Source organism: Pseudorca crassidens, chromosome 19 (assembly GCF_039906515.1).
Source record: "Pseudorca crassidens isolate mPseCra1 chromosome 19, mPseCra1.hap1, whole genome shotgun sequence".
In the NCBI taxonomy this organism is placed as follows: domain Eukaryota; kingdom Metazoa; phylum Chordata; class Mammalia; order Artiodactyla; family Delphinidae; genus Pseudorca; species Pseudorca crassidens.
Window position 1 is genome coordinate 37,473,537 of NC_090314.1, and position 118,115 is coordinate 37,591,651.

Below are 118,115 nucleotides of genomic sequence, written 5' to 3' on the forward strand. Positions count from 1 at the left end.
TTCAGTAAACCCATCGTTCATTTAATTATCCTTAATATTTTGCCAACTTTTCACGATTCCCTGCTTCCTCTCTGTGTGTGTCTCTCTCGCTTTCTCGCTGTCTTTGTCTCTCTGGCAGACACACACATGTGTTCTTATCACTATTGTTTTCGAAGCATTTGTAAATAAGTTGTATATTTCTTACCCATAAGGGGTCTTTGTGAAGGAGCCAGGTCTTTGGGCATTGCTGGGAGCAACAGCCCGGTGGGGAATCAGCCTATGCGAGCTGGAGAGACTTAGGAGGGGGTAGGTAGGGATCTAGGTAGAGTGGTAAGTTCAGTGGAGACACTGAGGGAGCCTGAATCTCATGGTTCTCATCTCTTTAATGAGCCTGTGGGGCAGGTTGTTGCATTCCTCAAAAGGAGGCAGGCAAGGTCCCAGCCTCTGTCAGGGGAAGTGCCCAACCAGGGGAGGAAGCCAATTCTAGTCCCTAAATCGGTGTGCAAGCTCCCATTGCGGGGCTGAAGTTGGGGAGGGGACTGAATTATCCCCCTACCACTTCCTGACCACCATCTACCATATTCAGCTACGTGCCGTCCCTTTAGTGGGAGCAGGATCTTGGTGGGAGAGGACAGGTGGGGCATTGGGAACAGGAAATGGGTCCTGTCGAAACAGAGTGGGACACCCATACAGCCTTACCTGGGGCCCAGTGGGCCCTGTTGAGACAGCTCTGCTCTGTTTTCCTCCTGTCTTGGGCACAGTTTTGTCACTTTCCTTTCACTCTCTCTTCTCCCCTCTCTCCCCCTCTCTCCATAGTGTGCTCTCCTGTTCTGTGTCTCTTGCCCAAAGTCCCCGGGCCCCTGGTTGATCTTGCTGCTGTTTCTCATCTGCTGTGTATCCAGGGAGGCACTGGACAGCTGAAGGTGATCAGAGCTGTCAGGTAAATTCCAAGTCCATGGGAGTGGGCCCCATGAATGCAGGAGGACAGGCAGTGGGACCCACTCGGGCTTCACAGTGCTGGGAGGTCTCATCTACCTTTTACTCCTGCACACGGGGCGGTGAGAGGGCTGGGAGAGGCTGCCCTCCTGGGCACACACTGGGAGGCTTGGGACTCCAAGTTGGAAGGAGCCACCCTGCTGGCCACCAAGCAGTCTTTGCCCCCTGCCCAGGGAGACCCACAGGAATAGAGGTCACAGGCCAGTCCAGGGTAGCCTCAAGTGAGATTACAAGACTCCTCGGGATGGCCAGATCCCTGAACTCCTCAGAAGACTGGGAGCCACCTCTGGCTTTCCCCTTCCCAAAGGGACAGACGGAAATTAGAGGCAGGAACGGCAGGAGAGGCCGGTGGAGTGTTGAGGGGGCAGAGGCATCCTTGAGGCTGGGGACGGGGATGCAGACAGCAGTGCACTGAGGGGCTCTAGTCTCTTGCCCTTGGGATGGCCCCCAAGTCCCAAGGGTGTCAAGCTGCAGCCTCTCTTCCAGAACATTCTCTAACTAGAGCAGTAGCCACGTCTGCCACCCAGATGAAACCACTCCTGCCCCAGTGCACTGTGACACCACCCGGGAGTTCACCAGTGTCTGTGTGGGAAATGTCTGAGTCACCCGGGAAGCAGAGGAGCATGAGGACAGCTGCGGGCTCAGGCACAGCACTCCTGGGGCACGGGGATGGGGACAGGGGCTCGGGGGTGTGGGGCTGTGGCCCCCGGGGGTGCTGCCTTGCTGCCCACTGGGGCCGCGAGAGGTTAAGGACAAACTCAACCAGGGGCTTTGAAAGTAAATAGAAACAAAGAAGAGATGGGGGAAGAGAGACAGAGAGAAGGAAAGAGAGACAGAGACTGAAGAAGGAATTTCAAAAGGCTCAGGGGAAGGGTAAGCTGTGACAAAGTGAGAGAGTGGCATGGACATATATACACTACCAAACGTAAAATAGCTAGCTAGTGGGAAGCAGCCGCACAGCACAGGGAGATCAGCTCAGTGCTTTGTGACCACCTAGAGGGGTGGGATAGGGAGGGTGGTAGGGAGGGAGATGCAAGAGGGAAGAGATATGGGAACATGTGTATATGTATAACTGATTCACTTTGTTATAAAGCAGAAACTAACACACCATTGTAAAGCAATTATACTCCAATAAAGATGTAAAAAAAAAAAAAAAAAAAGGCGCAGGTAAATCGGACTCCCTGACTCCCTTGTGCTCCCTGGGTGAGTGTCCTTAACGGAGGCTGAGAGGGGGCTGGGGCCTCAGACAGTCTCAGCTCCCGCTGCCTCTTAAAAGCTTAGGGATTTCTCCCGGCTGTGGGTTGTTCCAGGGTTGTTCTTACAAGTAATTTCTGACTTTTGTGCTTACTTGAGGACCTAACCTTTATGAAGGAGTCTAATATATTCAAACGTTTACAGCAATGCTGGCATCCCTGCAGGAACAGGTTGCTAATAGCTCTAATGACACTTTTGTTTTTCTCCTTTTTCTGTTTGAGGCTGAAATTATTAGCAACTAGCTCTTGGTCAGCTAAGAAACATGCCCGGAGGCTGCAGGTAACTGCTTCCCTCACCAAGTGCGCGTGGCGGAGTGGGGAGTGTCTGACTGTCCGGCCTGAGGGGACGAGGAGGGCAGAGGAGGGTGACCAGGCACCAGACAGAGCTGGGTTGGAAGGCCGGCTCTGCCGCTGCTGCATGGGTGGCTCGGGCAAGCCATGAAACGCTTTTGGGCCTCGGGTTCCTCGTGTGTGAGGTGTGGGTGACACCACCCACACTGCAGCTTTCCCTCTGGGAGGTATCTCAGGCCCTGGTGCTCCCAGACCAGGGCTAAGGCCGCATCTCTTTCTTCCCAGCCTCTGTCCATTATAGGACATGTCCACATGGTCACCCACACTGTCCCTGCGCTCAAGGCTTAAGGTGTGGCTGGATTTGCTCAAATGAAATCCTGCTTGTAAAACACAGGCCCATTCAACCATGATCCCTCCTAGCCAAAGACTTCTTATGGGGGCATTTAAATTAGAATTTCTGGGACTTCCCCGGTGGCACAGTGGTTAAGAATCCACCTGCCAATGTACGGGACATGGGTTCGAGCCGTGGTCCAGGAGGATCCCACATGCCACGGAGCAACTAAGCCCGTGCTCCACAACTACTAAGGCTGCGCTCTAGAGCCAGCATGCCACAACTACTGAGCCCGCGTGCTGCAACTACTGAAGCCCGGGTGCCTAGAGCCCATGCTCTGCAACAAGAGAAGCCACCACAATGAGAAGCCCGTGCACCGCAACCAAGAGTAGCCCCTGCTCGCTGCAACTAGAGAAAGCCCGTGCGCAGCAACGAAGACCCAGTGCAGCCAAAAATAAAAAAATAAAATAAAGCAAAAATTAAAAAATAAATTAGAATTTCCTTGAATGTTTAGATGAATTAGGGGATAATTAGCGTTTTTAGTGCAGAAGATTAGCATTCCATTACTTAGGTTCTCTTTAAAGTTTTTCTCATTGTTGTATAACGTCCTCCACAACGTTTTATGATAGCGTTTTTATGGATTCCCCATGAGCACTTTGGAAGAGAAGGGTATGGCTGCCCAGGCAAAGTCAGAACGAAATGTGGCTGGAACTTTTGGCCGAAGGAGGAGCAAGTAAGGATTTGTAGTAGATGCATCTCTGTGTTCATTGCAGTTTAAGTCAACCAACCCGTGTGTGTTTTCCACAGGCTGTTTTGAAGAATAGTGCCTAGTTTCTACAATTCTCCCAATCAGACAGTTGCTTGGCCACACCGTTAGTGTTTTCATTTTTTTTTCAATATGCATAGGCTGAGAATCTTTAAGTTCTGCTCTTTTTTTGCTTAGCAATTCCTCCTTCAAGTCATTTCTGTCTTCTCACATTTTATCAGATGCAGTCAAGAGGAGCCAAGCCAGACCTTCAAACGCTTTGCTTAGAAATTTCAGCTAAACATCCAGTGTCGTCACTTGCAAGATGGGCCTTCCACAGAACTCTGAAACAGGAACATCGTTCAGCCAAGTTCTTTGCCACTTTACACTAAGGATCACCTTTCCTCCAATTTCCAATGTTCTTTAGTTCCTTCTGAGACCTCATCAGAACGGCCTTTACCATCTGTATTTCTACCAACATTCTATTCACCACCACTTACGTATTCTCTAAGATATAGCTCTCCTCCTCTTCTGAGCCTTCACTCAAATCACCTCTGAAGGTCCCTTCAAGGCCATGTAGGCTTTTTCTAGCATGCATCTCAAAACTCTTCTGGCCTCTACCCATTATGTGGTTCCAAAGCCACTTTCACATTTTTCGGTTTATTACAGCAGTACCTACTTCTTGGTACCAATTTCTGTCTTAGTCCACTTGGGCTTCTGTAACAAAAAATACTATAAGATGTGTGACTTAAACAACAAACATTTTTTTCTCACAGTTCTGGAGGCTGGGAAGTCCAAGATCACAGTGCCAGCAGATTTGGTGTCTGGTGAGAACCCGCTTCCTGCTTCACAGACTGTCATCTTCACACTGTGTCTTCACATGGTGGAAGGAGGGCACGAGAACTCTCTGGGGTATCTTTTATAAGGGCACTAGTACCATTCACGAGGGTTCCATCCTCATGACCTTATCACCTCCCAAAGGCCCCACCTCCTAATACTATCACATTGGGGTTTAGGATTTCAATGTATGAATTTTGAGGGGACACAAACGTCCAGTTCATAGCAGCCTCCTCACAGGCACTTGGTATTGCCAGTGTTTGTAATTTTAGTTATTCTAGTAGGTGTGTGGTGTTATATTGTGATTTTAATTTCCATCTGGTATCATTTTCCTATTGCCAGAATAACTTTCTTGTGTGTATCTGCTGATGAAGAATTCTCATGGCTTTTATTTGTCTGAAAGTTGTTATTTTGTATTTAGTTTTAAAAGATGGGGAAGGAAACAGGGTCTTACGTCCTTTTCCCTGCTCGCCACTGAGCAGAGTTCCTATGCATTTCTGTGTTGGGACCCAGAGTAGTCCACCACAAAATGTTCCTCAGTGGTGTATTGATTATTTTGAATTAAAGTTGCTTAAGAAATGGCCAATGCAAGAGGGATGCTCTGACCCTCCTTGCTGTCTCCTTGAAAGCAGGGAAAAAAACCTTTCATGTGAAAGATGCACTCCCTACATCTGGAGGTAGAAGGACCCCCTTATTGCCAAAGATAGGGAATTCGGGCCGAGAATCCTACATAAACAATCCTTGTTACTTCAATTTACTATCCCAAGCCCAAACTCTGTTCTAATTCTGCACTAGTTGGGCACCCAAAATCTGTTTCTTTGTCTTGTCAATTCCTCACAAATGTATTGTTTCTTTGTCTAGAAAGTATAAAAGCTGCCTGCTTTGGCCTATTCTTAGGTTTCATTTCTATGGGACCTCCATGCGTATGAGTTAAATTTTGTTTCTTTTTCTCTTGTGTCAATTTTATTATTAGTGCACTAATTACTATTAGTGCACTATTTATTATTAGCGGCAACCACAAGAACTCAGGAAGCATAGAGGGGGAAATTCTCCCTCCCTGACATGCCATGTGGGAGATAGAGGTGAGTTAGGAGGTTTGTGCAAGCCCCACTCCCACTCCATATGGGACCTTTAGAGGTTTCGTGGAGAATCTGTCTGGGAAGTCCTGATTCCTTTGATCTCTGTCCTAGGAAATGTACAGTGGGAGATATATATTGATTTGCAAGTGGGAGAGGGTGGGAGAAAAGTGTGGGGTTGTGGGCAGTAGCGTGTATTCATGAAACAATGGTGACCTTTAAGGTCTGTGCTCTCCCATCCGTTCTGCTGTAGATAATGCTATTATTTTTCTTTTGTTGTTTGGAAGTTCTCCTTGGAGTCTAACTGAAGGTCAGACTGTCATTGTCTAGAGTTGGGGAATGAATGTCATTTTCAAGATAAAATAACACGCAGAGAGTTGGAAATGGATGACTTGGAAACCACTCCAGCGTAACCTCAGGCCTCCTTTATTTGATTCGCACCAGCAACCTCACCCCCTTTAACATCTGAACTACTCTCTTAGATACCAGAGAGTAAGTGGAGGGGAGGAGGTGAGAACCGGGCAGTATAGGTCCTCTAAAGATACCATCCTAGACACTTCTCTTGCTGCCGCCAAGAGGGCAGAGGGATAGAGATGTTAGGGCTGCAGAAAGAAGCTGAGATCTGGCTACACCGAGAGCCCAGCCGTATCAACATCTGGCCTCAGATAAGGGCAACATGCAGCCCGCGTGCCCGCCCCATCATGGCATCAGGGAAGGTGCAGGGCAGTGGTGCACCCTAGTTAGTAACCTGAAAACTCCCGAAGTACTATTAACCTTTCACCAGGCCAATGTGGGGTGGCCACCTTCCAGCTGGATATCCACCCCAGGGGTTGCCGACAAGCGCGGGGCGGTGGGCACCGCGGGAACTGCCCCTGGACAGCCAGGCGCATTTGGAGCCCTCGGCTGGCCTTGCGTGGGCCTTACTTTCATGGAAGAGACACCGCTGCCCATCCGGTCGTCTGCTTCAGCCCCGCACTCTCGACCCTCTCTCCCGCCACTTGGCGATGATCGAGGCGCCGGGCAGGCCTGTATTTACTCTTCCCTGAATGGCGAGACAGTATGGCCTCCCACGCAAGGTCGGTGCGAGCGGTGCTCCAGTCCAGCTCAGGCTACGCCAGGGCCAATCTCGATCTGGAGCGCCCTCTGGCGGTGCTGAGTGCCGGGCCTGGGACTCCACGCGCGTCTCCAGTCTTTGGCGTTGGCGCCCGGCTCGGCCCGCCTGGAATTTGCTGGACAGCGTCTGCCAAGCAGCGGAGCTCTGGAAACCGTTCTGCCTCGATTATTACCTCGCCTCTCTCCAGGTCTGGCCCTGCTCCTCGGCTGACGCTGAGAAGGCGTGAGGCAGCCTTAGACAGCCGCTAGGAGGGCGTGATGGGGGACCAGGGAGAGCCAGACCACATCAGTGTGGACCTCTAGTTGCTGGGGCCCAGAGTCATACCCGTATTTCTTCTCTGAACTAGCCATTGCCCAGAGGAGCTGTACCCGGCGGCCTTCACTTCTTGGTGTTCCCCAAGTCATCACCATCAGAGATGAGCCACCTTCTTTCCTGGATATTGGAGCAGGAGGGGTACGTCTTTCCAGGGAAGCTGGAGGTCACCCAGAGTAGAGGAAGAGGTATTTTTACCGAATGCAATGTGCATGGGATGAATTCCAGGAATTTTCTTTTTGCTAGTGTCACCATCTCTGGACCCACAGGTAGGAGAGTCAGCATGGAATGGGTGTGGGTGGGCTCAGGTTGAGCCCCTGAAGATTGTGGAGACTCTCCATGGCCTCAGCCTCCAAACACAACTCACAGGAAAAGTCTGGGTGGGCAGTGGTGATGTACCTAGTAGGAGAATTTGTGCTGGTGCCAGACAGGGCATGAGGTTCAAATGTGACCTGGACAAGTCACTGACCTCTGGCCTTCCCTGTTAAGCATGGGCTCTCTGGAATACTTCTGGGTCAAACCAGCAGTGGTCACAACTGTTGAGGAATACAAGGAACGCTGCAGATTATTAGGTCAGTGTGGAAACGTTGGATTTTGGCCTGAGTTCTGTTTGGAGGCTGGAGGCAGGGGCAGCTGCATGCTGGGGCAGGTAGGCAACTGGAGGGGCCGGTGCCACTTCAGCACTGAGGACTGGACAGCGCCCTCAGGACAGTCTGGCAAAGCCAAAGGAGTGATGGAGAGTCACTCAAGCCCAACCCCAGCATGGCTCACCGAGGCTGACAGTGAAACCCTTTTAGAGGGGCCTGAGGTCCAGCACCCTGGGCTCCAGGGACTTGGGGCCTGGAGCCCATGCTCATGGGGTAGGGACCAGGGCTCCAGGAGAGTTGCAGACTCTTCCTAGATATCCCATAAATAACCTTTTGTAGCACTTCAGATCACAAACCTTTTTACAGTCTCCTCTCTGATGTAAATAGCTCAGGAAAGTAGGCCTGAACATCCACTCTAATAGTTGTAGGGTAGACAATTGTCCAAGTCACACAGCCAGAGAGGGGTTGGAGCTAAGACTTGAATGACTGCTTTGGTTGTAGCAGATTCATCCCCACAGACTGTGACAGTGGTTCAGGGCTTTTATAATAGTGAGATCCTGAGGGCTGATGGACCAACACAAAGGGGAGGTTCTTGGGGTGAGGGTGACTTATGGCCCTAAGAGGGCACCCCACATGTGTGGGCTGGGAACCCTGGTTAGGCTGGACAATGCTCAGGGCTTTGAGGAGGAGCAGGGCTCCCAATAAAATGTGACTTTGTCTATTCCTAAAGCCTGAGGTGGCATTCAAGGCCCATCACAGTTCACCTTTCTGGACCAGGATCCCCACCTTTGGGCCAGAGGTGACTCATCTGTTCCCTGGCTAATCAATCCCACCCAGGGATTCTCCTTCCTGCCTTCACTCTAAGCCTTAAGGTCCCAGAGACCGTGCCTGCTAATCCCTGGGTGTCCCTAGCCCAGCATCTGGGCAGTGCGGGGCTCACAGTTGGAGCGCAATAAACATCTATCAGCGGCCAAGCCTCATCTTCCTTGCCTGTGCGAAAGATGGCTGGGAAGGGCACGTGTGTGTCATGTGATTTAACGGCCAGTGTGTGGACTTCTCATTTGCTAAAAAAATGAGGGGTTTCCCTGGTGGCGCAGTGGTTGAGAGTACGCCTGCCGATGCAGGGGACACAGGTTCGTGCCCCGGTCCGGGAAGATCCCACATGCCGCGGAGTGGCTGGGCCCGTGAGCCATGGCCGCTGAGCCTGCGCGTCCGGAGCCTGTGCTCCGCAAAGGGGGAAGCAAATGAGATGTGCGGGGAGAACCCAATGCCGGTGCAAGACTGAGAAAGTCCAAGCCAGAAGGTAAAGGACATTTAATCCCACGTATTCTTTTTACATACAGGGCAACAGAGCTGGAGAGTGACAATGACTTGCTGCAAGTCACAGGGCCGCGTAGGGACAGGGACAGGGCTACATAACAAGTTCTTCGAGGCCGTGACCTAATCAGAGAGACCCTCTGGTGCGGGTACTGGTTGCGCATCGAGTGCATCGACTTTCTACTTCTCAGGCCTGAAACAATGAGCTGGATCAATCCATTGCTTTCGACTGCCAATAAGTGCTGCGCGCTGATTGGTCCTGGTTAAGGAAACGGAAGAAAAGGTGTGCACGTGGGACCTGCGGCGAGAGGCCTGGGCGCCGGGACGGAGCGCGTCTTGGGAGAGACCATGGCGTCACTGAATTGCAGCACCGCTGTCTGCGTTATCTGTTTGGAGAAACCCAAATACCGCTGCCCCGCCTGCCGCGTGCCCTAGTGAGTGCCGGGGGTTGTGGGCTGCGGACGGGTGGCGGGGTGGCGAGAGGGTCCGCGCGGCCTTCGGGGCTGACGCGGCCTGTGGCTTTGTTTTTACAGCTGCTCGTTGACCTGCTTCCGGGAGCACAAAGGTAAGGTCCCCTCCTCGTGCACGGCAGCCCCCACGTCCCGTCGTTGTCCCCTGCTCCCTCCCGCCCTTGCAACGCCTGATACTGTAGGAGCTCCTCCTCTTGGGCGGGGTGGGAGGGCGGATACTTGTATCTGCGAGTGTGTCTCCACATTTTGCACCATCAAAACCTTTTTTTCTGGGGCTTCCCTGGTGGCGCAGTGGTTGAGAGTCCGCCTGCCGATGCAGGGGACACGGGTTAGTGCCCTGGTCTGGGAGGATCCAACATGCCGCGGAGCGGCTGGGCCCGTGAGCCATGGCCGCTGAGCCTGCGCGTCCGGAGCCTGTGCTTCGCAGCGGGAGAGGCCACAACAGTGAGAGGCCCGCGTACCGCAAAAAAAAACAAAAACAAAAAAAAACAACCTTTCTTCTGCTCTGCGTTTTCTTCTACGTACCATTCTCTCTCTCTCTGTCTCTCTCTCTCGTTTTTTTTTTTTTTTGCATGTGCTGCGTGGCATGTGGGATCCTAGTTCCCTGACCAGGGATGGAACCCCTACCCACTGCATTGGAAGCGCAAAGTCTTAACCACTGAACCGCCAGGGAAGTCCCCTATCCTCTTTTTCTTCTTTAAAAATAGTCGACCAGTTTTGCCGTAGAAGTCTCCCCTAGCTGTTCCTTCCTCTTAGTGTTCTGACGCAGCTCCGCATCATTTGCTGCGCTGGCTGAGGTTAACGACGTTTTCTTTTTTTTTTTTTTCGTTTTCTTTCTTTTACATAATATCTTGATAGAAACGTGGAGGTAGTTCAGTTTACAATAAGGAGCAAGGTCTTTGTCAAGCCTGCATTTTTTAAGTATCTTCAATCCGCGTCTCTTAGTCCTTAGGGACTCTTTCCCACGACCTCTCTCTCAGTGATTGTTCGGTTAAAGTTGCTCATTGGTGGTTTGCCTGTAGTTTCATCCCCTCCAGTCTCTGATTTACAGCTGTGTGTTTCAAGCATCACCCTCTCCACTCCCCGCCCCGCTTTTTTTCCTTAACCCTGGTGTCTCTGGAGCATTTTCAAAAGAAACCTGTCAGCTCAAGATAGAAAAGAAGTAGAAATGCTTTGCTGAAACAGGGTTGGGGAGCTGGGTGTGGAACGCTTCCCTCTAGTCCTGCAGCCCTGTAAGGCCTCACCAAGACCCCCTAGGGCAATCTGGAGCTCTTAACTGTGAGACCTGGCAGCTGCTTGGGTAGTTTTTCTGAAATGCAGATTTGAGCAATTCACTCCCTTGGTGAACACTCCAGTCTCTCTGGCAGTAGTGTTTTGTTTTTTTTTTAAGTGAAATATAGTTGATTTACAGTATTTCAGGTGTACAGCAAAGTGATTCAGTGATATATATATATATTTCTTTTTCAGTTTTTTTCCATTATGAGTTATTACAAGATAATGAATATAGTTCCCTATGCTATACAGTAGGTCTATATTTTTTTTTATATATGTGTTTCTGTTAATCCCAAATTCCTAATTTATTCCTCCCCCACCCCTTACCCTTTGGTAACCATAAACTTGTTTTCTATGTCAGTCTGTTTCTGTTTTGTAAATAAATTCACTTGGATCATTTTTTTTAGATTCCACATATAAGAGGTATCATGATATTTGTCTTTCTCAGACCTACTTCACTCAGTACGATAATCTCTCGGTCCATCCATGTTGCTGCAGATGGCATTATTTCATTCTTTTTTTTATTGGCTGAGTAGTATTCCATTGTGTATATATACCTCATATTCGTTATCCATTCATTCGTCTGTGGACATTTAGTTTGCTTCCATGTTTTGGCTATTGTAAATAGTGCTGCTATGAACATTGGGGTGTATGTATCTTTTTGAATTAAGAGTTTTCTCTGGATATATGTCCAGGAATGGGATTATTGGATCATATGGCAACTCTATTTTTAGTTTTTTAAGGAACTTCCATACTGTTCACCGTAGTGGCTGTGCCAGTTTACATTCCCACCAACAGTGGTAGGAGGGTTCCCTTTTCTCCACACCATCTCCAGCATTTATTATTTGTAGACTTTTTTTTTTTTGGCTTACTGAATTATTTATTACAAGGCAAACACCACCCAGATGAAGAAAATAGAACTTTGCCATCCACTCTGGAACCCCTCCACATGACCTGTCCCGATCCAGTGCCCTCGCTTCCTATAAATAACCACTCTTCTGGGACTTCCCTGGCGGTCCAGTAGTTAAGACTTCGCCTTCCAATGCAGGGGGTGCACGTTCAATCCCTGGTCAGGGAGCTAAGATTCCACATGCCTCGGGGCCAAAAAACCAAAACATAAAACAGAAGCAATATTGTAACATATTCAATAAAGACTTTAAAAAATGGTTCACATCAAAAAAATAAAATCTTTAAAAAAAAAAAAGTAACCACTGTCCTGACTTTTATAGTAATCACTTCTTTGCTTTTTTAGTTTTATTATGTAAATACGTGTCCTGAAAGCGTATCATTTAGTCTTGCCCATTAAAAAAAGGTGATCTTTCTTTCTTTCTTTCTTTCTTTTGTTGTTTTTGGGCCATGCTGCTCAGCTTGCAGGATCTCAGTTCCCTGACCAGGGATTGGGATTGAACCCTGGCCTAGCAGTGAAAGCGCCAAGTCTGAACCACTGGACCACCAGGGAATTCCCCAAAAATGTGATATTTCTTTTTTTAAAAAATTTATTTTATTTATTTATTTTTGGCTGCATTGGGTCTTCGTTGCTGTGCGTGGGCTCCCTGTAGCTGCGGAGAGTGTGGGCTACTCTTAGTTGCGGTGCGTGGGCTTCTCATTGCAGTGGCTTTTCTTGTTGGGGAGAACGGGCTCTAGGCGCCCGGGCTTCGGTAGTTGCAGCACACAGGCTCAGTAGTTGTGGCACGCTGGCTCTAGAGCGCAGCCTTAGTAGTTGTGGAACACAGGCTTAGTTGCTCCGTGGCATGTGGGATCCTCCTGGACCAGGGCTCAAACCCATGTCCTGTACATTGGCAGGCAGATTCTTAACCACTGTGCCACCAGGGAAGTCCCTGATATTTCTTTTAAGTCTCTTTTAATCTGTAAATTCCTCCTCCATCCTTTTTTTTTGTTTTTTTTTTTCTTTACAATTTCTCTGTTGAAGAATTCAAGCCACTTGTACAGTTACCCACAGTCTGGGTTTTGCTGATTGCAAGCTCATGGTGCACTTAGGCATACTCCTCAATCCTCTGTTTCTTACAAATTGACAGATCAGAGACTGGATCAGAGCTCAGGGTCAGTCTCTCTGGCAAAACTACAGGTGGTCTTAGGCATGACTATAGAAGGTGCATAATGTCTGGTGGTCTTTATGTTTTTTTTATTGAAGTATAGTTGATTTACAACGTGTTAACTTCTGTACAGCAAAGTGATTCAGTTATACACATATATATATATATATGTATATATAAAATTCTTTTTTCTTTACATTCTTTTCCATTATGGTTTATCACAGGATATTGAATATAGTTCCCTGTGCTATACAGTCGGGCCTTGTTGTTTATCCGTTCTGTATATAATAGCTTACATGTGCTAACCCCAATCTCCCACTCCATCCCTCCCCCAACCCCATCCTCCTTGGTAACCACAAGTCTGATCTCTATGTCTGTGAGTCCGCTTCTGTTTTGCAGATAGGTTCATTTGTGCCGTATTTTAGATTCCACATATAAGTGGTATCATGTGGTATTTGTCTTTCTGACTTACTTAGTATGGTAATCTCTGGTTGCATTCATGTTGCTGCAAATGGAATAATTTCATTCTTTTTAGTGGCTGAGTAGTATTCCATTGTATATATATACCATACCTTCTTTATCCGTCTCGATGGACATTTAGGTTGTTTCCATGTCTTGGCTATTGTGAATAGTGCTGCTGTGAACATAGGGGTGTGTGTATCTTTCTGAATTATAGTTTTGTCTGGATATATGCCCAGGAGTGGGATTGCTGGATCATATGGTAATTCATTTTTAGTTTTCTGAGGAACCTCTGTAGTGCTTTCCATAGTGACTGCACCAACTTACACTCCTACCAACAGTGTAGAAGGATTCCCTTTTCTCCACACCCTCTGCAGCATGTTATTTGTAGACGTTTTGATGATAGCCATTCTGACCAGTGAGAGGTGATACTTTGTTGTGGTTTTGGTTTGCATTTCTCTAATAATTATCAATGTTGAGCATCTTCTCATGTGCCTGTTGGCCATCTGTATGTCCTCTTTGGAGGACTGTCTATTTAGGTCTTCTGGCGGTGGTTCTTAACCTGGGTATTGCTCTCCCTAGAGACGTGGTCACAGTGTTTTTGTTCTCACAGTAGCGGAGGCGATGGTGGTACTTCTGGTTATTCGTGTTGACTCACAAAAACCGCCTGGGGTGTGTGAAGTTATCCCACACCATTAAAGATCTTTCCAACCTGAGTACAGTAGCGCCCTCTCTGAGAGACACTGGTCTGGGGAAGACAGACAGACCTGTGTGTGGCATTCTTTTGCTCGGCTTCCTCCTCTTGTGCCCCGGCCACATGCCAGGCCTGCCCCGCCCATCGGCTACCAGTTGCTCACCCCCATCTCCCTGCATCTGCCTACTCTTTCAAGGGTCCGGTCCAGCCATGGACCTTTCCCTCTGCCCCACATGCTCTTTCCACCTGGCAGCACCTTCCCCTCTCATCTCCCCGCCCTCTCAGGTGACTCGGATCAGACTCTCCTTATCTTGTCCATATCTCTGTCATCTGTGCGACTAAACCCCTCCGAGGGCCTGATGGCTTTCATCTGTGTGTCCCCGGTGGCATGTGGTACATGCAAATTTGGTATCAGAAACTGCTGAGAACACAGTTTGATGCTGATTGAAGTCAGTGTGCTACTGAATCGTGGTGAAAGCCCTGTGCGATTCGGCCAGGCAGGGAGGTTGGAGACAGGCCCTAGGGGTGCACGAGGCCTGCTTCCTCAGCCCTTTTGCGGGGCTCAGGCTTTTACTGGCCCTTCACTGGATCTCTCACTTCCTCTCCTTCATCCCCACCCCCACCTATGTCCCTTACCCCATACATATGCTTCCCCCTAGAGGCTGGCTTGGTGGCGTGTGCAGCCTTGTCACTCAAGTGGAGGCGATGTGCACCTGAGATTTGTGTCTTTTTCAGAGCAGTGCAACCCTGAAACTCGTCCTGTCAAGAAAGAAATAAGATCGCATCTTACTGCAAAAACTAAAAAGCCTGTGGAAAACACAGGTGGGTTGGTTGACTCCAAACAAACAAACCTAGAGAAGGGTTTCAAATAGAATATGTTGAAAGGAGAGAGGAGAGGAGACTGGGCTGGGGCCAGGAGTCAAGTTCATTAGGGAGCAGCAGCTTCCTCAGCCCTGAGCATTGGGGCTGGGGGCACACGTCACCACGGGTGATGTTACAGAGCAGCCTGACGGTTCAAGAGAAGAAAGATGGGGGCAGGAGGCAGAGGGGGAGAAAGGCCATCACCATGGTTTGGGGGTGAGTGGTGGACACTGCTGGCGGGAGCCTCCTCCAGTCACGGCTTCGGGTCCCCCTCCCTGGGCCTGGCTGGGGCTGTAGGTTCACCTGAGCTGGGCCTAGGTGGGGTGCTGCCTTTGGTCTCGCTGCTGCTGGGGCCCTCACAGCTCACAGCGGGAGTGGGCTGTCATCCTCTTCATCCATCTAGCCTTTCTTTAATGCCTCCTGCGGGCGATGCACCATGCCAGGCTCTGGAAGCAGCCCCTCCCAGCGCCACCAAAGAGGCATTGAACATTCACAGCCAGGGGATGGCCCATTTCTGCCCTTTGATAAACTGTTGTTGGGTTCAGAAATTTCTGCCCATGCTGAAAACACAGGGAAATCATGTCAGTGGGTTTTTACAGAGCATATAATTTTTTGGCCATGACAGGGCTGGAGCCGCCATGGTGAGGGGAGATGGGGTGGCAAGAACTGGAAAATAAGCCCTAAAGCCCACAGACCACAGGGAAACACACAGAGTAAGCGTGTGAACACTAGGATGCATTTGTTACTCACCAGTTCTTTGCTTTCCTAAAAGGAGTGTTGGTTTAGTCACAAATTCCAGAGAAGAGGTTACTTTTCTCTGTACCCACTTGCATATCTCTGTTCCTGTTGCGTGTGTGCACATATATTTTTTATCTATTGGAGGAGTTATTAAAACCTGGCACCTAGGTTTCCTTTTCAGTCATAAGCAGTTGATTGTGTTATATTCCTCAGATGATGATGACGACTCTATAGCTGATTTTCTCAATAGTGACGAGGAAGAGGACAGAGTTTCCTTGCAGAATTTAAAGAATTTAGGTAAGTCTGTGCTGTGCTTGTTTACTTCTTTGTTAACCATTGAGATACATTGGATTGTACAGAATGTGATTTTTTTAAATAAATTTATTTATTTTTGGTTGCATTGGGTCTTCGTTGCTGCACGCAGGCTTTCTCTGGTTGTGGCGAGCGCGGGCTTCTCTTCGTTGTGGTGCGCGGGCTTCTCATTGTGGTGGCTTCTCGTTGCTGAGCATGGGCTCTAGGCGCACGGGCTTCAGCAGTTGTGGCATGCAGGCTCAGTAGTTGTGGCTCATGGGCTCTAGAGCGCAAGCTCAGTAGTTGTGGCACACGGGCTTAGTTGCTCTGCGGCATGTGGGATCTTCCCAGACCAGGGCTCGAACCCGTGTCCCCTGCATTGGCAGGCGATTCTCAACCACTGCACCACCAGGGAAGCCCAATTCTGCTCCTCTTTCAAGGCTTGGTTCAAATTTCCTCAGCTAAACTTTTCTTGACCTTTGGTCTCTCTCAGAATTAGGTACTTTTTCAGCTTCCCATGGTGTGCTGTAATATACCACCCCCCACGTTTTGTCTCTCACACCAGTCAGGGGCCTCTGTTTATTCCTGATCCCAGTGCTCGCTTTACAGTCCAGTCATTCATGCAGACTGGGTCATCCCAGGATTTGATTTTTCAGAGGGACGCGGTGTTAATAATGCCCAGCATTTTTGTAGGACTGCATTTCTATTATGTATATAATTAACTGGCCAGTGTAATTCCTAAAAGTGGTGTTATTTTCATTTTTCCCATTTCACAGAGGTGGTGCTTTGTAGCCAGTCCCATGGGAGTGATTAGTTAGACTGAGGTAGGAGCTGAGCTGGGTATATGTGTGGATGATTTTGTAAACTGTAAAGCACCGTACACGTTAGTGTCAGTTCACTGCTACTCATCCTGCTTTATGCTGGATCAAGCACACACTTAAACATCATTCAGAGATTTGGTGTAACTGTCCTTGTCGCTGAGAACCTTCATGCTTATGGAGAGAAAACATGCCCACATGCTGCTATTCTTTGTATCTGTGCTGGTAAAATAATGCCATTTCAGCTAAGAAAAAATTAAGTTAAAATATTTACAGAGATAGAAAGAATAAAAATCTGATAGCGTTTAACTTGGAAATTTATCTGATACGCTGATCTCACCTTATGTGAAGTGCTGGGTTAATTTGTGGGTTTAAAGGGTAAGGTACCATTTGAAACATTTGGCTTTCAGCTATCTCTGCTTATTCCCACTTGAACTCAGCTTGGTTCTCTTTCCCTGTTCATTTTTAAGGGGAGTCTGCAGCGCTGAGAAGCTTACTGCTCAGTCCACACCTTAGACAGTTGATGGTCAACCTCGATCAGGCAGACGACAAGGCAAAGCTCATGCGAGCCTGCATGCAGGAGCCTTTGTTTTTGGAGTTTGCTGACTGCTGTTTAAGGATCGTGGAACCGTCCCCGAACGAGGATTCTTAAGGTGGATTATTGTGCTGCCTGCTCCTCCCAGGAGGCCAGCTCGTGTGGGGCCCTAGCAGGGGCGGCGCTTTCCGGACATTGACCGGCTGACCTCAGGTAGGTCCTGCACATCCTTATGTCCATTGCTGCAGGCTGGGGTGCACGCGGATGGAGGTACTCCAAACCCAGGTGGCAAACCCTTTATGGAGAGAGAACTTGACATTCAGATGGTTGTTTTTAAATGTTTTATTTTCGGTCCAATTAAGACATAAATGATATGGTTTTCACACCCATTTGAGTTAAAACTTGATCAGTGTTTCAGAATTAAAGTGGTGGTTCTGTGGTGCATTGCATTGCTTGTCATTCTTGATTCATAATCTAGTTGCTTGAAATTACATTAAACAACAAATATTTAAATAGTAAGCTTTGTTCCTTTTAAAGGAACTAAAAGGCAAAATTTCAGCCAAAATTTTAGAGCTCATTTCAAGCTGACTTTGCCTGTGGGGTTGGAGGAGGGGGTGCCTGCTGTCCAGCACCACCGAGTGGGTTCTGTGAAGGCCCTAAAGTTTCTTAATCCAGGTTTGGTAGCTACCAGCCCTGACACCTGTCAGGGCTGGAGGCGTAGATCGGCGCCCCGGGCCACTGGTGCAGCTGCCGCCCCGGCCTGGCCAGCAGGCTGGAGCCACGGCTCCCGACGTGTGCTCCGAGTCGCTGTGGGAGTTGTTTGGCAGCTGTGTGTTGATTAGATGTCTTTGGCAAGGCAGCTGGCAGGAAAAGGCCGTGGAGAAACAAAGGCACCAGGGAGGGCCCAGCCAGGTGAGGATGGAATGTGAGGAGAGATCACACGTGGCCCAGCCTGTGTCTTTCCAGCAGGATCTGATTAAAGCCAGTAACACTGTTGGGCGAAGGTTCAGGGCAGATGTCAGCATAGCGCAGTGGAGACTTCCTGCAGTGAAACTTTATCGAACCCTGGGGAAAGAGATGCAGCTTAACCCCAGCTCCCAGGAGTGCCAGGGCTAAAGGTACCTGACAGAGTGAACGCTAGAAATGCAGGGAGGCAGGGACATGTAAGTAAGTACCCAAGTGAGAGTCACAGCAGTAGCACGATTGAGTTAGTCAATGTTGTTGTCTTCTCCTTATTCTAAAACAATGGCAAAGTCCAAAACAGTATTAAAATATAAAATTCCACATCCATTCAATGTGAGACAGATGAGGAAACACTAGGAGGGAGCTCCCCCATACTAGGAGTATGGCCTGTTACATTCTTATGCCTGCTTAAAGATGGAAGATCAAAGAACTGCACTTCTGTTTACACTCTGGCTGGCCTGTGTGTTGTCATGGAGATTTTATCTAGATTAGGAAATTCAGTGTTTCCTTCCTTCTGCCTTGTCAGTGTCACCTAATCCTTGTAAAAGGTTGCTATTAGCCCTTTTCTGTGCTGGCTGGCTCTTTCCCTGGCTGCTCTTAATATAAATTCTTGGCCCACTGACTCACGTGCTTGTCATTTCCTCGGCTGGAATAGGATAAACCAAAGACTACAACTTGGGGAGAACAAGGTGCTGTCATCACAACCACAATTTTTTGGAAGTTGGGCTAATTTAAAGGCGATGCAGAGGAGACGCTAGATCATTTAGAGGCAGCTTTTAAAAAGTGAAAGGGCTCTGGAAAACCCCTCCTCGTAACAATGCGAGGGACGTGCAGGCTTCTGGTTTCCCCAGCAGGGTCAGGAGGCTCTTCTCGCAGCCTCGGTCCTGCTCCTGCTGTGACTTCCGGGCTCTGCCCCCTGCCCTCCACAGTGGGGCGTGAGGGATCTGGAGCTGTCCTGGCAGGACGGCCAGCCCGTCACACGGCTTACCTGAGGCAGCGCTCGGATGGACGTGACTCCAGCTTGTTCTTGTGCTGTCTGGACAGTGTAGCTGCTGGGGCTGCCCACGGGGAGCGGGAGGCAGGCGAAGACCACCAGCTTCCTCCGGAAGCCATGAGCACCCACGGCGGCGTTGGCCAGGACCAGTCCCAGGGGCCAGAAGCGGGTTACTGCCCCCAGGAGCCTGGTCTGTGCCTGGGGCAGTGGCGAGGAGCTCGGGGGACAGGTGACTTGAGACGAGCGTTGTTCTTCCACACCATCCAGTTCTTTAGAAGCCAGGAAGGCCATTCTAATCTTAAACAGAGAACACCACTTTATAGCTTTCTCTTAATGCAAAACAGAATCCAAAAGTCTCTTTAATAATTCAGCTTAACAAGGTGAACTGAAGGGCACCTGGTTTGATGTGGCACAACTTTATGGCCAAGGCAGCTGTGCTGAGGCCTTACATATGCTGCTTTAAAAAACTAACAGCCTTCGGGGTGTGCTCAGAGCAGGGAGTCTGAAGAAATGGCTCGTCTGTTTACAACACACCCGACAGGAATCAGGGTTCATTGTGACAAGGGGCACAAAACTTGTGGCCTTCCTATGAACAGATACCCAACACATATCCCCCCTTCACCTGCACGTGGCTGCTGGGCAGGACCAGTGGGACAGGCCTCAGTACTGGAAGGAAAGCTACAGTATTCAGTGGGGGAGTTTGCCACCTGGAGCCTGTCCGGTCCACGTGTGGCTGGGCCGTGAGTGGTGTTACAGGCATAAAGACTTTGAACCCCTCTCTTCAAGGAAAAAAGAAAAATAGATTCCGTGTATATGCCATTCTGGAAAAGGCAAAACAATGGAGACAATAAAAAGATCAGTGGTTGCCAGGAGTTTGCGGGGGAGGGAAGATGAATACATAGAATACAGAAGTTTTTATGAGCAGTGAAAATACTGTGTATGACACTATAATGATTTTATGTCATCATACTATCGTCCAAACCCACCATAGAACGTGCAACACTATTCACTTCATAAAGCGAACCCTAAGATGAACTAGGGACTTTGGTGATTATGATGTCAGTGCAGTTCAGCCTTAGTTTAAAAAAGAAGTCTTAAAAAGAATTAACACTCAGGGTAGACTTTTTGGCAAAACCTTTGTTTCACTTTTATATATGTATACACATTATATATGTGTCTGTTGGACTGTAATGTAAAATGTGCTTTTTAGAATAAAAAAGTTTGCAGGTTACTGTAGTTATACTGGCAAATAAAAGCACAAATTAAAAATAATAGCCTTATTGAGATCTAATTGAAATACCATAAGATTCATGCTTTTAAAGCGTACAGTTCCATGTTTTTTAGCATATTCCCAAAGTTGTTTGTGCCACTCTACCATGTCATAACCGTCCTGCAGTGTAGGCGGTGTGTCCACTTCACTCATGAGGACACAAGGCCGCCCGCTTTGCAGTGGCGGGGCCAGCACTCCAGCCTGGGTCCATCATTGCCCACCCTGACTTCTCGGGTCAGTACTCACTCTCCACTCCTGCCACGCGCGTTTGATGACCGTAGCAGCTGCGTGCAGCCTCTGGATGTGCTTCCGAGTCAACCAGGAACGAACAGCTGAGGGGTTTGTCCAGAAACAGGAAATAAGAGTAAATGTTCGTCAGAGCTCTCGGTAACCAGGCTGCAGCAACACCAGAGCAGCTGTAAACGTTTGAATGAATGGCCACCTGTGCCACCGCATGAGGTGAGGGACTGAGTCAACACGTGAAGCAGACCTGGCTCTGCAAACCACAGCTCAGACTGCCCAGACTTGGAGATAGATACCTACACATCAAACGGGCAGCTGCCACGGGGTCACCTCCCACCTCGGGCTCAGTCTGAGGTAATGCCCAGGGAACAAGAGGGGTCTGAATTGTCTGCATCTTTCACCTGTATTTTTGGAAACCCTTAATTGAATTTGCTTGCGTGCGTTATGAATCCACAAACGATGCCAGCATACACCCATGCACTGGTGAAGGTAATAACTACGGGATGGGGAGCTGATCATGGGGCAATTTTCATTTTCTTCTTTTGAAATTTCAGCATTTTCTGATTCTTTTTGGTACAATCATATTCAGAAAATGGGCTATTCGACTAAATACTAACACATTTGGATTCTGAAAAACTATAAAGTTTAAAGATGCATAAAAGTCACCTATTATCTCACCAACCCAGATAGTTCTACAGTATTTCCTTATTTTTTTTCAGGCCTGTACACACAAACGCACCTTATGAAGGTGGCATCACCTTGATGTGTAGTTCAGCATTCAGATTTGAACATCATGTTGGAAATGTTTTCCCGGTAAATTAAAAATATTCTTCAAAAACACTTCTTAGCTAGATAAGGATCGTCCATAATGTAGCCATGACTCCACCACTGTCAGGTATTTGGATTGTTTCTAGTATTTTCGTTTTTCAGAATGAGGCTGCTGTGTCATGGTTCATACATTGCTTCCTTAATCAGATCTTCTCAGTTTTTACCTTCTCCTTAATTAAACTCAACACGCCCGGGAGCCCAGGTAATGATAAGAGTTGTCATAAAGGGAAAAAAAGGCGGCATAAACAGCTATCTAGGACTAGGAAAGGGGAATTAAAGGCAACTTTTGAGCCTCTACTACCTACAAAGCACCCTTAGTTGTGGTGTGGCCTGGTATGCACTGACTGGAGATGCTCTGGGTGAACTGGACAGGGAATTCGAATCCCAGCGCACCACAGAGACATGCAGTTAACCTCTTGGGGCTGGGACACAGTCAGCTTTGGTCTGTGGGGACTCTAGCAGCAGCATTTCGAAAGAAACAGGTATCACGTGGGCTGTGTGCAGCTGCAGACAGTGGCCGTACCTGGGCCCACCTGCTGGCCAGGAGTGATGACTGCCAGCCCAGGGCCCCACCTCTCCTACCTGCCTGGATGAGCACGGCGGCCCGCCTCTGCCTCTCCTGCTTGCGGCCCGAGTGTCGCCTCCAGCCACCCTGGATGCTGCGGGCACACTGCTCCAGCACCTGGGCACGCCCACGTTCCAGAAGCTCCAGCTGGGAGAAAGGGCATCCACTGAGGTCCTCAGCCTCTCCTCCCCCTGCCCTCAGGAGGGCCCAGACCCTGTCCTGCTAAGGACAGCATGTGGCTGGCCACTCCTCATCCCAAGCCAGCTTACCGTGGAGTCAGTCATGAACACCTTGGTCCTGCCACAGTGCACTGGGGCCGGCATGGCCTCAGCTGGTGCCTGAGCCAGGGCTGGCAGAGTGTGGAGGATGTCCTGGAGGAGGGCTTGCAGCGTGGCCTGCTCGGAGTGTGGAGACCATTCTGGGGGATGGAGACAGAGGTCCCATAAGTGCTTCATTGTCTACACACTTCTGTGGCCTTAAGAAACTGGCCTGGTCTCCCTAACATTCCACAGGATTCTTTCCTGCTGTGAAGCCTCTAACCATTTCTACCTCCTGCCTTTCGGGAGGAGGCCAGAGGTGGCCTCCCACTGTCCCTCAGGTCCCTGGCTGTTCTGAGGAATCTCCAAATCCCACTTGAGGCTGTGCCCTGGACTGGCCTGCAGCCTCCATTCCTGTGGGTCCCTTTGGTCAGGGTGGCAGAGGGCACCGGGTGCCTTGACTCCCACGTGGACTCCCAGGCTGCTTAGCCAGCATTCTGTTTCTACGGCCCCAAACATGCTGAGGGCCAAACAGGGCAGCCGGGCCACTCCCTCTGCCCCTGAGCCCTCCCGCCACTGATGGGAAAAGGGGGAACAAATCCCAGTCCCATGGAGGCCCACCGGCTCCCCCTGCCTGCCCTCCCACACCTGGCAGGGCCGGCTCCTGTAGAGGGAGGATTTACCTGAGGGTCTGACCACCTTTAGCTGCCCAGTGCCTCTCTGGAGGCGGCCAAAGGAAACGCCGCAGACGAGAAACAGCAGCAAAATCAACCAGGGGCTTTGGGCAAGAGACAGAACAGAAGAGCACACCATGGAGAAAGGGGGCGGGAGAGGCGGGGAGAAAGGATGAAAGGAAAGTGACAAGATCGTGCCCAAGAGAGGGAAATACAAAGCAGTACTGTGCCTGGGCTCTGCTGGCCCCGGGTGTGTGTGTGTGTCCTTGGCCTCTTTTCCCTCCACGTGGTGTGTGTGCATGTCCTGTCCTTGGCCTCTTCTCCCTCCTTGTGTGTGCGCGTGTGTCCTGTCCTTGGCCTCTTATCCCTTCGTGTCTGTGTGTGTGCAAGTGTGTGTCTCCTGTCCTTGGCCTCTACTCCCTCTGTGTGTGTGTGTGTGTGTGTGTGTCCTGTCCTTGGCCTCTTCTCTCTCCGTGTGTGCGTGTGCGTGTGTCCTGTCCTTGGCCTCTTATCCCTTCGTGTCTGTGTGTGTGTGTGTGTGTGTGTGTCCTGTCCTTGGCCTCTTCTCCCTGCGTGAGTGTGCGCGCGCGCGCGTGTGTGTCCTGTCCTTGGCCTCTTATCCCTTCGTGTCTGTGTGTGTGTCCTGTCCTTGGCGTCTTCTCCCTCCGTGTGTGTGTGTGCGTGTGTCTCCTGTCCTTGGCCTCTTCTCCCTCCTTGGCCTCTTCTCCCTCCGTGTGTGTGTGTGCAAGTGTGTGTGTCCTGTCCTTGGCGTCTTCTCCCTCCGTGTGTGTGTGTGCGTGTGTCTCCTGTCCTTGGCCTCTTCTCCCTCCTTGGCCTCTTCTCCCTCCGTGTGTGTGTGTGCAAGTGTGTGTCTCCTGTCCTTGGCCTCTTCTCTGTGTGTGTGTGTGTGTGTGTGTGTGCGCGCGTCCTGTCCTTGGCCTCTTCTCCCTCCGTGTGTGTATGCGCGTGTGTGTGTCCTGTCCTTGGCCTCTTCTCCCTCCACCTGTGCCCAGGCCTTCTCACCAACTCACACAGCCTCAGTGACGCCACATGCAACAACCCCAGCAGACCAGGCCTTTCCCCTGAGGTGGGAGCTGGCCGGTACCTTGCAGATGTCTCCACTGGCTGGGAAGGGCTTGACAGCCTCCCCAGACCTCTCTTCCCCACTGGCCGGGCGTGGCTAATTCTCTCCTCTCCTCTCCCTCTACATCGAATCACACGCTTGCCAAGTCTGGCCAATTTCTTCCCAACATTTCCCGGCTGTGCCCAAATCTCTAGCCTATCTCCCCTCTGGCCAACCACGGGGCGCCCCACGGTGGCCTCCAGAAAGCATGAGGCTGACGCCACTCCCTTCATCCCCCGAAGTGCCTCCCATCTGCCTGGAGGAGAAAGTCCAGCTTCTGCGAGTGGGCCTGCCTGTCCCCCAGCCTCACCAACTACTGTTCTTGCCCTTATGAGCCAGCAACACTGAACAGCCTGGAGCTCCTCATACACACAGTGCTGTCCCTGCCTGTGGAATGCCCCTCACCTGGCTAATCCCATCTAGCCTCAGACACCACCTCCTTCAGGAAGCCTTCCCGATTCATACCTCTCTAGCACCACCCACAGCATTCTGTTCCTAACTCTGTGTCTCCACTTTCCCCATTGTTTGTCTTCTTTTAGTTTGTTTCCCCCACTGAGCCAAGAGCCACGAGGGCAGGGCTGTGTTTTATTCATCTCTGAAGCCCCAGCCCCTCACCCTGAGATGGCCCAGGTAAGTGCTCAGGAAACTGGGTGAACAAGTGACTGGCAAATGGGCGCCTCACCTGAGCACCCTTCATCTGGAGGTGGGCCATGGGGGCTGGGGGCTGCGCCAGGACGGAGCCTTCTCAGTAACTCATACCGCTTCAGGAAGTTCCGGTGAGAGACCCTGGAAGCCAAAGCAGGCGGAAGGAGAGAGGAAGTGACTTTGGCCGTGAGCCAGGAGTCACTGTTTCACCTGTTCAGCCACCAGCGAGGTGCTGCCCTGACTGTGCCCACTGAGCGGATGGCATTACTAGGACCCTTGGCGGGAAGCCGGTGGAGACCAGTGCATGCTGGGCCTCCTGCTCCTGCAGCCTTGGTCCTACCCACATGGAGCCTTGCTCTTTTAGGAGGGGATCTGCAGCCTGCCCCCTCCCAAAGGGGCTCGCCAGCCTCTCCCCAGACACCTGGGTCACTCCTGCCGTGCACAGGGGCTCAGCACATCTCCCCTCTGATGCCACGGCCCACTCCACTGCCGCCCGGGGTCTCGGCTCCCCGTCACGGCAGCGCTTCCCTACACATCAGTACTTCCTCCTCCTGAGTCTGGCTTCTGTCCCCAAAACTGCACCAGCGTGGCCACCAACTCCAGGGGTCAGTGCTCTGACCAGCCTCTCAGCAGCAGGTGCCCAGCTGACCCCTCTCCCTTGTAGAGCTTGCTTTCAGCCTCCAGGACACCCACGGTCCTGGCTTCCTCCTTCACCCCAACCCCCTCCAAGTTGTTGCTGGTTTCTCGTCATCCACCCTCTCTAAACGTGAGCGTTCCTCAGGGAATGGCCTCAGACCTCCCTCTCCCCCTGTGATCTCCTTGCTCACGGTGTTAAAAGTCACTGAGGACAGACCCTCACATGCCCCTCCATTTCAAACCGGACTCTCGCCTGCCCTCTCTCCCAGACCATCCTGTGTCCCGATTCATCCACTTGCCTCAGACGGAAGCCTGGAAGTCGCTTCTGCAGCCTGGAAGTCGACTGCTCCCCTGCCCCGTACCCCACGGTCTATCCATTCACAGTCCCATTTCTATGGCAAGCCACACTCCACTTTTACCCACTTCTCTCCATTTTTCACTGGGCCACCATCACACCTGTTCTACCTGTAACAGCCGCCCGCTCATCTACCTCCTCTCCTGACCCTAGGGCAGCCTCCACACAGCAGCCACGGAACACGAACGAGCGCGCAGCGCGCCCTGCTTACAACGCCCAGCGGCTCCCACAGCCCTCAGGAAGACAGCAGTCTTCACGTGGCCTAGAGCCTCACTGCTTCCCCCCGTCTGTTGTGTGTGCTCCGGTCACTTTAGCATCTCTCAGGTCCTAACCTGGGAGCTTTGGGGTTGCTGTTCCCAGGGTCTCGAATACTCTCCCCTCCTCCAAGTCTTCCCAGGCTGGCCCCTTGGCTTTTCTTCCCTAGGCCTGAGCTGCTCAGAGGGCCCCTCCCTGAGCAGTCCAGACCCCTTCCCCATTTGTCTACCTAATGGCACATTTTGTTCCTTTCCACAGCGATGTACATCCCAAGAGGGCAAGACTCACCTTTCTTATTCACTGATACACACCAGACAACGTGCCTCCACAAAACAGGCCACAGAAAGTGAGCGCAGCCCTAGAGCTCCAGGCCGACTTCTGTGGACCTGCCTCTTTCTCTTCATCTCCACATCCTGCTCTGGGCTGGTCAGGCTCTCGTCTGACCTGCGCCCTGAGCTCCACCCTGGCATTGGCCCTGCCCCCTGCACTGGATGGACCGGCCCACTCACCGGATAGGGAAGCCGGCGGCACTGATGTGGATGGTCTCCACGAGGCCACAGGCCTCCAGCTGGCTCAGGACCTGCAGGGTTAGGGAGACAGGGCTGCAGCATGGGGCCAGCAGGCCCCAAATGCCACCCTTCCTGTGGCCCTGCTGGTGTGGATCTGCGGGCTCTCCTGATGGGCAGTCTTTGGGGCAGTGAGAAATCAAGGGACCTTGAGAAAATCTCCCTGTTAGAAAGGGTCCTGGTGACCCCAGGTCCCCTTATCTGAAGCCTGGCTTCTGGTACAACTGAGGCCAATGCTAGTCCTGGCTGTCTTACCGCTGCCGTCTTTGCCTCTCAATGCAGCCCAATCCAGTTTCTCTTTTTTATTTATTTTACATTCTGCAGTCAATAGAGTGAGTCCCAGCTAAGAGGCAGGGGAGGTTATACTGTGAAGATGCTTCCGGGACCCAACCAAGGTCTTTACCACAGAGCAGTAGTCCTGACTATGAACCCTAAGGTCGTATCTGCCAGTCAACTGTGGGACACTCTCCAGCATCGTCCAGCTCTCATATCTCTACCACATCCCTCCAAAGGGCAAAGGGCAGCTGCTGGCCACAGAGTGCTTTTGTGCAAATTTGAGAAACTATCCTTCCATCAGAAAGAGTGCACTGTGTCTGGTCTGTAAGGTGACACAGACTTTCAGCTGATCACAAAAGACACCCATTCCTCTGGGCAGCCTCAGTCTCTTGTCAGGGCACATGGCTTGGTGAGCAGAGAGCAAGATGCACTGTAGCCCCTACTTGCTGCCTGTGGTTGGTTGGGCCACCGTGCAGTACACAGACCACACAACTGTACATGACTGTCCTGCCAGAGCTGGAGAGATAAGCCCTCCCTAATGTCACTCCATTTGGAGCAGACGTCCTGCCCCTTACCCCTCCAGGGTCTTGGCCGAATGGGACCCTCCACAAAGCAGCTCTGGCCCACTGTGAATTACCTCCTCCTGGTGGAACATCTGCGCCTGGCCCTGGCTGTTGGGCTTGATGCAGCGAATGTAGTGGGGTGTGGTGCTATGCAAGACCTGCAGAAGCTGCTCCAGGGAGGCCTGCAGAGGGGAGAGACCGTGGGTCAGGCTGCTGGGGGAGCACCGGCTGGGCCCTGGTTAGTGACACCTCCAAGCAGCCCTCCCAGCCCCGAGAGCTGGATCCTCACACGCCCTGAATGAGTCCTGGCGGCTCTCACTGGGTGTGCCCAGAGCACACTCCTCACCTCCGCCTCCAGGGACCCTTCTTGACCTGTGGCCCTCCCCACCGGGTTGGTCTCCCTGCATCTGGTCTCAGCCGCCCCCGACCAGAGCAACCTTTCCAGGAGAGAAGCATCTCAGAACCCCCTGCCATTTGTTCGGGCGACTACGCGCGTCCTGTGTGCTGGAAGCCTTGCCAGGGCTACGACATGGCCGTCTGCCGTCATCTCACAGCTCGGGGCCTAACGGGCCTTGCAGACGTGGGCTGGGCTCTCTCAGTGGTGTGTCTGAGGCTGGGCAGGAAAGGGCTAACCAAACCTGGGCTCCCCTGGTTGCCTCCCATGGGAGGTGATGAGAAGGCTGCGGTTGGAAGGAGGACGAGGAATAAACTAAGAGAAGGGGCACGGAGGGCGGGAGCGAGGGTGGAGCCGAGGGGTGGTGCAGCCAAACGTGCAAGGGCGGAGTGACGGCAGGAGGGGACCCGTCTGCTCTGGCCGAGGACAGAGTTTGAGCAGGAAGCTAGGGAACTGGGAGTGGGCCAGTCACAGAGGTTCAGGTAACTACTGCTCTTCCACGATCACCCTATCAGCAGTGGGCGAAAGGCCGCACTGCCACCCACGCGCCCCTAGGCTTCCTGTCACGTCAACTACACACACAGTCCCTCTGTCAGTTTCCGGTCTCTGTCTTCCGTGGACCAGGACCACGGCTACCTGACTCCTCAGTGCTCCCAGCACACAGCACTGATCCTGGGAGGTGCTTGGTAAGCACTGGAGATTGATGAGTGAACCAAGCACGTCGCATCAGCACTCGGACCCACCTTGAACTTGGACACCACGGTCAACACAGGGGCCCTGCTCTGGCCAGAGGGCTCCTCCTGGGACTTCTCTTCAGGGTCAGCAGGAAACAGCACTTTGAGCAGGGGGTCCTGGGATTGCTGCAGGAGCCTGGTCAGCTCAGGGGGGACGGGGTCCTAGGGGGAAAGGACAAGGGTGAGAGCAGGCGTGGTGCTGCCCACGGGCTGCCAGCCCTGCTCACCCAGGCCCCAGAAGAAGGGCAGGGCCTGAGCCCAAGAGATTCAGAGCTGGTCTACTGGGTGCCTAGAAGCCAGGAAATGCAGCCATTTCTGGGCAGGTTGTGCCTGATGAGCAGAGACCTCGGAGAGGAGGGCCCAAGAGGCGACCCTGGACTCGGGAGGACGTTCAGGAGGGGAGGACGCACGATGGAAGCTTCCACACACATGCAGCAATGACTCAGCATCTCGTTTCACGCAGGGGCCACAACAACGGCCCAGCCCTCACCTTGTTCTTCTCCACCAGGCCCGCGGTGTGGTAGCGCACAGACCCCGCATAATGCACCACGATGAAGCTGGGCTCCCGGCTGAGCTTGTCGTGGCCCAGGCAGGGGCTGCCTGCCAGCGTGCTCTCAATGCGCGTCTGGAGCTGGGCTGCACTGCTTGGCCGATTAAGGCGGCATTCCTGTGTGGGCCGGGACGGGACAGGTGGGCAGCCACACGGTGAGAGGGGCTCACAACCCTCACAGTCCCCACCCCGTGGACCCATGGGAGCATCGCAGTGACCCTGAAAAGGAGGGGTTATAGGGCTAGCAAACCCATTATGCAGATGGAGAGAAAGAGGCACACAGAGAGCACACAGATGGTCTTCAAGGTCCCAGAGAAGCCCAAAGCCCCACTCGGGTGTCCTGCACACTAGCTGACCCCCCGACCTCGTTTATGAGGGAGCAGATGCTGACGGGGCTCCCCTCGATGAGATCCAAACAGGTCTGGTTGTCCTGGTAGCTGACAGTCGACCACTCCAGGCCCTCAGCTGTGTACTCCTCCTGGGGGCAGAAGGCAACTGTGGTCTGAGGTCCAGCTGGCCATCCCACGGCTGGCCTCAGCACCACAGCCCGTTCCAGAGCGGTGTGAAAGGAGGAACCGAAGACGCCTGGTCAGATCCAGGGATGGCGCTGGGGGCCAGGGAGAAAGAGAGAACGCAGGACCACCCCACCCCTCACCTGCTGGGCCCTGAGGTAGTGAGCCACGAAGTGCTGCTGCAGCTTCTCGTTGGCGTAGTTGATGCACAGCTGTTCCAGACTGTTGGTGGGGAACGACTCAAACCCGTACACGTCCAGCAGGCCTGGCAGGAAGGGGAGACCCCGTGGGGCCAGTGCAGGAGGCGGCGGGGCCCGCGGGACGACAGGAGCCCAGGGTAAAGCCTCATGCTTGGCAGCCCAGAGCTGAGGTGGGGCGAGCACGGTACCCAGCGGTGAGCAGAGCACCTCCCACCCCAGCGTGGTTCCCAGGGCAGCCTCCTGTCCCCTCAGAGCTCAGAGCAGCAAGAGGCCCAATGAGGTGTCAGGGAACCAGGTCCTGGGGAACGCTGTGTGTCCAACCCGGTTTGGACGGCCTGAGTCTCACGCGCTCAGTTGGTGCCTAGAATTCCATTCTGTGAGCAAACTTCACCGACGCTTCTGAGCTTTACTTCCTCCCCTAGCAGGTTCCAATGACGTTACCATGTCCCCCATGTCCCTTCTAATCTAGCTCCTTCACCGTCCCCCACTACTCTCCTGAGACCGGAGCTGGGTCTCCGGGGAGAGGAGGGGCCCTCGTGGCCCGGCCGCCAGCTGAGCCTGCCTGGAGGGCTAGGGACGGTCAGATGCGGGCACCAGAGAGCAGAGACCTCGCCCACACACTGGTGGAGGGTGAGGAGATGGGTGCAGAGGAGGGAAAGGAGCTGCCCGGAGTCCCGCAGTAGACCCAGGGCTCTGCTCTCTGTGCCGGGCCCTCCTGTCCTTTTTCTGAAGGAGGGTGATCCCCTGCTACCTATGAAAGTGGTCCAGGAGCCGGGGTCCGCACAGATGCTGCTGTTGATCACCGATACCAGCCAGTCAAACAGCCTGTTGGGGTGGGGCGGGGGGAGTGGGCTCTGGTGAGAGGCGTCAGGCTGAGCCTGAGGGGTGGCAAGACTGTCCCTCCAGCCTGGGTGCCACACCTTGGAGGGCCTGTCTTCTGAGCCTGACAGGTCAAGGGCTAAACACTCTCGTGTCCTGCCCATCCTGTCTTGACCTACTACACATGCAGGCTGTGGTCACGCACGTTCCTGGGCACACGAAGACCTGGCCTGTCCACGAGCAAGACTGAGCACGGGACCAACTGCAGGCACGTCCCTTTTTATTGTGCTTTGCTTTATTGCGTGTTTTACAAATTGAAGGTCTGTGGCAACCCTGCGTCGAGCAAGTCTAACAGCGCCATTTTCCCAACAGCGTTATTTTAAAATTAAGTCATGCACATTGTTCTTTTGGACATAAAGCTATTGCGCACTTAATAGTCTACAGTATGGTGTAAACATAACATTGCTATGCACCACGAAGCCAAGAAATTCGTGTGACTCACTTTATTGTGGTGGTCTGGAACTGAACCTGTGATACCACTGAGGTCCGGTATAGCCTCTGGGGCTAGACAGGGAGTGGGTCTGCCTCAGTCCCCTGGCCCGACACCCAGCTGCATCTCGATGAGAAGGGGCTAACAGGCAGTTCTGGGTGGGATTGTGAAGAACTGAGTTCACTGGACTCCCCTGCAAACCTCGGCCTGCGGAGGCCAGCGCCCGAGTCACCCGAGGTGGACAATGGCAACCTGCACTCTGGAACCGTCGCCCCTGAGATGACGGGATGGTTGCTGTACAACATGGTGACACATATGATACTATATAAGGGTTTCTTCCTTACCATTCATTTAAGTAATTGCTCTGCAACTTTTTTTCAATTCAGTAAATGATTCCTATTTTTGCAACAAGGGCTTCAAATACCCGTTTGAGGTACTAAAAATGAGTGAGCTAGTGATACGATGACCTGTTTGCTGCGTGTGAAATGATCCATGATTAGAGACCCACTGTGTCTGTGATCATCACACTTTACCTGCTCATCTTGCAGTGATTTGACACAAAAGCTTTAAAAATCTTTGGCCTCAAATTCTGACCTGAAATTCGCTTCTAGGGAGTGAGAACAGAGTACCTTGCTGAACCGGGTTCAGTCTGGGCCCAGCTGCCCTGGGCCATTTTCACTCAGAGGATCTTATCCCCTTAGCAGAGCTTCTCAGGCTCTTAGCTCTAGAGAAGTTCGTGAAACCAGGGAGACCCTCTCCACAGGTACCCAAGTTCCTATAAGCACATGCACGTGTGCGCGCCCACACACACACACACACACACACACGTGTTCTGTCCCATAATTTCAGAGGAGCCTGGGCCCCCAGACACCCTCAATGGCACCCCAAAGGGTCTCAGAACCCAGAGTAACAAATCACTCCTTAACCACATGGCCAAAGGGTAGAGATGCCCACAGAACCAACAGGAAAAGGACAGGACCCCCGCCTTCCCCCTGTTCTGGGCTCCACTTGCCGCACAGTGTTGCTCAAGACTGTGGGCAAAGCTTCTGGCTCTACCACCATCTATCAAATTCCCCAGGTGACTACCAAGAGTACAAGGGCACACAGAGACAGAGGAGCCTATTCACCCATGGGTCTGCACCTGGACCTGGGAGGGACCCACATCACCTCTGGGGCTGGCCTTGCCAGCAGAGCAGGCAGGCCTTCCTCACCTATCACCAAGGTCAAGCCAGGCTCCTGTACTTTAATAACATGCTGAATCTAGGCCAGGTGGCAACTTCTCCACGTAGAGTAGTCCGGAAACAAGCCAAGGGCCTTGCTCGGGGAAAGCCCAGGAGCCACTCCCTCCTGCCCCGAGGGTCTGGGGAGAAGGGCAGGGAACCCGGCTGCTTTATCTGGCAGCCCTCACCCTGGGCCCAGCCGTACTGCCTAAGGGGTCTGTTCCAACTCCAGATGGGGGGGCCTGGGAGGAGGGCAGGGCCCAGAGCACTCACCGTGCGTAGACCAGTTTGGCCAGACAGTCTCTGCGGGTGTCACACTCGGCCCGGGAGCAGGGCTTCTGGAACACCTGCTGCTGCCTGCCTGCCCTGATGGTTCGAATCCGCAGTGTCTCCAGCAGAGGGTCTTCTGGGAGCCGCAGCAGTGAGGCCGATGTCCTGACAGAGCCTGGGAGGCACAAACACCCTCCATCCAAACATCCCTCTGCACAAGGCCCCGTGAAGTCATCACAGTGGAACCACGACCCACCCAATGGGGCAGAGTGAACCCAGGTGCAGGTGGGTGAGGAGGCTTGGCCAAGGCAGAGGCAGGACTTGAACCCAGGGCTTCTGTGTGCGAGTCCACACGGCCATGAGTGGGATAAACCACCTTATAAACCCTGCAACTCCCGTTTTCTCATCTGTAAGATGTGGGTGATGCTATCTGCTGCAGCAGAGATGGGGTGAGGAGTAACTTCTCCAGGGCAGAGCCCTATAGCTTATGGCTTCAAGGGCACTGATTCCAAATTTCACCTTCTGGCCTCCCTCCCACCCGATCCCACCAAATATTGCCTCTTTTCCGGCAGGGCCTGCCTTGCTCCCTGGGTGTCTGACCAAAGCCTGAGGTGCAGGGCCCCCATGCTTGCACTCACACTTAGCGTCATCCATCAGTGGGCAGGGCTGGGCTTCGTTCCCGGAGTCAGCAAACCGGGTGTTGCCGAGGTGCAGCAGTCCAGCTAGGGCCTGAGGGGGCAGGAGAGGACACGAAGTGGGCCCCTTCTCAAGGGCTGGAGCCCAGCCTGGGAAGGGTCTCTCTCCTGCTGAATATGAGAATTATGATAACAGAATAATAACAGCTCTCAATTACTGCCCCCTTACTCCATGACTCAGCCAGACCCAGTTCTACACAAGTTACATGCATCATTTCCTGTAATCGTTTCAACAACCAATGAGGCATGTGCTATGGTGGTGCCCATGATAACAGATGAGATGGGGAGAGGTTAAATCACAAGCCCGAGGCCACACACTTGGTAAAGGAGAAAGGCAGGATGAGAACCCAGGCAATTCAACTTCAGACCCCTCCCGGGGCAGCCACCGGGGCCGCCACGTCACCCACAGTCTGCGCCCCTGCCCCCCGACTCCAGGGGCAGACCGTGCGGGAAGGCCACTCCTGTTCCTCGTGGACCGGCCCCACCTCTGTGTGGCTGCTGGGGGCTTGGCTCTGGCTCCTTCTGGCTCTTTCTCAGCACTGTTGGGCTTCTGACAGCCCAGCCTAGGGCAGGATCTGTGATCTTGGTCTCTGTCCAGTGGGTGCTCCCTTGCCTTCGCACTCAATGACCCACATGGATGAGGCCCCAGGGGCTGTAGAAAGGGGACCCCTGGGTCCAGCAACTTGGAAACCTTTGGACCTGGTATCGGTAGAGCAGGGCCTCTCCTACCATCCCTGTCTGGTCCCAGAAAGGGTGTGCCCACATGCTACTGGCTTTCAGGCCACAACCCACCTCAGGAGAAAACTACTGTGCTGATGGGCAGTGTGGCTGGGACACAAGGTCATGCCACCCTCAAGACAGCACTCCTGTCCAGACTCCTATTGTTGTCAACTTGTCCTATGCGCTGTCCCTCTGGCCAAGCTCTTGGCTGGCAGTACCCATACTGGTTGCGATCTCCCCCTACAGCCTGAGCAGCCCCCTTGTGGAGGTGGAGGTCTCCTTCCACTGCACTGCCGTCTCCCTGGAGCGGCATCCCTGTCTCTGCTGCCAGCCAATCCTACAGATCCCCTCCCGCCGCTCCGCAGGAGTGAGGAGAAAGATGGGAGAAGGGAGACCACCAGTGGGGATGCGCGGGGCCCAGTTCCTCTGGGTGAGCACTGTGTCCCAGGAGGAAGAGGAAGAGGGTGGGAAGTCGGAATTACTACGTCCAGTACAAACTCTATCTGCAGCACTCAGTGCTGTCTGGCCGTGGGCAGGTCTCTAGTTTTCTCAAGCATTAAATGGGAATAATCTCCATACCCATGGGGCTGTTGAAAAAAACCAAGCGAGCTAAGAGGTGTGAACATGATTTCAAAACTTTTAACACACTAGACAACCACATGGCAGCATCGTTTCTCTATTCTGATTAATGGAGCAATAACTGACCCAGGCACTTTGCCCTTTGACCTCCGTGGGTCACTGTGCTGGCCTGTTCTATAGCACTATGTGCCCTGCCACTGTCCTCTCTGCCCCCGTCCACCCTGACCCTCGGTCTCCAGGCTCAGCCTCACAGAGAGGCGGGCGACTCCTTGGAGATTGTGCAGTGGGGCCTAACATCTTAGATCCTCAGGAAAAGAGTCTCACACGTTGAGAGAAGGGCCCTATGAAAGGGGCTGCCCATCACCGCTGCCACATGTCAGTGGTGTGGCTTTTCCTCTGACCTGAAAGATGTTGTTCTGGGTGGGGGCATCGATGCCCAAATGAAGCATGGCCTCCCTGGTCACCTCGAAACAATCCTCTGAAAAGGAATCCAAGTCACAGCCCAGAGTCAGGACCAGAGGTCAGCAGGGGCAGCGAGGGGTGAGGGAGGCAGGCCCTGTCGGGATGGGTGGGTGCTGCCGGGCCAGCCCAGGGTGCTGGGTAAGGCTCCCCCTACCTTCCAAGGTCCTCTCTGGGTTGGGCAGCCAGGAGAAGGCGGCTCCCTCAGGGAGGTGCCACTGGAGCCTCTCGTCCGCACTGGCTCCTTTGCAGATCTGTGGGGATGGGGACAGGGGCTGAGCTGGGGGTGCTGGGGAAGCCTAGGCCTGCATAAGCCTGGGGTTGGGATGAGAGCAGTGAGAAACGGCAGCAATGTCACAAGGCTGAGAGGTTCCCGTAGAGAGCCCAGGGCAGGCAGGGGGGCAAAAGCAGCAGCGAACAGTTCTGGGCGTCTCCACCCGATGCAAAAAAACTCACTGAGGGGGTCTGCAGTCTGATGAAGAAAGCAAAACTCCACCTGGGGAGCCCCCAGTCCCAATCTGAGAGCAGGGAGACGTACTACCCATGCCTTGGGGGTCCCCCAGTCTGATGGAGGAGGCAGAGTCTAGGGAGGTCCTTGTTCCCAGTTGCCGTTCGAGGACAACCCTCCGAGAGTGAGAGTTTCCATTGCGGAGACAGTCCCAGCCTCAAGGACCTTCTGATCTGACAGAGAAGGCAAGCACGTTCCCATGCCAAAACCATCCTGGGAGCCAAGACCCAGTGTGTGGCAGAAGTGTTACATAAAGTTTGTAGGAATAAGTGGTGGCATTGCTGAAACCAGGTGGACAGGCAGGCATGAAGCAAGGCAGGGAGGGGAAGGTTTAGGGGCACAGACCCACCTCCGCCCTGCATCTGGGCAGCTGTGGGCCCCACCTGGTACAGACCTGATAGAAGATGTGGAAGTTCCTCTCATTGGAGGCCTGACAGGCCACTCGAGTCTTCTCTAGCAAGTAGGTCTGAACTGCAGCTCCAGTCATCTGCTGGGCCCTGGGTACAAGCAGGCTGGAGCCCATTAGTTGCCTGTTCATCCCATGGACATTTATTGGGCACTTACTGTGTGCCAGACTGCAACCTCCCCCAACTCTTCCACTTAGGCAATGGGGGTTGTGAGGACTAGGGACCACTCAGCAAGCCCTTGGTTGGGGGTCTGGGACATTGCCCTCCAACCAGCTCAGGGGCAGGACCAAGGCCTCTGTACATTGTTTTGCCCCATCCCGAGGCAGGAACAGAGCCCCAGCTTCAAGCTCAGAGGTGTGGCCAAGAGGTGGCAGTTTAGCTAGAAGTCTCTGAGCAAGGGTAGAAGTCAGAACACATGGGCTGCACAGGCACATTGCCCCAGGGTCCCTCAGGCTGGAGGAGTTAGAGTTCTCCAGCTTCAAAGATCACCCTCAGGTTCACTTATCACACATAAAAACATGCCAGGAGGAGCTGAGTTCTGCCCACAGGGGTGGCCCAGGCGGGGCACTGTCCCAGCCACTGTCACCCTCCCCCGCCCCCAGCAGCCAGACTGGCACAGAGACTGGCGGCAGAGATTACCTGTTCAGCTGGAGCTGGATAAACTTCCCAAAGCGGCTACTGTTGTTATTCCTCAGTGTGCACGCGTTCCCTACAGATCACACCTTGTGTTTACAGAGTCCCCAGGGGCTAAGGTGGCCTCAGGTCTGCTGGGGCCAGGTCTCTATCCTCAAGTCACTTAAAGGCCCCTTTGTTGGTTTCCATGTCACAAGGGACAGGACTATGGACTGGGCACTCGGGCTTTAGCAAATGCGATTCAGCCGAGTTAGAACTTCCTGGCAATGAAGTGGAAAGAGCCAATCTAGGCAGTCAGGGACTATTTTCTCTGAAGGAGAAGGATCAAAAACAAGCTGTTACTATTGAGGCAGACGGTAAGGCACAACGTCTAGAGTGCCAACATGGACACTAATTGCTGTGCATCCTTAGACAAGTCCCCTTCCCTGAACCATCAGGAAGCTGTTCGGAAGGATGGGGCTTGGACTGGGTGAGCCAGAAGGTCCTCTCCAGCACCACTGCTACACCTGCTTAGGCTAGAGGGAGGGGACGACAGAGTGACATCACCTCTACTGGAAGGAGGCTAAGGGTACCTGGGAGGAAGTTGGGGATCCATGGCAGTGAATGATAAACTATCCTCCACCCCTCTCCTAAAGAGAACACTACTCCTTTCCCTGGAAGGTGGCAAATCCCAGAGGAAATGGGACTGAGGTACTGTGCCGAGGACACCAAGCTCACCGAAAGCTTCCATGACAGGGTTGGAGTTCAAGATTCGCTGTTCGATCCTCTCTGCAATCTTGTGATTTTCCCAGGATGTGGGTGACGTGGCCACCACAGCGTAGAACTTCATAAGGCAGCGGGACGTCCACGTCTGTGGCAGAAACAGCCCTGTGGGAGCTGTGTCCACGTGCCCTCCCACTTCTGAGCCTGCCTGATACAGCCCTCTTTTCCACCATGTGTGTTGCGGACCAAAGGGTGAATGCTGAGTTCAACTGTATCCTTGGTCAAGGCACTTCCCCGTCTGTGAAATGGGGACACTTGCTTCTGCTTCTCCTAGCTCCTGAGGATGCATTTAAGAAATGAGGGGGGCTGGGGCAGAGGAGGACAACCCACCCTGACCTGAGCAGGCTACTGACCTAAGGAGACTTTCCATGCATTTTCTTGCCAACCCTACAGACACAGATGCAATTACATACTACCTGTTTTCAAAATGATGAAACTCAGGCATAGAAAAAATTTAAATTTTATTGAAGAGTACATATCTAGTAAATGATAGGGCTCTGATTTATACCAAGGCAATCTAGTTACAAAATTCTCACTTTTTGTTTTTAATCACCTGAGATGAGGTCTATTTTCATTTTAATTTCCATTTGTTCATTGCTAGGACAGAGAAACAATAGATTTTAATATACTGACTGTACCCTGTCACCTTGATAAACTCCCTACACCTCACTACAAGTTTTTACCTTTGTTTTTGTTTGGTTTTGGGTCTTTTTGGTAGTTTTGGTAAATTCTTTTAGGTCTCCCTCTGAGGTGGGAGGTGCTCCCTCTCTGCTATTTTCTGAAAGAATTTGTATAGAACTGGTAAACATTAATTCCTTAAATACTTGGTAGAATCCATAAAGTGAAGGCACCTGGGCCTGGAGCTTTCTATGAGGAAAGATTTTTTTTTTTTGAAGACTCAGGGGCCCCTGCATATCCATGCTGTGTTACTTCTCACTCCTCATGTCTCTCCTGTTCCCTTTGTGTTTTTGTGTCTTATTCCTTTAGTTCTTTTTCTTTTAATTAATTGATTTATTTATTTATTTTTGGCTGCGTTGGCTCTTTGTTGCTGCACGCGGGCTTTCTCTAGTTGCGAGTGGGGGCTACTCTTCATTGTGGTGCGCGGGCTCCCATTGTGGTGGCTTCTCTTGTGGCGGAGTACAGGCTCTAGGCACGTGGGCTTCAGTAGTTGTGGCTCACAGGTTCAGTAGTTATGGTGCACGGACTTAGTTGCTCCGCAGCATGTGGGATCTTCCCAGACCAGGGCTTGAACCCATGTCCCCTGCATTGGCAGGTGGGTTTTTAACCACTGTGCCACCAGGGAAGCCCTGAGGAAAGATATTTAACGATGACTTAAATTTGTCTCATAGATTTAGATATTCAGGTTATATGTTTCTTCTTATGTGAGCTTCAGCAGTTTGTGTCTTTCAAAATATTTCTCCATTTTATTAAATTGTAGAATTTATTGTAATAGTTAATAAAAATCTCTTATCTGTAGGATCTTTAGTTATGTCTATTCTTTCATTTCTGACATTTGTAATTTGTCTTTCTAAGTTTGACTAGATTTTATTAATCTTTTCAAAGAAATAACCATAGATTTCACTTGCTTTATTATTTTTGTTTCTATTTTACTGGTTTTTTTTTTAACTTTATTTCCTTCTTCTGCTTACTTTGGGTTTACTTTATTCTTTTTCCCTTAGTTTAAGGTAGAGGCTCAGGTCAATTATTTGAGTTTATTGTTTTCGAATATAAGTGTTCAATGTTACAACAAATTTCCTACTAGGCACTGCTTTTTTCTTTTAAGCACAAATTTTGATGTGTTTTGCTTTAATATTCACTCAGTTCAAAGTGTTTTCTAATATCCCTTGTGGTTGCTTCTTTGACCCAAAGGATATTTAGAAAGGTATTAATTTCCAAACGCTTTGGGATTTTCTAGGTATCTTTGTTATTTACTTCTAGTTCAATTCTACTCAGGGCAGAGAACAGTTTGCATTTTAATCTTTTCAAATTGAGATTTGTTTTGTGGTTCAGAAGATAGCCCATGTCAGTTCCATGTGTACTTGAAAAGAATGCACAAATATCAAACTATTAATTTTGATTTTACTTCTTTCAATTGTTTTTGCTTTGCGTATTAATATAATTACTTCAGCTTTCCTTTGATTAGTGTTGGAATGATATATCTTTTCTTATTCTTTTACTTTGAACCTATCTGTATCTTTATAGTGGTTTAAGACATTATATAATTTGAGTCTTGCCTTTTTAAAGAAAACCACTCTGACATTCTCTGTCTTTAATTGAAGAGTTTAGTCCACTTACATTTAATAATCGCTATGGTTGGGTTTAAATCTACCATCTTATTATTTCTTTTTGAGTTGTTCCATGTGATCTTTGTTACTTTTTTCTCCTTTTATTGCCTCTGGTTGAATTGTGAACTTCTATGATTCCATTGTACCTCTACAATAAATCGTTACTATCTTCACCTTAGAATGAATGATTTTTAAAAGTTAATTTATTCATTCATTCATTCATTTTTTTTGGCTGTGTTGGGTCTTTATTGCTGCGCGCGGGCTTTCTCTAGTTGTGGTGAGCGGGGGCTACTCTTTGTTGCCATGAGCGGGCTTCTCATTGCGGTGGCTTCTCGTTGCAGAGCACAGGCTCTAGGTGCACGGGCTTCAGTAGTTGTGGCTCACGGGCTAGCACAGGCTCAGTAGTTGTGGTGCATGGGCTTAGTTGCTCCACAGCATGTGGGATCTTCCAGGACCAGGGCTCGAACCTGCGTCCCCTGCATTGGCAGATGGATTCTTAACCACTGCGCCACCAGGGAAGTCCCTATCATTCTTATCTTTGTTCCTCTTTATTACATTTTCCTGCTTCCTTAAAGATTTTTTTTTTTTAAGATTTTTTCCTTATGTTTGCCTTCAGCAATTTGACTATAACGTGCCTAGGTGTGTTTTCTTTGTATGCATCCTACTTAGTGTTTCCTGAGCTTCTAGGATCTGTGCTTGTTATCTTTTGCTAATTTTCTAAGATATTACTTCTGACCCACATTCTCTCTTCTCCTGGGACATCAATTACAAGTATGGTAAACCATTTGATATTGTACCAAGGCTCCTGAATGTGCTTTTCTTTTTGTTTTTCAATTTTCTCTTTTTTGTTTTGTTTTGTTTTGGCCACAACATGTGGCACGTGGGATCCTAGTTCCCCAGCCAGGGATCAAACCCGTGACCTCTGCAGTGGAAGCACGGGCCCTAACCACCGGACCACCAGGGAATTCCCCAAATTTCTCTTTATTTTTTGACTTCTATTGACTCACTCTCAAGTTCACTGATGTATTCTTCTGCATGTCTAGTCTGCTAATAAGAGTTGTTCATGCTTTTATCATTTCCACTTAACTATAGTTTCCACCTCTCTCATGAAGAGATTGGAAGAATCTTTTCTGGACATACTGACAAGCTCACAAAACAAGTTATGAACATTCAGGGTCCCACCAGTTTAGAAAGCTATCCATAGTGAGGCCTCCTGTCCATAAACATAAGAGATTCTAATCAGTTGCTTAATGCCTTATTCTGAAGTATGAACAGAAATTCAAGGATCATTAACTATTTGGTAAACTTCTTTTATCTGAATGACAAATATCACAACAAAGGAAGAAAAGGAACTAGAAGGAAACAGAAATGAATTTTGGAAATAGAAATGAAAGGAACAGAAAACAAGTAAAAATCATGAAATATCCTCAAAGATAAGAGAAGAAATAAGACCAGGATGCTGGCGGGATAATATATTCAGAGAACAAGAAAGAACTCTTAGAATTAAAATTTTTAATAAAAATTCAAAACTCAAAAGGATTGAAGGGTAGAGAATATCTCCCAGAAGACAGGACAAAATATTAAGAGATAGAAGAAAAGATGAGAAAAACAGGATATTAGACAATTTATCAAACTTCCTACTAATACGAATTCCAGAAACGGAAAACAAGGGGAGTAAATTATTATCAACAGATATAGTATTTTCCCAAAGTAAAGGACATGAGTTTCAAGGTTAAAAAGACCCACATAAAGTATCCAGAACAGCAAGTGAGAAAAGACACGCCACTGTGAATTTCAATACCTATGGATAAAAAAGACGACCCTAAAAACTTTCGGAAAGAAAACACAAATCACCATTTATGGATTGGGACTTTCAACAGCAACACTCAAAAGAATATATAAGAAAATAACTTATAAATTCAGAAGGAAAATGATTTCCAATTTGAAATTATAATGTCCAGCCAACATGTCAAATTAAGGCAGAATAAACATTTGCAGATGTGCAACAACTCAAAAATATGCCCTCCAAGGAACCTTTGTCGGGAAGCTACTGAAGAATATGCTCCATAAAAACAAGGCAGTAAAGGATGAAGAGGAATCCACTGGGCTCCAACAGCAAGAGATTTATCATAGAACAGAGGACAATCTGGATCCCCAGAGTGAGGCAGACAGCTCCCAGGTAATAGCTGTGTGGCAGCAGCCCTTGGCAGCCACCAGTCTGGATGCGAGTAGGAGACGTGAGAACTCTAGAAAGGGCATCGCCAAGAAAAAAAAACACCTGAGGGAATTCCCTGGCGGTCCAGTGGTTGAGACTCCGTGCTTCCACTGCAGGGGGCACGGGTTCGATCCCTGCTTGGGGAACTAAGATCCTGGAAGTGGTGCGATTAAAAAAAAAAAAAAAAAAAAAGCACCCGTTGGGTAGGTGTTTTCCAGTTTTGGTGACAAGTTTGATAATGAATTAATAATAGGTATATAGAAACTAAACAAGTGAAAAAGTGGGGGCAATTATTAAGTAGAGGCAAAGAAAAATTACACAAGAAAAGAAATATAATCATAGTATGTTACAGGGCTCTGCTGGGAACAATACATACATACTTGTAATTACAAGTACTATATGTTAACTTACCCAGAAATCGTGATATGTATGTATGTATTTGGGGGCAGGGAAAAAGGGCTAAATCCTCATCAAAGTAGGAAATGAACAGATAAGGTCAAAATTGAAAAATCAATAATAATATAAACATGTTGTTTAGAAATATGGATGGAGACACCCAAACAAACTGCTAAAAGATGTGAAAGCATAGGGCTGAGAGATATGGGAAAGGGTTGCTGTTTTTTTATGTAAGCCTTGTAGTATTGCTTGATTTTTGAGCTATGTCACTATGTTACTATTTTTCAAAAATAAATTAGGGCTTCCCTGGTGGGGCAGTGGTTGAGAGTCCGCCTGCCGATGCAGGGGACACGGGTTCGTGCCCCGGTCCGGGAAGATCCCACATGCCGTGGAGCGGCTAGGCCCGTGAGCCATGGCCACCGAGCCTGTGCATCCGGAGCCTGTGCTCCGCAACGGGAGAGGCCACAACAGTAAGAGGCCCACGTACAGCAAAAAAAAAAAAAAAAATTAATTAATTAATTAATTAATTAAAATTGAAAAGGATACCAGGCCCAGCCCACGACCACAGTGGCTGTTCAATAAAGGGTTACTGAGCTCTGGTTGCACGGGTCTAGGGCCAGGTCCAGCCTCAGCTGCCCAGAGCAATTCTGGAGGACAATGGGCTCATCCAGGAGCTGGGCATCAGCCCACTACACCGGCGACCTTGATATAGCTCTCAAAGATCCCCTCTTCACCCAAGTCCTAGCCCTCATCCCTAAAGTTTGCTGTCTCCATCTGTTTCCTTGTCTGTCTTTCCCAGTGAGATAAGAGACCCCTGAAAGCCAGACGTTGCATTTTTCCTCTGTTCCTCCCCTTGCCACTCCTTACTGGCTAGCCCAGAGCCTAGAACCTGGCAGGTGCTCAGTGCTCAGCAATGCTTTCACATATGAGTGTAGGCAGAGGGGGTTTATGGTCCAAAGAATCCCTTGTGAAGGTAATGCTGAGGAAGGGGTGGGGTGGCTGGTGAGGCTCGATGAGAAGGTGGCGAGGCCTGGGCCAGCGGCCTCCTCTGACAAGCCGTGCAACTCCTCACTCATCCTCGTACAACATTCTGTCTCACCTATTAAGATTTTGCCACCTAGGGACCACATGACCACATCAGGAGATTCTGTCGTTCCCCACAGCTGGCCCAATGCACTGCCCTTGCCATCAAGGGCAACCCAGAGATGCAGGTGGGCTACTTCCTTATTGGAACCCTAACTACTTTTGGAGGAGTGCTTCCACGTGCCCAGCATGCCACCAAGTGCCTTATGCACACTAGTTCATTTAACTCTCACAGAAGTCCCATGAGTTACGTGTTGGTCTTTCCCTCCCTGCCATTTTACACGCGAAAGAAATGAGGTTTGCAAAAGCTAAATATCTTTCTGATGTGCTCTTAAGCACTATGATGGAACCCCCCAACAGCTGACTTTTGTTTCCAATGGTGTCAGAGCTGAGAGAGTCCTTCAATGAGAAAATGAAGTCTCAGAGAAAAAAGAATCTCACCCAGGGTTACAGCAGAGCCGGTGGAAGAGCCTGGACTAGAACCCTGCCTCTTGACTTCCTGCCCAGCTCCCGCCCACTGCTGCACACTGAATCCAAGAGGAGTGACCTCCTCTGCCTCCCTGCCCGTCCAGCCAGTCACGAAGTTGACAGGGTGGGAAAGAGGCCCTCTTACCTTCCCGGCACCACTCTCTCCACTGACGACAATAGACTGGTTGACTGGCTCCATCAGACTCTTGACATTCCTGTAGGTCTGTTCACCCACAGTGAAGATGTGGGGCTTCAGTTTCTGAAACATCAAGGGGTGAAAGGTCATGTGAGCAAACGCCTATCTTCAAGGAGTGGTTGATCCAATGACGGCTGAGATGGGGAGCCTGCCCACAGCAGTGGCAGAGGCTTTGTCTAGAAAAATTTCCTGGAAGTAACAATGTTAGCCCAACTGTGGGCTTTACCCATTCATCTTCTCTCAGTTTGGAAGCAGTGCTGGCCTTGACCAGTCTATGACATTAACACTTTATCCTCCCATCTTATCTTACCTCAACAGTCTTATTCTGCTATTTATTATTTTATGTTATTGTACTTTGCAATTTACAAGAACTTTCTTACAAGGTATTGCCTAAGAAGTCTGTACATTAGTTGGATAGCTAACTATATTTTATAGATGAGAAATCTGAGGTTCAGACAGGTTAAATAACCTTCTCAAGTCCCCACAGCAAATAAGTGCAGCCATGTGATTTGAATTCCAAAGTCACTATTCTCCTTTCCATCAACGAGTATTAATTGCCCTCAATGTGCTGGGCACTGAGGAAACAGAGGGGACCAGGACATGGCTTTGCCTTTGAGGAAGCAGAGAGTCGGTCAGATATGGGCTCTCTCGCCAGGCCTCTCCTGGCTTCCACTTGTACGCTAACCACGCGTGAGCCAGGCAACCTGCACAACGCACAGCCCACGCAGCACCACCTGGCCAGGAATGACTGATAGGACATCACTCTGGATGGTGTCAGAACCGTCCCTCTCTCCCCCCTGCCCTCACCCCATCCACCTCCCACCTGGACTGTTACAAAGCCTCCAACTGTTCTCTGTCTCCTGTCTCACTTTCCTGAACCCAACTCCCCCAGCTTCCAAGGTAATTATCCCCACAGTCGGCTCCGTTCACAGCCCCACCCCCACGCCTGATGAAGAACCTCTGTGGACACTCTGCCTGCTATGGTGCATCAGACCCTTCAACAGTCCTGGCTTATCTCATCTCCTGCCTCTCTGCAATACCTCCCTCTGGCCAGCAAGTCTGCTCTTGCTTCTCCCTGCACTTTAACATCAACTGGTCTATTCCCTGCCGCACCAGCTCCATCCTCACCGCCACAAGAAGTTACTTGGCAGACTTCCCTGGTGGTGCAGTGGTTAAGAATCTGCCCGCCAATGCAGGGGACATGGGTTCAAGCCCTGGCCCGGGAAGATCCCACATGCCGCGGAGCAACTAAGCCCGTGCGCCACAACTACTGAGCCTGTGCTCTAGAGCCCGCGAGCCACAGCTACTGAGCCCACAAGCCTAGAGCCCATGCTCCGCAACAAGAGAAGCCACCGCAATGAGAAGCCCGCGCATCGCAACAAAGAGAAGCCCCCGCTCGCCACAACCAGAGAAAGCCCGCGCACAGCAACGAAGACCCAACACAGCCAAAAATACATAAATAAATAAATAAATAAAATTTATATAAAAAAGAAGTTACTTGGTATTCCAATCAGTGGAGATGAACATGTGCTGAATTTTTTAGGGCAATCCTTATCACATGTCATTTTATCCTTTTCCCAAAAGAGTGGTTTGTTAAATACACAAATGTACCCTTATAAATTCTTTCCTACTAATAAACTTACAAAGAAAATAAAAATCACCTGTCCTATGTCCCTATTTTAAGTTCCAAAATCAGTTGAACAAATATTTATCTCCAACTTTGCACCTACTGGTATATGTCCAAACTTCTGTGAGCTCCTGGTGGGCAGGGCCATGGCACCAGTAGACTCTGAATGACTACCTGGCTGGTGAATACATGGATAAGGACAGGGTAGCCTAGGGGAGGAGGGGAGCCCTGAGGCCACAGGCAGCGGTGAGTCTTACCTGGGGCTGAGGAGCAGCGTGGTACTCTTGCATCAGCTCTGGTGAATAGAGCTGAGGGATGGGCTTGAAGGGGTTCAGAGCCACCAGGGTGCAGCCAGCGCTGGTGTAGAACGTGTCTGCCATGTACCGGGCCTGCAGACACCTCAGGACTGAGGCAGAGGTGCCTTTAGCAAACTCTGGCTCAAATGGAGACATAACTGCACATACAAACACCCGCCTAACAGCGCTCCCTCTGCAATTAGCCAAGAGCCATTAGATCCCAGCAGCTCCCTGAAGAGTAGGTACAAGATCTAATTAAGCCGAGCCCCACATCTGGAGCAAAGGCTGCACTGGGGAGCCCGGGGGCAGCTGCCAGGCAGAGGTCTGGCTCCAGGTCAGGAGTCCTGCCTGCCTTAGTCTGGCCAGGGGCAGCAGTGCTGAATACCCTCATCACACCTCCACCCACTGGAGACGGCACACTCGAGGAGAGGGGGGGCCCATACCTGTCTCCAGCGTCACAGGATTCACCTTGGTGAGGTCATCCAGCTGGTGCAGCGGGGCCTCCCCGCCCAGGAACTCCTGCAAATCTTCTCTGAGGGATTCCCCGCCGTGGGCATCAGAGCCTGAACTGTGGCCATTAACCTGGGAGGGAGTAACAGGGCCAGGAGAGCTGGGACTCAGACCAGCTGGCAGCTACATAAGGGTGGGGGCCTGTACAGCAGAAAGAGAACAGGCCTCTAGTATCATAGCCTGGTTGTTCAAACTTCAGCTCTGCCACTTACTAGGCCTGTGAGACTCGGTAAGTTACTTAATCTCTCTGAGCCACAGCTTCTTTATTTGTAAATTAGGAAAAATAAAATCAATTCACAGGGCTATTTGGAAGAAAAATAAGAAGACATATACAAAGCACTTAGTCAAGTGCCTGCCACATAACATGTACTCAGTAAATCAATAAATGCTATCCCCTCTCCTCTGCCATGAGTTCCAGCTTCTAGCCGGGCCAGCTACCAGCATTACTGGGCTGGCAGGGGTGGGGCCCAAGGTGGGGGGCTGCTACAGAACTGCAAAGGAAAAGAACCATGGTTTGGCCCTTTTTTGAAAGAGACCACTCAGTTTGAGATGAAAACTCAGCTATGAGGTAGCCCCATGCCTTCAGCAGCTGCCTCTTGGGGCTTAAATTTAGCCTGGTTAATTAATTAGCTCCTGCTGCCCTGGTCTACTTGAGAAGAAGCCTGGCTCAGAAGTCAGATGAGGCCAAGAACGAGCACCAAGGGGAAGTGGCCCTTTCTCCCTCTCCCTTGCCCATCCTCGATGCCAACACTTTCCAAATGTTTCCTCTCCCTGTTTTCCTCCTGTGATCCCATTGCTCCTCTTTTCTCTCTGGGGGCTGCAGGAAAGATGGTGTGAGTAATAAAAGAAGACAGTAACTTGGCTGAAATCTGCTTCTGGAGGAAGGGGTCCGTGATATAATGTGTGGGTTTCTAATGATACTACTTAACCTTAGAGTTCAAACCCTCAAGCCAAGGAGGCAAGTGTCATTTGAGAGGCCCAGTAATAGTTTCTTTCCAAAGATGTTGCTTGTTCTCTGAACTTGGGCCCACGATGATGAATGTACAAAGCAGGCTCTTGGCCTCCAGGATAACTGCCAAGGTCAGAGCATGACTGGGTCTATGCGAATCCCTCTGCTCTACGGGAAAAAAGAAAATCACTCACAAAGCCATCCATAATTTTTTTTTTTTTTTGCTTTTTTTTTTGGCTGCGCTGGGCCTTTGTTGCTGCGCGCGGCCTTTCTCTAGTTGCAGTGAGTGGGGGCTACTCTTCGTTGCGGTGCACGGGCTTCTCACTGCGGTGGCTTCTCTTGTTGTGGAGCACGGGCTCTAGGCGCGTGGGCTTCGGTAGTTGCAGCACGCGGGCTCAGTAGTTGTGGCGCACGGGCTTAGTTGCTCCACGGCATGTGGGATCTTCCTGGACCAGGGATTGAACCCATGCCCCTGCACTGGCAGGTGGATTCTTTTTTTTTTTTGGCAGGCGGATTCTTAACCACTGCACCACCAGGGAAGTCCCTCATCCATAATTTATGAACAGCTCTTATCCTTCCAGAGAGGCAGCTGAGTATCATGGTCCTTGACTTGGACCTGAAAGCTAGATTGCCTGGGTTTGAATCCTGATTCTACCACTTCCTAGCTGTATAATCTTGTGTAAGTTTCTTAATCTCTTTGTGTCTCAATTTTCCTCATCTGTAAAATGGGAATGGTGGTAGCATCTACCTCATAGATGCTAACAAGCACATAAAGTATTTAGGAAAGGCATCTGGTCTCTTCCACCAAAAGTTAGCTATTATAATATAATTTTGTTAAAAGCAGTCCTTCTAATTAGGCAATAACATATTAAAAGCCTTAAAACTACGTATGTCCCTTAAGCCTGCAATTCTTCTTCTAGAACATGATCCTATGCAAAGGTCATAAAAATGTTCAGTATATATAGAAACATTTACAACTGCAAAACAATTGAAAATAACCCAAATGTCCAAATAGTAGCTTAAATTATAGTACATCCTTACAATGGAATAAAGCAGATTACAAAGAGAATGATACCTTTAAATATTTTAAAAATACATATTTAGGGAAAAAAATCTAGGATATTCTCTGAAATGTCGGTTATCTCTGGGCAGTACAATTATGGGTAACTTCAATGTTCTTTTTGCTTACCTATATTTCCCACATTGCTTATAATGAACTTGACCTTGAATAAGTCACTTAACTGCTCTGAGCCTTATCTCCAAAATGGGGATATAATAGCACTATATATATAATATGGTATCTTTCTCAAGGACTAAACAAAATTATATGTGTAAAATGCTTAGTACAGTGCCTACTATACAGCAAGGGCTCAACACAGAGCAGCTGCCAGTACAGTTACGATAAATGTTACTGCTTTTTAAATAAGAAATGAGTCAAAAATGGACAATAAAAAAAGCCCAGAGCAGATGACTGTCCTGCATGCTTCTCTCCAGCCTTCAAGCCTGTTTCATCAGCCAAAAGGCTGGGAGAAGGTCAAGTAGCAGAGTCTACCATGACTCCCTTGAGGCTGGCTGACCTCACTCTCAGTTATCCTGCCTTACCTGCCTAGGACTCCACTAGACCGTGATCTCCTAAAGGGCAGGAATCATCTGCCTCAGGCCAGTGGCAACACTCAGTAAATACAAATTCAGCAAATATCTACTGGCATTGTCTTTGGACCAAGAGGTGCATGTGAAGGATGATATGGGTATGAGATAGGGCTCCACAGTGAAGGGCAGGACGGGGGCCATAGAAGCCTTTCAGAGGCTGAGGCCTGGAGTAAGGGCAGGTTTCAAGTCCCTACAGCAACCCACCGTGGACTCCATGATCCATTCATCAGAATTCTTGTATATTTCCACATAGGTCCTCTTCTCTCACATTTTTGCACAGGCTGACCTCTTGGCCTGGACTGCTTATTTCCTTCTCCACCTGGCTAATTCCTACTTTTTTTTTTTTGCCACACTGCATGTCACGCAGGACCTTAGTTCCCCAACCAGGGATTGAACCCGTGCCCCCTGCAGTGGGAGGGTGGAGTCTTAACCACTGGATCGCCAGGGAAGTCCCAATTCCTACTTATTCTTTAAGGCTCAGCTTCAAGGAACACCTCCTCTTGGAGGCCACAGCCTTCCTTGCCTGAATAACTCAGGCTGTGAGGGACATCTCTCAGGACTCCCTCACCAGCTCAGGCTTGTAAGGTCACCAAAACGCCCTAAGGATTCCCTCACCCAGCCCATCTTACCCATCCCAGGGAAAAGAGCTAAAAACCACAACAGGGGAGATTCAAATTAGATATCAGGAAGAGCTTCTTGGAAACAGGTGAAAGGCACTGGAATGACTATCTGAAGACAGAAAAGAAGAAAGACCTTTAAGGGGTCTTTCCCTTCTTTCCAGGTCAGAGCAGTGGAAGCTTCATTCAGGTAAATGAAAGATGCGGAGGTGCCTGAGGGCCAGGGTTATCGAAGGGTGAGGGTTTACCTGCTGGAGCATCCTGCTTCAATGTGGTCAGCCAGGGTTCTGGGTCACAGGCACAAGGAGTGCTATCCACCTGGTCATGGGGGCACAGGCTGGGGCATGAGTCCTGCAAAGGGCTCAGTTCTTGAGGAATCTCTGAGACGAATCACCCTAGAGCCTGTGGCATGAGAGGGAAGACAAGGGGCACACACAGGTGATGGCTTCTCCAGGGTGACTCACTCCTGCTCCTCACACCAAACGGGAAGAACCAAAATGAGAACCCGGGTGAGCCTGGGCAGAGAGGGAGAGTCTGTGCCGCCCCCTGCCGATGAGGGAACAGGGGAAACTTACAGGAGCCTCCAGAGGCGCCCTGGGCTCCTTCAGGGCCAGTTTTACTACGGGGTGTGAGGTGGGGCTGCAAATCTTCTGAGTCAGCGTGCCATGCAGGATGAGGACACCGGAAGACAGAGATGCCTCGTGCCCTATCCTCTCCAGCACACAGAAATGTCCTGTCTTAGTACCGTCAGTAGTCAGTGGGGCAGGGAGACTGGAGTCAACTTTTGATGTTCCAGGAAAGTTGCTGTGTGGGACGGAAGCCACAGCTCAGTACTTCACTGGTAAGCCATCACACCTTCCCCACGCACCTTCATTCCTCATCTTGTCTACCTCACAAGGAGTGGCTGTGAAGGGCAACCAGGTGAAAGCACCCTACAAAGTACAACTCCGAATATTCATTCAGAGGGGAAATATTGTTAGTACTAAGGATGGAGGATCCATTTGGGAGCACTAATCAAGTGGAACAGTTCAGTGTCAACTTTAAGAAGGCGAAGATTTCAGAGGAGGGGAACCCGTCCGAGAGAGCCGGTGTTGTGAAGCTGGGCTTAGGCCAATCTCTGAAAAACTGTAAGTGACTCACAGACTTGGAATTTCCCAGGCTTCACACCTCCCCAGCAAGGAAGGATGAGGATGAGAATGAGGGGTGTCAGTAATGAATTGACCTTGGTGGAGACTTTCTTGAGCCCCTGAATACATCCAGCCTTTGAAAGACCTCAGGGATAGGGGCTGCCATGGAAACTGGAAAAACGACAATTCAGGCAGAAGAGGGCATCAGGACTGTGGTGGACACATTCACCCTGGACACTGGCTGGACCCCATCCAGGGGACAGCCATGCAGAGGGCTCCAGAGACTCAAGGCCAACAAAGTTCCCTCAACTAGAAGCTCATCTTAAGAGAGAGGATCGGGGGGAACACAACAGATTGTAGGGTTAGAATCCAAAGCCCACAACCCCTCAAAAGCAGCCTTATTCCGTTCCCTCATTTGCAAAAAGGACTACTAATACCCAGACCTCACAATGCTGAGTTAAGGATCAAATGGGATAGTACCTCTGAGACCGCTTTGCAAATGCTGGTTATTATGACGCAGGGTCCACTTCTTGCCAGAATCAAGTCAGATTAGAGCGGTTTTCTCCAGTTCTCCCAGCTCTTGCTCCCTGTCGGCTTCGCGATTACCAGCCAAGAATTTCTGGTAAGGGAGTGACCACTGTGGGCAGGAGGGAGACGGTAATGAATAGATGAAAACCCCTAGTCAGGGCAGGTGGCAACCTGAACAACAGCTCTCCCCGTCCCTCCTCCCCTCCAGCCTCCGGTTCTCCTCGGCTCAGACGACAGTGGGAGGGCAGACAAGAAGAGCAGGGTAAGGGTCCTGGGAGCCCCGCCCCCAGGTTCCCGGCGGGAACGGACACTCCTTGTCCCCGCGAGGTGCCCGCCGGGCCCAGGGCTGGGATGCCGCTCCGGAAGCACCTGGCACGGGGACAGTATGTCCTTCCTGGGAAGGTGGACGTGACCCCAGCCAAGGGCACGGCTGCCCCGACGCCTCCCGGGGCCAGCCGCCCCCTCCCAGGTCCCTAGCCAAGGAGAGGAGAGGAGCGGGACCTTTCCCCTACCCCGGGCCGCCTCCTGCCGGCTCGGTGGTGAGTGACTATGAAAGGTTCTTGTTCTGGAAAAAGGCAAAGAGCTGGGCTACCTCTTCCTGGGATACGAGAGGGTCAAAAAGAAAAGGCAAAGGGAAGGGAAACGGCGCTTTGGAAAGGGGAGGGAGAGACGCCCCCCTTCTTCCCCAGCGCCGCGGGGGCCCACCGGCCTCCCCTGTCCCTTCGGGCACGCAAAGGGCTTCGGACCCGGCTGGGGGTGGCACTCACCGGTCCCACGGCCTGAGCCGCCCAGCGTGCGGCCCCCGCCGGCCAGACTGGAAAGGCAGACGGGCGGGCCCGGTGAGGCGGCGGGAAGAGCCCGGGTAGGGGAGGGCGGAGGCGGGGTCAGGAGCCAGCCGGAGAGGAGGAAAAGCAGGGAACGCCGGGTCGCAGCCGCGGGCTGCAGCTGGGGCCAAGTGCCTGGGAGCCGGCACGCTCCTCCCTTGGGGCGGGGCGCGCACTCGCTGCGCGGGGCGCACGTGGCTCGTCCGGGGCGCCGGCATCCGGAGTTGGGGGCTTGCTCCAGGACAAAATATTCTGAGAACCTGGGGTAAGATGCAGAGGAGAAGGGAGGGAGGGCTTCAGGGCCTCCGGGCCCTGACGGGGCTGTGGGTCTCGCCGTAGGCAGACCAGGCGCCCTGGCCACCCCCACCCCCCACTGACGAGGCCTCGCCGTGGGGTCTGAGGGCCAGTAGTGAGGTGCGGGAAACGCCCTTCCCGCCCGAGCTCCTCTTACCGACCTGCCGAAGGCCAAGGCCCGAGAGCACCTGGGCTAGGCAAGCCCTTGACAGGGAAGGACGCGCACGGGGAGCCTGCAGGGCGTGGGAAACGCGCACCCTCGTGGGCGGGGACGCGCGCGGGGGGCCGGCCCAGAAACGCAGGCCGCCCGGCGTCGGCCGGAAGCGCTGTTCGGGAGGCGGAAGCGGCTGGCTCGCGCGTGTCCCGCCCTTGCGGGGGTATCCCGTGCCCCGGCACTCTTACGGGTCCCTCTACCTCTGGGCGCAGAGACCACCAGGAACACGTGAGGTATAACGGCCGGCGCGGCCGGGGCGCGTGTCTGTCGGGAAAAGCGCTCTTTTATTTTTAAAGGCCAGCAGGTTTGCATCGATTTGTTCTCGGGAGGTAATGCTGCTGGGCCCAGATAGGCCATTACGCATGCATGCATTCTTTTATTCAATATGGTTCTTGTTTGGCCAACAAATGTGTTCTTCCCAGGTGCCACGTTTCAGACATGGATATGTGGCAGAGAGGTGTTTTATATCCCTTTAAAACAATTAACACTAGTGTGTACTTTACGGCCCCTACTCCTCCTCCACGATTAGCATCCATTCTACCTACCTACACCTTAACCTGTAAATGAGGTAAGGAGTAGCCTGGGGCTCAGGAGATAACTGGAGGATTCGCATTTTGTACTAGAGGCAGGAGGTTCAGAGAGGCTCAGGACAGAAACCCGGGCCCCCAACTCCAAAGTATACTTAAATACCTTCTCTTTCCCTGTCCCTCTTCTCCTCCCGTCTCAGATTTGACTCTAAATCATTAGTGAGGTATATTCAGTTTTCATTATATTATCTTCATGACCTTTACATGCTTTGTAGTAGGAATTTCTATCCTACCGTGAGTCCACTCTCAGGTTATGTATCTCAAATTCACTTTCTTTGTGAGTCTGTCTTATACTGAGAATAGCTAAAACATTTTAACCAGTAGTTTCATACTATTAGTATGACATTCTTATCCTCAGATATTAGTGTTAGGCTTCTTCCAGCAGTCCATGTAAGGGGAATCGCAAGTCCTAGGTTCTGCTCCGAAACTCAGGAATAAGAGTAAAATCAAGTCAGGTGCATATTTATGCAAATTACCAAGTCATGTACATATATATGCCAGTTCCACAGGAACGTTGCTTTCCACAAATGCATCTTAGTTCTCCTACCAGGGATCAAACCCGTGCCCCCTGCAGTGGAAGCAAAGAGTTTTTAACTACTGGACTGCCAGATTAGCCCCATCCCTTTGCTCTTGTTTTCACAGGAAGAAGAAAAAATGTCTCAAAAGCAGATGAAGGAAGCTTTTGTCAGTAACCACAATGGAACGAGCGTGCTGGAAATCACCGAGGGCTTGTGCTTACCTGCACTCTGTATCCTGTGTAGAGGGCTCCTGATCATTGTCTCACAGCACTTATGTTGTTCTTCACATACCTGGAGAACTCGATTCTTCATTGACTTTGCTTTCCTAATAGTTCCCCTGGTGACCACTTTGACCATTTTCGCTTCATTTGTCCTCCTTGAGTATCTCATTGTAATTATCTTTGGGGCAGGGCTGCTCTATGAAACATACTGCAGGAGAACTTGCTATGCCAGAATGCCTGTCGGGAAAATCCTTGAAAAATTCTTGAAAATCAGTATAGAATCAGAATACATTCCAGCCATCTCCTGTTTCCGTGTAATTAACAGTGCATTTACTGCTGTTGCCATTTTGGCTGTGGACTTCCCTCTTTTTCCCAGAAGATTTGCCAAAACCGAGCTCTACGGGACAGGAGCAATGGATTTTGGAGTAGGAGGCTTTATTTTTGGGACTGCAATGGTTTGTCCAGAGGTTAGGAGAAAATATACAAAAGGGTCCAGACTTTATCTTACAAAGTCATTGTACTCTGTTTGGCCATTAGTCTTCCTAGGAGTGGGACGATTAGTCATTATAAAATCCATAGGCTATCAGGAACATTTAACTGAGTATGGAGTTCACTGGAATTTTTTCTTTACCTTAATAGTTGTGAAATTGATAACATCACTGCTTTTGATTATTTTTCCCCTAAATAAATCCTGGATTGTGGCTATCAGCATTACTGTATTCTACCAGTTAGCCCTTGATTTTACCCCACTGAAAAGGTTAATTTTGTATGGCAGTGATGGCAGTGGCACAAGGGTTGGTTTATTAAATGCCAACCGAGAAGGAATAAGCTCTACCTTGGGGTATGTGGCAATACACATGGCTGGTGTTCAAACAGGATCATACGTACTTAAAAAAAGATCACATATCAAAGACTGGATAAAAGTAGCATGTTGTATTCTATTGACAGCTATTGGCTTCTTCATATCTCTTTACATAGTTCAGGTAAATGTAGAAGTAGCATCTCGAAGAATGGCCAATTTAGCCTTTTGTATTTGGATAGTTGCTTCTTGCCTGATCCTTCTTAGTAGTTTATTACTGGGTGATATAATTTTGAATTTTGCCAAATTTCTAATTAAAGGGGCAACAGTACCATGTTCTTGGAAAATTATCCAGTCACCTGCTGCAAATAGAAAGTATTCAGAACCTCTAGTCTCTGAAGCTGAAAGAAAGGAACCCACTCTTTGTTTAATCACAGCAATGAACAGAAACCAGTTAATTTTTTTCTTGCTGTCAAATGTAACAACTGGCCTAGTCAACCTGTTGGTAGATACATTACACAGCAGTACCTTGTGGGCCTTATTTGTACTCAATCTCTACATGTTTACCAACTGCTTAGTTATATATGTGCTGCACTTGCAAGATAAGACGGTAAAATTTTGGTGATCAGTACAGGTAGTATATGTTTTGAGCAATATTATTTTAATGAGGAAGAATAAATACAAAATGGGCTTTTGGCAACTCAGTGTTAAGTGTATTTTATTATAAAATTTTCATTCCTACTCTAACAGTAGTGATGCTTAATATTTTAAATGTATCTCAACACCATGTAAAACAAACCAATACAGAAGAAACAAAGCCTCTTGACTTGTTAGAATATTTATAAATTTCAGTATTTTAAAGAAACTGTTGTGTTTACAGTTGTGATACTGGAAGATTGGAGGGTGAGGAGGAGGATTTTTACTTTCCATCTTTTTTTTTTTTAAATAAATTTATTTTATTTTGGGCTGTGTTGGGTCTTCATTGTTGCACACGGGCTTTCTCTAGTTGTGGTGAGCAGGGGCTACTCTTCGTTGCGGTGCACGGGCTTCTCACTGCGGTGGCTTCCCTTGTTGCGGAGCACGGGCTCTAGGCGCACAGGCTTCGGTAGTTGTGTGGCTCACGGGCTCAGTAGTTGTGGCACGCGGGCTCTAGAGCGCAGGCTCAGTAGTTGTGGTGCACGGGCTTAGTTGCTCCGTGGCCTGTGGGATCTTTCTGGACCAGGGCTTGAACCCGTGTCCCCTGTATTGGCAGGCAGATTCCTAACCACTGCGCCCCCAGGGAAGCCCCTACTTTCCATCTTATATCACCTATTATTCTGTATTTTTTATTGTATGTATTTTATAACATTTACATTAAAATCTCAGTTGTGGAACTGTCAACACTACTGCTCAATTTTAGTCTTTAAGAAACCTCAGTATAAGAAAGCAAATATTTAAAATCAAATACTTATAAAGTCAGAAAACAGTTAAATCCTCCATAGAATAGATGGAATTATTTGTTGTGGTTTATATACTTCATAATTAATGAGACAATAGTTTTGCCTTGAGACAAAGCTGTTGCCTCAAGGCAAAACTAGTCATTTTTTTAGCCTACTTTCTGCTAGGGATGATAAGCAAAAATTTCCTGATACCTTGGATCCTGCAATCTAATGGGGGAAACACATTAAACAACTGTTATAAACTATGTTAAGTCATGAAGTATAGGTTGCCAAGAGTGTCAAATCAAGAATTGACTTTACAGTAGAGTCAAGAAAGTTTTCCCCACAGATGGTATTTTTTGAGCTAGAGCTGATGGATGGGACGAGGAGTTAGTGTTTGTGTGTCTACGGACTAGAGGGGCATATGCTGGTAAGGGTGGGGGTAAACAGCAAATATGACTATTATACTAATTAGTTTACTTCAATTTGTTATATTGATGATGGCTAATTTGGTATTTATGTGGCATTTTATCCTTGCTAACTACAATCAGTTATATTTGGAGGTAATCTATTATTAAAAGAAGTTTCCCCCTAAAAAAATCAGTCTTTTGAACAGTTATATAGCTATAAAAACAAAAGTCAGATTTTATTTTCAATTAAAAAGGAAGACTTGGGGCTTCCCTGGTGGCACAGTGGTTGAGAGTCTGCCTGCCGATGCAGAGGACACGGGTTCGTGCCCCGGTCCGGGAAGATCCCACATGCAGCGGAGCAGCTGGGCCCGTGAGCCATGGCCGCTGGGCCTGCGCGTGCGGAGCCTGTGCTCTGTAATGGGAGAGGCCACAACAGTGAGAGGCCCGCGTACGGCAAAAAAAAAAAAAAAGGAAAACTTGAGGGACTTCCCTGGCAGTCCGATGGTTAAGCCTTCGAATTTCAATGCAGTGGGTGTGGGTTCAGTCCCTGGTTAGGGAGTTAGGATCCCACATGCCTCAGGGCCAAAAAAACAAAAATGTAAAACAGAAGCAATATTGTAACGAATTCAATAAAGACTGAAAAAAAAAAACCTTGAAATTTAATCAATAAGATTATAGTGTGTAAATTAAGCATGACTAGGAAAGGTGATTGGTTTTCCTGCTATGTCACAGTGCTAATATCCTACAACTTACCTGTTCAAAGCATTCATAGGAGGCTGAGAGGCTCTAACCATATTGTCCTCTCATTAAAAAAATAGTAATTTAAAGTATTTGATGACAATGAGCATGTGTCTAATTGGTCTGCTGCTTCTTGTCCTAGGTCTTAAATATCTCTCAGTAAGTTTGTCTCCCAGTTACAGACATTGAATCACAACTAAGAATGAAAGGTACTGTGTGTTTATTCCACCTCCAGTTAGGGAAGTCATGTAAGAGAAAGCTAATGAAATTGCATTAATAGAAACAGAAATTAATAAGGAAAAAAAAGACCATTCTGACTTGATTTTATAGAAGAGAAAGAGATCATTCAATAAAGATTTACTGAGTTCCAGTAGGCCAGATATAGGTCCCGGGGGAGACAAAAGAAAATAAGATCCAGCCCTCAAGGAGCTTACATTTTAACTTGTGGATCTTATTTTTCCTTTAAAATTTGTTTAGTGGGGAAAATGTACCTCTGTTTTTGACAGATAGAACACAACTTCCCACTGTCAGGTCATGAAAAAGAAAACCCAATTCACAGATACTCAGATCTGGACAACTGTGGCAATTTAAATAACATCCTGCTGTTGATTTTGCTACCACATAAAACAATGTGGTTATTACAGTGAAAACAACAGTATGTATTCTAATGAATTTTCAGCTGTCAATTTTGAGGACAGAGAAGCGAGGGGGAAAGAGAAGAAAGGAAGAATATAATCCAGTCTAGGACCTTATCCTATGACCTTCAGTAAGTGACTCATTCCCATGCCTTTAATTTTACACAATTAGAAACTGGGGATGTCTACCACATATATATTAATAGCTTTGTGTTCAGAAAATGACAATTTTTATTGAGCACCTTGTCCAATAGGTTGTATAAATTATACAAAAACATACTTTGCTCCCTAGGAATTTGTGTATAGTCTATGAAGATAGGAGTATAAGGAACAAATCAATATTCTTTTTTTTTTTTTTTCCAAATCAATATTCTTCTTTTCTTTTAAACTCAGGTAGCTTGGAGACTAGTCATATCTCATTTATGTCGGAGTTTTGTGCTTGGCTTCTCACACATTGTTGACCTCCCAGAGAAGAAAAAGAATGGTATTTTGCTGATAATTTACCACATCTCCATCACACCAACTGTTCTTTACGAGGTACCAGCAAAATATCTTCTGCTGTTGATTGCCCACTCTTTCTTGGCCTTTAAAATTCTTTACCCTTGCCCTTCACATTGCCAATATCGAAATTTAAAAAAGGCAACAACTGGCTTTTTTTTTTTTTTTTTTTGCGGTACGCAGGCCTCTCACTGTTGTGCCCTCTCCCGTTGCGGAGCACAGGCTCCGGACGCGCAGGCTCAGCGGCATGTGGGATCTTCCCGGAGCGGGGCACGAACCCGTGTCCCCTGCATCGGCAGGCAGACTCTCAACCACTGCGCCACCAGGGAAGCCCCTGGCTTTTTTATGCAATCATTTATTTTGTTAATTAAAGGTAAGCTCTCTGAGGCAGATACTTAGTCATGAAATATTTGCTGCAGCACTAAATATTATATTTGCTTAGTTGAAAATAGACCAATAGCGAAAAAGAGTGCCTGCTCTAAAATGAAGATACATAGTTAAAACGTCTAAAAACTGTTTTACAGGGAAGTAATTTTCTAAGCATTTTCCCCTCAAATGTTGGTTTTATCACAGTTGTAGCGCCCAGGCTACCTCCTTGAGAAAGAGCAATTTATCAAGCAAAATTAGCTTTTTAACCTTACAATAAGTACTTATTAAATACCTATAGTATGTGAAACATTGTCCAAAGATACTAAGCAGTGTGCTCAAATCCAAATCAGGGAAAGTAATCTCAGATGGAAAGAGACTGTTCTGGTCTCCTCGTTTTGTTACGTTTTATATCTGGGTTTTAATGCCTTTTCTAACTTAGATTTAAACCCCCAGGGTGAATACTCTTTCTTTGCTAGTACCCAGTGTGTACTCAGTAATGAAAGTTATTAAAGTTAGCACCTATATATTGAACTTGTCATTTTCAATGTCCTTTACCAACCGTCATCCAAAGTAAGTTTAAAAGGTATAAAGTAGGCACATTAACCGACATAGTCTTTAGAGGAGCACCTACAGATCTTAAAAGCCACAGTATTCTTTTTCCTTGGGAGCGTTTTACATAAAACACAAGATTCTCTAAAAATGTGCAGGTTTTGGCTATGTAGTCTAACTTGTCAGAACCTACATGCACATCCTATATGCCTATTAAATTTAAGCTAAGGACCATACACTGTTCTGCTCTCCTAACATGGCCAAAGACATAAATACTTACTGGATAATCACACCTTTGGGACTGAACAATGGTTCTTCCAGTTTACTATGTTACCTAACCTAACAGTGACCACACAATGTCGTTAAGTCAACGTGGCTAAGGGGTTGCATGCACTATGAGGTTTTTTGTTGCGAATCTCTACGGTTTCATGTGGTGACCAAAATACTTTTTAAAGATCAGTATCACAGCTCTAGCCTATTCTACCAGGATTAGTTAGTTGTAAGAGCAGCAAATGTATTGATCCTTAAAATCGTGAAGACTTTCATAGGCACAATACTTTCCAACAACTATATTGGCCTCCAAAGCCTTCAGGGTAGGAACCGAGTACATGATGGCACGCTGTGGCTTGTCAGCAGCTCTGCTTCTCAGGAGAGGGTCAGAGGGAAGGGCCTTTGGCCAGCACCAGCACTTTGCCCAAGGGAATCAGTGTCCTTTCTGAGCCTCTAAGTTAATATTAACCCAGTCCAAGAAGTTTCTCTGCCCAGGACGCATACACAAGCCACTCTCCACATAGTCTTCTATTTGTCTCTAGTGTAACAACGACAACGAAAAGCTGTCAGCACTTAAATATTTTCTGCCCCCTCGGCGAGATCGCGAATCGAGTCTGGGAAACAGTAATCCGGGGGGCTCCTGGTAGATCAGGGGGTCAGGGAAAGCGGCGTCAAGGACCCAGAGTTTGTCCCTTAGCCCCCAGATGCACGTCTCCACTCCCTCACTCCCACCTTTTGCTCTCACTGATTTGGAAAGCCTCAGCTCCTGCCCACTTACCCAAGTCCTCACTGGGCCCCGACCCTCGGATCGGCCCTGAGTCACTTCGGCTCCGCTCCCTTCGCCTCTCGGCCCTCGGGAGAGCGGTTTCCAGGCCCGCGCAGCGGAGGACTGAGTTTAGGCCTACTCATCCCTCATAGCAGCCCTATTTCGTATTTATTTGAGTAGCTAGACTCGGTGGAAGGTGCCGGTAACGCGTTGGAGACACCCGGGGGAGCAACCCACCGCCTCCGCTAGGGCTTCGAAAAACGCGACTCAGGAGCGTGGGTCTGGAGTCTCGCGAGAGGAGGCGGGGCCCCCGCCCGGCGCTCTCGGCCCCTCCCTGTCCCACCCTCCCCACGTCCCCCGCCTTCCCTCCCCACGTCCCCCGCCTTCCCTCCCCCACTCCCCGTGGCGCCAGCGGCTGACTGAGCCTGGAGAGGAAACGGTATTCGGAGCCGCGCTCCCGCCCAGGCCGGCCCTGACGCGGGCCTTGTCAGCCGGTAACGGGGAGCCGAGGTGGGGGTCAGGGAGGCGACCACGAAAACGGTGAAAGTCAGAACCGGGAGGCTCCTCCGAGAATGGCTAGGAAATGGTCTGAGCCTCCCACCTCGGACTCCGCAGAGCTGAGGCGGGGTCGACCCCTCCCAGGGGCGGGGTCGCGCTGGGCAACTGCAGCCCAGGGGACTCACTGGGCGGGGCTCGCCCTTAAAGGGGGAGAAGGGGTCAGCTGGAGGCTGAGGGCCCCCGGGCAGCGGAGCGGAGGCCGGGGGTGGGGTCCTAGAGCCGGGACTCCGCTGACGGGCTAGGGAAGCCCCAGGGCCGGCGGGTCCCCTCCGCCTCTCCTTTGGACCCTGACTGGAGGCCGGCGGGGTGGGTGTGGGGGTGGGGAGGGAGAGCGGCGCGAGGGGGCGGGTCCCGGCGTTGCTCGGCGCTGATTGGCTGAGCGCGTGTGGAATCGGGTGATGGGAAACGCAGCTCAGATCTCCCGTCCCTCCTGCTCCTCTCCCTCCCCCCCGTGGCGAATGTGCTGCGCGGCGGCGGGTGCTTACGCTCGCGGGGTTTGGCTGTTGCAGGCAGGAGCTGGGAGGAGGCGGCAGCGGCAGGAGCGGCGGCGGCGGCAGCAGCTGGGAGGAGGTGGTGACGGTGGCAACGGCAGCGTCGGGGACGATGGCGCGACTGGTGGCAGTGTGCAGGGACGGGGAGGAGGAGTTCCCCTTCGAGAGGAGGCAGATTCCCCTCTACATAGACGACACCCTCACGGTGAGCGGGCCGGGCCGGGCCAGGCTCGCCGCTCCCCTGGCAGCTGTTTCCCCTCCTCCCCCTCCCCCAGGCCGAGCGCTGCGCACTGGAGAAAGAGTGTTGCAACTCCTAGGCGAGGCCTTCTCTCCGGCAGGCCCCGCAAACTCGCCTTTGCAGTGGGTGGCTCGCTAACCTTTGCGGGGCCCCAGGCTAGCGCTCCGTACGCACTTTGAGCCCCTCACCCCAGCTCTCCCTGCTTTTTTCAACCCTCTAGCTTCACCCTTTCCCTTTAGCAGACGGTGCTTTTGCCAAAGCACGCGCCTCGGATACGGGTTGAAGGATATTGGGCGTCAAGGGCCTATCCCTTACAGAAACGACCTACCCTCGGGGAGGCTTAATTATCTGGAAATGTCGCAGCTGCGCTGCTACCTGTCTATTTTCTATCTTAATACTACAGCTCTTCATAAGCATAATTACTGAGGGCAGAGTGACATGCTCTTGCACAGTAAAGATTCCACTAAAATGATCTGATTTCGTTATAGTCTCAATATGCCCGTACATTAAAACTGTTCGAAATGATTGTATTGCTAGGCCATGACTCTTCAAAATGGACTTTCTTGTCATTAGTTATTCTTTACAGGTAGCCTTTTCAAAGGAAGCAAAGTGATTGAATGTGTAAGAGCATTGTAAAAAGCTGATTGCTCATCTTGAATGTCAAAACCCAGTTCTGAGTAGTTTTCCTTTTTAGCGTGGTACAGCATTACAGACCCTCTGCCCTGTGTTGCTGTAGTATTTCCTTTAAAAGGAAATGGTAGAAATTTGAATTGAATCTGAACAGGAAATGAGTGCAGTTGCTTGCCACAATTGCTTACGAAATGAAATGAACCTTTTCTGAATATCTTGAAATCTGCGTTTTGATGATGCTGAAGCTTTGGATTATACATTTGCCTGCTTTGATAAGGTGTTGTGTCTTCATCGTAACACCTTTAGCTTTTTTCCTTTTCAAAGGCAGTTGATCTGTTTTGTTCCTGAATTTCTTTTTTGCAAATATCTACTGAACTTTTTTCAAATTTTGTATAAAATGCAAGTCATTGTAGAGATGCCAGTCTATGCCTTTCTGTTTGCCAGTCTCAGTTAAGACTTGATTGAGCTGCAGTACCTTTAAAAGGATTAGAAGAGCTATTGAATGACTTAATTTGTTAGAACTTTTTAAGTGAAAGCATCTATAATTATCCACGTGCATTTTTTTTCATGGAAAAAGGTAGAATGATTTGGGCTGATATAAGGTAAATAGAATTTGTGTTGTTGAATTAGAAAGTGTACTTGTATGCCGTGGTCATGATTTCTGCACTTTTTGCATTAAAAGTATAATGGACTTGTATTTTAAGTAGTTTTTTAAAAAACTAACACTGATCAAATTAAATGATGCATTTTTCAGTTTGAAAACTAATATGAGTTCATGTGTTGATATTTTCTTTCTTCTCTCTCCCTCCAACACAGACACTTTTCTAGAGCACATAGTTTGGTATCAACCTTTTATGTTTATTGTCCCAGAAAGCCTTTGAAGTTAAAAAAAAAAAAAGTTCTGTGTGTTTGGACATAAGATTACTATTGAGTGTATACTATCAAAACAGGGGAAATCAAACATAAGTTTGAGTATTTACAAAAATTTAAAAGACACTGATTCTCCTTATGCTCACGTCATCACCTTTAATGTGAATGTAGCATTGATACATCCATCATGTAGTGCTTTAAAATAGTCAGCTTGGGGGGTTTTATACTCTATTCTCTATACAATGATGAATTTCCAAAATTTTCCAAAGAAAAAGAGGTAACCTGCCCTGTGATTTGTTTTTGTACTTATTTCTCTAGAGAAGTTGGGATTGGACTGACCTGGTGGTTGAGTTTCATTTTTATTGTATTGTGGACTTGTGACCCAGGCAAATAAAATTTAGGCTTACTCAACTTAAATATCTTAAAATAGCATTTTATTTAGGAAAAGGTGCAGTTTTTCTTTACTGTGGAAGGGTTTTTATCACTAGGAAATGAGTGAGACTATATATTGCTTTGTTATGGAACTTATACACGGTCATTGAATGCTGGTTAGTGAAAAATCTTGTCAAGAATGCATCATATTTAGGGAAACAAGTTTCAGAACCATTCTACCAAACGCTACTTAAAGGAATAATGTAGAGCAAACACCTGTTGGGGAAGAGGGAGGGGAGAAGCCTGCAGCAGAGGGTTATGCACGGGTCCATTGTTAGTTTGATGGCATTGTCACCCTGAAGTTAACTTTTGGTTTGGTCTTTGTTCCTAGGGTCCATAGGTAATGCACTGAGGAAACATTGTGTGATCATTATTTCCAGTAGTCTTAGAATCTTGTTAGCTTCTAGATGTTAAGTCTAGTTGTAATGTTTACAATCAGTTACAAATATTTGTCGTTTTAGTAACAGAAGCTGAAACCTCTACTTAGGTAAACTGGGCAATTTTAAGTTGGATTTGTAAAATGAAATTAACAAGCTTGTATGTGAGGAAGTAGCCTCCTCTTTCATGTGGTATGTTGTAGCCGCATTTAAAAGACTCATATGGCAGTTTAGTGGGTTTGAATACTTGAGTACAGTGCTGACGTAGGTGTATTTCAGAAAATCTCCAATAAGTAAACTGGTGGAATATTCAGGAAAGTGGTACACTATGTAGCCAAAATGCTTTTCAGTGTTATTAGAATTATAGAATAGCAGATGGACAGAATACAGATTTTATTTTAAAGACATCTTTGAAGAATTAAGATTTTTAAAGTATTTTTAAAGGAATTAATAGTCAAAATATATACTCCTTATAAAATAATCTTGAAAAATAATTGCAAAACAAATTATCCTTAACCCTACTTCCAAGAGATAGCTAAGAATATAGCAGCATTTGGTGTAGTTCCCATCATAGACACAGATGCAGAGTTGAGATCTACCGTTTTCTGTAACACTTTATATCTTGCTTTTTTCTCACTAAATGTAATATTGAGAACATTTTCTCTTGTCATTCTTAAACAGCTTTAGTGGCCATGTTGTGTGACATTCCATAATGTAATCATTCTCCCTTTGTTGGACATAGAGGTGGTTCTAGTTTTTACTATGAATAATACTCTAAGAATATAAATAATGCATAAATCTTTGCATTAACAATTTTTTTTCAGGGTTTTGGAGGAAAATTACGTGTCAAAGGATAAAAACCTTTTATAAAATTATTGATGCATACTGTCAGATTGCTACAATATTTCTGGAACACAGTTTACCCTTCTAATTCAAACCAATCTAAAAGGGACTAGAAACTCTGATAAAGGTTTTTTGATTGAGACTTAAAAAAGATTTTAAAATGTAGCATATCCTTTTGGGGATTAGGTATTTAGCATCAGTTAGAAGTTTAGTATTTATTGTTTGCTTTCAACTCTTGATTAAATATTTAACTAATTTACCAAAGGTGATAGATGTTGCAGGTGGCTGTGAGGATAAGGAAGTAAAAAACTAAAACTAAAGGGACAATGATTTTTAATAAATACAAGCTTAGTATTGTTGGGTTAGAGCTTGTGAGAATGTGCTAAGAACAGATTATTTGTGGTCAGGAGAAACCAGGACAGATACTTAAGAGTGAAAGTGGGTAATGGATTCAATATACTTTATAAAGCAGTAATTGCAGGACAATGACTTGTTCTATCTTTGGCTTGCTAGGGATAGGCAACCTCATCATGAAGCCAAACACTAATGATTCCTCTGTGAGACCACACCTGAAATACTTTACATGACCATCTTCCTTTAGGTAACCTAGAATCTGAAGATTAAGTCAAGGAAGTGGTTTTAAAGAATGGGGAAAAATAGTGCTGCTATCCTCTATCTTCCTCTTTTTCTTTTTTCCCTTTTTTCCCTTTTATTGTGGTGTCATCATTGAAGAGCATATAGTGATTGGCCAGTAAACAGCAAGGTAAAAAGCCATTGTCCTAAGTGAATGGCAAGGACAGTAGTTACTTAGTGTGAGTGCAAAGTTTCTAACCCAGTGGTATTGAGTATGTACAAGAGAAAATTTAGTATTATCCAAGCCAGTGAAACCCAGGAAAGATGCAGTAATAGACCTGATCTTGACATTTATCTGTACTAGTTAGGTGAAAATGAAATGATTGGAAATGAGGGGTTTTTGGTTTTTTTTAAATTTTAACCCTGTTTATAGACTTTTTAAAAAGGATTCCTAAAGTAGGTATTATCCATTAAATTTTATATACGTATATATATATATATGTGTATATATATATATATATTTTTTTTTTTTTGCGGTACACGGGCCTCTCACTGTTGTGGCCTCTCCCGTTGCGGAACACAGGCTCCAGACGCCCAGGCCCAGCAGCCATGGCTCACAGGCCCAGCTGCTCCGCGGCATGTGGGATCTTCCCGGACCGGGGCACGAACCCGTGTCCCCTGCATCGGCAGGCGGACTCGCAACCACTGCACCACCAGGGAAGCCCCATACATATATATTTTAAAGGTCAGCTGGTAGGTCTCAGTATGTTAGGTGTATTTTTTGACCTCTGCTTTAATTTTTTTTTCCTATAAATTTATTTATTTATTCATTTTTGGCTGTGTTGGGTCTTCGTTGCTGTGCGCAGGCTTTCTCTAGTTGCGGTGAGTGGGGGCTACTCTTCGTTGCGGTGCGCGGGCTTCTCATTGCGGTGGCTTCCCTTTGTCGCGGAGCACGGGCTCTAGACGTGCAGGCTTCAGTAGTTGTGGCACGTGGGCTCAGTAGTTGTGGCTTGTGGGCTCTAGAGCTCAGGCTCAGTAGTTGTGGCACACTGGCTTAGATGCTCCGCGGCGTGTGGCATCTTCCTGAATCAGGGCTCGAACCCGTGTCCCTTGCATTGGCAGGCAGATTCTTAACCACTGCGCCAACAGGGAAGCCCCTGCTTTAATTATTAAAACAATAAAATATGGTTGATCAGAATAAAAATAATTCACTTACACGGAGTCAGTTTAGGATTTCACCTATGAACTGGACTGGAGAGACCTTGATTTGGTAAATTGAGTAGCTTTGATCTTAAAGTAGTATAGGTAATTGTCTCAGTTTTTTTTTATGGTGGCAATTAATATGTGGTGAAATGGTGTATATTTGTATAAAGCAAGTGGAAATGCAAATCAAGGTATTAGTTGCTTAAATGGTAGATGTGGAGTGACCTGCAGTGTTCTGTTGAGCTATGTGGCTTTAAAAGTTTATCCTATACCTTTTTTATGACTTGACAGTTAATTTCTTAGTGTTTTAAACCATGTGGTGATTCCAGAAAACATAATGTGAGTTAATTGCAGTATTCTTTTTTCAGTCTTCATGGGTCAGGATTTCTAATACCAGGATTATTAAGATGACTTGATGACCAGTTTTACTTTGTACTGTTGGCAAAGTTAATATATGACAGTGTTTAGAGCAATGGCTAGTATGCATAAAGCTACATTAAATGTCTTTATTATTATCACCACCACTCTTTGGAGATAAGACAACTCTGAGAGGGAAAACTGGAGAGAAGTTGATTAACCTGAAAACTGGATAATTGATCCTAAAATTGTGAGATAAGGACATGTAGTCTGTATGTATGGAAGAAGAAACTTCCAGAATAGTAAAAGCTATTGAAATGGAAGCATGTCTCTGAATATGGTATAATGAATATAGAATTGGAAACAAGGAACAGTAGCTCTTTCCCCGGTAATAAGTGGTATATGTGTATTATAATACATTTGGGAAAGATAGGAACATGTAAAGAAAAAAGTCATGTATCTTTTCACTGCCTAGAGATAGCCACATCTAATATATTATGTATTTTCTTTTTCTGTAAGAAAATATACACATAAAAATTTGAATCATATTGTACATGCAGTTTTTGAGCCTGTGAAATACACTGAAGTCCTCTGGATTGTTGCATCGGTGTTGGCGTCATTGTCCATCCTAGTATCCACTTGTCTTTCTAGTTCACATATCCAGTAGTCCCTTCTTAATAAAGAAAATGTCTTATATCTGTTGCTTATATTTGCCTTACTTGTTTAGTCCTCAGTTTACTGCTAGAACAAGCATGTTTTTAGGCTCTCATTTCTAATGTGGAGGGGAAAGAATGGTCACTTGATTAAAGAAGCAGGTCTTTGTGGTGCTGGTTGGTGAAGGGAGGAATCTTTTTAAGATCACATTCAGGTGGGTGGGGTTTTTTAGTTTTTTGGTTTTGCCTCAAATGGTCTCTTTATCCTGACTTCACTCTTTGGGTGTGTAGGAGTTTGTGCCCCTTGTCATCTGGAAATAGAAGTTTGTTCTAGCACAGTATGTTTGATATGTTTAACAGTGTTTTAGTTAAGATACAAATGTGTTACTTTATTTCATTGTTTTGAAGGCATACTTTTTTTTCACATTTAACATCTCTGAAATTGGTATGCTTCTTTCGTTTGGTGACATTTTCCAGTTATAATGGCTCTTTTCTAGTGGTACATAACTAAGGTACTTTGGTGATGTCACAAATCAGTGAAATGTGCTGATTACTAATTCCCATTATCTGACATCCTGCGACATCCTTAAGCTTTATGTATCCCTCTTCCTCTGGTAGTGAATTTTGATAATCGAATAAATATCACAGTATATTTTTTTCGGTTCATGATTAGAGCAAACATTTACTATGTGCTGGGTATTATTCTGAGTGTGTGTGTGTGTGTGTGTGTGTGTGTGTGTGTGTGTGTAGTGAAGTCATTATATAGTCATTTACGTGGTAAGATTTATTATATTCTGTAGTTGAGGAATAACTGAAAATATCAGGATATTTAATGTAAGATATCAGGTTATTTCACTTATTAAATGCTATTATTAGCCACTGCAACAAACATTTTAAAATATAATTTAATCCTCACAACCCATTTGATGAGAGATACGAAAAATTATTATTTAATCTCATTTTACAAATGAGGAAGCTGAAAATCAGGTTAAATAACTTGCCCAGAATTATGACATAAATTGTAAGTGATAGAGCTGGGATTTGAATTCAAGTCTGCCTGACTTCAGTGCCCTTGATTTTAATGACTATACCATTTCTAGCTTTAGAAACTGTAACTTGGATTTTTTTTAACTTTTTGATGGAAGTGGGAGGGAGCAAATTGGGCTTTAGGGGTCTATTTCTATCCTAGGAGACTATAAAATAGTCTGTATCATGTGCTCAAAGAGGATAAAATAATTGATTTTTATTTTTTTGCATATTAAGATGGTGATGGAATTTCCTGACAATGTGTTAAATCTCGATGGGCATCAAAATAATGGTGCACAACTAAAGCAGTTCATTCAGGTAATAGTTTTAAAAATTAATGTTTTAAATGGTGTGTGTGTGCGCGTGTGCGCATGTGTGTGTATGTATGTATGTGTGTTTTAAAGAGTCATTTACAATTTTACCTGTAAGCATTAATTTTGTTTTACCCAGGACTCTTTAGGTCTTAAGATTGCAGTGAGGTTGCTTTCTTTTACTGTTGTTCCAGGTATATTTACATACCTGTGATGTGAAAGATTTGGTGGTGGTGTGTTATCATGTTACATGTCTGTAAGGCTTTAATTTCACCAGTTTAAATTTAGTTTAAATTTAATTTCCCTGTTTTTAGAAGGTAGAGCAGACAGCTTTTCATTGAGAACTTCGTTTTTTTCTGTAGTAATTGTTTTGTTCAGTAAAAAAAATTAATCTTGTATAGTGAATTTTCTGATTTTTATTTGTTTTTTAATTTAATTTTTTATTGAAGTATAGTTGATTTACAATGTTGTGCTAATTTCTGCTGTACAGCACAGTGACTCAGTTATACACATATATATGTTCTTTATATTCTTTTGCATTATGGTTTATCCCAGGAGATTGGATATAGTTCCCTGTGCTATACAGTAGGACCTTGTTTATCCATTCTAAATGTAATAGTTTGCATCTACTAACCCAAAACTCCCAGTCTTATTTCATTATTAAACAGTGTGATACTTTGTAAATACACTATATATGATCAAGGTAAAGGAAGATAAATGGTTACTTTATTTCAAAATTCTATTTCAACTTTTGGAGAAAACTTTGAATTAAAGGTTAATAGTAAATGTGAGAATATCCTTTTTGGGAGTTATCTTACTTTCTCATCTGTTTTTTTTTTTGTAAACTGGAGGTATTACTTGTAGTATAACTATAACTCCATCTAAGTAGAAGTTATTTATGAGTTTTGCCCATTTCTCTACAGCTATGGTTCTCAGTCATTTCTCTTCCTTGTCATAACCAACAGATAACATTCATATGCACCAGCATTTTAGTTACTCACTGCAGGCTCCTACATAGGTAAGATAGGCCTTGTTCTCTCCCACTAATCCATGACATACCTGCCCATACCTCCAGGTTGAGAATTGCTGCTCTACATGATCACTATCCTGACTTGACTTGTGTAGCTAAATGTAGTGTGTTGCTAAAGGTTGAGAAAAAGACATGGTAAAGCTGCTTTGTGTCTTTATTCTTTTCTTTCTTTCCTTTCTGAAATTTTTTATTTTAAGTGAGAGTACTAAGCTTAATGCACATTTGACAGGCACTAAATTTCCACATGCAGGGCTTCTTTTTCCTATGCTGGGTCACATACTGCATAGCCCTGTCATCCTAAGTGGAGTTTTTTATACCCTAAATTCTAGAACGGGGATTTGTGGAGCAAACTCAGTACAGCATGGACAAGGCCGACTGCCTTGCCTTACTGACTCAGTTGCAGATAGAGATGGCAAGCCCTGCCCAGGCTGTACTCACTGCACAAGGATAGGAACCAGAAAGAGTGGTGAAAGAGTCATTTCATGTCTTTCTTACAAACTCTATTTTTCTTTCCCTCTTCTCTCAGCGACATAGTATGCTTAAGCAGCAAGATCTAAGTATTGCCATGGTGGTGACATCGCGTGAAGTCTTGAGCGCACTTTCTCAGCTTGTCCCATGTGTTGGTTGTCGTCGAAGTGTGGAGCGCCTCTTTTCCCAGCTTGTAGAGTCTGGAAATCCTGCCCTTGAACCCCTGACTGTGGGGCCCAAGGGAGTCCTATCTGTAACTCGAAGCTGCATGACTGATGCAAAGAAACTTTATACATTATTTTATGTACATGGGTGAGTATAATCAATTAAGAAACAATGAGTTTGTTAAATTTTTAAACTTGGTGACAGTGGCAGCTTTTTTTCTAAATTTGGTTGGGGCAAAGCTTGAGTCCAGATTCAACACTTTTATTGAGTAACTCCTATGTGCCAGTGACTGTAAAGTTTCTTTTCTCATGTGGGGAGAGGCAGGCAGTAAACAAATACATAATTTGTCAAGGATGTTAAGTTACAAGGACAAACCAGTAAGGGAGATAGACAATGAGTGGGTAGAATTCATATGGAGAGTGGTCAGGGAAGGCCTCTCTGATAAAATGACATTGAATATAGACTTGAATGAAGTGAGTGAAGCATGTAGATATCTGGGGGAAGGCAAAGAAGGAGCAGCAAGTGTAAAGGTTCAGAGGTGGGAGTTTTCCTGGAATGTTTGAAGAACAGCAAGGGAGCCATTGTGGCTGGAGCCAGATGAATGAAGGGAATGGTAATAAAAGATGAGGTCACAGGAGTACTAAAAGGCCTAATTATGGAGTGCCATCTTGAGGTCTTTTGTATTTTTAACTCTGAGATGGGAAGATTTGGGAAGGTTTTGAGCAGAGGAATACATGGTCTCCCTTGAAGTTTTGCTTACTGTCACCTCTGTGTTGAGAATAAGTAGAAGGGTCATGGAAGGGTGGAGAAACAGGCTTGTTTAATATAGTCCATGCAAGAAATAATAGTGACCAGTATAGTGGCCACGGAGATAATGAGGAATGGTTGGATCCTGGATATATTTTGAGGAATGAGCCAACAGGATTTCTGGGTAGATTGGATATGGAGGAGGGCATCAAGGATGATTCCCAGATTTGGGGTCTAAAGAGCAGGACAGATGGTTTCCATTTCCTGAAGTGGGTAGGCCTGGAGGAGAGAGGAGCACTTTTGCAGAACTCACTTTTGGATGTGTTAATTTGAGATAGCAGTTGGACGTCCAGGTAGAGTTCAGAGAGTTCTGGCCTAGAGATATAAATTTGTGTCATCAACATATATATAGTATTTATATGTATATTTAAACCCATGAGATGAGATGTGATCACCAAAGGGTAAGTGTAAATAGGAAAAGAGAAGAGGTCTGAAGACCAAACCTACTTTGAGGTGGTGGTAGAGACTTTGGATTTTTACTCTCCCTCAGAAAAGAAGCCTTGGAGGGTTTTTGAATCGAGAAATAACATAATGTGATTTTTGTTTTGAAAAGATGACTCCAGCTGCTAAGTGAAACATAGTGTGTAAAGGCAAACTGTAGAAGCAAAAAGACCATTTGGGAGGCCAGTTGTTGCAGTTGATTAAGCTAGAGAGGCGAGTTGGACAAGGGTGGTAACGGTGGAGGTGATGAGACATGATTTGATTCTGAATATATTTAAAAGTTAGAGTTGACAAGCTTTGCTGATTGGATGCAGGGTTTGGATAGTTAGCCTTATGTATCTCTATATTTGCATAAAATTTCTGTTGAAGGCTCCTCATCAGGGATAGTGTATATACTGTATCTTTTATTGTTTATAGTGTATCTTTTAGTGTATATAGTGTATCTTTTATTGTTTCCTTTTTTTTTTTTTTTGGCCGTACTACGTGGCTTGTGGGATTTTATAATAGTTCCCCGACCAGGGATTGAACCCGGGCTGTTAGCAGTGAGAGCACGGAGTCCTAACCACTGGACCGCCAGGGAATTCCCAAGGATAGTGTATGTTTAGATATCTAATGTTTGGACAAGGGAGTATGGCTGAGAGTCAGGTAGCAATCAGTCATAAAATATTTGAGTGCCAGGCACACTGCTAGATACAATGCAGATGCAGGGATGAATGAGAGACATGTAGTCTAGGGGCAAGAGTATGTTGAATAGGGCAGGTCTTCAATGTTTCGATAGGCTATGAATGGAAAGGGAATATAAATGTACTGACTCTTGGGTTAGAGTTTGATGAGAAATTTTCAAAGTAAGTGATATGTCTAATACTTTACATATACTTCTCACTAAAAGGCATAGAGATTTTGAAAATTCTAAAGAAAAGTTAATATTAATCAAACCTTTAATGTTTTATTTTTAATTAGGTCCAAACTAAATGACATGATAGATGCTATTCCAAAAAGTAAAAAGAACAAGAGATGTCAGTTGCACTCCTTAGATACGCACAAACCAAAACCTTTGGGGTAAGTAGAAATGATTATCAGGATGCTTTGTCGGTGTTAAGATTATAAATGTTGATCACATTTGGTGAAAAGAAAAGAAGCCCTGCTAGTTTTATTTCATTAATTGTTTACACTGTAACATAAAAACCATTTAATTGGTCAAAATAAATGTCTCCTGGTTCTGTAGGCCTTTTTGCATTGGGACTACATAGGTTTGATTTTTTTTTTTTAAGTTTTTTTTTTCCTTGTATTAAATATGTTTCAGAGAAAGGAGGTTGAGATCTTTGTGGAAATTTATGTAGCCAATATTAAATTTTTCAAAGTCGTGGTATCGTTTTTTTAATCTATGTAATAGTCATAATGTATAAATTATTTTTCTTGTCTTCCTTGTCTCTAGGTCTCCCTAATAATTTATCAAGGATTTAAAAAAAAATCTTGAATCAGTTATAGCAATGTGAATTTATGTAACTAACTTGCAGTTTTCTTCTTGGTTAGGAGCTACAGTGTCCAAGGCTGCTTCTGCCCCCAGAAGCAGCACAGTGTCACAGTTGCCCCTTCAAAATTGCTTGGGGTTGGGGGTGGTAAGGAGAAGCAGTGGAATTTGAAGGGGGTTTCTAAGAAGTAACTTTTGTTTGGGGAGAGAATGAGATGATGTAAAACTATACTTCTGAATTAATTTTAAAAATTAGTTTATTTTGGATATCTCATTAGTAGTGTTGACACCATTGTTAAATTGACATTTTCTGCTCTGGTAAAAAGACCTAGATGACCAGGTGGTGGTGTGTTAATAGTTAATAATCCTTTTTTTTTTCTATACTCAGGAACAAAAAAGTTTTTAAACTTTTATTATGAAAACTGTCAAACACATAGAAAAGTAGAGAGACTATACAAGGACCCTCTTACCCCCAAATACCTTCACCTAGACTCAGTAGTTATCAAGATTTGCCACATTTATTTCATTTGTTCACCTTTTCCTTTGCTGAAGTTTTTTTTTTTTTTTTTTTCCTCGGTACGGGGGCCTCTCACTGCCGTGGCCTCTCCCATTGCAGAGCACAGGCTCCGGACACACAGGCTCAGTGGCCGTGGCTCACGGGCCCAGCCGCTCCGTGGCATGTGGGATCTTCCCAGACCAGGGCACGAACCCGTGTCCCCTGCATCAGCAGGCGGACTCTCAACCACTGTGCCACCAGGCAAGCCCTGCTGAAGTATTTTAAAGCAAGTTCCAGGCATCATGTTATTTTACTACTACATATTTCCACATTCATCTCTGAATGCAGTGATATTTTCTTTCATGACAGTGCCATTGTAACACCTAACAAAACTTTTAACTATAATAATCTAATACCCAGTTCATATTCAGATTTCCCCAACTCTCTCTAAAAGTGTCTTCTTACACTGATTTGTTAGAATCAAGATCTAAACAAGAACCACACTTTATATGATTTCTAAGTGTGAGAGCTCTGAACCCAGTAAAGCTCTACACAACCTAAAGTGCTTATCTAAGGATAATTATTTCATATACCTGATTTACCAATGTCTTTAAAGAATTCCTGACTTTCTGAATGCAGAATCCATTCTAATTTTCTCATTAGACAGTAACCTTTTCTGAATAACCTGTTGACTAAAGCCACAGAGTAGTATGATATAATACAAAGGCTGCCTTCTGTGTTTTTGTTATGAATATTCTTCATTGAGCTGAAAAGCAACAGCTACCCCAACATCTTAAACATCTGTGCTCATTGCCACCTTCCTTCAAAGACCAGTTCTTCCACTCTTGCTCCAGATTCCACCTCTTCTCTTTTTCTCTCTGACTTTGCTTCATCAGTTATCTACTTTTATTAAATTGACATACAGCTATGTTTTCCTATATTTCAGCTTAAAAACAAAAAACAGTCCTCCACAGACTTCACATCCTGCTTCAGCTCTAGCCCCACCACATGGGAAGACAAATGTTTTGCAAGGTTGTTTGCTGAGTTATGCAGTCAGTGTGAGTGGAGTTAGTTAAGCAACACCTCCTAAGGTAGCTTCAGTTATTCCCACAAGCCATGTAGATAGCAGGCCAGAGAGTTTAGTCTGCTTAGCCAAGACTTCTCCTCCACTTTGGATGGTCACTGCCATTCTTTGCTACTATGACTTTTCTTTTTATATTTTCCCTGTGTTGTTCCCTCCTTTCTCTCTCTAGATTTTCTTCAGGGGAAAGTGTAATACAGTTAATTACCTTTTAGCCTAATCAGTAGTAACAATCTAGTTCAGTTTTCTTGAGAGTATTCTCACATTCATGCAAGTAAACCCAAGTTATTGTCTGTCTGGGAGTAAGTGCGAGGTCTGAAAGAAAGGTCTAGGCCAGAGTTGTAGGCCTGTAGCTGGTGAATGATATACAGTTGACTCTTTTTTTAAAAAAATTAATTTATTTATTTGGCTGCGTCAGGTCTTGGTTGCGGCGCGTGGGATCTTCGTTGGGGCATGTGGGATCTTCGTTGCAGCACGCAGGCTTCAGAGCGCCTGGGCTCAGTAGTTGTGGTGTGTGGGCTTAGTTGCCTTGCAGCATGTGGGAATCTTAGTTCTCCGACCAGGGATCGAACCTGCATCCCCTGCATTGGAAAGCAGATTCTTAACCACTGGACTACCAGGGAAGTTCCTACAGTTGACTGGAACAGTGCAGGGGTTAGGAGCACCGACCCTCCACGCAATGGAAAATTTGTGTAACTTCTAGTTGGCCCTTTGTATACATGGTTCCTTCGTATCCTCAGATTCCACGAACTGCAAATTGTGTAGTACTGTGGTATTTACTACTGAAAAAAATCCGTGCATAAGTGGACCTGCGCAATTCAGTCTCATGTTGTTCAACTGTATAAGATCACCTAGAGGAAGAGTAGAGTAGTAGAAAAGAATGCTGAGGAATTCAGTTTAATGGTAGAAAGAATAAGCCTAAAGAAACTCGAGAAAGAATCGCCAGAGAGGTAGGAGGAAGCCAAGGGAAAAGAGTGTGGGGCAGCGGGGGGCGGGTGGTGGTTGGTAAGCTGTGTTGAAGGTTGCTGAGTTATCAGTTACCCAAAAGTGTCTGTTGGATATAGCAACACTGAGATAATTGGTGATCTTGATGAGCAGATCTGTGGTTGAATGGAAACAATCTAGATCAGCATGGGTAGAAAAGTGCATGCAGTGCAAGGTTGTAATGGGTTAAACTGTGAGTGGAAGGTGTGGGAGTAGAACAAGGAAGTGAAAAGACTTCCTTTTTTAGAGAGCTTGATCTTGAAAGGAAGGAGTGATATAAAGACATTTGGTCTGGAGAGATTATGGATAAAATCTTGATTTGAGCTGTAGAAATTTTTTTCAAGCTTTTTTTAGAATAATGCTTTCACATTCTGATGGTATAATAATCATTCCCCAGCTCTGATTTCATGAACCTTTTCCTCAATAATGAGAACTTGAGTTTGAGAGTTACTCAGTTTTAGATTGTGGATCACTCAGGCATAGAAAATTGCAAATTTGGGAGATGAGAATAGAAGGATATAAGATGCAGGGCAGAGCAAGAATTGAGGTTTTTGTTTCAAAAATAAGGAACATTGATCCTTGGCCTGAGCCCTTGTGAGATGGGAGTGGGGAGCTGAATTGTACGTATGACCTTATAGGGTGGGCAGGGGGTTGAGAAATACTTATTTAGGTATATAGAGTAGGTTAAGTAAAGATTCAGAAGTTCTTCCATCTCAAGCATCCCAGGTAATGAATTTCTAGGACTGTAGTGAGACCCTGCAGAAGAACAGGCAGGAGCCAGTTGTTCAGAATCATGAAAAATCAAGAAGACTATCATTGAATGGAATATAGAAACATATTTCTCTTGGAATGCACATCTGCAGCCAAGCAAAATGCATGACCAGTGCCACATTGCAACCTGTGGGGGAGGGAGAGTCTGGGAAGTTTTTAGGAAGTTTTCAAAAAATTATTTGTATAGTACTTACTACTAATTTAGGCTGTGTAAAGTGTTCATCTTAGTATGCTATCTTTATTTTAGTAAAAATAAAAATTTATTTACTATAATTAGATTAATCTGTGACTTTCCCAGTTACTTGTAAATGTGAAGGTAGATAAGAATTTTGTTGCCATGGGCTAGCTATAAAATCACATTAAGTAGATCAACACTTTTTAGTATTTTCAATTTGTGGAAGATTGATCCATGTTTATAGGTGAAAATATTTTATTTTTTTTCAGCCCTTTTGAGTTTAAAACATTCCAAGTAGATTTGCTCATAAAATGCTTAGTATTTTAACCAGTTACTATCTTGATAAGTGTAAATGTTGTTAAATTATATCAGGTAAACTTAATAGTTGAGCAGAAGTTTTTGTATAAAGATATGAGCACCTGTCTAAGTAACATTTTAATATGGTTAAATATGTAATTATATACAAATTTGCAAACTTATCGTACTAATATCTTAATGTATTAAAGAGTTCATGATTTTAATTTAGACTATAGAAATTATTCCTTCAGATTATCTCAGTGTCACTAAGCTTTGTACTGTACTGTACTACAGTGAAGGGAGCAGTAGCAGTTTCAGTTCAGAGAAGTTAAGTACATATAAGAGAAGTAGTGAAGACCACAGGAAGGACAGCAAGTGTAGGATCATTTTCCATTATGGACCTTTCCAGGGAACAGCCAGGTAAAATCAAGCAATCCTTTACTCACCTTTTTTAAATGTTTTACCCTTGTATATTCCTTCTTCTCACTAAGATTTGATTCTTTCTGCAGAGGTTGTTGGATGGACGTATGGGAACTAATGTCCCAAGAATGCAGGGATGAAGTAGTTTTAATTGACTCTAGTTGTCTTTTGGAAACACTAGAAACGTATCTGCGAAAACACAGGTAAGTCCAAAGATCATCATGGTGTAGTTGGAAGGCGCCTTAGCTGTCAGTCTTCCAGACTGACCTGTCACTGACCTTCTTCATATAATAGTACTCCAGCCTTCCCGTTAATACCTGACATGAGGCGGAGTTTAATGTTAGGGTAGGCAGTTCCTTTATAGGATGACTCTCAGTGTTGGCTGACTTGTGTTAGGCCAGCATTTCCATTTTTTGTAATTTCTACCTGTTGGTTCCAGGCCAGCCTTTCAAGAAACGCACAATAACTGTAAATCAAGTAAAGTGTACTTAATCACTGTGGAAATTCTAGTACTCCTTGTTTTTATGATAGAAGCATTTCATGATGTCATTTTTCAAAATTAAAGTTAAAATAGCAGCTTTTACTTAGTAGTATTTTGAATTAATTTTCTTTAATCGTGAAGACCTAAAAATAGAGTTGGAATTCATGTGCTTCCTGTACTATAAAAGTAACTTCAGATTTTTCTTTTTAGAATACTACTTTACAAAGGAATTTTCTAAGTGTCATTAACATTTGGAAATTCATAGGGAGGGAGAGTGCAGTAGGAAAGGAAACTGGTAAGGGAGCCATCTAGAGATGGCGTTCTTGGGGGGGAGTTGTACTGTTTTCATATAAATTTGTCACATGTTGGGTTTGTAGTTGTGTGTTCTTTGACTTTGGGAGAGATATACACAATTACTTTGGGGATACTTCTAGAAAACATGTAAATAATAAAAACTGGCATTATCAACACTGATGTTTTTATGGCAATGAGCTAATGACTTTACCTGCATACTAAGTTTATTAAGTGTTTTTTTTTTTTAGAATTACAAACGTTCTTGTTTTTTGCCTTAGTTGATTATACCCAAGAGAGTAGAGAATATGTCAATTATTTGGAGTTTGGGAGGGGGATTTTTAACCGTAAAACATAAATGTATAGGTCTGTTATAGATGCCTTTCTCTTTCAATATGAATTGATCCTTGTATTCAATATGAATTGGTCCCCAAAAGATAGCTTTTTCGGGTGATAAATTACTAGTTACTATAGCTAATGTTTTGGAATTTCCTATATTGGTTTTAGATATTTCCTGTGTTTAAGGGGCAGTAATTTATAAGAAAGGTGGAGTCCATTTTATAAATATGTTAAGGATGAGGGGAGAAGTACAATTAAGAGAGCAATTAAGGGAGATTGCATTGAATCTGGGTTCTACTGATTATAACTTTGTACAAGTTCCTTTTCTGTGCCTCAGTGTTTTTCTTTTTTAAGACAAAAATAATGATAGAAATGGTCTTAATAGGATTTATTATAAGATTAAATTTGTCGTGAGGATTGATGATACATAATAAGACTTACTTAGGACAGTATCTGGCACACAGTAAGCGCATCAGTGAACCTTTGCATGCCAGATTTGCAAGTCCTTGTTAATCTTGTGTATCTAGTTGTTTTAGGTACAGGTTGAGTTTTTGAGGTACAGTCAGTTGAAAATGATTTCTAAACGTCTGAATAATGGACCTTCTTGGCACTTCTACTTTATTTAGGGGACTTTTCTGAGCACTTTATAATAAAGATTTTATAACACTATTTAGCCAGTTAAATTTTATGATAGTACATTATTAGAAATGAGGTGTTAGGAAACTGAAACCTCTGAATTAAGAAAATGTTTTTTGTTTTTTTTTTTGTGGTACGCGGGCCTCTCACTGTTGTGGCCTCTCCCGCTGCGGAGCACAGGCTCCGGACGCGCAGGCTCAGCGGCCATGGCTCTCGGGCCTAGACGCTCCGCGGCATGTGGGATCTTCCCAGACCGGGGCACGAACCCGTGTCCCCTGCATTGGCAGGCAGACTCTCAACCACTGCGCCACTAGGGAAGCCCAAGAAAATGTTTTTTAAATTTGTGTGCAAGGTTACTTTTGAAAACAGGAAAAATCACTTTCATTCTTGTGGCTTACATATAAATTTTTGAATTGCTGTTTACTTATGTTACTTATGATTACGTACAAACATATTAGACTGAGGATTTAAAGCAGTAAGATATGGGGAAAATATTTCAAGTTTCATTATTGGTACTGTATGACATTTAACCATTTATTTACTCAAAAATCTAAACTTACATTATAGCTTGAAAACGCGGAAGTATTTTTATTTCTGTGTCCGTGACCATTTCTCCCACCAAGGGGAAGATTTTTTTTAATTGTGATAAAAAAACATAACTTATACTTGCCCTCTTAACAGTTTTTAAGTGTTCAGTACAGTATTGTTAACTATTTGCTCATTGTTGTACAGTGGATCTCTAGAATTTTTTCATGTAGCATGACTGAAGCTATACCACATCCATTGAACAATAACTCCTCATTTACCCCTCCCCTCACCCACTGCAAGCCACCATTCTGTTTTTTTGTTACTTTCAGTTTAGTTACTTTATATAACTCATGTGAGTGGAATCACGCAGTATTTGTCTTTTTGTGTCTGACTTATTTCACTTAGCATAATGTCCATAAGGTTCATCCTCGTTGTAACAGATGACAGAATTTTCTTCTTTTTGAGGATGAATAATGTTCCATTGTATGTATACACCACATTCACCTGTCAGTGGACATTTAGGTTGTTCCCACATCTTGGCTATTGTGAACAATGCTGCAGCGAACATGAGTGTGTGCAAAAAGCTCTTCGAAATCCTGTTTTTAATTCTTTTGTATGTATTCCCAGAACTAGGATTGCTCGATTATATGATAGCTCTGTGTTTAATTTTTTGAAGAAATGCTATACTATTGGATTGGCCAAAAGGTTCATTCTGGTTTTTCTGTACAATGTCACGGAAAAACCCAAACGAACTTTTTGGCCAACCCAATATAATATTTGCCATGCTGGCAGCACCATTTTACAATCCCATCAACAGTGTGCAAGGGTTCCAGTTTCTCCAGATCCTTGCCAACACTTGCTATTTTCTAATTTTTTGATAGTGGCCATACAGTGGGTTTGAGGTGATATTGTGTGATTTTGATTTGCATTTCCCTGATGATTAGTGATATTGAGCATTTTGTCATATGCTTATTAGTTATTTGTATATCTTCTTTGGAGAAATGTCTATTCATGTCCTTTGTCCATTTTTTAATCAGGTTCTTTTTTTGTTTGTTTTGTTATTGAGTTGTAAGAGTTCTTTATTTATTCTGGATGTTAACCCCTTATCCAGTATATGGTTTGTAAATATTTTCTCCATTCCATAGGTTGTCCTTCACTCTATTCATTGTTTCCTTTGCTACACAGAAGTTTTTAAGTTTGATATAGTCTCATTTGTCTATTTTTTCTTTTGTTCCCTGTGCTTTTGATGCCATATCCAAGAAATCATCATCTATTCCATTATTATGTTTTCTTCTAGGGCTTTTATAGTTTCAGGTCTTAATGTTTAGGTCTTTAACCCATTTTGGGTTAATTTTTGTATATTTCTGTGTCTATTTTTTAAGCATTAGTGAAACATAATGATTTAACTTTACTTGTCAACATTATTGCCTCTGTTCACAAAATGGGCTTAGAGCTTCTGTTTTAACATATATTCATTTCATTTCACGTCCATCCTTAAAGAAGCCTTCTGCAATTCCCATAACTAGAATTCAACTTTCCTGTGTGCATGCATGCACACACACCCACACACGCATGCACGCACACAGTGGACTACTACTCAGTCATAGAAAAGAATGAAATAATGCCATTTGCAGCAACATGGATGGACCTAGAGATTATCATACTAAGTGAAGTAAATCAGAAAGACAAATACCATATGATATCACTTGTATGTGGAATCTAAAATATGATACAGTGAAACATTTACAGAACAGAAACAGGCTCACAGACGTAGAAAACAGAAACAGGCTCACAGACGTAGACAAATTTATGGTTACCGAAGGGTGAAGGGAATAGAGGAGGGATAAATTAGGAGTTTGGGATTAGCAGATACAAACTACTATATATAAAATAGATAAACAAGGTCTTACTGTCTAGCACAGGGAACAATATTCAATATTCTGTAATAAACCATAATGGAAAAGAATATATATATTTATATATCTGAATCACTTTGCTGTACACCAGAAGCTAACACAACATTGTAAGTCAACTGTACTTCAATTAAAAAAAAAAAAAGTCCATTATATATCTGGTGTGTATAGGGGGGCGGGGTAGAGTAGAGGGACCATGAAGGGAGAGGTGAATCTTGGAAAATAAGGCTGGAAATAGTAGATTGGGTAAGAGAAGTCATTGAAGGCCTTAATGGGTTTGAACTTTATTCATAAACAGTGGGGAGTTTTTTAAGCTGAGATTGAGGCAGTGAGATTTGTTTAAAAAAATTATTTTGGTATGAGAGATGCATTAGAGCTAGTAAGAGTGGAAGCAGGGAAACCTGTTAAGCATTTTTAAAAACTGTCTAGGCAATTGAAAAGAATTGACCTTCAAGGGAATTTTAGAAAGAATTGATACCAATTGGCTCCACCCCTAAAAGCAGGACCTAAGGAGGAGTTGGAATTAACTGAGGTTTCATCCTGGGTGACTGTGTGAAATTGCTTTACAATGGTGTGTTAGTTTCTGCTTTATAACAAAGTTAATCAGCTATATGTATACATATATCCCCATATTGAATGGTGATTTCTTAACACAGATGGAAGGGAACATAAGAAGGGAACCGTGTTGCCCTTGGGTTTGGACAACAAATTTAATGTGTTGCCTTTTGGACATCTGTGTTGCTGCCCATTTTTTCTATATGGGTCTGGTCCTCAGGCAAGGACAGAGACTTGAGCAGAGCTGTAGAGTCGAGAGTCAGACATGTTGACTGAAGCTATGGGAATAGATAAGCTCATGTGGGTAGATGAATCTAAATCAAAGAGAGCAAAATTTCCTCATTCCACCACAGCTGATCTTCTCAGAGTTATGAATATTGTGAGCCTGCCTTTTTCGCCAGACCGAATTCTTCCTTATTTCAGGAATTCAAAAATAAAGAAACCAGGCTTTATTCTTTTTTCTTTCTGATTGAATTATATGTATATGATACGTTACTGTTGATTTTATTTGCATTTCTTTGATTACTATTGATGCTCTTTATAGTGGAATATATTGCCCACCACCTTAAGTTACTTCTCTGTAAATTGCTCGGTCGTAGTCATAATTCTATTATTTGTGAGTTATTTTCAATTGTTTATAAAGTTGTATTTAAAAAAAAATGGTTTCTAAAAGAAAACTTTTCTACATCCTTCTACATTCACATGCTCTTCTGTACTTTTACCACATTTTGTACAGTCAAGTTTAAACCACATTTCTACATATATGTTGTCTATATTATGACTGAGTGTTGAGAAACATGCATTTTCTTTTGGAGGAAAGAATTTGACATTTTGGAAATTACCTGTAAAGTAAAAATTACATGTACCACTTTCCCATTCTTCTTGCCCTTCCCACCCCACATACTTAGCTGGTGATGTATTAAAATGTAAAAATTTGAATCAAGGTGTACTGGCTGAAGATACCAACTATCTTCAGGGGCTGAAAGGAGAGGGATCCTAGAGTCACTGGTTGGTAGCCTCTGTTGTTTTATTTTCTGACCTGCACAAATAGCTCTTGAAGTGAAGATACGCTAGTCCTTGGCAACTAATATTTTCTGGCCATGTATTTTATGCACTAACAGGTATTTATCTGCCTCATTCTTTTAGGCCCATGTGTTTCTCTAGTTTAAAAAGCATTTGCAAATGGAGATCTAGCTATACCCATGTAATTCCTAAATGTGTATTTACCTTATATGTGTATGTTTTCCATGTGTGTATGGAGGCTTTTTTTAATGCTCTATATGGGAGGGGAGTGTCCTTGTCTAGTACACTGTTATATACCTCATGAAATAATTACACAGCCAGTTCTTAATTTTGAGGTTTTTCTTTTCAACAGGTTTTGCACTGATTGCAAAAATAAAGTCCTCCGAGCATACAATATCCTTATTGGTGAACTTGATTGCAGCAAAGAGAAGGGCTACTGTGCTGCACTTTATGAAGGCTTGCGGTGCTGTCCACATGAGCGACACATACATGTTTGCTGTGAGACAGACTTCATTGCACATCTTTTGGGTCGTGCTGAGCCAGAGTTCGCAGGAGGGTATGAGTATGTAATTTGCTAGAATGGGCTATCTAGCGCTTTGCTTCATTTTATCCTTCTGCCTCAGTACATATGATACATGTATAAATTAAAGTGTGCCTGTAAAGATTTTGCTTTCTTTGAAATATGCATTTAGTTGACTGAGTAAAAACAGGGAGAAAATGTCGATCAGTTGTCTTCTCCTTGTTGCTTGAAGTAGGCAGGCTTTTTTTGGCTTTCATTATTATAGCTTATCATTTTCACTTGAAAATGATTAGAAGGGATTTTTTCCCCCTCCATCCATGCGTTTCCATGTTTAAATTTTGTTTATAATGATGGTTTTTGCATAGGAAGTGAGATCTTTGCAGCAGGGGGTTAAGAAATACTTCATTGAATGTAATTCATGAACTGTGTATATTATTACTAAATTATATAGGAAGCTAAAATTTTATCTCTGGCTTTGTTGTAAAAAGAAAATCAAAAAAGTTATTCACAATAAATTGAACCCACCTCCCCTTGTGTTTTGTGTATCAACTCTCATTTGAGTGCCTACTTTCTGCTAGGCATTCAGAATACAAACAATCCTTTTATCACTGAAGTTCATGAACACTTCTACTGAAGACTGGCCTAGAGGGCTTTTGCCCATGATTGAATCACTTTGGTGGTATTGTCTTTCTCCTCAAAAAAAAAGAACAGAAACCAAACAGGCATTTGCGGTAATTGGAAGGTGAACTGTCATGCCTACTTGAGCTGGACACTTAACATATGATGACTTCTCTGTGCTCCGGAAAACATCTCTTTAGGGCCAGTTCCTGAATTACCTTATGTTTAGCAATATTAAGGCTGAGTTCTACCTGCATGTGTATTTCTCATTGGTTTTATACATGTGTGCTCGTGTATTTATATATACATTGAGTTTGAATGTATAACTGTCTTGTTATTAGTTTGTTACTAGGCATGCAGACTGTGTTTAAAACCTGAACTTGCACAGGTGTTATCCATCTTTTACTGTTTCAGCTTAAGGGTATTAGGAAATATGTGTGATTTATTCTCCTTTATAGGAGAAGAGAAAGGCATGCTAAGACAATAGATATAGCTCAAGAAGAAGTTCTGACCTGCTTGGGAATTCATCTTTATGAAAGACTGCATCGAATCTGGCAAAAACTACGGGCAGAAGAGCAGACGTGGCAGATGCTTTTCTATCTTGGTGTTGATGCTTTACGCAAGAGTTTTGAGGTAAGAACAGTGGACTGCTTCAGTGTCCAGATTGCTTAGTTAAGTTAGTGGACTGAATCTTAATCACCACTCTTACCTTGCCTTAGCTGTGATCTACTGGTCATGGCTTTTGGGGGGTTAGGAGAGGAGTTTGCTGGGGAACTGAAATTTAGAAGTTGTTTATGGATTTTTTTTCTTTGTTTTTTAATCCTGTTCCTCTGCCAGCCTTGATTTTTAGACATTCTGAAAGTAGAAAACTGAAATTGATGATTATTTAATGAGAAGCTGCTATGAAACATAACTGTTGACAAGTTAAAAGCAACCCAAAAATAAGCATCAAAATTAGAAACATTTAATGAGTCCCAGTTTGCCTGCTTCTTTCCGATCATATGGAGTAAATGGTGTCTGAATGCCATGAGAGCTACTTTTTAGAAGCACACTGAAGGCTCTTTATAATGCTGGTATTGGGTTTCATGTTTGTCATTTGGTAACATTATTTTCAGTTATACTCTGTAGAACATAAAGTTTTGGCTAGTGAATATTTTGTTATATTCTAGGGCATGGTTGTAACTCTTTAACTGGTCACCAGTCCTTTTTGAAAATGGTACGAAAGCTATAAACCCTTTTTCAAAAGCCCATCCATGAACTTTAAACACTGTTCTGGGGAGTCTGAGGAGGTTTGTGCTAGTTTTTGCTGAACAGATTTCTTATTCCTTTTCTCTTTGAATGTTTGTGTCTTCAGAAACTAGATCATTTAATCAGGTTAGTTTTCTCATTGTATGAAGAAATAGATGAATATTTACTTTGCTGTGTTAAAATTCTGAAATTTGAAACTAGAATATTTGTGGTTTGAAATTGGAGTATGTGTAAGTCTACCTTTCCGGTAGGAATTAGTTGTATATTCATTTACTGAGTAGATTTTAAGACTGTCATCATTTAAGGTATTAAAATTTAAAATTCTTTGTGGGGACTGCCTGACAAGACACAGCAAAGTAAATATTCATCCATTTCTTCATACAATGAGAAAACTAACCTGACAAAATTGCAGCATGAAATACCAGTTTCTATGTGTGTGATATCATTTAAAATTAACAAGTGAGAATTTCCATGGAAAATAAAGGGAAGTTTGGGCCAGTATTCAGTCTCAGCTTTGTTTTATAATAGATGACCGTGGAAAAAGTACAGGGTATCAGTCGATTGGAACAACTTTGTGAAGAATTTTCAGAGGAGGAACGAGTAAGAGAACTCAAGCAAGAAAAGAAACGCCAAAAACGGAAGAATAGACGAAAAAATAAATGTGTATGTGATATTCCTACTCCCTTACAAACAGCAGATGAAAAGGAAGTAAGCCAAGAGAAGGTAGTATTTTTTGATATTGACTCATAAATATATAGCTTATTTCTAGATTTCAGCACTTTTACTGTGCTTTCCCAGAATGTGGCTCCTTTGGCTTCTTTATTGGCTTTTTTTCTTACTCTAATCTGTATAAACCAAAATCTTTAATGTCGTTTGTTTGTTTTCTAGAGACAATGTTGGCTAGTTAACTTATTACATGACCTTAGTATTCTGCTAGATCATAGTCCAAATGTGAAAAGTTAACTCCATGCATGACCTAGAGCAGTTCTCAACTTTCAGTCTCAGGACGCCTTTGCATTTTTCTGTTTTGTTTTTGTTTTTTTGGGCGTGCCACGCAGCATGCGGGATCCTAATTCCCCTACCAGGGATCGAACCCCTGCCCCCTGCATTGGAAGTGTGGAGTCCCAACCACTGGACCGCCAGGGAATTCCCTTCTTTGCATTGTTAAAAATTGGGGAGCCCAGTGAGCTTTTGTTTATGTGGGTTATACTTATCAGCATTTAGTGTATTAGAAATTAAAATGGACAAATTTAAAGCTATTTATTATTCTTTTAAAAATAATAAGCCCACTATATGTTAAAATGAACATTTTTTTAAAAATAACTAGAAAAAATTGAGAAGGGTGGCATTAATTTATATTTTTGTAAATCTCTTTAATATTTGGCTTAAAAGGAATCGGGTAAATTCTCACTCAGTCTGTTAGCATATGTTGCTTGGTTATAGCATGTGAAGAAAGTCTGATTTCACCCAGATATATATAGTAGGAAAAGGGAGGAGTATTTTAATGTAAACCTTTTCAGATAGTTGTGGATATTCTTCTTTGGCATTATAACTTGACAGGTGGTAGTTTCTTAAAGATTAGTTGCAATGTGGAACCTGACACCTTATCAGTGACCTTTTCATACTTTTAAATTAAAACCCATTGGTCTGTCTTGGCACTTTGAATAGATTTTATTTATGCATGATTCTGTAGCATCATGCATTGGTCATTTGAAAGATAATGGTTCACTGAGTTATGCAGATCTTTCCAGATATTGACATTCATTATATAATATCATATAATCATCTTAAAACCACTACTCATCTGATCAGAAAGGTCTTTTAAGTATTGGGAAGCTTCAAGCTCATTGTGCTTGTGTATGCAAGTTTTCAAAATTCTGATTGTAGTTTGAAAGTTTGAATTTTATCATTGACTGTCCATTTTTTTCCTTGAAGAGATAGGCTGATTTCATTCATTTTTGAGAAAATGTCTTTTAAATATCCAAGTCTGAATAACCATAATTTGTCTCTTATTCTTTCTTTCAAGTGAAATTGATGTTCCAGGAAAAAGCAGCTAGTTTAGCTTGCAACATAAACAGTTGCACAAGTACTTTTACTTGAAACAACTATTATACATTGGTATGCATCAAAAGTGCTTTAAGCATTCTTCCCATTTATCACAGAGTAATAAAAAGACCTCTACGCCATGAGTTCATATTTAATAAAATTCACATTTTTACTGCTTCATCAAAGACATTCATAAGTGAAATATCGTTTTATCTATTTATTTCCTGATGAGAGTGCTTGACAAGTGAAGAATACGGTGACTGTTAGTACATACTTGGTTGCCTCTGCCTTGGTTTGTGCTAAAGAAACTTTTCCCACCATTGCTTTTATATTATCAGTGTAAGTGTCAAGACAATGAAAAAGGCAAATCACATCTCAGTGTTATGATGAAAATGGTTTTGACCTAGGAAATGGTTTTGACCTGGAGTTAGCAGACTGCACTTTGAGAATAGCTCTCCTAGACTTCCCTGATACCATTAAGTCTTTAACTTACTTTTGTTGGTTCTTGGTCTTGAAATGAATTAGTGATTTTTCATGAGAATAATTTTTTTCAATTTTTAACCTTGTAACTCCTATCTTAGGTTAAGAAAATTAAAATATAGCCATTATGGAGGTAAAGCTTTTTACTATCTCTTAATATTGATCCTTAAAGGAAACAGATTTCATAGAAAACAGCTGCAAAGCCTGTGGCAGCACTGAAGATGGTAATAGTTGTGTAGAAGTAATTGTTACCAATGAAAATACATCATGTACCTGTCCTAGCAGTGGCAATCTTTTGGGGTCTCCTAAAATAAAGAAAGGTAAGTAAATAGTTTTAAAAAATTAACTCCTTATTTTTTTTTTTTTTAAATATAAGAGCTTTTAGAGATCCTGTAACCTAGAACTTAGGAACTGCTTTACAGCCCTAAGAATATCATAAAATTTAGTCAGACACTTAGTATTTCCTTTTTCTTTATGGTGTTTGATTTGTTAAATAATAACAAAATCAAAAATTGTAAAGCTCCAATCATATTTTCATTATTTAATGCACTTTTTACTTTCAGTAAGCCATCAATTTTGAAATTTTTCTGTGGTCCCCAGTTGGTTCATTCTTTGTCTTAATATATTTATTGGCATGTTAATTGTAACTCTCACTTGATTTATACTCAGGCTTATCGCCACACTGTAATGGTAGTGATTGTGGATATTCATCTAGCATGGAAGGGAGTGAAACTGGTTCTCGGGAGGGTTCGGACGTTGCCTGCACTGAAGGCATTTGTAATCATGATGAACACGGTAGGTTCAGATTAAGCCTCCCAATTATTTCTGCTACATGGCTGATTTAAACACCCAAATAAGAGATGATTGATTTCTGCAGGTGATGACTCCTGTGTTCATCACTGTGAAGATAAAGAGGATGATGGCGATAGTTGTGTTGAATGTTGGGCAAATTCTGAAGAGAACACCACCAAAGGAAAAAATAAAAAGAAGAAAAAGAAAAGCAAGATGTTGAAATGTGATGAACATGTAAGTGTCATAACCTGGAATCCTTAAACCTTTGTTCTTTTCCTTGGAGTGGCAAGTGTGCAGCTTAGCTGCTAGGTTTTTTTTTTTTTTTTTTAAGAATGAGTACCTATGCAGTTCCATTGGTTGCTCATCTTGTGAATTTATATGCATGTGTATGTCTGATGTGGTCATTTGTCCAACAGTCGATGTGAGTCATAAATCCAATTCATTCTTTTCATAATAGTTTTTAATCTTTTAGCTCTGTAATCTTTTTTTAAAAATAGATTTATTTATTTATTTATTTTTGGCTGCATTGGCTCTTCGTTGCTATGCGCGGGCTTTCTCTAGTTGCGGTGAGCGGGGGCTACTCCTTGTTGCACTGCGCGGGCTTCTCATTGTGGTGGCTTCTCTTTGTTGCTGACCACGGGGTCTGCGTGCGTGGGCTTCAGTAGCTGTGGTTCACGGGCTCTAGAGCGCAGGCTCAGTAGTTGTGGCACACAGTCTTAGTTGCCCCGTGGCATGTGGGATCTTCCCGGACCAGGGCTCAAACCCGTGTCCCTCCACTGGCAGGCGGATTCTTAACCACTGCGCCATCAGGGAAGCCCCTTAGCTCTGTAATCTTGAGCAGTTTGCTTGATCTGTTTTCCCATCTGTGAAATGTAGATAATAGTCCCTGTCAGATTAGGTTCTGTGAAGATGAAGTGAAATTATATTGGTGGGTTAGCATAGTGTTTGGTGTGCAGTAAAGGCCTGGTAACTGCCAGCTGTTGCTGTTACTCAGTATTCCTGCTAAAATCTTAACACACTCTCAGGGTATTTTTTTTCTTTAAAAAATAGTAATTGCTATTATTCCCTGTCTTTTTACCTGAGAAGTCCTTTTGCTGTGGTTTCAGATCCAAAAGCTTGGAAGCTGTATTACAGATCCAGGTAATCGAGAGGCCTCAGGAAATACCGTGCACACAGTGTTTCACCGTGACAAGACCAAAGATACACATCCTGAAAGCTGTTGTACCTCTGAAAAGGGTGGGCAGCCACTGCCTTGGTTTGAGCATAGGAAAAATGTACCACAGTTTGCAGAACATACAGAAACGTCGTTTGGTCCTGATTCCGGAAAAGGTGCCAAGAGCTTAGTTGAACTCCTTGTAAGTAAGCCATGATTATCTTTTTGTGGATAACTGATTGTTCACGGGGTAGATGTGGGAGGGAACGTATTTGAGGGTTTAACGTTGGGAATGGGAGGAGGCTTTTAAGCAGTTAAGGGCAGTATTTCATTATTTTTTGGTGACTTCATTCCTGCTCTACCACTTAACTACTCTGGAGCACATTTCCTCGTCTTCCTTTGTCTCAGAGGTAGAAAAGATTACTTGGGAGACGGGGATAGAGTTAGCATTATGTCCAGGAGTCTGACTCCTTGACGAGGGTTATTATAAGCAAACTGCCTTTCTGAGTGGCAATTTATGGTAGCTACCCTTCCAGACCAGGAAAGAATATAGAATCTGAACTAGAGCCCACTTTCTAGGTTACTTCCTTTAGGTGTCATGTAGAATAAAAGCATATAACTGAACCTGGAAAATCTTTTATTACTGACTCCAATTCTTGATACTTTAGATGAATTATACCTGATTGCAAGTGACCCAGTGCATAGTTTGTGTGGGACTTGGAGGAGGGGCAAAGAAGGAGAAGGGTGGTATCTTTTCTGTAGTCATTATGGGATCCCAAGGGAACCAAATCCTTTAGAATATTAGGTTTTTTCTTTTTTATATGGTTGTAAAGTTTAATGGTGATGCTGTGTATTTCATAAGTTTAAAAAAGGTTATATTTTACTTAATGTGTAGAGATAAAAGTTTCAACATAGAACCAGCCAGAGATAAGTCAGGTTATTTAAAGTTTGGTAGCTATTTGTAACCATCCCTAATCACTTTTGAAGGCTGAAGTGTGTTGGGAGTCTGCTTGTAGGCTTCTAGGACAAATTACAGATCCAGAGTTTTAAACCAAGTTGAGTTGCCTTTTATTCTTACTTAGTACTTTCTAAGACAGAATGACATTATGCTTATCCTGTAAACATTCCAATTAAACTAAAGGTTAGACTGCTTTAATTTTTCTCTGTCCTCCATCACCATAGCATTTTGCATTCTTAATTTAAGTCATAGTCTTAACTACTGCTTTAATTTGCAGGATGAGTCTGAATGTACTTCAGATGAGGAAATCTTTATCTCACAAGATGAAATACAGTCATTTATGGCTAATAACCAGTCTTTCTACAGCAATAGAGAACAATACCGACAGCATCTGAAGGAGAAATTTAATAAATACTGCCGCTTAAATGATCACAAGAGCCCCATTTGTAGCGGTTGGTTGACAACAGCTGGAGCAAATTAAATAAATAAAATAGCTCTGTCTTTCAATGAAACACTCAAGATGACTACTGCGCCTTCTCTTTCAAAAAAAACTCTTAGTGACTTATGGCAAAATTTTATCTTAAATCAATGTGATTCTTTCTTGTTTTGGGAGACGGTGGAGGTAACCTCCTTAGTTTGTTCTTTCTTCAGGCTTGTGTCTTTAGTTGTGTGGCTGCGCAGGCCTGCCGTATGATTTAAGCCATCCCTTTTCATTAAATGTTTCTCTTCCTGTGAGACTTACTAAAAAGCAACTTAGTGGCAAAAAGTAATGTTGTACTTATACTTCTGTACAGAAATGACAATGAGCTGAATATATGGTTTTACAAAGTAGACATCCACTTGCGAAATGTTTGGATGTAATGTTAAAGCGCAATGTGCAAAATTTAAAATAAAGAATATTTATTAATACGCATAGTAAAATTTGGTGTACATGTTTCTGCTTAATGTGTGGCAGTATTTTAATTTGCCACCTGTGGTCTTGGTACTTGGCCAGTGTTGATGTTAGAGAGGATGAGGAGCGAATGAGGAGAGAGAGACAGATTGCTGAAGACAAATTCTTCCCTTCATCAGAGTTGACAGCCGAGAAAAGCAGTTTCCAGGCTTCTGCTTTGAAAGAATAAGTTTGCTGCGATACCTTTAAATACTGGCTAGCATCTTACTTCCTCATGAGACTTTTAATTACTGTTATTAATAAAGTTCCCTGATACATAACACAAAGCACCTTAAATTCAGAGGTTCATATTGAACTAGAAGAATGAGAACAAAACTTGGCAGAATTTCAACCAAAGCTTTGCTGATAAGTAATTACTCAGCATGTAGAGAACTGAGAGCACTGAGGGCTAACCACACTGCAGTCTGTATAAGTGCCTGTTCCTTATCTGGTTTCCAACAATAAGGTCACTGTGGCATTACAGTTTACTGCTTTCACAAGCTGTCTGTGAGTACTAAAGGAGGAGAGATTCCCCTAGGAGTAGCATTTGGCTGCCATTTAAAAGGTTGAGTCAATAATTCAGTAAACTCATGTGCTTAGAGTTTTGTGTCTACAGGTTGATACTTGGTGGGCAGCAGACAAATAGTGGGACGGCCAATACCTCTGTGCGGTGGGGATGGAGTGAATTTTATAGGCTTTCTACCACTTAATCAGACTACTAATCAGATTTCAAATGGGCAACAGCAGAAGCTTAGTGAGATTTAACTTTTGTAGTTGGTGGCATTTTTTTGATCCACCCCTGAGTTGTCTTTTCAAATCAAAGTGTTGTATAGGGATTGGGGCAGATAAAGTGAGTCATTTCTTTCTGACTCTTGTTTGCTTTCATCCTGGAATCCATAAAAAATGACTAAGGGTCTCCCACAGCCCTTGGCTCTGAGCCCAAACCCCTCTCCACCACCCTGTCGCAGTCAGGTTCTCTTGAGATCCCTAAATTAAGCAAGGGCTGGTTTTATTTTGTTTTAATCTTTGCCTCTGGGGCCAAACACAGGAGTGCTTGTTGAATGAATAAACCAGCCACGTTCACTGATTATTCCATTGCTTGCAGTAGCAGGATTCCAGTAGTTATGCAGAGATGTTTTCTCTTTGGAAGGATGGCTATATAAAGAATGCAGAAGTGAAGCAGTTTTCATGCTTTGATGGAATATCCTTAGTGGTCAGAAAAGTGAGTTCTACTTTGGACAGAACCAACAACCTAAGAAGAGACAAAGGAGAGTGGAGTGAAGGCAGTTTAGGAGCACATCCCCTGGCCTAATACTGGACTGCTTGCCATCCAAGCCAGGCTTCACATTTGTCTCAGTATAGTCTATAGAATGAAAGTGTTAATAGGTACTGTCTCATATGGCTCTTGGGCATACTAATATATTTAAAGTGCTTATAAAAGTGCCTGTCACACAGTGAGCGCTCAATAAATGTTAGCTATTGCTTCAATCCCTTACATACACAGTGATACATTTGCTCCAATGGGAGTGGGAAGGCTTAGGAAAGTTGTAGACTGTAGGCCATTAGGGACACAACCCCCCCAATACCCGTGTACTTGGGGGTCTTTGCATTTTTAACCATCAGTTCTCCTTGGTTAGTAAGGCCAAGGGGTCAGGTAGGGTTGAAAGCCCCTCCCAAGGTCACCCAGCGTTTATGGCTGAGACACTCAGCCCTTTCTGAGCTGAATCCTTCCCATCAGCCACCGGCTGGTTTAGGAAGGCGTTAGAGTCACCGTAAGTGCCCTTAATTTCTCTTCCTGGCCTTAGGGGTCAGGAACAGGAAAGGCAGACCGAGCAGGAGGCAGGAGTACGTGCGTTCTCGGGCCTCGTGCAAGCCCCCGCGAAACTTCGTTTTCCTCCCCGGAGGGTAGGAGCTCACCAGGAAAGCAGGACCGCGAGCTCCCAGCACCCTCCGGCCCTGTCCCGCGAAGAGCGGTTTCCTCCCGGCGCAGACTGGGCGGGGCCGGAGGGGGCGGGGTCGTGCCCTCAATGCACGCGCAGGGGGCGGGGTGGCCAGGCCGCTGTTGGTCCTCTGGCAACTGCGGAGCAGCGGAGGGTGGAGCCGGGGGCGGAGGCAGGCCAGAGTGGAGGCAGGTCCAGGCGCAGCTGTTACTGGGGCAGGTCGGGGGCGGTTGCCGCGGTGGTGACAAGAGAGTGGCCGGGTCCCTACGACCCGGGGCGGAGCTCTGCGATCCAAGTGCTCGGCTCCCCAAGAGAGGTGGGCGGGCGGCTCGGGACCCTGGCCAGGGCCGGCATGGAGCGGTGGCGTGACCGGCTGGCACTGGTGACGGGAGCCTCGGGGGGCGTCGGCGCGGCTGTGGCCCGAGCCCTGGTCCAGCAGGGACTGAAGGTGGTGGGTTGTGCCCGCACCGTGAGCAACATCGAGGTAAGGCCCTGCTGGGGAAAGGGTCGCTCTGGGTGGCGTCGTTTAGGCCGCGCTAGGGTCCAGGTGGGGGATGGGGAGTGGTCGGAGCCAAGCTGTCACGCTGCCCTCACTTGCCCGCCACCCCAGGGTCACTTGCAGCAGGCTCAGGGGCAAGAGAGACGGATGCCTAGGTGGAGGGGACCTAGGTGCTTTTGGACCCCTCAGGGCAGGACTCCACCTTCGCTTTTCAAAGTCCAGTCTTTTAAGGAGCCTTTTTTCCTGACAGCCTCTACTCCAGTATACCAAATCTCTGACTCACTGGCATCTTTCTCCTTCTCTCCGACCTGCATGCCCGGGTTGGCTGAGGAAGGAGAAGCCAGAGATCAGGGGCTAAGCCAGGGAGAAGGAAAGAAAGCTTTCCCGCCTCAGTGGCTAAGTTGGCTACTGGATTGCTTCCTCTGGTCCCCAGACCTAGCCCGCAAAGCCAAGCAAAGTGAGCAGGTTTTGATCATGATCATTTTCACCCAGGACTGTGAGTGGGGTTGGGATGGGAGTGGAACTTTTCCGAAGAGGCTCAGCTCCATCTTCCCCCGAAATGTGAGGGTTAGCCCCTACCCGATGGACATAAGGGACAAATGGGATATATAGGTAGACCTTTCTGCGATCTCACTGTCCCAGGTGGGACTGACTAGGTGAAATGGGGCATTGAACATGTGAGCCCTGGGGGACAAAGCATTGTGGAACTGAACCTCCTGGTTTTTGTCTTAACATGGGTTGGGAGCCCCAAGAGTTGTGAGCGATAAGAGCTCAGAGAAAACTGAAATGAAGTTGGCTATGTTGGAGCAGGGAGGAAGAATACAAGCAATTTCCATCATAGGATCACTTTGGATTTGCCCCTGGCAAGACCCCTCTCAGGGATTGGGCTAGTGCTTAGCTTTCTCTCCACCCTTGCTCAAAGTCCCTGGGCTGGGAGAGGGTGAGGAGGCCTTGGGTGGGGGCAGAGCGGGAAGGTGTACCGGAAGGAGGACGGTTCCCCCCGGTTCCCCACCCCCACCCCGCCGCCCTGCTGCTGACCAAAGGTGCACTTTATAGCCTCCTAGATAGTCCCAAGGTCACCTGGCTATACTGTTGCCCCACTCTGCCCCTCCCTTTCTCCTTTCCTGAGGCGCTCAGGGCCCAGCCCGCACTTTGGAGCCTAGAGGATCAGACCAGGGATTAGACCACTTGATTCCCTAATTCTAAAGCCACTCTTGCCTTCTCTTCCTACCACCTCCCGACCCCAAACCAGCCAGGAAAGGGGTTCCTGAGCCCAAAGGAGATCCCCAGGCTGATCACTCAGCCCCAGGGTATCTCCTTTAATGAGGGAAGAATGGTTCTGCTGTGACGGGACTGACATGATTTCGGGTCATTTTTGAGGATAGATGAGGACAGGTAGAGCATAGAAGGCAGTGACAGGGAGTCCCTCCATTCTGGCTTTCCTGCAGGGCTTTGAGTCCGGAGGAGGAAGGGAGAAGTTGAATGCCAGCGGAGGGGAGAATTCCAGGCTGCTTTGGCTGGTTGATTCACTCATTCGTCGATACTAAAACAAAATTTGAGCTCTGGCCTCCTACAGTGAGCAGCCCTATTTCGTGAGGTGGTCTTGAGTAGGTGAAATCAGGTGAAAGGGGACTTCTGGGTCCCTGAGGACTGTACCTCTTAAGCTCTTGGCAAGTTAAAGCAGGAAAGAATTTCCTATGTCACCTGACCCGACCCTTTACTCTCAGCTTGGTCTGGGGGAAGGAAGGTGTTCCAGGGCGGCTGGCCAAGCCGGCCTTCCTCTAGGGCACCCTGCACCCGCCAACCCTCTCCCTCCCACACATGTACATAGTCACCTTCACGAGGCTCGGCTGCCCGGTCACTGGCCTCCAAGGCTACCACATAGCTTGTTTTCTTCCTGATTCTTCCTGATTCTGAATGGCAGCTTCCCTCATAGCCATCTCTCAATGGCCCGTCTTTCTCAGATCTTTCTCTCTCAGGGATCCTCAGTGTCTTGAGGACCCTGGCAATGCACAGGGGTACCCAATGTCACCTGCCACCTGGCTTGGCTCATGGTATCCAGAGAAACTTTGGGGTGGAAGGTGGTGCACCGTGGGTCAGAGAGAAAGAATCCGTCCCGACTTCCTGACCCTTTCTATAGACGGAATGAGGGGAGACTGGCAGTTGGGCTCAACTGAAAAGTACGTGTGAGGACTCTGAGCCAACTGGCTGCAGTTTGTGGAGGGAGGGCGATAGTTTAGATATAAGCCCTTCTGGGAGGGACTGGATGGAGTGATGGGAGAGAAGAGAATCGAGGCCCTGGTGTAACCAGCTCAGTGACTCTTGGCACTGGCAGAAGCAGCAGGGGGTTGAGTCCGGAGAGGGACATAGGGGAGGCTTGCATCTCCCCTATGAGCGGAGGTGTGTTCCTATTGGGAGAGAGTCAGAAAAGAGATATCACTCCATTCCCAGGATCCCTGGGCCCCTTCCCTGACACACTCACAGCCTCAGCCCTTCTCCCCTTTTAGACCTGAAGACTCGAGTTTATCCCTCAGGTTCCTCCATGGATGGTCTCAGCCTCCCCTCCCTCCCTCAGGGAGAGCTCTCACCACCCCCCACCTCCGGGACTTTGACCAAAGAGGACAGGCTTTGGGGATGGGCAGTCCCAACATCTCTGTGGCTGCAAGTTGGCCACCAAAGGCGAGAGTTCTGTGAGCAGTGACACCGGTGGGAGGTTATCTCCGGGTGGGGAGGCGTGGAGTGAGCGGCTCACCTCAGTTAGACCCCTGTTGGGTTTCATAGGAGCTGGCTGCCGAATGTAAGAGTGCAGGCTACCCCGGGACTTTGATGCCCTACAGATGTGACCTGTCAAATGAGGAGGACATCCTCTCCATGTTCTCGGCGGTCCGCTCTCAGCACAGTGGTGTGGACATCTGTATCAACAACGCTGGCTTGGCCCGGCCTGACACCCTGCTCTCAGGCAGCACCAGCGGTTGGAAGGACATGTTCAATGTAAGGGCTGCAGGCCTGTGGCTGGGGATGACAGGGATGGGGGAGAGGCTGGGAGAAGAGCGGGGAGCCAGGAGCCAGGGGGCTACTGGGGATAGACATCTACTGAGAGGGGCCTTCAGTTTCCTACCTGGGGCACTCTCCCCTGCTTCTCCTCCCCTGAAGGAGAGAGGGTGGATGAATGGCCATATCTTTTTCATTCTTCTTTCCTTTGAGCCCCTGGGGGCAGTTCTTAAAGTCTAGGCTGATTTCTTTCTATTGGAAGAGATATGGATAGGGGAGAGAACCGCTGGGTTGAACGTCCCCAAGTGTCAGCACTGTGCTGAGTGCTTGGGACCATGGTCTTATGGGAAGAAAAGGAACCGAGAGACAGGAGATGAAGAAGATGATGATCTCACTCAGCCCCGCCAGTAACTATGTGGCTTCAGGCAGGTAGTTACGCTGTCTGAGCTTCAGTCTTGTCACATTTAATTGGGATGAAACACACCTAGACCATCAATATCCGGGGTCACAAACTCCAGTGTCCCCTGGGGCTGGGTAGGTCCATAAAGGAGGGAGGCGGGTCATATGGGAAAGCACATGGATGTCTGGGGGTGGCTGCGCTGCAGTCTGGGCAGTGCGGGCAGATCCTGTGACTTCTCTGAGAGCAGAGGGGACCTAGATTTTCATGTGGAACCTCACCCCTCCCATTCACCCAAACCTCAGCTCCAGGAGGGCAAGGAGTTTTGTCTATTGTACTCTCTGTCATAGCCTCAGCCTGCAAACGCTCCACAGGTAATTTTTGAATATATGAAACCTTCCAATACATATTGGAAGTGAATTTTAAAATGTTTCAAAACCATGTGTGGACCAAACACAGCCTTCAGGACGTGGGTTTTCAACTTCTAGACTGTATTGTGAGGCGATATTGGGGTATGAAAATATTCTGAGATGTCGAAAGCGTTGTGTAAATGGGATGCTTCTTTCCCCTCACAATCCTTTTCACATGTGCTCACAATAGATTTAGCACCTAGCAGGGGCTTGGGCCCAGAAATATGCAATGGAAGTTGAAACAATAAACGGGAGATGAAGCACTGCCTTTGCCCTCAGAGAGCCTTCTGGGAGATCCGAGTTGCGGTCGTCACCTGCAGTAAGGGAGTCTTTAAACCTGGGCCTCAGCTTACCCATCTGTAAAGCGAGGCACATATATTAAATCCCTGAGACCCCTTTCAGCTTGAACACTATGTAATTCTCTTAGGATCGTCTTATGAGGCATCTCCCAATAGAACCACATCATTGAACACACAGGGAAGCCCTGACCTCTGTACCTAGGAGAATCCACTCCCCTGGCCCACGGGGATCTGTTTCTCTTACTCCATCCATCCGTCCTCAGGAGCTCAGTTCTCTGCCCCAGAAACCCACATTGTTAAGAGGACCAGAAGCAGGGCTGGAAACCTCTTATGTCCTGCCGTGAATGCTGGGGCAGGTTTACACCGAAGTATCTGTCCTGATGCCTGGCTCTGACACCCGATAAAGAGAAACATCTAATCTCCCGGCTGGTCTCCTCTCTTCCCCAGAGGAGAGAGCGAAGACCTGCTGAAAGCTTTATCGCAGCTTGTCCTCGTGGGTGAGGCTAAAGGGGTGGGGCTGGGCAGGAGCTTTAGAGCAGCGACACTTCTTCAGGCCTCTGCTCCAGGAAGGGCAGGGATCTGGGGTCACCTCTGCCAGAGGAGCAGGAGTGGGAGGGGGCCAAGGAAGGCAGGAAGCCCCCATGCCCTTGGGACATCCCTTGCCATCCTGTGACAAGTTACCCCACGCTCTGAAGAGTCTCTGTGCCTAGTCTTACAGATGGAACAGAGGTTAAAGGAAGGCGTGGAATGAAGGAGGATCAGGCCTTCTCCTCTCCACTGTAGTCTCAGGGGAGGGACAGGAAAGGCCCAGAGACTAGTGGGTAAGGTGGGGAGAGGCTAAGATCTGTCCTGAGGAGAGAGATTTTTAAAGTCTTTTTTGGATGGATTTTAGGCTGTTTAGGGGAGAGGCGAGCCAGTGAAGAGTAGGGCATTTGGAGAAGAAAGGAGATGATTCCCTAAGGTAGAGGTCCCGCTGTTTGCACAGGAGACGGCCAAGACAGGGAGGGTTCCTGGGTCGTGAGTGCGTTTGGGGAGCATCGTCCAGGGAGAGGTGCTTCCTCTGCTGTCAGCTGGGGCTGGTGACTTGAGGGGGAGGAACCTAAAGCCAGGTGCCCTGTCCCCTTCATTGGTCTCTGGTAGGATCTGGACTCTGTTTTGGATGCCACCTGCCCCCCCAACCGCAGGGTGCTCTGTGGCTCCATCACCTGCTCAGATGGGCCCAAGCTGGAGACACCCCATTGCCCCTCTGGCCTGCAGGTGAACGTGCTGGCCCTCAGCATCTGCACACGGGAAGCCTACCAGTCCATGAGGGAGCGGAAGGTGGATGACGGGCACATCATTAACATCAACAGGTGAGGCCGGTGGCCGAGGGCTAGAGTTCAGATCACCACGCACCCTCCAAGCTGGGTGATCTGCTGCGGCTCATTTGACCTCTTGGACCTCAGTTTCCTGGGTGGTAGAACAGGGATTTAACACCCAGTTAATATCCAAATGGCACGACTGTGGTGAGGGGAAGAATAGTATGTGTCAAATGCCAGCCCCTAGTTGGCTGGAAGGGGTAGCTCAGCCCCTTTGCAGCTGAAGCCTGGGGGCTCTCCTGGGACTGAGGTTCTCCATTCCTCAGGCTGCAGCATGAACCTCACCTCGTGGCACAAAGACTGCACAGTCTCTGTCACTGGGGAGTCCCCGGAGACGTGGCCTCTGTCCCACAGATCTCCCAATAGAACCACATCAGAGAACACACAGATGAAATTGTGTTTTGACAACCTGCGTGGACTGGAGGGTGAATGCTGTGGTCGGCGTAGGGAGGACTTCTAGGAAGAGTGGGGCTCACAGATGCTGCTTGAATTACAGGAGCTGGGCCAGTGGCCCTGAGGATGGCCTCTGGAGGTCCCGCTTAGAAGGCGTCCAGGGGGTGGGGTTGGCTGGTACAGCAGGGGGCACTGCTTCACTCTCTCCTTTCCCCTTCCTTCCTCCCACCCAGCATGTCTGGCCACCAAGTGCCACCCCAGTCCGTGGCCCATTTCTACAGTGCTACCAAGTATGCCGTCACTGCGCTGACAGAGGGGCTGAGGCAAGAGCTTCGGGAGGCCCAGACCCACATCCGAGCCACGGTGAGGGGTGGCCTGGCCCTGGTGGGGGTTGAGAGGCACAGGCCCGCTCACCCCACACACTCGCGGCCCGGGGGCCCATGTCCTGGCTGTACTGCTTAGAGCTCCCGGGTCTGTACTGGGCCCACATCTACTGGGCTCTGCTGCTACTTGCATGGCCCTGCTGAGTACCTGAGTTCCCGCATTTCTCAGACTTTGAGGTGGGAGGCGGGTGACCTGAAGGGAACATGGTGGGGTGAGACTGAGGGAAAGCAAGGGATTGTGGGAAACCACGGCCGGAAAGGGGGACTCTGGGCTCTTCCCTTGAAGGCTGTATGACCTTGGGTGACTCGCTCAACCTCCCCAAACCTCAGTCTTCTCATCTGTAAAATGGAGATGATAATACCTCTCAGGTTATGAGGTTTTAAGGGACACCACTTTGTAAAACTGACCTGGCTTACAGTAATGGCTCTGTAGCTGGTAGGAATCATTCTGATAATCCCCAGTGGCAGCTTTGGAGAGAGGAGGTGGCTGCTGGACATCGGGCAGCCATCACTGTGAAGCTGGGGCCCTTTGGCTTCCATCCTTTCTCTGCAACCTCCCCAAGGCCTGGGGCTCAGCTCCTGAGCAGGCTGTCTCTGTTGGCCCAGTGCATCTCTCCAGGAGTGGTGGAGACACAATTCGCCTTCAAACTCCATGACAAGGACCCTGAGAAGGCAGCTGCCACCTATGAACACATGAAGGTGGGGCCCAGTGAAGCCATTCACTTCCTAAATGAAGGCAGAGGGAACCCTGGCCTTTAGACCTCGCTGTTCTAGCCAGCCTGTCGCCCCTCCTGCAGGGTGGGGGTGGGAATGGCGGTGCTGGAGAGGACCTCAGTGGTGGGAGGGGACTTGGATCCATCCTGCCCTCATCTCACCCCTTTCCCCTGGTGCTCTCAGTGTCTCAAACCTGAGGATGTGGCCAAGGCTGTCATCTATGTCCTCAGCACCCCGCCACATGTCCAGGTGAGTCTGGCCTTGGATGTCCATCCCCCAGAGGAGCCCGACCGTCCCCAGAGGAGAAGAGCAGGGAGGCTTTAAGGGGGTGGGGAGAGGGTCCTGGCTGCCTCAAGCCTTGTGCCTTCTGCAGATCGGAGACATCCAGATGAGGCCCACGGAGCAGGTGACCTAGTTTCCTGTGGGGAGCTCCTCCTTCCCTCCCTGCCCCTCAAGGCTTGGCACCTGCCTCTGGATTTGGGGTGTTGATTTCTGGACCCTTGGATTACACTTCCTTTCCCCACCCCCAGCAGGGGCTAGAAAACTTGTTTGAGATTTCATATAATCTTGTCAAATTGTTTCCACCGAATTTGAAAAATGGGCAGGGGAGAGGAGGTGTTTGTTTTCCCTACTGATTCATTCTTGGTCTCCTTCTTGGGCTCCTTGGCCTTTGTTTGCTGTCCTTGGTCTCTTCCCTTTGACCTGGGAAAGGGGCTGTGGCCAAAAGTGGGGCTTTCCCCTATCTTCTTGCACCCCACCCCCGTCCCTTCAGGATGAGGCGGCAGAGGGAAGCCCTCACCTTCCATCTGAATGGATTTCGGGGCTCTGGGCTTCCTCCTTTCCCTGCATCCCACCCCCCACCCCATCTATTCCCCGTCCCAGTTCTCCAGCCCCACTGTGGCTTCTCAGCCCCCGGTGGGGTCCTCACTCCACTCTATGGCAGCAGAGTACCAGGGTCTGCCTCCCATGTGGGTTTCACTGTGATCATTAAAAAAGAAAAACTACGAAAACCTGCCTTGGCTTCAGAAGTGTCTTTCAGGTCTTCCCCCTTGCTGTGATCAGGAATGGTTGTGTCTCAGAGTTTCTTCCAGGAGAGTGGGAAGGTGGATGGATTGGGGGCATCACTCCTGGAGTGTGCATTACCTTTGAGCTGGGTCTTGAAAATGGGTTGGAGTTTGCCTGCCAGAAAAGAAGACAACAGGGCTTGCAAGGCGGGGAGGCCCGGAAGAGCATGCGGTGTTGTGGGAACAGCACAGAACTTAGTGCAGGAGTGAGCTGGGGTTGAAAAGGTAGCTCCTTGCCTGGATCCCCCGGAGGTCTGAGTGCTGAGCAAGGAGTCTGGCCATTACCTGTGGGCCAAGGGCATCGGTTGGTTTGTCAGCAGGTGCAGGTCAGGCACAGAGCTGTCACTTAGAGAATCAGCACCATGGCACAGCAAGTTATTGGTGGGGTCCTGCTGACTGGTGCCGATGGTTTGACAGGCAATGGAGGTGTAAAGGAGGGGCTGGATGTGGGAGAATCTTCTGAGGAAAGTCACCAGCGCCCGGTGGAGGACCGGATGTGGGGAGGGAGTCACCACGACTAACCAGGTTGAATAGGAAAGCCAGTACATCCCCTTAAAGTGTCCTTTGCTGGTACCAGGGTAAGTGAGGTCCTCCAGCCTCCTGCGACCTTGAAGGGTGCAGAACGCAGCCCACAGTAGGGTCAGCTCCCCGGCGAGCACCCCTCGGGCCAGTGACTGAGCGGTGGAAGTCGTCGCTCAGCCGGCCCTGCAGAGGGCGCTGTGGGCATGCGCCGTGCGGCGCCAGGCCGGGGGCGGGGCCGTCCGAACGCGGAAGCAGAGTGGCTCACGTCGGGGCCGGGAGGGGCCTGTCTAGGTTCCGCGGCCGGGTTCTGGCCAGCACACGACTGGGAATCCTGGCCTTTCCTGTATCTGAGGGGGTGGGCCGGGAGCAGCCTTCGGGTCCCCTTCACCCGCTTTCGGGGCCTGAGAGCGGGCCCCGGCGGGGTTGACCACTCCTGAGGACGCAGCTGGGGCATCGACCATGGCACTGCTCTCGGCCGTCGGGGGCGCGACCTGGCATTGCTGCGGCCGCCTCCTCACGCGTCCTTTCTCCCAAGCGTCGGGGCGTGGGGAGCGGCCTGGCGGGGAGGAGCTAAGCCGCCTGCTCCTGGATGACCTGGCGCCAACTCCGCGGCCGGCCGGGGGGCTGGAGCTTCTGTTTGGCTTGTCCCCGTGTCTCCTGGCTCTGCGGGCCGCCCGCCGACGCGTGGCCCGGCTCCTGCTCCAGGCCGGTAGGTCCAGGCTGCAGGGGGAGCGGGCCGAGCTGCTGCGCGCGGCTGAGGCGCGGGACATCCCGGTTCTGCGGCCCAGTCGGCGGAAGCTGGACGTCCTGTGCCGCTACCAGGTCCACCAGGGCGTCTGCATGGAAGTGAGCCCGCTGCGGCCCCGGCCCTGGGCTGAGGCCGGGGAGGCTCGGCCAGGAGACGACCCCCAGCAGCTGTGGCTCGTCCTCGAGGGGCTACAGGATCCCCGGAATCTTGGGGCCGTGCTGCGCTCCGCTCACTTTCTCGGAGTGGATAAAGTCATCACCAGTCGGAGAAACAGGCATGGCCTCCCCTTATTCCCCGTGTGCCCCAGTTTGGAGGCGCAAACGAGTTCCTAAGCACCTTGACTCTTGGGTGGTCCCTCAGCCAGGCCTCCCCAACGCCAAAATTCTCACCCCTAACTCTTGGGGCCTGGGGGGAGGGCACGGCACCGGGCTTGAGATCACCCAGCCTCATACGGTGGCATGGGGAAACCTTGCAGCTGCCCGCTCAGTCCTGTAGTCAGCAAGGCCAGCGCCGGGGCTATGGAGGTGATGGACGTGTTCTCCACTGATGACCTGGCCGGTTTTTTACAGGTAATGGCGCGGAGAAGGAGGGGAGGCGGGGTGTCAGTAAAGGAGAAGAAATGAGCCAAGTTAAGTCTCTCCAAGGGCCCCCAGCTAGCAGCTGATGGACGAAAGGGAGAGAAGAGGGCGTGTTGGTATCGCTTCCTACATCCTTCTAAATCCCTTTAGGAAGAGAAAGATCCGGAGTTTTAAAAACCACACATGGTAGGACTTCCCTGGCAGTCCAGTGGTTAAGACTCCGCGCTTCAAATTCAGGGGGGGCGGGTTCCATCCGCGGTCGGAATCTAAGATCCCACACGCCCCGCGGCGCGGCCAAAAAAAAGGAAAGCACACACGCACGGAGCAGAATCTGATGTTAGGGACTTTTACTGCACTCCCTTCCGAGGCGTACATCTTTGCGCCTCCTGCGGGTTTACGCAGTGCCTCACTGCCCAGTAAGCAGGTATTCAGTAAATGCTCAGCTGTGAGGAACAGATGGCTCCTGGTTCCTCCAGGAGGGGCGCGGCTTGAAAGGCAACCTGAACAGGGACTAGTCTATGCCCTTCCCCTCGTCCTTCCCACAAGCGAAGAAACAAAGCAACAAAAGAAACCCTCAAAACCACCACCACCACCAAAAAAACCACTTCAATACCTAAGAAGGAAGGGGCAAACCTAAGTATTAATAAAACCCCTCTCCTGGTCCATACACATTTTTCTTCAGCTGTGCTTCCCTTGCTGGACAAAAGGGGGCAGTACTGCCCTGTATTTAGCAGCTTCCCTGACCATCCTCTCCCAGGGCTCCCAAGTCACAGTCCTTGGATCTCTTTTCTGTATATATTCATTTCTTGTTGGCCGCATCCAATCTGATGGCTTTAAATGCCATCTATATTCGAATGCCTCCCAAACTTGTATCCCTCCTGGATCTTGCTCCTGAACCTCAGATTTACATATGTAGTTGCCTGCTCAACAGCTCTTTTTTTCTGTCTTATGGTCATTTCAAACAAGATTTCCAAATGTTCCTGTTCCTTTTGCAGACTTACCCAGCTCAATTGATGGCAACTCCTCCATGCCTTCAGTTGTTTACGCCCCAAAACCTTGGCACCCTCCTTGATTCTTCCTACTCTCACCATGTCCCACCTGTTGGCATATCCTTTTGTTTTTACCTTGATGTTATTTCCACATTCTCACCATTTCTCACCATCTCCACTGTTACCACTCTGGTCCAAGCCACCATCATCTCTAGCCTGTATCATTGCAGAAACCTAACTGGTCTGCTTGTTTCTGCTAGTGGCTCTCAACACAGGCAGAGTGATTCTGTAGAGACATAAGTCAGACCATGTTACTAGTTCTCTGCTCAAAAAACTTTCAAAGCCTTTGCATCTCTCAGAGTAAAAGCCAAAGGCCTTCCAGTGGCTTTTGAGGTCCTACCTCACGTGGCCCTTTGTTTCCTCTCCTGTCTCAGTGGCTCCCTTTCCACTGGCCACCTTGTTCTGCTGTTCCTCATGCATGCCAGGTAAGCACCCGCCTCTGGGCCTTTGCACTTACTGATCTCTGCCTAGAATATTCCTCCCCCAGATGTCTACGTGGTGCTCCCTCACCTCCTTCAGGTCTGCATTCAAATGTCACTTCAGTGAGGCCTTCCCTGACCACCCTTCTACGAGGATGGGATTTGGGCCTGTTTTGTTCATTGCCTTATGCGAGTGCCTAGAACAGAACCTGCCCGTTCTAGGTCCTTAATAACTACTGACTGAATCTAGTGGCTCAGCGAGGGAATGAATATATGGGCAAGGCCGGGGCTCTGATGAAGGTTTGGTGAGCTAGAGCATGCTTTCTTCTTCCCTGTTTCAGGCCAAAGCCCGGCAGGGCTGGCTCGTGGCTGGCACGGTGGGCTGCCCGGGGCCTGAGATCTCCCTGTCTTCTGAGATCCCCATCACTAATTGCTTGGAGTTCCTCTGGGACCGGCCTACTCTTCTAGTGCTGGGTAGGTGGATGCCCCTGCTTTTCTGTGCTCAGACGTGCATTTTCTGAGTGCCTGTGTGAACAGCTGGGGCCTCCCTAACACTCTGGCCCCCGTACCCTGCAGGGAACGAGGGCTCTGGTCTGTCCCGGGAGGTGCAGGCCTCCTGCCAGCTTCTCCTTAGCATCCGGCCCGGCCGGCAGCTGCCTCCTGGACTCGAATCTCTAAATGTCTCCGTGGCTGCAGGTGAGTCTCCACTCCCCTTACTTCTCTGCCTTTAATCACACATGTACAGCTGGTTCATCCTAAACAAGTTTCTCAGTCTTTCTGTGTCTGTTGCTTTATGTGCCAAATGAGGAAAATACCTACATCCTCTTGAGGATGAGGCGAGGGAGTGCCTGGCACATGGTCCCTCCTCTTCTCCATCATCATCCTTCTGTCTGTGCAGGAATTCTTCTTCACTCCATTTGCAGCCAGAGGACGGGTTTCCCGGTGGAAGGGAAGCGAGAGCAACCTCTTCAAGGCCCTCAAGATCCCTCGGCCTCGTCTGAAGTGCCCAGAGTGGCTCAGCACCCAGGACTGTCCTCGGGATGAGAAGAGGAGAGGCAAGACGGGGGTGACTTGGACCGTCCGAGGTGTGTGTGTGCTGTGGGGGCACACACATCCACACGCTTGAATGTGCTGGGGTCTCGCCTTCTTGCCTGAGTATGTGCACCCAGGCCCATGTTTATAAACCGCTGTCCCGGGGCTGGGAGCTTTGTGGTGGAGACCAGAGGAAGTTCAGTTTCCCGTTTTGGCTTTGGACTTGCAGCTGGAGATGGCAGCTTGTTAATTTCCAGGCTGTGCTGGGACAGAGGGTCTCTTTCTTTCCAGGTCCTGCCTGGAAGTCAAGGGGAAGTTCAGACATCAGAAGGGAATCAAGCGGCCCAGTCCAGGGGTCCTCTTCCTCTTGGACCAGCGTGAGAATGTAGAGGGAAGCCCGGGGCTCTCTTGCGGGCCAGACAGGTGCAAATCCAGGCTCAAACCCTGCCCTACTGGGGCCTTGCGCACGTGGCTTCATCTTTTTGTGTCTCGGGGCCCTTGTCTCCACCTCTCTCACAGGGCTGTTGTGAGAATCCAATAAAACATCACCTGGTATCCAGCAGGCCCTCAACCAGTGAACCATTATATCTGATTTCTCCATTAGGTGGCAGCCTCGCTCTTTGGTCCATAGTCTTCGGGCTGCTTTCACAGCCACCTGGGGAGATTCCTGGCTGTGGCCCTCCCCGCCCCCCCACCCCCCCACCCAGAGGCAGGGGAACGATTAACAAATATCTCTCACCCTACTGGCCCACCAATAATCCCCATGGGTGAGTCATCAGTCAGTCTGCCTCTGTGGAGGGACCTGCTGAACCAGAGCCTTGGCCTTTGATTCTGGGAGGTGGTGAGGACCTTGCAGCATTGCTGTCTATTGTACAACCCAGACAACTTTGGTACTCCTCCCCCAGGGTCCCAAAAGTGGAGCAGAGGCCACTAGGATAAGTAACTTAGAGCAGTGTTGGCTGCACATTGGAACCACCTGGCAAACTTTAAAAAACAAGTGACACCGGGGACCCACCCCTCCCAGCCTGATGTAATTGGTCAGTGTGCAACATGAACATCTGAATTTTTAAAGCTTCCCAGATGGGTTTCATGTGCAGCCCAGACTGGGAACCACTAGTTTTCTCAGCCTCAGCAATACTGACGTTCTGGGCTGGGTAACTGTTGTGAAGGCCTGTCCTGTGCATTGTAGGACGTTTAGCAGCATCTCTGGCCTCTGCCCAGAGGCCCAGATGCTGGTAGCACCCTTCTTCCCCTAGTTGTGACAACCAAAAATGTCTCCAGACACTGCCACGTGTCCCCTGGGGGACAGAATCGCTCCTGGTTGAGAACCAGTGCTCCGGAGCATGGATCTGGAGGACAGCAGCCCTAGGTGTGGACCCCGATGCTGTGTGACGTTGGCCATTTCATTACCCACCTGCGCCTCAGCCCCCTTCTCCGTCAAAGGGGGATAATCGTACTTTCTTGGGTGGCCGGGAGGATATAGAGGGTGATAGGAACTCAGTGCCTTACATATCATAGGTGCTTGGTAAGTAGTACTGCCCTTTCTCTGTGGGATGGATTTATCTTGGAATTCTAATGGTGATGCCAGTTTAGAAAGACATTTGAATTTGTTTTAAAAATGCCTTAGATGGCTTTAAATTCAAAGTTATTCCTCTCAAGAAGGAGGAAGAAATCCCTTCATAAACGCCATAGATCTCCATTGCCCGGGTGCCCCCTTGAGCTCTGTCCCTGACTGCCACACAGGCTCTGACCTCTGCTGGCACGTGTCCATCTTGGGTGTACTGCACCACCTCCCATATCCCTGCTGCACTCTTGACCAAGAGCCTAGTGTGGTTTTTAACTGTGGCTGTGCCTTAGTGTCCTGGGATCAGGGAGTGGGTGGGTGGAGGCATCACTTTAATAGTCCAGGTGCCCAGAGGCACCAGGCTGATTGGATTGGCATCTCTGGGGAAGGTGTCAGGCACCAGCATTTCTTAAGAGTTCCCCAGCTGATGCCAGCGTGCAACCAGTTCGAGAATCACTGGCTCTCAAACCACCTGCAGGTGTCCAGCTGCTTCCACATCATTCACACCTATGCTTTTGAGTGCACACCTGAGAGTTTGGGCCAGGCAACCTTTCACCTGTCCCCAAGGTTCTTCAGAAGATGCTGGATCCAGCCCTGACTGTGGCTTCCTATCTGGATGGTGTCTTGGTCTCCTCATCTGTAAAATAGGGATAGTGCCATCACTACCTGCTCCAGCTACCCCCTCCCCAATAGGGAGGTTGTAAAAATAAAAAGTATTCTGTAAACTACAGGGCTGTGCACCCCAAGACTGGCACATGATAATACAAACCTGGATGTGAGGGTTCAGTTTATGTGTCAACCTGACTGGGCCATGGGGTGACTGGATATTTGGTCAAACATTATTCTCGGTGGTTCTGTGATGGTGTGTTTGGATGAGATAAGCATTTAAATTGGTAGACTGAGTAAAGCAGATTGCCCTCCCCAGTGTGATGGGCCTTATCCAATCAGTTGAAGATCCGAATAGAACAAAAAGGCTGACCCTTCTGCAAGTAAGAGAATTCTCCCTGCTTTTTGGAGCTGAAACATGGCCTCTTCCTGGGTCTCGAGCTGGCTGGCCTTCAGATGGGGACTACATCATCAGCTCTTCTGGGTGTCTAGCCCCACCGTGCAGAACTTGGGGCTTGTCAGCCTCTATAATCACATGACCCAATTCCTTATGACATACATAGTGTGTATCTGTATGTGGATGTTTATATATATATATATCCTACTGGTTCTGTTTCTCTGGAGAACCCAGACTAATAGACCTGATGAAAACAAACTGAGGTGTCCTGGTGCTCCCCTGTATGTGTGGGTACAGAATTTAGTTCTGCTCTCTAGAACTAAACCCAGCATGGAACCTAGAAGTTGGGGTTTGGTGTCCTTGGGGTCCAGAGCCCCCTCCTTCCCACGGACTCCTCCGTGGTGTCTGGAACCCTATCTAACCTGCCTTGGGCCTGCTGTCATCAGCTTTCTGATTCCCAGTGGTCTGGGCCACCTAGAGGGCCACTCCCCTGGGCAAACAGCCAGGCCCAGGCGGCTCCTCCCTGCTTCACCCCCTGGGCAGCAGGCTGGCTGTACTCTGGGAAGACAGGTTCACTTGGACCAAAGGGAACTGAGGCCCTAATTACCTGCCAGGTACACACAGGTGTGTAGTTATGTCATGCAAACCAGGCACTCCCAAGACGAGGAAAGTGCACCTGAGGCCCTAAGGCCGAGGATGAGGCCTGCTTCTCTTAGCACGTGGCCTCTGGTGCTGGCTTCATAGAGGCTGCTCAGCTCAGCAAGCGCGGTTAAAAGCCCAGGAGCTGGGGTGGCTGTGGCCATGGGTATGAAGGGCGGCAGGGACGGGATGCAGCCAGAGGAGAGCACGGTGGTGGCTGAGAACGTGACCTTGGCTATTCAGCAGTGTCTGCTTTGAGTTCCAAGTCTGACCCTTGCTAGTGGTGTAAATGCGGACCTGTCCTTTAACTTTTCCAAGCCTTGGTTTTCCTCATCTGTAAATGGGGACAGTAGTGTCCACCTTGGACGATCGTGGTATGGATCATTATGAGACAGTGCACGTAAAGCCCTCAGCCCCACGCGCTCAGACTTCAAGGTGTTCTCACAGCACCTGGGGGCCAACCTAGAGGTCAGGGCACTGGGCTCTGCCCTCCTACCAACCTGGCCTCAATTTCCCCATAGGCTCTAGGGCCCCTTTCAGCTGCAATACACAATGGTTTACCGCCAAGAACAGAGGGAGTTGGGGGAGGGGCGGGGGTTGAAATGACATTTGCAGGACCCTCCTTTGTCAGGGTCCCCCAGCCAAGAGGGGACAGGTCTCAGAAGGTTGGTGTTCCCAGAGCAGCTCAATTGTGGCCAGCACCCCTGCCCCCCTCCAGGGCTGGCATCTTTTTCTTTTTTTGGCAGGAGCTTAAATGGCCAGTACCTTCCCCCAGGCTGGGGTCCTATACTCGACCCCCTCCCCACTCCTGCAGGGCCAGGCACCAGGGGGCCCCACAGTTTGCAAATGTAATCAACCTTGAGGTCTCTGGCTTCCACAGGTGCAGTTAGCATGCCCATCTGCTAATCCCTGATTAATGATGTTTACAAACATGGGACTCCACTCTCAGAGCTGCTCAGCCCCTCCCTCCTGGGCCGGGAGGCAGGGGTCTTCCTAGCACCCCCAGCCCACTACTTCAGGCCTCCCCAGCCAGCACCTCTCTCCATCCCCTTCCCCAGGCAGTGAGCAGAGCTGGAGGTCCTTCCTCAGAGCCCCCTGGCCCAACTCTTACTGCGCACAGATGGAAAAGAGACCCAGCGAGAGTGCCCAGGGAGGCTGGGATCCTGCTCTTCTTTCTTCCCAGTTCTGGAACTTCCAGGACACACGGTGTTGCCTTTACTCACCAGGCCGGCTCTAGCCCCGGGACCACACACACATAACTCCCTTCGTGGAGGTGTGGGCCGGTCCCCAGTGCCCCAAGGATTGGCCTTCCCAGCCTCTCCCCAGACACCCCTCCCACCTTCCTGCTGAGGACTGTGTGGGTCTGGTCAGAGGCCCGGTGGCGAAAGCGTTAGGAACACACTTCTTAGGGAACTATATTCAATGTCCTGGGATAATCCATAATGGAAAAGAATATGGGAAAGAATTTGCTGTACAGCAGGAATTAACACAACATCGTAAATCAACTCTACATCAATTAAAAAAAAGAAAACAAAATCACACACTTCTGAATCAGACAGTCCTGGGTCCAAATATTGGGTCCAAATATTGGCCTCAGGCCAATCACTTAACTTGATTGAAGCGCAGTTTCTTCATCTGTGAAATGGAGATAGGAACAGTACCTATCATAGAGGTCACTGTGAGCATTAACGATTGGATGTATAAAAAGGACTTAGCCCGGTGCCGGCGACACAGTAGGTGCTCAATAAATGTGAGCTTTTTTATGTCAGTGAAAGTAATGACAATGATAAGAATAATGATGATGATGATCAAAGGAGGCATTAGAGGCCACAGAGATGCCCAAGGAGTCCCCCTCTCTGGGGAGAAGGGCAGGTCCCAGCTCATTACTGGTGGGGGCTGGGTGGAGGTGTCAGATTGGAATCACTCCTGGGTCTATTCGCAGCTTCTCTGTTTCATTAACACCTCCCTGGTGGTCTTCAGCTCATCCTGCTGGGGGAGGTGCCTCCTAGAGCTCCCCGCTCCCCACTCCTGGGTCTGTGTTCAGACCCACATACAGAGTTTTATGTGGGAGAGAGGTGTCCACTGGCTTGGAGGCTGTCACTGTCCCCTCCCCCCAAGGTCCTGGGGGCCTGGTCAGGGGGTGTAGCACCTGAGGCTGCCCCTTCCTCTCCCCTCCCCCAGCAACCTCTCATCCCCACTGCATCCCAGCCTGGCCGCTTCTTCCTTCCTTTTGAATCTCGAATCTCCCGTGACTCGGTGTGAACACAGCTTGATCTTGGGTTCGCATCCTGACCCACCTCTTCCTAGCTGGATGACCTAAGGCAAGTGGCCGTCCTCTAGGACATCTATTCAGTTCTGTAAAATGGGGACACGATACTCACAGCCTGGTAAATTGTTAAACTCTCTACAATGGCAGTCGTTGTTGTTATTTTACAGGGAGCAACAACTGCTCTCAGAATTATCATTTTAAACCGCAGGACTTTGTTTAGCCAACCGGGGTAGGGGAGCAGGGCCAGAGCCCCGAGGACCATTAGGTTCAAAGAAGCAGGAAAGGGTGTGAACTTTGCCCCAGTTAATTGTCCCAGTTTCCTCCCCAGACTGGGAAAGGGAGTGGGGCTGGTCATTGAATTGGGTCGGGGAGATTTATACCTCGGGCTCTGGGAAGGCTGCTTCTAAACAAGGTTCCCCTCCACTACACTCCAAGAAGGATTCTTATGGAAATGCCTGTCCTTCGCCCCCTGCGTGCCCTCCCTGTCACAATATTCCATTTCAGAGGACACCCTTCGCCAACTGCGGCGGGCTGGGAGGAGGGGCTGGGCCCGGGCTTCCCACCCCCTGCCCCCAAGTTCAGCAGTCTGGCTGAACTTGGCCCCTTCTGCGTTCTCCTGCTACCTCTGCGCCCCTACCCTGGTCCGCCTCAGACACCCTGCTTTTTGCTGACGTTTGTGGGTGTCAGAAGGGAGACTCTAAAAAGTGGTACCTTTTGTGGTTTATCTGTCACCTCGAAAAAACGTCAGTGGGCTGAACAGTTTCCTTCAGAAAGAAGAAAATGAGACACAAGTCAGCGAACGAGGGAGACAGTAAGACAGTGGGCTTGGTCCCTTCTCGCAAGCAGCCTCACAGGCCTCCCCGCAGGCCTCTGCAGACACTAAGCCCCTCCCACTGCCTAGGAGCACCCACTCCCCTCCTTTAGACTCTGGGGCAGGAGTTATTTAGCTTTACTCCTTTTGTATTCCTGGGTCCCAGCACAGGGCCAGGCACATACTGGGGGTTTAAAAACCATGAATGAACAAGCAAATAGGTCCTGAGATGGGAGACTAATTGCCTCCCCCTCCTCTTCTCTATGGTGGGGTGAGGGACAAATCAGCATGTTTCCAGCTGGTCCTGACCTTTCACCTTTCAGAGGAGGCAAGATGCAAATGGTCCTCCAGCCACAGCTGCTCTTGATTCTCTGAAACAAAGAAGCTAATCGAGGGCTGAGGGGATGCTCTGTAGAACCCCTCAGCCCTCAGCCCTGCTGAGACCCATCTGCATCCAGGCCTTGCACAGATGCCCCTCCCGTAGATGGGGGTACTAGCTGCAGGTCAGGCACTGCCAGGGGCTGGATCTTGTTTAAGTCAGAGCCCTGAGACCCATACACATACACAACAGTCTCGCCATGGTGAGTATGGGACCCGCAAGCGGTGTGCTGGCAGCAGGGTGATGATGATGATTATGATGATGATGATGGTGGAGATGGGACGAATGTTTATTACGTATGTGCCACGCGCTAGCAGTTTTACGTGCCTCATCTCCGTTAATCCTTAGGATGCTTTGGGGTGGGCACTGTTACTACCTTTGGTTTATAGACAGGAAATGGACCCTGAGGGGTTGAGTAACTGGCCCAGGGTCCTGGTGTGGCAGTCCGAAGGGTTTGGGAGGGAGGGAAGGAGGGAAGGGAGAGAGGGTGGGGAGCTGGGGTTGGCAGGAGAGGACCTGCAGCCCAAGCGTCCGCTAGGAGGCTGCCGCTCAGGAGGCCAAGCCACATCTGCACACAGCCACCCTCCCTCACCCCAACACCAGGCCCCTCCCCCATGCAGCACCCCACCCTGTCTCCCCACTCCACCTCTTCCCAACCATCTCGACAAGCTCTCAGTGGGTCATCCCAGTGCGGGAGCACCTCCACCAGCTCCCGGCTCAGTTGTGGGTGTTATGCTCAGGCTGGGAGGCCAGAATGACAGCCCAGGGCTGCTGTGGGTGGCATGTGTCCTAGAGACACCCAGACTTGGGTTTAAATCCTGGCTCCGCTCCCACATCTAAAGGCTCAGGCCTTAGCTGAGTTTCTGAACCTCTCAGCTTAGTTTCCTCCCTGTAAAATGGTGCCCAAACTGGCTTTCTCCCAGGGGTGTGCTGGGGCTTGAGAGAAAATGCCCTGGGCACAAGGTAGGCTTTCAGAACTCTTCCTTGCCCCCCTCTTCTGTCTCTCTTGGGGGCCTCCCTCTGTGTCAGCCTCTTTACCCTTCTTAGCTCAGGGTCTGGTTCTTTCTCTCCTTCTCAGCTCTGTCTCTGTTTTCTGATGATCTCCATCCTGTCTGCCTGTCACTGGGGGTCCCTGTTGCTGCCCCCTCTCTGGGGCTGTGTCTCCACATCCTGTATGTCCCTCTCTTTTCCTCTCCTCTGGCTCTACCCTGTAGGGCAGATCGATGGCAGCCGCTAGTTATCGATTGGGGTGGGCATCCAAGTGTGGCTGCCGGAGGCCAACATTGACGGACAGGATCGGTGCCCAGGCTGATGGAGTGGCAGTTGTAGAACCTGGGGCTGCAAGGCAAGAAGGGCTCCCACCTCTCCTGCCAGGACCTGGGAGTGGGAGTCCTTAAAGCTGCAGACCCTGCCGCTAGGATGGGAATAGAGGGCGGGGCAGAGGGCCTCTGAGGACAGACAGCCAAGGCTTAGCTCATGCTGTCATTTAACAAGTATTTATTGAGCATCTACTATATGCCAGCTGGGGATACAGCAGTGAGTGAGTCAGCAAAAATCAATAAGTAAAATTATATAGTGTGTTATGCAAGAAATAGAGCAGGGGAAGGGGGATGGAAGTACAGTTTGGGGGAAGGCTCCATTTTGAATAGTGTAGTTAGGGATAGGCCCCCTTGAAAAGGTGACCTTTATGCAAAGACCTGAAGAAAGAGAAGGGGTGAGCCCTCTGAGAGCATTCTGGGCAGTGGAAACACCAAGTATGAGCAGAGACCCTCTGGTGGGGGCAGGCTTGGTGTGCTCTAGGCTCCCAAGGAGGTTGGTGGTGGAGTGAGGAATAAGGAGAGCAGGAGGAAATGGGTGGGAGGGAGAATGGGGGGGGTGGGTAGGCGCGTGCATGGCTGGGGGTGGACAGTCAGTCCAGGGCTGTCAGCTGCCCCAGCTCCAATCTGAGAGGTCCGAGCAGCTCCCACACAAGGGTAGCTTCTAGAATATGATTCTGATGCTCCAGCCATGCCCGGAGGTTTTGTTTGTTTGTTTTGGGGGGTTTTTTTGCCCTTTTTTTGTTTTTGTTTTGGTTTTTAACTGAAGTATACTTGGTTTACAACAGTGTGTTAGTTTCAGGTATACAGCGCAGTGGTTCAGTGATACATATATATGTGTGTGTAGGTATATATTCTTTTCCCTTATAAGTTGTTACAAAATATTGAGTATAGTTCTCTGTGCTATAAAGTAGGTCCTGTTGGTTATCTAGTTTATATATAGTAGTGTGTATATGTTAATCCCATCCTCCTAATTTATCCCTCCAACGGTGACCACTTTCGAGGTCCTTCATGGGCTTTGTCAATCAGATAATGCTCACAGCAGCCCTCTCAGTAAGAATCTCTCAGTCCTTGGTGAGTTGGGGAGACTGAGGCTCAGAGACATTTGGCAACTTGCCCCGGGTCATGCAGCTAGGAAACGGCAGCGCTGGGACTCAAACCCAGTTTTGTCTAATTCCAAAATCTTCGCTTTTTCCTTCCTTTTTGCCTACCACCTTAACCATTTTTTTTTTAACATCTTTATTGGGGTATAATTACTTTACAATGGTGTGTTAGCACCTTAACCATTTTTAAGTGTACAGTTCAGTAGTTAAGTATATTCACATTGTTGTGCAACAGATCTGTGGATCTTTCCATCTCACAGAATTGAAACTCTACACCCATTAAACAACTCCCCATTCCTCTCCCCACCACCATTCTATTTTCTGTTTCTGTGAATTTGACAACTTTACTCATATATGTGGAATCATATAGTATTTTTTTTTATGACTGGCTTGTTTCATTTAGCATAATGTCTTCAAGGTTCATCCATGTAGCATGTGATAGGATTTCCTTCCTTTTTAAAGGCTGAATAATATTCCATAGTATGTATATACCACCTTTTGTTTATCCACTCATCGGCTGATGGACACTTGGTTTGCTTCCATCTCTTGGCTATTGTTGAATAGTGCTGCCATGAACACGACGAGTGTGCAAATCTCTTTGAGGTTCTGTTTTTAATTCTTATGGATATACCCCTAGAAGCGTGATTGCTCGATTATATGGTAGCTCTGTTTTTAATTTTTTGAGAAACCATCATACTGTTTTCCACAGTGGCCGCACCGTTTTACAATCCCCCTGACAGTGCATGAGGGTTCCTGTTTCTCCAGATCCTCACCAACACTTGTTATTTTCTGTTTGTTTGTTTGTTTTTGATAGTAGCCATTCTGATGGGTGTGAGGTGATATCCCACTGTGGGTTTGATTTGTGTTTCCCTAATGATTAGTGATGTTGAGCGTCTCTTTTTTTTTTTTTTTGGCCGCACCAGGCGGCATGTGAGATCTTAGTTCCCCGACCAGGGATCGAACCCGCGCCCCCTGCATTGGAAGCACAGAGGCTTAACCACTGGACCGCCAGGGAAGTCCCTGAGCGTCTTTTCATATGCTTGTTGCCATTTGTAAATCATCTTTGGGGAAATGTTTATTCAAGTCCTTTGCCCAATTTTTAACTGTGTTATTTTTTTGTTGATGTTGTTGAGTTGTAGTTCTTCATATATTTTGAATATTAATCCCTCATCAGATAGTGATTTGCAATTATTCTCTCCCATTCTGTAGGCTGCTTTTCACTCTATTGATTGTGTCCTCTGATGCACAAAAGTTTTACATTAAAAAAATTTTTTTAATGTCATTTTTATACAATTTTTAATAGATTACTTTCCTTTTAAAGTATTACAAAATAGTGGCTATATTCCCTGTGCTGTACAATACATCCTTGAGCCTATTTTGCACCCAGTAGTTTGTACCTCCCACTCCCCCATTCCTAGACTACCCTCTCCCCTCACTGGTAACCACTAGTTTGTTCTCTATATCTGAGTCTGCTTCTTTTCTGCAATATCACTAGTTTGTTATAGAAGTTTTAAATTTTGATGTAGTCTCATTCATCTATTTTTTCTTTTATTGCCTGTGCTTTTGGTGTCATATCCAAGAATCCATTGCCACTCCTCTCTGCAGTCAACAATTCTGCTGACACCTTTGGGTGGGTGGGTGGGAGGGAATAGGGAAGGACAGTTGCAACAGTTGAGGGAATGAGGAAGTGTTTAGCCAGGAGAGGGGAAGCACGTGGGTGGTAGTGGTAGGAGCAGTGGCCGTAGTATTCAAATTACAGAAGCGCTTTCTTGGAGCAGGGCAATGACGCAGAGGGCAGGATTGGGCCCAGTAGGAGGCTCGGGGAGTCAGATAGCAGCTCAATCTAACAGGATTCCAGAGGTTGAATGGGGTACTTTGGAGGTAGTGAGCTCCCCGTCACTGGAGGAGTGCAAGCATTCAGATGACCACTCAGGCGGGATGTGGCACAGGGACCTCAGGCACATGATGTTAAGGTTGGGTTGTTGGCCTCTGATCCCTTCTATGATTCAGTAAGGAAGGAGGGAACTTCAACCTGTGGGGTGGGGTAGACAGGATTCCACCTGACAAGTGTCCTCTCTTCTGTGTCCGGGGAAGTCTTGTAATTTGGGGTTGAGCTGTGGAGGAGATTCCCTGAGTTCCCGTCACCCTGGAGCCTGAATCCAAGCTCTGACCTGGATGGCCCAAGGATCTTGGAGCCCTGGGCTGGAAGAGGAGAAGAGAGGTGAAGATGTGGCACCTTCATCACCTGCGAGGTGCTGCTAACGAGCAGAATGAATTGAGGGAACACAGACTTCAGGGCCTGG

The 118,115-nt window shown here is 47.4% G+C and overlaps 6 protein-coding genes, 1 long non-coding RNA gene and 1 other non-coding gene across 24 annotated transcripts; 6 read left to right on the top strand and 2 right to left on the bottom strand.

Moving 5' to 3' along the window:
- The first annotated feature begins 6,769 nt into the window (after positions 1–6,769).
- ZNHIT3 (zinc finger HIT-type containing 3) lies at positions 6,770–20,259 on the top strand. The gene is made up of 6 exons (XM_067714366.1): positions 6,770–7,203; positions 8,865–9,272; positions 9,372–9,403; positions 14,523–14,609; positions 15,600–15,683; positions 16,966–20,259. Exons 2-6 carry the CDS (start codon positions 9,187–9,189, stop codon positions 17,145–17,147), a joined length of 471 nt encoding a protein of 156 aa, XP_067570467.1. The 5' UTR covers positions 6,770–7,203; positions 8,865–9,186; the 3' UTR covers positions 17,148–20,259.
- On the bottom strand, positions 17,358–52,543 carry MYO19 (myosin XIX). Of its 6 annotated transcripts, XM_067714351.1 has the most exons (27): positions 51,910–52,050; positions 51,095–51,251; positions 50,063–50,291; positions 49,736–49,889; positions 46,205–46,343; positions 45,723–45,871; positions 43,788–43,901; positions 37,151–37,283; positions 36,440–36,509; positions 35,788–35,905; positions 35,043–35,139; positions 34,828–34,904; positions 33,071–33,161; positions 32,436–32,607; positions 30,385–30,458; positions 29,577–29,698; positions 29,286–29,399; positions 28,862–29,038; positions 28,381–28,533; positions 27,318–27,425; positions 26,348–26,418; positions 24,630–24,733; positions 22,163–22,311; positions 21,911–22,040; positions 20,504–20,589; positions 18,982–19,284; positions 17,358–18,095 (listed from the first exon to the last, which is right to left on the bottom strand). In XM_067714351.1, exons 4-27 carry the CDS (start codon positions 49,745–49,747, stop codon positions 17,967–17,969), a joined length of 2,892 nt encoding a protein of 963 aa, XP_067570452.1. In that variant the 5' UTR covers positions 49,748–49,889; positions 50,063–50,291; positions 51,095–51,251; positions 51,910–52,050; the 3' UTR covers positions 17,358–17,966. The 6 variants fall into 6 exon arrangements, 5 of the variants coding, with proteins under 5 accessions (XP_067570452.1, XP_067570453.1, XP_067570454.1 ...); XM_067714352.1 differs by lacking the exons at positions 50,063–50,291; positions 51,910–52,050 and adding an exon at positions 52,422–52,543; XM_067714353.1 differs by lacking the exon at positions 50,063–50,291 and having other exon boundaries at positions 35,788–35,890.
- Positions 19,467–19,596, top strand: LOC137213755 (small nucleolar RNA SNORA11). The gene has a single exon (XR_010938376.1). It is a non-coding gene; the product is annotated as a small nucleolar RNA SNORA11 (small nucleolar RNA).
- On the top strand, positions 52,113–55,566 carry PIGW (phosphatidylinositol glycan anchor biosynthesis class W). 2 transcript variants are annotated; one of them, XM_067714365.1, is made up of 2 exons: positions 52,113–52,231; positions 53,704–55,566. In XM_067714365.1, the coding sequence occupies exon 2, from the start codon at positions 53,716–53,718 to the stop codon at positions 55,222–55,224; it is 1,509 nt and encodes a 502-aa protein (XP_067570466.1). In that variant the 5' UTR covers positions 52,113–52,231; positions 53,704–53,715; the 3' UTR covers positions 55,225–55,566. The 2 variants fall into 2 exon arrangements, with proteins under 2 accessions (XP_067570466.1, XP_067570465.1); XM_067714364.1 differs by lacking the exon at positions 52,113–52,231 and adding an exon at positions 52,560–52,707.
- Positions 55,567–60,621: 5,055 nt separating this feature from the next.
- Positions 60,622–91,922, top strand: GGNBP2 (gametogenetin binding protein 2). Of its 7 annotated transcripts, none has more exons than XM_067714359.1 (15): positions 60,622–60,762; positions 61,320–61,506; positions 68,741–68,821; positions 70,371–70,624; positions 72,686–72,784; positions 77,295–77,420; positions 77,510–77,623; positions 83,539–83,748; positions 84,783–84,957; positions 86,101–86,280; positions 88,271–88,418; positions 88,768–88,893; positions 88,976–89,124; positions 89,997–90,245; positions 91,279–91,922. In XM_067714359.1, the coding sequence occupies exons 2-15, from the start codon at positions 61,414–61,416 to the stop codon at positions 91,480–91,482; spliced, it is 2,208 nt and encodes a 735-aa protein (XP_067570460.1). In that variant the 5' UTR covers positions 60,622–60,762; positions 61,320–61,413; the 3' UTR covers positions 91,483–91,922. The 7 variants fall into 7 exon arrangements, with proteins under 7 accessions (XP_067570460.1, XP_067570461.1, XP_067570457.1 ...); XM_067714356.1 differs by having other exon boundaries at positions 60,623–60,762; positions 86,101–86,295; XM_067714358.1 differs by having other exon boundaries at positions 60,623–60,762; positions 83,539–83,742; positions 86,101–86,295.
- LOC137211763 (uncharacterized) lies at positions 89,394–93,908 on the bottom strand. The gene is made up of 2 exons (XR_010937204.1): positions 93,850–93,908; positions 89,394–89,753 (listed from the first exon to the last, which is right to left on the bottom strand). It is a non-coding gene; the product is annotated as an uncharacterized lncRNA (long non-coding RNA).
- Positions 93,909–94,059: 151 nt separating this feature from the next.
- On the top strand, positions 94,060–102,326 carry DHRS11 (dehydrogenase/reductase 11). Its single transcript, XM_067717337.1, has 7 exons — positions 94,060–94,356; positions 97,153–97,362; positions 99,726–99,820; positions 100,453–100,582; positions 101,209–101,301; positions 101,500–101,565; positions 101,690–102,326. Exons 1-7 carry the CDS (start codon positions 94,225–94,227, stop codon positions 101,729–101,731), a joined length of 768 nt encoding a protein of 255 aa, XP_067573438.1. The 5' UTR covers positions 94,060–94,224; the 3' UTR covers positions 101,732–102,326.
- Positions 102,327–103,135: 809 nt separating this feature from the next.
- MRM1 (mitochondrial rRNA methyltransferase 1) lies at positions 103,136–109,060 on the top strand. 5 transcript variants are annotated; one of them, XM_067714296.1, is made up of 6 exons: positions 103,137–103,924; positions 104,126–104,219; positions 106,038–106,170; positions 106,273–106,392; positions 106,595–106,781; positions 108,771–109,060. In XM_067714296.1, the coding sequence occupies exons 1-5, from the start codon at positions 103,362–103,364 to the stop codon at positions 106,738–106,740; spliced, it is 1,056 nt and encodes a 351-aa protein (XP_067570397.1). In that variant the 5' UTR covers positions 103,137–103,361; the 3' UTR covers positions 106,741–106,781; positions 108,771–109,060. The 5 variants fall into 5 exon arrangements, with proteins under 5 accessions (XP_067570398.1, XP_067570397.1, XP_067570396.1 ...); XM_067714295.1 differs by having other exon boundaries at positions 103,138–103,924; positions 107,020–109,060; XM_067714298.1 differs by having other exon boundaries at positions 103,140–103,611; positions 103,725–103,924; positions 106,595–109,060.
- Positions 109,061–118,115: the final 9,055 nt, after the last annotated feature.

What these genes read in the sequence shown, in the direction of transcription:
- ZNHIT3 (XM_067714366.1), top strand. Translation starts at nt 9,187, where the DNA reads ATGGCGTCACTGAATTGCAGCACCGCTGTCTGCGTTATCTGTTTGGAG. An exon ending in CCCGCCTGCCGCGTGCCCTA is followed by an intron (nt 9,273 to 9,371) that starts GTGAGTGCCGGG and finishes TTGTTTTTACAG; the next exon opens with CTGCTCGTTGACCTGCTTCC. An exon ending in GCAGAATTTAAAGAATTTAG is followed by an intron (nt 15,684 to 16,965) that starts GTAAGTCTGTGC and finishes TTCATTTTTAAG; the next exon opens with GGGAGTCTGCAGCGCTGAGA.
- MYO19 (XM_067714352.1), bottom strand. An exon ending in TCCTGTGACGCTGGAGACAG is followed by an intron (nt 45,872 to 46,204) that starts GTATGGGCCCCC and finishes CCTCTGCCTCAG; the next exon opens with TCCTGAGGTGTCTGCAGGCC. An exon ending in TCCAGATGAAGGGTGCTCAG is followed by an intron (nt 22,312 to 24,629) that starts GTGAGGCGCCCA and finishes TCCATCCCCCAG; the next exon opens with AATGGTCTCCACACTCCGAG.
- PIGW (XM_067714365.1), top strand. Translation starts at nt 53,716, where the DNA reads ATGTCTCAAAAGCAGATGAAGGAAGCTTTTGTCAGTAACCACAATGGA.
- GGNBP2 (XM_067714356.1), top strand. Translation starts at nt 61,414, where the DNA reads ATGGCGCGACTGGTGGCAGTGTGCAGGGACGGGGAGGAGGAGTTCCCC. An exon ending in CTTTACGCAAGAGTTTTGAG is followed by an intron (nt 84,958 to 86,100) that starts GTAAGAACAGTG and finishes GTTTTATAATAG; the next exon opens with ATGACCGTGGAAAAAGTACA. An exon ending in TTGTAATCATGATGAACACG is followed by an intron (nt 88,894 to 88,975) that starts GTAGGTTCAGAT and finishes TGATTTCTGCAG; the next exon opens with GTGATGACTCCTGTGTTCAT.
- DHRS11 (XM_067717337.1), top strand. Translation starts at nt 94,225, where the DNA reads ATGGAGCGGTGGCGTGACCGGCTGGCACTGGTGACGGGAGCCTCGGGG. An exon ending in GTTGGAAGGACATGTTCAAT is followed by an intron (nt 97,363 to 99,725) that starts GTAAGGGCTGCA and finishes TCTGGCCTGCAG; the next exon opens with GTGAACGTGCTGGCCCTCAG. An exon ending in CCACCTATGAACACATGAAG is followed by an intron (nt 101,302 to 101,499) that starts GTGGGGCCCAGT and finishes TGGTGCTCTCAG; the next exon opens with TGTCTCAAACCTGAGGATGT.
- MRM1 (XM_067714296.1), top strand. Translation starts at nt 103,362, where the DNA reads ATGGCACTGCTCTCGGCCGTCGGGGGCGCGACCTGGCATTGCTGCGGC. An exon ending in ACCTGGCCGGTTTTTTACAG is followed by an intron (nt 104,220 to 106,037) that starts GTAATGGCGCGG and finishes TCCCTGTTTCAG; the next exon opens with GCCAAAGCCCGGCAGGGCTG. An exon ending in AAATGTCTCCGTGGCTGCAG is followed by an intron (nt 106,393 to 106,594) that starts GTGAGTCTCCAC and finishes CTGTCTGTGCAG; the next exon opens with GAATTCTTCTTCACTCCATT.